We start from the raw sequence: 144,179 nt of genomic DNA, 5'->3' as shown, positions 1-144,179 counted from the left end.
CATAACATTATTTTACCTATAAGATTGAACCTTTTTATTCTGAAAGAGAGTTGATAGGGTTTGTTAACTCTTACACCAATGTGAGCATATCGCTCATTCTCCGCACTGCTTTCTTTTACTGTTTTATTAAATTCACTGTTGTTCCTCAAACATTCTGCCTGCACATTTTACTAGCACCCATTGGAATTCTACCTGTAGCCTGAGGAAGACAGAAAGTCAATTTATGAATTATTTTTTTCCAAGATCAATAGAGGTTTCCGGTTTTCCCGAGGTTTAAGGTGACATCGCAAATCCTGCTCCCTGCCTTTTATTACCGCTCATGTGACGAAACGTGTAAGTTCTTGACACCACAGGTTTCTTTTAAAGCGTATAATGGACAGGTGGTGACTGATTAGCGGGTTACTGTGCGAATACCTTTATCTGATCGGTCAGGATGTGATCATATTTCCATAACAGCAGCTTCAAATATTGTATCAGTGCAAATCACAGGTTTATATTTAATGTGCTTGTTGTAACTTCTACAGGGCAGATGCTCAATCTGATTCAAGTCTAAAAACTTACATATTGCAGATGTGTTGTTTTTAACACAGCAAATATAGAATCAGTGATACTGTAAAGGTTTTCTTTTAGAAGACATTTGTTTAACATCCATTATGTGGAGTCTGTAGTGTCAGAGCTTTATAGCAGTCAGATGTAAAGCTGTTCCTTTATGTTTTAAAGACAAAGGATGTGGAATTTTCTGTTTTTGTATAACAAGCAGTACAATTTTTTACAAATCGTGATATATACAGTGTATATATATATATATATATATATATATATATATATATATATATATATATATATATATATATATATATATACATACTGTATATATCACGATTTGTAAAGAATTATATATAAATAACAAGGTTCTAGACTTCTACATAGACTGAAGGAGAAAATGAAAAACCTGCTTGATTTTAACTACTAATTGTTATTTATTTTTTCACTAGCACAGGAGCGAAATTGCCAAATTGACCCTAATGATGGGGTGTTTTGTTTTCTATCAGTACTCCCAACCTTTCACCTGCTGTGCAACCATTTGCTGCAACCTGTGGGAATTACAGCTACACCCTGAGGAGAGCATAAAACCATTTGGGAATTAACTACTTTCAGGATCAATAGGAGTCTCTGTCTCACTCTCGCTTTTTTTCCTGGGGTTAAAGGTAACAGATCACTCTTTGGCATATACTCAGTAGGACCCAGCAGTCTCTCGAATGAAATGGTCGGTTTCTAGAGCAGAACAGCATTCCTTTTTTTTTTTTCTCCCTCCGGGCCCTGTGGTCACGAACGCTGCCATTAAAACCTCCAGAAACCCTCACTTCCAATTGATTGCACAAAAAACAGCCATGTGGGTGTTTGGTTTCCATACGAGCCTTCTGTTTCTGTTGACTAGAGCAAACAACACAATGCGTTTGTACGTCTCCGGTGCTCTTTCTCATAGTTTAGGCTCTTTTTTAGATAAAAACAATGAGGTGCTTATAATAATATACAACGGTAATTGAAAGATGGTTTTATACCACATTGAAAAAGCCCCACACACACATACACAAACACCAGACACATATGTACAATTATTGAAGGTTACTTGATGAAAAAAAAAAATAGACTAATGAATGTTTCACACATCCATTCATACAGCCTTCTTAGCATGCAGAAGTTAAATGAGTTCTTGCTTTGCAGTATATCCAACTACAAGTGCCAATTACGTTATAACACACTCTATGTGACACTGTAGTGGACATCATTCATTACTTTTTTATGCATGATATATAGACTATATAGACATCTATCCATCTATCCATGCATTCATCCATTCATCCATCCAAGAACCTCTGTAGTCCAACTATGGACCATGAAGGCCAATGGTGATTAACATTGTATTTATTCTTATTTGTACGACTGTGGTGGGTCAACATTTACACAAAAATTTACACACTATGCCAATTAGCCTAATCTGCATTTTTTGCGACTGTGAGAGGAAACTTGAGCACCTAGAGGAAACCCACCAAGCGTGGGAAGACCGTGCAAACTCCATAAACACACACACAGACCCTGAGGCAGGAATCGAACCCCCAACCCTGGAGGTGCAAGGTGACAGTGCTAACCACTACATATAGTCAATTACTTACATAACATTCAAAAAAGCAACGTCACATCCATGATTTTTTTATTAAATCCAAATCCTCACAGAAGGAGTACTGCATATTGACAGAAATATCTGTATTTACATAGAGATAGGCCTTCTTATATCTGCTCAGTTTAAGTGCTTTCGTAGGTGTGCAGGTTTAATACAGATGACGTGGAATGACTTTTGCATGCCGGAAGACGATGATAAGCCCACACTCCAGGCTTTACCGTAAATGCATGACAGAATCATCTTGAATACATACGCTGCCTTGATCAAGTTAATGAATTCATGGTGTCTCCTTCATTCCTTCCACTAGTTGTGGAATTAATATATAACACCTACTCTAAAGCTCAAAACACTTTATGTCTTGGGAATGCATTTTAAACAGTGTTGCTAAGAATATCTAAGTGAAATAGGAGAACCTGTGAAGAAACCAGTGTGAACTGTACCCAAAGGGTGTTATTTTGTAATGTATTTAGCACATTAAAATCCAAGCAGCTTGTTTTAGAGCCCCAACAATATGTTTGTTTTTTTTCCCCTTGCTTTGTGCCCTGGCTTTTTTTCTTGTTAGTTCACTTAAAATTCATAAACTGTTAACTACAAAGTGCCTGAGTTTAAAAGATTTATTTAAGCAGGCCCTACATATTCCAGCACTCCGATGAAACAAGAGGTGTCATTTTCCAGAGATGCCCAGCATGACTCAGGTGTCAGAGGATTTTATTCTGCTCTGCACTCATTCCCAATTCTGGCTTTAAAGTCTTGTCTTCTACTAGAAAAAGTTTTCCTGTGTGAACTTGGGATGCTTCAAGCTTTACATCGCATAAACTCTGGCATGCATAAATACCAGAAAATTTGACTAAAAACCTCTTCGGTGCAGTCCCACCCAGCCCATCCGGCCTCACACAGAGCCTGAGTCGTGCAGGCAAGCTCTCGAGGAAACATTTATCTTATATTTACTATAAACCTTTTTCATGCAGCAAAATGATATATGCCTCCATTTAATAAGGAAAGAGTTCTAGATTATCTTTCTTTTTGTCACTCGAGGCAGCTGGGAATCCAGCAGCGGGCTTTAATCCCACAGTGTTTAAAATCCCCTCTTGAAGTGTTCCCTCTCTACCCAGAGGAAGGCAATAAAATTCCCGCTATTACATAGCAGGCTGTAGTTCATCAGCAGCTGCACACAGCACTGGGTAAAGGAACACTGCCTGGTGGCTTTGTGCTTCAGGACCCTCAGGGCCAAAAAAATCCTTTTTACATGGGTCACCTCTGGGGCTATTTGGTCACTTTATAAAAAGAGTTTTTCATGGGCTGTGTGGACTTTTTATGTTCCCTCTGATATTTATGGTCAGCAGTATGTGAATAATGATTCCAATGATTCTTTTTTTGTCTTTTCGTCTACATTACATCTTTCTTAAATTCACTGACCATCATTTAGTTTTGCAAAATGTCCATTTTGGCCCATGTGGGTTAGTTAAATTAACTTCAATGTCCATTTTTTTCCCAAAATGTCCATTTTGACCCATGTGGGTCAGTTTAATTAATTTGAATACCCTAGAAACTTGTAGGAAGGGACTGTATAGAAAGACTATGTAGAGATCTTTCCACATTACCCCTTTTAAAAGGCTGATTATATGAGTAGCAGTTTATATTATGTCTTGTCTTAAAAGGATCACATTATCAGTAATGAATTAATTAGAATCTTTCATTCATTTGTTTAGATTAATAAGCTTACTCTAAGACATGGTATTTAACAAAGAAAAACTATTTTAGATACAAAGTTTCCCATAAGGACATGTTTAACTTTTATGGATAGAGGCTCCAGTATTGATACATTCTCACATCATGAGAAAGTCCTCAAACTGAGAATTTTGTGCTCGTCAGTTTCCTGGTTACATGACAAGCTATGTATGTTCATACACCTTATTAGCCTTATTTTGTACTTAAAGTTGAACCTGTTCAAAAAACATACTAAAAAAAATGGAATCAAATGAATGTTGCTTTGGGTGAAGGTTCTAAGCGCACGTACATTTCCCTTTAAGTGACAAAGTTTATCTTTGTAAGAGAACGATTCAACCTTTCTGCAGTTTGTTCTCATCCACCATGGTTACTGGCCGTTTGAAAAGATAATAGACACTGCCCAGACTCCCATGGCTTTAGATTGTTTTGGAATAAAGGCTCCTTCATTGAAATGTGAGATCCAAATGGAGTATCCAACAGCCCCTTGAATCCATGGCTGTGTTGGCAGGAGGCTGGTTTGGACAGCTTGGGATGCCTGCTGAGGCGTGCTGCGAATGTGCACACTAAGGAAACCACTGAATTATAGATGCAGAAACAGGAAATTCCTCCAGCCCAAAGCCACTGTCATTTAGCCCCTGACCTTTGACCTAATCAATTACCTAAGCCAGAGGCAGACGGCAGGGTTACTCCAGCACCACGCTGAGCATACTTTTAATTTATGAGAGGCTCGTGGACCTCAGTAAACTGACTTTAGGAGAGGTGGGTGGCCACTCTTAGCAAGAGCGTTAAATACTTCCATTAACTCATATTTTTGACTCAAAAATTGGTTTAAACTTTTATCTTTGCAATTCACATTAGTGTGTATTTTCTTAAAGTGAGCAGTCAGCATTACACAAGTTCCCTTGTTTACTAGAACATTTTACAAATATGGTTGTAGCAAAAGATTAAGATTGCAAAACTTTACCAATTAATATAATTATCTCGGATCTAAAACAGTGCATTAGCGAGTTCATCAGAGTTTCCTAAACAGCTACTTAATTGAACTGGAAAACATAATAACATAGTGAATTACCCCCCGTACTTTGGGCTGTTTCTCTACCAGTGAAGTTTAATGCTAGTACTTCATTTTAGCTAAGCTCAGGGAAACAGCTCATCAGTGACGCAAATCTCCAAGCGCAGAGGTCAAATCCCTGTAGAATACACTGCGACCAGATGTGAACAGCGTTGACTCGCAGCTAAGAGACCAGCTCATTTTTCAAGGGGTTACGAAAACTATAAAGCTTTCCAGTCTTTGTGTGATAGACATAGTTTCTATTGATGACCGGAGAGCTTCTGTAGTTTGTTGTGGCCTCAAAGCTTCCTCTGAACACTTTTTCAAACAGAAGAGAGGAGCAGGTTGAACAAAACGACACATTTCAGCATTCAGTCATAACTAAATGTGGCATAATGGACGTCCTTTATGGAGCTGATCCTAAATTTGCAAAGACACAAAAGATGAAAAGAGACTCTGTTGTGGGTGTGTGGTTAGACCTGATCAAAGGTATTATTATCAAGAGAAAGTAAATACTCATAGGAAGTCGACTTTGAACAATCAGCTTAAGTGTTCTGTAGTAAGTGAGAAATGACTTTAAAAGCCATTCCGTATGTAGGTAAAAAAAAAAACAAAAAAAAAACTTTCTCATAGCCAGAAGTGGGAGGAGGAAAAAAAATGAAAAAATCTTCAGTTTAGTACAAACTCTAGATAAATTACATTGTTTCAGATAACTCTTCTCCACCTTCAAGAGCTTAATGAGGGTAATTCTCAGCACAGCTCTAATGCACATTGTGTAATTATAGCAATTAGTTTAAATTGGATTGTCTGCTAATAGTTACTCAAGGTGTCTGGACTTGTGTTAATTTAAACGTTTCACCACTTACCCAAGTGTCCACCTCTTGATTAATGCCACAAAACTTGTTATGGTCACATGACAGTCTGAAGTGCGTGTTTGGAACAAGTTTGGATACCACTACAAGCAGATCTTACATACTGTTAAGGACACTCCTGCCTCCATTCATGTGTGCCATACAGATTATCTGATGAGGTGTAATGCCTGTGTGCTCCAGTTCAGGTATCTGATGTTTTACATACAGGACTATGTCTCCTTCATACCTCCACCAAACCAGTTCTCTCTTATGTCTAAAAAAATTTTCATGAAAGAAGGGTCATTTTTAATTTAATGTTTTAATGTTAAATGAAATTTAATGTATTAGTACATAAGCTACTGTATTTCCATCTGCGCATTTAGCACTTCCAAATATGTGTCAACTGTTTAATATAAGGTTAATTGGAAAAAAAAACTGCAAATATTGTTTTATATAAAATTATAAATATTCAGAGATGTTGATCTCTTGAGTGTATGCTGTGAGTGTCAACATAGGTGGAAAAAGGCAAAAAAAAAAAAAAAGAGTGAGTTTTATTGGATATGGTAAATATAAGACATGACTGATTTCATTACTTCTGAACAAACATACAAATAAATAAAAAGTATGCAAAGACATTAACGATCTAATTAATGAACCATTGATTTAATAAATCGATAAATTAACGAGTAATTGGATAAATGCCTGGGAGGCCTGAACAAAAATGTGTAATTATTCATTTTAATACAATTTCTTAAGACTATTATCATCCCAAACCAGGGGAGTTCATGATGCTCTTGGCAAAATACCACTGTTTCCCTCACACATGCATCCCTCATTCTAACGACATTACATTAATCTCAATTAATATTTGATTTTTTGCATAGACAGTTGGGAAATTTCTGTTTACTGACAAATAGGGTATTGTTTATATATATGCCTAAACCATGTTGTTTGTAAAATTGTGGTTTTAATTAAATAAGCAACTGTTTTAAATTATATTAGCTTTGAGCTTGTTTTTTTTTTAATTAAAGGTGGAAAGTGGGGCCTGAGTGGGGCATTATGGGGGGAAATGTGCAGTGTTTGATCGCCTGCAGCGAATTCTGTGTTTTTGACATCTTTGATGATTACTTGCACTGTTGCGCAGGACAGAGGGGGCAGGGGACCAGGGGCAGGGCAGACAGAAGCTGACAAGAGTGCTGTTTAAAAGGACACACTGTGCATTTTCACTTCACTTCACTTCAATTCAGCACAGTTCAATTCATTTTGGTTTGTATAGCACCTTCAACAATAGACATTGTCACAAAGCAGCCTTACAGAAATCCAGATGTAGATTCCAATCTCTAACAAGCAAGTCAGGGGCCAAAGCGCAAAGAAAAACACTCCAGAAATGACATTTGAACAAATCTTGCAAGGAACCAGACTAAAAGTGAACACATCATCTTCTTGGTGACACTGGATAGTGGTAAACCGTCATATACTGTAGATAAAGTGCATGGAGGAAGCTCCTACTCCAAGACATTAAAAAAAAGTCAGACGAAAAGAATTAACTGCTTGCCCATAATTATTATTTCATTTTAACACCTTTCAGTGCAAAGAGTACCATCACAACTGTGAAGCATAGCATCAGGTAGCACCAGGTTATCAGATGTTTTGCTGAAAAATGGACTGGTGCATTTCAGAAAATAAATGAAAATTATCATGAGAATTGAGGATCATGTGGAAATACTGAAGCAAGACTTTAAGATGTTCGTGGGCCTTCCAGCAGGATGCTGATCCTATGCATGCCTCTTTAGTTATTAAAAAAAAGTGTAAGTATTAACATGAGTATTAGAAAGCCTTTACTTAAGTCTCATAATTTGGACTGAACTGAAAAAGTGTTTGGTCTGAACAGAAAAATTGAGTCTTAGCAAAGAGGCCCACAAAGCTGACTTACCTACAGCAGTTCTGTCAGGAGAAATAGGCGAAGATTCATTAGAAGTATTGGGAGAAGTATGTAGAAGATTTTAAAAAGCATGTTAAAGGAACTTCCACCAAATACTAAGAAACTCTAATCTAGTAACTATGCTTTTATTTTTTTAAATGATCTCTTATGCAAATTAAATAAACTAACTTAATGATCATACGTATGTACAACTTTTTCACAATTTACTGTAAATGTTTTACCACAGATAAGAGAATTATCATCATACGGTGTAAATGTCAATCTGTTTTATGCCTTAAGAAAATTCATCACAAGTCTCAGTTTGACTTGCATACCACTTGTGTATATATACACTGTATATAATACCCAAAACCTAATATTTTTCAAAGTTGTTTCATTGTGAGTTTTTTGTTTCTCTTTTTACTTTCAGCATTTTAAAGTTAAGATGTTCTTTTAAGTTTTTCACTGCTGAGGTTAAAAAGAATAAAACACTTATAGACATGCTGGTATTAAAATGTAATTAACACTGAGGTGGGAATTCATCTTGTTTTGTATTACACTAATCTTGCTTTGTAATGTTTTATTCCTTATATGGTATTACATATATTATTTGCCTGTCCCTACAATGAACTGAACTGTAATAAGAAGCAGGCATGTTTTGTACACATGCCAAAGCACACTTTTTAGCCCCTGCTCTAAAAACTAAAATGTGTCTCAATAAATTGGGCAAATGTTAATGCTGATAATTAACAGGATAAGGATGGTTTGTGTATTCTTGTCTTTTCAATTCTAACCCTTAATACTTCCTGCAGTTAATTCACTTGTCCTTCCATTATCCTAAGCTAACTTTATACCACAATGCTGTTGCATTTTATAATCCGATAGAATGTCTGATAAATTTTTAGATAACCACAGCTCTATCAGTAGATCTGGTTGCATTATCATTAAGTTACTGTAGTAACTTAAACTTACACAGAGATTTGTGGGTTCGTTATGTCAAATATACACATTAGAAATGGGTGTAATTGCGTATAGGGTGAAGTTTTTCGTGAGTAGATGTTTATTTAGTATCTGGAGTATTTAAAGCCTCCAGTTTTAATCAACTTTCCAACAAAGGAAGGTCTTCAACATGAAGAAGCATGATTGTTTTTATTAATTAATTAATTTATTTATTTATTTATTCATTTTTATTGTAGTAAATATAATTAATATATGTATATTATTAAGTTTAATAGAGAGAAAAAAAAACAAGAAGCTTGTAAGGAATCGACCATTTATAGATGTTTTGAACTACAGTGGCATACAGTATCTCTCGGCATAAAAATGTAAACAATTTAGGGCGAGTTCTTAAGGTGAAAGTTGGTCTGGCGAAATGCATTTTTCCATAGGAAATACTGTAAATGCAGATAATTTGTTCCAGCCACCCAAAAAATATTACCAATATTACCAGTTTCCAATACCATAATCATAGTTTTGCATAAAAAATAAATCAAAATATTTAGAAAAGACATGTTAATAAAGTAAAATATGAAATAAATACATATTAAACCTCACTTGGTCTTAATTTTTTTAAAAAAACTGAAATGGGCTTCCTTTTTTTCTTGCTACCATCCTTGCTAACATTCCTGGGACCTATGGTGCTATGTCTTGCACAAACTGGAAAAACCCATAAAAACCCATACACTTGTTTTGCTTAGCTTTCCACTGATGCAACCAAATTTTGAATATGAAAACACCTGAAAATTAAGGGAAAAACTCTTAAGGCTGAGCATTCGTATGCTAAAGTACCCCAGTAAATGATAAGAAGAACACCAGGCACTTAACAAAGCTATAAGGATGACAAGTCTTTATTTAATTAATATAAATATATTAGGATTGAAAATTGCTGTGGAGTAAGAGAAATAGAACACTCAAGGTGCGGTTTTGGCGACATAATTAACTGAGACGGCCTGGTAACAGTAGCTCTAAAAGCATATTCACTTATCATTTCCACTTAGTAATTAATCAGCCATTTATTTTCCCACAGCAAATTAATCAGGCATTTTCCTTACATGACTTTGTCCTGTACACAACTAGGCTGTGCCACCATCTAGTGTGATCTTATGTCCCTGCCAAAAACTACAAAAAAAAAAAAATCAGCAATATTTCTTCCGTAGTTCAGGAGGAATGATACGTTTAACAATTATTTATTTAAGACTATAGAAGCAGAACCCTAAGAACATTGGCTTATTATTTATAGAGCTCCATACTCAGCAGTCTGGAAACTTTTCTATGATGAGTTTTCTGCTTGGCCCGTCAAGAGATAGTTAATGAACCGTAGCTGACCTGCTCTTGTCCTGCTCATGCTTCTTTCCCACATCGATCTACCTGGATGTGTAGTCTTTGTCCTTTTTTAATATTTGCTCTAGTAAACCAACACAAGCAGGAAGCTGCTTGAAATGGAGTGCATGTGTAGCACAGCACGCTGCCTCGCCATACCAAATACCATTGTTGCTAGGCATCTATCTTTATAACCACCTGGGTATTTTAATAGCCTTCTTGATATTTAATGAAATCAGCCATGATGGAGGGAATGGACGAAGGGGGTAGTGAAATAGATTTAAAAGAAAAAAAGGTTTACATGGAATGATGAAATGACTGCTGCAATGTGAAGGCCATCTGAAGTCTTAGGGAATAATGCATCAGGTTTGCTTCATCTCTCCATATTCAAGGAATTGCAAGAAGGCTTTGGCAGCATTGCACATCACAGCATTGAGAATGCGATTCTCGGAATCATATAAATGTTCTGGGAAGCTGAATGATAATTTGCAAGCCGTTTTTTTTTTTCTCGGCATGGTTTGTTAATCAGAAGCTTCTGTAAATATGCTGATGAGCAAAACCTCTGTTTGGGTACTTTGTGGCATCCACTTCAGGATGGCAGACTCATTATAAAATGCAAATGCGTCTTTCTTCTTAAAGCACTGCGGCTTTCGTCTTATTCGCTTACTCATTCGCGGGTCTGTTAAAGACAGGAGCAGGAATGATTTCATTTTGAAATGATTTGGGAAATGAAATATCAATAGTTTTGATGCGAAAAGATGAAAAGGATGAAAGCAAGCAGTCTTGTTAGGATACTTTAACCACAGACTAAATAAGAGTAGACATATTTACTAGCATATATATACAGCGGTACAATTGATCTGCACAACTTCTTGGCACAAGTTTAACTGTTCGGCTTTAACTCTTACCAAAACCACATCCATCATATTGCAGTTATGCTGTTTGTTCAGCACCCTGTGCTGTTCTGATCATCAGTTCCCCTCTGACCCTTGACTCCACAAGCTGTTCTCCTTTATTTTGGATAATTGCAACATGCACATGGCCCAGCCCATCTTTCTTACTTCACACAGCTGGGAACATTGACCATTCCCGGTCAAATCAGTTGTTCCACTTTGACCACGATGATGTCTACGAATGTGGCAAACAGATAGTGACCTATAATTCACAATCTGGTTTAGTATACATATCTGTCATTGTACAACATGGCCTCTGGATTGGTTCAGGGTCTTGGCCCTGCTGCATCCCATGTGGATATAACCTTTAAAATGGTGTCTGGTGTTGACTCAGGTGCCCTTTGATTATTTTCAGCCTAAGCATGATCCAACCTTTGCACCTCCTGTAAAGACACAGAGGGTCCCATTAGAAAACATTTGGCATGTAATATCCCTGGAGGAGCATGATCTGTCTGAAAATGCATGTCATGGTTAACCTCTTATTAAGTGTGCAAAGTCTGAGGAGACTGAGGAGCATTCGACGCTTAGACATGAGACAGAGCTTTTATGCGTTACATCTTCACTCCAGCTGAGACAAAGAGCCATTGTGATTGCAGTAAAGGACACACAAAGTCAGCGTTCTAAGATCTGCATCACCACAGCTGCCCTTGCACAATGCCAATGTTTTATGACGGCTTGTGTAATTGCAGAGTGTCCTCTATTTCACTATATAGGTGTATAGAGGAGTTATGCACTCTATAGATGCCTCAGCATCTGTGTCTCGATCACTATACAGATGTGCAAGGGTGCATGTATAAAGGTGGAGGTGTTTATCCACAATAGAGAGTCCTTGTGTGTGAATTTAGGGTGTGAAGACTATATTTAAGTACAAACACAGCCAAGGCACTGTAACCCAATCTTCTACATCCAGCATGTGTGTGTGTGTGTGTGTGTGTGTGGTTGTGCGGCTAATATGCGCTCCATCTGTCTCTGTGGGAGGTGAAAAGGTGATTACATGCTTAGAAACCCAGCGCAAAATCTCCTCACATTGTAAGCACTGTTCCATCCTTAAAGCAGGTGTTTAATACATGCTGGAGAGACTTAAAACTCCAGAACTCTAAGAATAATTCATAACCTGTGCACCAAAGAGGGTGAGAAGGAAAACAATAGCCATTTTTTTTTTATTATTCACAAGCTCATCGACAGTGCGCAGGCGAAAATATGAAATTAATTTTCCTTACGTGATGGGATCATCAGATAATTTGGGGAAGAAATGCATATGTATGGGGTGAAATGGCGGATAAGTCATTTACATAGTGAATACTGATTGTGTTCGCCTTACACAGCTCCGTCAGCGGTTCCGTTGCAGAGAGTGTAGATAAGAAAGTTACAGATATTTCCCACTGTGAGTAGAGAGTAGGCACCATGCTGGGTGCAAATGATCCCTTTCCATGACATCATCATCATGGGACACAAAGACATGCTCCAATGGCTTTCACTATTCTAAAGCACTGAGACGTGCCTGTCCACTGCTTAAAAGCACACGTTCCAATTATTTTTTCTTAAAGGACAGAGGAAATATCTGTGATTATAATGGCTATTGAGAGCAGCTTTCTAAAAGTCTTTTGGCTGTTGACGTCATCTTATGCATTTGGATTCATATTCAGAGTGAGTCCACAACGTTTTACATTAATCCATGGGCTGTCACTGTTTTAAAACCTGGCCCCTTGTTTCATTAATTTACCCAAGCTAAGTTCAGAGAATTAACTCTGAACTTTAAAATACAGAATTGACGACATGGGAAAACCAGTGCAGCCATTAATAATCCTGACATGCTCTTGAGCAATATGTATCTTGAGGAGAAAAAAAAAAGTGAAAGAGTTCATCCTCCATAACACATAGTAAAGCTGTACAGATTTTGAATGTTTCTTGTCAGGCTGCGTGATTGTTCATTGTGACTTTCGCCTGGCTTTCGTCGACACTGGTCTTGGTAAGTCGAAAGGAGTCGGGTACGAGACCAAGGGAACAAGTACAGGCTAGAGCAAACGTATTGCAGAGAAGACAGCTGCAAAAGGTTGCGAGGGGTGCTTACAAAACCACGGTCTCCAGTTTACAGCTCTCATACTGCCTGCGGTCTGGTATTGACATGTTCCAGATAAGTGCTCCAGTACTGCAGGTGGTGCTATTAAAATTTCATGACAGCTTCCATGACTACTGGAAGATGACTGGCCGTTGAAAAAAGCTAACAATGACAACGCAGGACTTGAAAAAAAAAAAAATAATAATAATAATATATATATATATATATATATATATACAAATGAAAGAACAGAATGAAGCCTGATTTTTTTTTTTTTTTTGGTTAGACGGATTAAGTCTGAAATGTTTACCAGTATGTGACTGCACAGTATTTCCGAATGTTGTCTCTGCAAAGAGAATTCTATAGCCATTTCCAACAAACCCCAACAGCATCGTCTACCCCTGACGTACTGTAAAACCAGGCCTTGCTTGAGTTTTTAACATCTACTTTTTGGTACCTCCTTGTGTCTTTTTGCATCGATTTGAATTACAATTTCCAATACTTGCTACAAATTTGCACTCTTGCTGAAAGATTGCAAATGCTGTCCTAGATAATGCATTTAATATCCATAGACCTCATTTGGCTCTCACCACCTTGCTGGGACTGTCCACTTGTGTTAGAATCACATTGCTGGGTGTGGTCTAAAAAAAGAAATGGTAAAATATTGTAGGATAAGTATCTCTTCTAAAAAGTTATGGGTGGGAAACTGTGAGTTGTGTGTGTGTTCAGTGTGTGCATTGTCAAAAGTTCATTGTGAGTCCATTAAGGCCCCAAAGCAAAAGAAACTCTTGGGTAGAGCATGGAATTATTGATGACTACAACACTTGACCAGTCTTAAAACAAAACTCTTAAGGCAGTTTTTTTTTCTCATGTAATCATTTTAGCTCAACTGCACTTAGCACAATGAGACAGCTCTTTTCTATACTATTCACTAAACCCTGGTGGATAACACTATTCTGCAGATGTGCCGTTTCGATTTTCAAGTAATTGCTGATATTTTTTTCAGCCCCTCTTACAACCTGCTAACACCCCCCACCCCGCCTCTGCCGCCACCACCACCACCTTCTTTCATGTTCAGTCCCAGCTTGAAATACCACCTCTTATAAACCATCCAATTTGCAAGATGTCTCTGTCTCCATTCTTTTTTTTCTTTCTCTCTCTTTTTTTCAGAACAACTTATCAACCAGCAGTCGAGTCTGCAGCACCCGTGTCCTCGTGCCGATTCAAGGCACGGTACTTTACAGAGAAGACTCTTACTCAGATTCTTCCTCTGAGGACTGGCAGCTGTGCTCAGCTCTGTGATCTTCTGCTTCAATGCAACTGCAGTGGAAGTCTCAGGGTCAAGCTCAATCCTCCATGTAATCCTTTACTGACCAGTAGTCCAACAGTCCAATGACTTTTTTTTCAACCCTTGTCTGTAGGAGTATATTTTGTAAAATGGTCCAGTGGCTGATAGTCAGGATTATTCATTTTGTAAAAGTGGAGACAGAGTGAAGACTGTTGTCGTTGCGCCAAATGGTTTGTTTTGTAAAAATCGCAGATGTGATTGGGTGATTATCTGCAGTGAATGAAGCAGATGCTGCCAGCCCATCAAACACCTCTGTTATTCAGTCAATGACACGTGGTGAATACATGATGGAGAGTTATTGCCAGTATGGTCCGCATGATGGCAAGAATGCATTCACCGATCATGAATAAACAGCACTGGCGATGTATTCGTCTCTGATTGTTTATCAAAGCCTGTATCTTGATAGCATCTATTACCCAGTGCCTTCCTTGAGTGTTTAGGTCATTTATCAGATCAAAAGTATGTTAAAAGCAAATGGGCAGGTCACTCATGGTGTACTGCTGTGGCTATCTTTCCTTATACCTAATTTTGTTTTCTGTATTTACAAACAGAATGATGCTCACACTGAACACCATTTCATCCCACTTGGCTTTATATTATACAATTTTAGAAGAGTATGAATTTATAAAAACATTCACAGGGAGTTTTTTCTTGTCAGTGTCACCTATGTCTAGTTTGTTCATTAGGAATTTAAAATTTCTGTAAAAGATTTCTGTAAAAGTGCTTTCACACAAAGCACTATACAAATTAAGCTGAATTAAAAGTTTAAGATTTTGTAATTGAGCTATACATTTTTTATTCATAATTGCCAGATGGACAAATAGGGTTAACATCTGTTTCCACTGAAAAAACATTTTTCAATCCATCTGTAGCTATCCTTAAACCCAATGTAGTTGGGCTTAATGCTGTATGCACAGTTAAAGCGAATCATTCTGAATCAAATCTCTTGATTTTCTGCACATGTCTTCAAAACATGATCTGGTGAAATATATTAAGGGGAAAATGAGCATACTAGCCAAACACCAATCAGCCGTAACATTAAAACTTTAAAACATTATTCCCAGTATTGTGTTGATTTCACTTCAGCTACCAAAACCGCTCTGACACCTTAAGGCATGACTGTACAAGAAAAGAAAGAAAAAAGCTGAATGCATGCTGTGGTATCTGGCACCAGGACGTTAGCCGCAGATGCTTTAAATGCTCTAAGTTGAAAGGTTGGGCAACCATGAATTAGACTTGTTTGTCTGATGCATTCCATGGATGCTTGATTGGATTGAAATCTGGGAAATTTGGAGGCTAGATCGACAACCTTGATCTCTTTGCCTCTTTGGCTGCTAAGCCCTATACACAGCAAGCTGTGCTAATGCACTTGTGCTCTGATACCTTTCTATCAAGGCCAGCATTAACTTTTTTCTTTCTTTCCGGAATTCGTATTACACTAGCTATTATGTGTGATCACACTATACAGGCTCGCCTTTAGTCCTCACAAGCATAAATGAGCCTTTTATAACCAAGATCTTGTCATAAGTTTGCTTTAAAGTTTGATAATCAGTGTTAATGTTATGTGGTGTTAATGATGTAATAAAATAGAACAAAATATAGAAAACCTTATCTAAAGGAAAAATGGAAGAACAAAATATAAGATATCATAAATATAACAGGGAATAATTGTTTTAATAACTTGTTGTCTTTGAAGCTTTTTGAAAACTGACCAAAATTATTATTACAAATACTTTCTGATTATTATATACACTGCATGAATGGCAACGACAAAGCTCTGTCTATTGTTTCGTACTGTAGCAAGCCCAACGCGCGTTGCCAAAATCTAGGTGACCGATCTACGTGTTGTGACAGCGGTGTCAGATTGGTGCAGGACGAGTGGTTAACATATGCTGATAGATTTTGACACTATGTTTGGAGCATTGTTGGACCAAAGAGAGGTGGAGTCAAGGAAGTTTTGGGGATTTCAGTATATATTTGTAATGTGTCTGTAGGATTTATAGGTAAATTACAGAAGGTTTTGTGTGGAATAGTTAAAACATGGGGGAAAAATGAATGTTTACTTTAGTACACAAAGGAAAAATGAATCACCGGTTCAAATAAAAAGATGTCATGTCTCTGTCAAAGTTGATTTGTAGTTGGGTTAGTGCACCATCAAAAAAGATGGGGTGCATTCTTGCTACATGCATCTGTTTAGTTTAAATGTAGCACAGGCAGCAGAAACGTTTGATGTAATTGCCTATTCACCCAGCCCGATCTTGGACAAATTATAAGAATCCTAACTATTGTGTTAGATTTTATAAACAGATTTAAGCACTCTTTCTTCTTGACTATTTGACTTTGCACAGTCAAGTCGAAGTCCAGATTTTCATTCATCCCTCTCATAGCTCTATGGCTTTTTCATTTGTTTAAATGTTTAAACCTGTGCTTGTTACTCAACAGCATGACCAGTCTGAACTGGATCCAACAAATAAGAGACAGACACAACAGGATGTAAATGCAGACCCCCTTTTTTTTTTTTCAAGCTGTTCCAAAAATCAAGCAGGGCAGCGTGGTGGCACAGCAGGTAGCATCAAACCTTCAGAAATCCGGGGTTCAGAGTAACTCAAGGTAGTACGTTTTTTTTCAATGGTTGGCGTTTTTTTGTAGTAAATTAATAAAACCAGTCTTAATTTTTTTTGTCTTAAATTAATAAAACCATTACAGTGCTTTGATTTTTTTTTGCCAGCAAATAATTCATACATTCATATATGAATCTTTTTTTCACATCTATTGCTTTAAAAAACTAAATTTTCCCTTGGATCAGGTTATAAAAAAACTGAGTTTATATTTTATTTCTACAACATTTAATCAATCGTGAAAATATTGAAATATTCCTCAAATCACATGACGAGAAGAAGAAAGGCAAGTAATTTCTTTAATTTTCTTTCTAGATTTTCAAATGTATTTTTTATAAGGTCTCTATAAAAGTGTGAACCAGATCATTAGAATGTGCTTAATGTCCATGTGCCATTAGTGTGGATATTATTTAAGCAGTAATTTAACACTCTTTTTTTTTTACCATTTTACAAAGAAAATACAGTCATTGTCAGCAAAGAAACATTTAAATATAAAAATACTGATGTTTTTCTTTTAATAGACATTTATTTTAAAAAGTCATTTAAAAATGGCACAACAATGGTTGAATCCCCCCAGGAGCCTTACACTAAAGTTTTTTCGAACCCCAAGGACTCAAATTATCAGGCTCTACTAAGTCCAAACCTCTAGTGCCAAGGCCCTATTAGCCCATCATTTCCAACAACCAGTGACTGCACTGCTGAGTCCTTCACCACACTCAGAGGATGACATTCCAATCTGCTGCAGCAGTGTGCAGACATACAGCAATAAGGAGGACAAAGACTGCTCTCTTTCCTTTCAGATGAGCTTTCAGACAGTCACGTTTCCTGGCTGGCTGCACAAGAAAATGAAAATGCACGACTTTAACTCAGGACAGTTGTAGTGCAAACCACTGCACTACTAAAAGCAAAAACACATATTTCAAGGTGTCATCAATGACAGAAAGATTACACGGCATTGCTGGTTTATTAGGTACACCTATCCAGCACCTAATAAACTGAGAATTCACTGAAATAATTTGAGAAATAAACTGAAATAATAGGGAAAAAAAGCTATTAAAAAAACGTGGTGCCACTTTATTGACACTAAATATGTGTAGTTGATAAACATCGTAATCTGTTTTAGGTTGTCTCCATTATTGATTGATTGTCATCTGTTTTAAAAAGCAATTTGCTGAGATTTGAAAATGTATTACCAGGTTTTGTAGTTGGATTTGTTGCATTCATTAAGGGAAATCTTTGTAATACAGTATATAACAAAATGCATATTCATGTTGTTCTGCTCATCTCTGTATAAAATGACCAAGCTGTGGCTGGACAGATGGAGCACAGCTTAATATATTTTATGCCAAATGCACCATAGTATACATTTTGTTTTTTCACCTGAATATAAATGTGCACTATGTACTCTCCGATACCCTCTCGCTAACTACAGTTGTGACCGTAAGTTCCTTCAGATTTGAAAGTAGGTATTATAAAAACAATATTATATATTGTTGCAATACAGAGAATAAAAGTACATTGTTTATATGTGTGCTCACCAAAATATTGTAGATCTTGTCACACAGAGTCACATATTTCACCATCACCTGTCAATCAGAGACATTTCAACATCAACAGGAAATACTACATTTATTATTGAGGAGCTGGAAACTGCCTAGCCGTTTGCATCTGTCTTTCTCTGTGTAATGTCTGTCAGTTTAGTGATTTCTTACAAAATATAAATTGTGGTTTCAAATAGAATGGTGACTCAAAATAGCCATACCTTGTATTTGTGCAGGGGTTCTCATGTAGTCCCAATGGCATTTTTAGTAACAAACCAAAGCAACAATTTTGTTATATTTCAACTGACTAACTTTATCTTGGCTGCTCCCTTTAAGAGGTTGCCATAGTGGGCCATCCAATCCACACACAGATTCACATTTTTACGCTAGATGCCCTGCCTAACACAACTCTCCTATTTTTATTTTTATTTTTATTAATAAAATTTTTATAAAATTAAAAATTAAAATAAAAGTGGTCCTTAAACCTGGATCTTTAGATCCTCAAACCAACAACTTAGCAACCTAAAACAGGTGTTTTCGTTTACTGAACTATTTCATTTACATAAGATCCACTGTTATACCACTTGCAATTAAGCTCTAGTGCATCTTATTCCTATTAACAGTCCTTGAGATGCTCCTGTGACTTAATAGGTGTTCCCGTGTGGCTAATTGAATTCACTGGACATAATTAGGAAGGGCACACACTTGCTTATTTAAGGTATCACCATAAATGATGTTTGTCAGAGCGAGAGAAAAAAAAGCTTGAGTTTGAAACAATTATTTGGAGACCTGTGAGACAGGATTGTGTAAAGACACAGATCTGGAGAAGGATACAAGAAATTTTCTGCAGCATTGAAAGTGCTCAAGAGCATGGTAGCCTCAATCCTTATCCGATGAAAAAGATTTGGAACAAACAATAGTATTCCAGACCACGAAGAACAAAATCCTCTGGTCTGATTGAACTATTTGGAATCAGGAACTCATCCACTGTGCATTGCGTTATTAAACACACCCATACAGTGAAACACAGTGGTGGCAGCATCATGCTGTGGAGATGTTTTCTCCTCCCATGTGTTCTCTCCTAACACATGTTTTACTGTGTTATTGTGGAGTATTGTGTGTAGCATGATAAGGAAAAAACATATTTAAATCCTTTTTAAGATAATGGTGAAACATTAAAAAAGAAAATCGGTCTTGAAAACTTTCTGTCGACATCGTAAATATGCTATTAGACAGAATAAAATATAAAAGGACATTAAGAGTAAAATGTTTGGCATACTTTGTGATGTACCTTGGCAGTAATCTCAGTTTGATTTATGATTTCTGACATTTTGTGCTCACTGAGTAAAGTGCTTGTTACAAAAAGAACAATCTGTATTGCTCTTTTATTTATGTTCTCTGATATTTTTATGTGCTGCTACAAAAAAGGAAGTATTTCAAATAAGTCTGATAATCATATATTACAAAACACTACCAATATAAAGAAATCATTTTGCTCCTCCTCCTTCAAAATAAATAAATAGATAAAACGTTAAGTCTGTACACTGTGCACTTGGAAAAGAATCACTGAGCAGTTTATGGCAGATGTTGCAAGTCAATAGTTATAATTTAGGGCTACATTAAAACTGTGTTACTTGGTGCAGTTATCTATTTATGTTCATGCTAGACTAGGAAAGAGCTTACATTCTACTCGTGCAAACTCCTGTTGATTTTTTTAAGTCAATTTTAAAGCCTAATTTGTTAAAAAAAAAAACTTTAATATTTCCCTTTAACTGCTTATTCACTGCTTTAGATTTACAATGACATGATTTAGGGAATTTTATTTACCTAGCTACACATCCCAGTAGTCGGGACATATTCTTAATGCTAATGTTACATGCGATGATCTTCCTGTGTAGTGGAGCTTCTGTGATATGCCGCTAATCTGACAGAATTCTAATAAACCAGTCAACATTCTTTTTTCTGAGTTAACAATTCCATGAAAATTGACTTGTCTAAACAGATCAGGATATATTTCTATATTCTTTCAGGGTTATCTAATAGGGAAACAATAAGTGAGTTATACTCTAGATATAATCTTACCTGTAGAAGGCATGAAAAAAAAAAGCAAACACATTATGTATGCATATGGTGTTTTCACTGGTTGCAACATGTGTCAGATAGTGTTTCCATATGGCCTACAGGAAGGTGAAGGGCAACTGTGCAATTTGATTTTAAAGCACTTTGGCAACTCCAGACTTCAATTAGCTGTAATGAATAGGTGATTTTTGGAGGGAGCTGTTTATTAATTGATGGAATAAGCCTAGTTCAAGTGCCACTTAGCCAGCTTATAAAAAACAAAAAATAAGGGAAACTATTAAGCATACTGTACATCTTTGTACATAATGATCTTCAATTTTAAAATTGCTCATTTAAAAGGAGACTGGTGGGCAGTAAACAGTCAATATATTTATGTATTACAGTGTATATACAGTGGGACAAAAAATATTTAGTCAGGCACCAATTGTACAAGTTCTCCCACTTAAAAGGTGTGAGAGGCCTGTAACTTTCATAGGTATACCTCAACTATGAAAGACAAAATAAGTTTTAAGAAAGTCCAGAAAATCACATTGTAGGATTTTTAATGAATTAATTGGCAAATTCCTTGGTAAAACAAGCAAGATTTTTGGATCTCACAGATCTGTACCTTCTTCTTTAAGAGGCTCCTCTGTCCTCCACTCGTTACCTGTATTAATGGCATCTGTTATCAGTATCAAAGACACCTGTCCACAACCTCAAACAGTCACACTCCAAACTCCACTATGGCCAAGACCAAAAGACACCAAAACTTTACACCTGCACCAGGCTGGGAAGACTGAATCTGCAATCGGTAAGCAGCTTGGTGTGAAGAAATCAATTGTGGGAGCAATTATTAGAAACTGGAAGACATACAAGACCACTGATAATCTCCCTCGATCTGGGCCTTCACGCAAGATCTCACCCCGTAGGGTCTAAAAGATTACAAGAACTGTGAGCAAAAATCCCAGAACCACACGGGAGGACCTGGTGAATGACCTGCAGAGAGCTGGGACCAAAGTAATAAAGTCTACCATCAGTAACACACTGCGTCGCCAGGGACTCAAATCCTGCAGTGCCAGATGTGTAAGCCAGTACAAGTCCAGGCTCGTCTGAAGTTTTCTAGAGAGCCAGTAGTGGATTGGGAGAATGTCATATGGTCAGATAAAACCAAAATGGGACTTTTTGGTAAAAACTCAACTTGTCCTGTTTGGAAAGAATGCTGAGTTGCATCCAAAGAACACCATACCTACTGTCAAGCATGGGGGTGAAAACATCACGTTTTGGGGCTGCTTTACTGCAAAGGGACCAGGACGACTGATCCGTGTAAAGGAAAGAATGAATGGGGCCAGGTATTGTGAGATTTTGAGTGCATTAGCAAGGGCATTGAAGATGAAACGTGGCTGGATCTTTCAGCATGACAATAATCCCAAACACACCGCCTGGGCAACGAAGGAGTGGCTTCGTAAGAACATTTCAAGGTCCTGGAGAGGCCTAGCCAGTCTCCAGATCTCAACCCCATAGAAAATCTTTGGAGGGAGTTGAAAGTCTGTGTTGCCCAGCGACAGCCGCAAAACATCACTACGCTAGAGGAGATCTGCATGGAGGAATTGGCCAAAATATAGCCCATTCCTCCATGCAGCATATAGAAAACCGCATATAGAAAGTGTGGTTGTCAAAAACAATAAAGAACAGATACAGAATTTGAAATAGGTCCAAAATAGCATAGCGCTCTAGCATGCTGCTAAAACAATTGCAGTGTATTGAAGCACTTGTTAAAATCCAAACTGAATGAGGTCTTTATATGCCATTGTAAATTAGCCCTTGTAACAAACTAAAATAAAGTTTGTACAAATTTAAAGGACTGAGGGTGATAATGTACAAATGACAATATGCTGAACCCTCTTACCTTTTGTTGGTGGCATGGTGGCATAGCACTGTGGTCTTGCACCTCCAGGGTTGAGGGTTCAATTTCTGCCTTGTTTGTTTGCATTTTCTCCTCCGTGCTTGGTGAATATTCTGTCACAGTCCAAAGATATGCATATTAGTCTAATTAACATTTTCAAATTGCCTGAAGCGTGTGTGTGTGTGTGTGTGTGTGTGTGGGTGTGTGTTTGCTTGCGCCCTGCAATGGATTGGCAGCCTATCCAGGGTGCACCCTGCCTCCTGGCCAAGTCCCTGTGAGAGGTTCCGGGCCTCCCTCAAACCTGTACATGATACTGTAAAGGGTAGAGTGAGTGAATGAGTGTCATTCATTTTTTATTTTATTTTTGAGTTTAATTGTTTTTGTGTGTAAGACCATGGGTGGCACGGTGGCTTTGTGGTTAGCACTGTCGCCTTGTACCTCCAGGGTCCGGTTTGATTCCCGCCTTTGTATGCATGGAGTTTTCATGTTCTCCCCGTGTTTGGTTGGTTTCCTTTGGGGACTGTCCCACAGTTCAAAGGCATTCAGAGTAGGCTAATTGCCATTCCCAAACTGCCTCTAGTGTGTGAATGAGCATGTATGTGTCAGGGGTAGCTCAGGGGTAGCTCAGTGGTTAAGGCATTGGACTATGGTTCGGAAGATCCCAGGTTCAAACCCCACAACCACCAAGTTGCGGCCCTTGAGCGCGGTCCTTAACCCTCAACTGCTCAGATTTGTAAGGAGATAAAAATGTAAGTCGCTCTGGATAAGAGCGTCTGCCAAATGCCTAAATGTAAATGTATGTGTGTAAATGTTTGTGCACTGCGATGGATGGGCACCCTGTCCATGGTGTACCCAGCCTCATGCCTTACTTCTCCTGGGATAGGCTCCAGGCCGTCCGTGACCCCGTATACAGGATAAAACGGTATAGACAATGAGTGAGTGTAAGACTATATCTAATTCACTGGGTCCTACCTTTTCTTTAGGGACAATTTGTCTACGAATTATAGTAAAAATTATTTTTCTCTTTTTGGAATTTAAATACAGTTAAATGGGATAATGAACTGATAATAAATTGTAACATAAGTGTTTCACTGTTAGTCTCAATTATATTGCAAAATAATGCAATAATTATTCAGAACCTTCTAACCTCAAGTAGTATTATCCATCGCAGGGGTAATCTTTTTGACATATTAACAAATAATAATAATAATTGAATTGTGTTTTAAAAAATAGTATAATTCGGACAGAATTTTTTTTTCCCAAAGAAATAAAATTAAGACAGTAACTGGTAATGCACTGAGATTATTGAACTGCACAGTAAATTAACAACCAAGACAGGCATACTGAAATATACATCCACATTCACAGAAATCAATTGTAGACCCACCTTTAAAGAAACAATCAATTTAGCTGCCTAAGGCTGAACTTGCAGAGCAGTTTTATGAATGCTACCCATAGCAAAGAGTTTTAACTCCACATAATGGCAAGTTTCTTTCATAATGAGAGTGGCCTTGTGTTGCAATGGCCTAAAACCGCTGCTGATTAATCCAGTGTATGCAATTTGAACATTAAGCGCATTCTGCAACTGCGTTCTCATAACCACATCAGCAAACCTTTTCATAGGATCTGGTCTTGAAATCAAGATACAAATCACCACACGAGTTGTCGATGTAAATCACATGGGCTGAACCACACCACTTTAGCAGCTGTCCATTTGTACGTATCTAGCAAGCCTCATCAAATGTCTTCAACATTTTTGATATGTGATGCTGACACATCTTTCGGAGCCCTTTCATCATAATTATCATTTGCAAGCAATAAACATGCATTGAATTGCAAAGGTACTTGAGACATCTGCCTCACTAAAAGCCTACCAATAGCTATATATGAAGACATGAAAATTTTAAAGTGTGGGCGGAAAAAAAAAATGTTTAGTTGCTAAACATATAGGGTTCAATTTAAGGTTTTTTTCCTTTTCTCTGTTGGATTTCAGCAGGTATTTAACATCGTACTAAATTATCTCAGTAAAATTCTGTAACAGAATGTGTAATATAGTCTTCGACATGTCAGATTTTACCCAGAGGATTCTCTCTAATGATAGAACTGTAATTCAAGAACATTACTACAGTCCGCTTTCATCATTAATTACGTCTTTTGCAGAAAATGAGCTCTGGGTATGATATTTTGTTTGCTCCATTAACATGTTTTGTTATGTTGCATCATTGCCAATATCATATTTGTATCTTTAGATTCATGTCATCTTGTACAGTATTTCCCTTTTATTGGTGGCTTTTTGACAAGAGGTGTCGCAGGGGTCACACTGAGCTTTGTGATGGACAAATGCAGGAACAGTTGTCACTGGGGAACTTCTGATACATCTGAATGGCAAAGTAGGCTCATAACTAAAACATTTATTTTTGCACATGTTACTGTATAACTGTGTAAATGTTTTGTTACACAGTGTAAGATTAAACCATAAGTGGTTGTTACTGGAGCTGTTCTCCAGTTGTTCATATCAGCAAATGACTTATATGGGTTAATGAATAAAATGTAATGAAATATAATTAAATCGATTAATCATAATTAATCTTATGGTGCTTTCACACTAAGGATTAAGGCATCGATCCGAGTACACTTGACCCCAACCCATGACTGGGCACGTGCTTTTGAAAATGTGGTTTCTGGGAGTGTACAGCATACTGGGCCATAGCTTAAATTAAATATGAAAGCCAGCCATATTTAAACATAGAAGTGGACAGCTGTTTAGAATGTAATGTTATCTATCCTGTCTGACTACTCTGATATATGCATATGCATGCACCATCAACCGATTTCATTCCATGAACTGCACAGCTAGGTGATTAAGTGAAAAATCTAGTGCGAAGGTTGTTCTTGACGTTTTTACCAAACAAATCTGTCATTTTAGGCATGGCACAAATGTTGATTTCCTTGTTCTCTTCTTTTTGTGTTTATTGGTGTCTCACAAACCAACTAGGTGCATACTGTGACCTACTACAGTATATCAGAGATAGTAACTATGCAAGCGTAATAGGGTTGCTTTGTATAGGATGCCAGGGATGTCGGCTGAAGATTTTTTTTCACAATGCCCCCTGACTACACGTGGTTATTGTTATTGCGGCTGATTGGTCAAACGGAGTTATGTGATTATTGTTGCTTTGTCTGATTGGTGAAACGGTCATGCGGTAGATTAGAGTAACAAAGTAAATGTAACGGAGTAAATGTAACTTGTTACTACCCACCTCTGAATATAACTAATGTGGAAACTAGCCAGGAAGGGAGAGGAAAGGATGAAGCAATTGTACTTGCTCATACCTACAACCCAATGATGCCTACTGTGAAAGCACCCTAAATGTTACATTATGTAATAAATCATTATTTTTTTACTGTTAATGATGGAGAATCCGCAACATGTTATAGATAGAGAATCACATTCTCAATCAGGCTGCTGTAGAAAAATGTTCTTGGCATCGAACAGCTTCACTTTGGTTAATACCCCGAAATGTCACTTGAATCATTTTCTGTCAAGATGGCCTGGAAAAGGGAATGATGAGCAGGAAACTGCTCTGATGAACCATATTTGCTACTAACAAAGTGCCTTTGTTAAGCATGACCCACCCAACGGGGGCATGGCTTATACATTATAAAGACCAGTTAATAGGATAAAATTAACTAAGAGATAAGTAATAATTATACAGTTATTACACTTTATATACTGTATATGTCACATTTTGAAATAATAATATAGTCTATAAGACATAAAAACATCTATAACATCTATAAACAGCTATACATTTTAATAGTTATTGTGATTTATACTTGAAATTTGGAGAATGTATTAAAAGAGACATACTTACTATATTTTAAAAAAATACTCATTTTACACCAAAGAAAAATCTCATTAATTATATTGGAAACACAATAAGAATCAATTGGAAAGATTCAAACAAACACATCAAGTTTGCATTAATCACATAATAGAAAAAGCCTACATACAAAAAGTATTCCCTTTTGTGCAGATTGTAAAGAAATCTAAAATGTGTTTAAAAATACATTATTGGTATAAACAACAGTGGATCCCTAGTGGACTGCATTTCTTTCAATTAAGCAGACTAAATTTTGTGTGAATCTTACTTTGCATTTCCTTAATAAGGCTCTTATTAGACCACACTCTGAATGGTTATTTGTCTCTATAAGCCAAATGGCTTGGTCTTATCTTTTTTTTTTTTTTTTTTACAGGGTGGACGCAGAGGTTAATCACCACATTTCATGATGATTATATTTACAGTCGAGTTTTTGAATAAGTACGTGTTTTCAAACTAATTATATCATCAAAAGGACAAGCAATCACAAGCAATTATTTTTTTATTTCTAGCAGTGTTAATGAGTTGTAGACTCAAAGATAAAGTTGATTAATATAGTGCCACCTTATGGCTGAGTGCTCTGACATATGTGTACACCAAGTTTCATAAAAACAGCTTTTTACATAGGGTAATTATAAGCTACTGAATATTGATTTATTGTTGGGAGTCTTGTTTGTTAATTGTTCCAAATAATATTTTAGCCAATGGTGCATTGTGCTACTTGGAGTATGCACACAAAATTTCAACCTCTTTGGCCAAACAGACTAGACTAACCATTAAATTTAACTTATAGCACACACTAAAATGGTGGGGACCCTACAGTATATGCAATTCCATATCATAGGATGCAGTATTTTGGTTTGTGTGAATTTTACAATGTAATCTTATGGATATCATGGGCCTGCCATATTTTTTGGATTGTGAAAATGATTAACAACTATAAAATACAATGTGCTAGGATAGGTAAGTCAAATAAAATCATATGCACCAGTACTTTGAAATGATTGGATATTAATATGCTTGTGCATATTAATGGAGGTGCGAGGCCACAGTGCTAACTATTACACCAAAGTGACACCTCAGACTGAATATAATAGGTATCTGGTGTTAATTAAATAATTATTTAATTAATTATAGACATTTTACTTCCAAATACAAGTATGTAAGGCAACACATAAATCATAAAAAAGTATTATCTGTTACCTTAGTCATCAGCAGAAAAGTGAAGAAAGACTCCACTATGTAAGAGTGAGTTGCCATTATTGGAGAGAGTACATTTCCACTTTTGTCACTTTAATCTATATAATGAAGTTGAAAATATTAATGGAAAGATTTTTGCTTCTTCATTTATTCCTGTGATAATTTCATCAACATAAATTCAAAATATACAGTCTGTTTACACAATCGGCTGAGGAGTTTTTAAAAGTTTATATATCTCCAGCAGCCACAAGATCACCACAAGTTTGCATTGTAAAACTCACACAGACTGAAACACCCACCAGGCATGGGGAGGACATGCAAACTCCCAGACGCTGAGGCGGGAATTGAACCCGGACCCTGGAGGTGCAAGGAAACAGGGCTAATCACTAAGACATTGTGCCTTCTATCTAGAAACTTTCTTTTGATAATTTTTTGCTATGGGGATCTGACAGTTATCCAGACAAGGTTTCATGGGAATAAAACCAGCTGTCTGGGAGTAGTTTAAAACGTTACAGTTTAGAAGAAAATTCAATGTGATGGAAGATTTAGATAGATGGAAGTGATCAGGACCTAGTTGATTTGTCTTGAGCCAAGAAAAAAAAATCCTTCTCTGTCATTTGGCTCATGAGGATAAAGTGGTACAGATTATACATGAATATAACTTTAGAATAGTTATAGGCTTCTCAATAGGTTTACCAAAGTTTGTTAAAATTGGACTTGATAGCTCATTTAATAGATATGGACAGCAACATATCTATATGTATATTGTTTATTATAAGACAAAAAGTCTAGTCTGGGATCTGTCTAGGTGCTGTCCGGATCTGACAAGCTGTCTAAGAGAAGTTTAAAACGTTAGGGTTTAAAGAATATTCAAAATGATGAAAAATTTAGACAGATGGAAGTGATCAGGACCTAGACAGGTGATTCGTCTTGAGTCAAGGATGGGTAAAAAAAAAAAAAAAAAGTAAATAAAAACATTTTTAAAAAATTCCTTTCTCTTTCATTTCGCTTATGAGTTAGGGGTCTGTGTGCCAAAATTCATGGGTCTTATGGTCTCTTCTGTCTAATAATAATAATAATAATACTCAATAAACTTCCTACAGCATTCTTCATAGGAGAAAAATTGTGAAATAAAAATTAAACACTGTTTTGTTTATATTCTAGGTGTATACCTAAAAGATACAGATAGAAAAAGCTGTAAAACACTGATTTTGATTTCAGGGCCACATTCAAACAAATCCCAATCCTCGTCTAGACTTGCTGCACCTGTCTTATTTTCTTACTGTCTCTCCCGTACACGTTTTCTGTCTCTCAGCCTCACACACTCTCACTCTCTCACACACACAGGCGCGCACGTTCTTCCTGTCTCTAACACACACACACACACACACACGCTCTCTCTCTCTCTCTCTCTCTGATGAGTTTGACGCTGTTGCAGCTGTGATGTGCTGACAGTGTGAGATTCGCTTGGTCTGTGGCTCTGTGTGTTATTAAGAGTAGTGTGTGTGTGTTTTGTTTAATCCCCGGCATGGGGAACTTTCAGTAAGCCTGTGTAACTCTCTGCTCCGATCCGAGAAGCGCTCGGACTCCAGTCTGGTTCTAATCTCCAGCCGATCGGACTTCAGCCGGAGTGAGTCGTGATTATATATGAGCGGAACGTATATGAGTCGGGATTAGAGCTCCTGATTCCAGACACACAGGATGGACCTGACGGGCTTGTGCTTCATGCAGCTGCTGTTCTCAGGTGAGTGACTCCGGCGCTTTCTGTCAAAAAGAACAAAAAAAAAAAAACAACAGCGATACGAACAAAGTCCAGCTTCGGGAAGACGCAAACGCACGTACACTCGCGCGCGCACACACACACACACACACACACACTCTCTCTTTCTCTCTCTCTCTCTCTCACACACACACACGCACACAGTGCACTTCACGATGTTTGCTTATGTGATGGCGAACTGTACCGCAAATGTTAATATAATGATTCGGTTGTTTTTATCCTTCTGAAAACTGAGACTGAAATGTGTCAGGGAGGATACAAGTCATTTATTAAACAAGTTTTTAAGACAGACAGACAGACAGACAGAGACTGCGTGTAAATGGATCATTTAATGATAGATAGATAGATAGATAGATAGATAGATAGATAGATAGATCAACAATAATAATAATAATAATAATAATAATAATAATAATATAGCAATGGGTGATGGAAAGATAGCTGTAATAGAACTGAATTATTGCTACACTACATGAATTCCGACTTAATAATACATAGGAAACATTTTTCATGACAAGGCTTTGTGTCAGATAGATAGATAGATAGATAGATAGATAGATAGATAGAAGGGATGAGTAGTAATAATAATAACAATAATAGTAATAATATAGTGAGATGATGGCTATGATAGACAGTGTTGACTGGTGATTATTGAGCAAACAGCTTGGTGTTTCTTATGATATATTATTTTTATAAAATATATTTATATAAAGAGAGAGAGAGAGGAGTTAGTATTATTATTATTATTATTATTATTAATAATAATAATAATAATAATAATAATAATAAGGATGGCTCAGGACCGTTGCCTCTCACCTCCAGGGCTAAAGGTTCGAATCAGAGTTGAGGGTTCGGTCTGTGTGTGCAGAGTTTGGATGTACTTGGTGGCTTTTCTTTTTGTGCTCTGGTTCCCCCCTACAGTGCAGATACATGTGTTGTAGGGTGACTGGCATTTCCAAAGTGCCTGTCGTGTATGTCGAGTGTGCAAGTGTGTAAGTGCGCCACAATAGGTTCATATTCATACAGGGTGTTCTACCCTGAGCTTTTTGGGATAGGATTCAGGCCCCAACACTACAATTATAAGCAGTATATGTTGTTAATATTAATAATAATAATAATAATAATAATAATAATAATAATATACTGAGTTGATGAATACATAGCTATAGCCATTAGATCTATTTTTGTGATTATGTAAAATGTTAAAGGTGTTTCACAGCATATTTTTCCAAACAAATTTCTTAAATAGTGTGTTTTTTTCTGCCTTCAAATGATCATCACGATTACAGTTGATATTTAGTAAAAATCGTTAACAGCGCTGAGCCTCTTTCTGTGACATAAAACATGATTGGAGACACTTGCAACGGATCTTGCACCCGCCTCCATGCGGAAAGTTACAAGCTTGTTTATATTCTTAGGTTTGTGCATGTTCAATCCAGAGGATTTCAGTAGTGTTAATTGAGAGCAAGTGACTGAGATGGCCATTTCAAACATTGATTTTGTGTACCTCTGCTGGTTTAAATGCATATTTAGGCTTATTTTCTTGTTGAAAGATTTTGGTGGCATTAATCTCCTCACAGGGGCAATAACATTTGGATTTGGGGTTAAAACATCAAAACATACAGTATGATGCCATCAGTCTATTACAGTGCTCCTGTCTACTACAGTACCTGCAAAACATCTTCATGGTATCAATGATTTTAACAGTAAGTCTTATTTGGAAGAGAAATTTGATGAAGGGGTTCAAGGCAATAAATACATGATTCCAAGTAGTTTTATTGATGCTTGGTGAATTTAAAAGCAGGCCACTCACAGGAAACTCTTACTTCCTACAACACTTTCAAACATCTTGTGGTGTAGTACATTTAAAAATTATCTGTTAAACTAACCCTAATTTTTTTTAAGTTTAAATTGAACTTGATTTTATTGCACACACTTTTATTCCACAAAACTGAAATATCTGACCATATATGTATCCAATTGTAAATACAAACTAATAGGGTCATTCTATAATTTGGGGTATATTTCACATATGTAAAAAGTACCAAAAAAGTAAAAGTAAAGTTAGTAAATTGCTTTAGTGTAGTATATCTGCTAGTTTCAAAGCTCAAACACCACCTATATTATATTTTTTGTTGACAGATTGGATACACTACTAAATAATATAGTTGACAAATTCCCTATTTTGACCCACAATTTTACTGGTAGGTACTGCATGGCTGACCATTCCTCAATTTTATGATCAGTTTAACATCATATTTAAACAAATAATTTAAATTAAAACCATAAGGAAAATGTCAACCATAACAATGTATATAACATAGGTGACGGTCAATTAATTTACTCAGTGACAACGAGCTATTATAAATTAAATATTTCAGAAAACAAGAGAACACTTAGCACAGTGTGTTTAAAATTTATGCCATTGAGACGAATGACATCATGTGTTGTGGGTCACTTGGCATTGGAACAAATCATTTTTGAGTTACAGCACAAAGTTCTGTAGGTAACTTAGTATTCAACTTTTGCCTACATTAATAAAACTTTCTTTTCCGATGCTCTCTTCAAGGGGTCACCACAGCAGACCATACGATCCACCCACAACTCTGGCATAGGTTTTTTACACAAGATGCCCTTTCTGACACAACCCTCTCATTTATCTATTGAAAGCAGTGGCTTGGTAGTATAGGGTGTGGTAACCCACCGACAACGAGGCTCAAACCTGGATCCTCAAATCCCCAAACAAACACTTTAGAACCTTAGTTGTCAGAGCCACAACTCCCCTTTTGCCTGTATTAATAACTTGATATATTTAAATGATTTAAATAAGAAAATCAAATAAATAAATATATATATATATATGTATGACTAATTTCAAACCATGATGCACAATGTTTGCGTGATATCATAATAAATTTTTCCTTGGTAATGTGGTAAAATGTGATACTTTTAAAGAAAATGACTATACTTTATTAACAGTTAGAGAATGTACAGTACCCCACATTACAGAATGACTTAATACATAAAAATAGATAACTAACTTTTATTTGAATTCTGCATTAATTTTTATTATAGCATGATTGGTTTAAAAAAAAATTGCAACTACCTATGTATTTTTTTTTTAAATATTAATTTACCAAATGTATGCAGGTTAAACACCACCTGTCATTTATGTTTACGTGTTCCCTTGGTAATGGTTGATTATAGGATTTTACACATGTGCAACCTTCTGTGAAAGCCAAACATTAAGTTATGGATATTGAAGAAAATAGCTTATGGGTGACTGTGTTTACATTTATTACATTTTGTTTACATTTATAATTAATTAAATTAATTACTAATTAATTAATTTAAACAAAAACTCTGAAATGGCTAAAATACTAAACATTCCTAAACATTAACAATTAATTTAGGTACATATGTCCATAGTAAAAATACTCATATTTATAAATTGTATAAAATGTTTGACATTTTTCTGTGAGGGTACAAATAATGCTATCATTGTATTTTTGTTGTTGTTCTTATTCTTCGATTCTTTCAGTATGTCTGATTTAGTAATGGTTCAAGATAGACAGACAGACAGACAAACAGATAGATAGATGGTTTGTCTTTGGCTTCTTCATGCATAAAAGACATAAAACACATATTATAGCCATACAAATCATTTTGTAGTGCAAATCAGCAGTCAAGCAGCAACCCAATGGTGTACTCAGTATTCAAATCTCTTACCTATAGCTATTAAACACCTGGACAATGTGGTGAACAAAGAGACTTTTATATATGTCCCTTCTGGTCCTTGGAATGTTAAAACGTCAGCCAGATGGGAGCGGCTCAAACTCCAAGGGGCTGAAGGGAATCTTAAATTATGCACATTGCTTTTCTGTGCAAAAAGAAAAAAAAAACACTCAGCTGTTTCTGATCACCTTTGGTATAAGGAGAAACTTTGAACATCACTGTGGTAATAATGCCCGAATAAATGCTAGATGTGCCCTTGAGCCAAACCGTGTGTTGTACTGTATAGGTAAAAAGTTTAATAAGGTATGTGCAATCCAGATGGGTTTTTAGCTAGAGTTACAGAATATAATGTGCTTATTTGTAGACTGTGGGGAAATTTAAACAAACAATTTGGTATTCATGAAAACCCAGATTGTTCCGAAAAACATTTGTGCCCTGTGAGAGCTTCTTAATTCAAAGCCAAGGAGACTCACTAATGTGAACCTTGTACATTTTAAATTGTATAACTGGCAATGAGTTGCTGAGAATGATGCATATTGTAGATGCTTTCCCAAGCTTGTAAGGGCGTCTACAGTATGCTCTCATTCTGGTGTGTCCCATCACCATTTTACAGGAGTATCACATTGTAGGCTGTAGGGATGTGCTGTAGGCTGCAGTGATGCTGAGGAAGCAGGAAAGGGGGTGTGGATACAAGACGACTCTAGTGGCTCCTTCCCAGTATTTGCATGTAGTGAGGAATTTTTTTTTTTTTTTGGATTAATTAGCCATTAGAAAGGTCAGCACTGCTCCAAAGGGGAACCTAGTTAACGAGTCATTTCCTTCAACTAAGCTTATTATAAAATTGGAAAAAAGTAGCCCTGATATAACACACATTGTTTCATTTTCCTCAATCGAATCCTCTGTTCGCTTTTTGCAAACGAAGACAATCGTGGCTTTATTAGTTTGGCAGTATGAAATGCGAATACGAATTTACCGCTGCAGACAGCACATTTTGTGACAAAAATTGAAATCAACTTGGCAGCCATTATGATCATCGGTGATACCCTGATGTTATTGACAGTCAACCCGGATCTATTGCTGTATGTTGTGCAAGTCACACTATCAAGTGGAAACTTTCATCAAGTGTTGGTGTGAATTTAGTGAACATTGAAAAACGAATAACTTAAAAGAAAGGCGGACACCTCCAGGGTCAAATGGAGGTGGTTGATTTCTGTCTCAAGTCCATGTGTGTGTTTGTCCGGGTACTCCGGGTTTCCTCCCACAGTCCAAATGCATTCAGATTTTGGTGTTCCCTAATTGCCCATAGTGTGTGAATGAGTGTGTGTGTGTGTGTGTGCATGTGCGCCCTACGATGGACTGATACTCTGTCCTCGGTGTCTAGGGTGTACCCTGTCTTGTGCCTGAGCTCCACTCTTCCTGCAAGCCTGGATAGTATAAGCAGTATAGAAGATGAATAAATGAAATAAAGGTGACACAGTGGACTCGCACCTCCAGGATGGAGGAAACGATTTCCATGTGCTGAGTTTGCATGTTCTCCCTGTGCTTGGTGGGTTTTCCTCCGGTTACTTTGGTTTCCTCCCACAATCCAAAGACATGCAGATTAGGTTTATTTGCGTTTACAAATTGCCCTTAGTGTGTGAGTATATGCATGCTTGAGTGCCCTACGATGGACTGGCATCTCTTTCCAGGGTGTGCCCTGCGTCGTGGCTCAAATCGCTGGGATAGGCTCCAGGCCTCCCACAGGTATCCTTGTACGGGATAAATGGTATAAAAAATTATTTGAGAATTAAGTGATTTGAAAGAGAGTACATTTCTTTTATGAATCTATTTTAATTGAAAACAAATAAGAATTTAATTACGATAAAACTTTTAAAGGAGGAAGTGGTAATTGTGGTCTATGAAGGCCAATGTAGTAGGATAATGCAATTAAGCTACATTACAGAAAGATTCAGTCCGAGGCATGTTTTAGTGCGTTCTTTCATGTTAGAATGAGAAGGCATCATTTTAATCATTCTTGAGCTGTCTATTAGCTTTAATTTTATAGTATTTTGTGGACGTTACCATAAATGTGCTTGCTAATTTACCGAGGATTTACATTTTGCAACGTAAGAACAACAAACTGGTACTAAATGAAATGTAAATTGTAATTCTAGAGGGAAATTTTAGTTCAGTCTGACCTAGGGAAACATTTCCACACATCTTTACTAAACATATTGAAAAATGAGTCCAGATTTCCAGTATTGAATGTTCAGCTGTACATTCCCATCCAGAGTGATCCAAACACGGAGATCCATAACCTGACCTGAATGAGTATGTAATTTAGGTGTGTGAGTGTATGTTTGTGTGTGTGTTCATGTTCACTGGGGACTTTAGAGAATGAATGTTTGACTATAGTAATTGTGTGTGCACACGGTTGGGGCCTGTGGACGTTACGCTTTATCACGATACACCGAAGCCTCAGGTAACTGCAGACTAACATTACTATTGTTTTGTTTAAAACAGAGAAAGCCTTGGAAAACCCATAAACTTATGTATTTTATTAATTTGTAATGGAGCCAGGGTCATTTAATTAAAGACTACCGGATGATAAAAATTACATAAGCTCTTGAAAATTAATTACATCCATTAAACACATATAGTGCATTTCCTTTATTGTGACACTAGCGTGTATAAAAATCCTATTACAGTATGTGCATAAACCCTTGCAAAATCTTTAAAAAAATCTACAATGCTCTCTGATTGTACCCAATTGTTGACCATTGCAAGACGTTTATACCTATATTTGTCTCACCAAAATCAATCTGTCACATTGACTCTAATGATTGATTTGAACTGAAATTAGTCAATGTGCTTTAAAACACTACTGAGGCAGATTCAGACACATTTCAAAACTGGATATATCGAACAAAAGGGATAACAATGGCCCAAGACTGACTTTGTCTGCACAGTTTGTAATTCAATTCAATTCAATTCAATTTTATTTATATAGCGCTTTTAACAATGGTCATTGTCCCAAAGCAGCTTCACAAACAAAAAAAAAAAATTTAAAGATTTTTTTTTTTTTTAGAAAAGAAAAGAAAATAATTGGAAGTGTGTATGTGTGAGAAAAATGTGTCTAGATAATGAAATGAATGAATGATGAATGAAATGTCTCTGATGAGCAAGCCAAGGGTGACGGCGACAGTGGCAAGGAAAAACTCCCTGAGATGGCAATAGGAAGAAACCTTGAGAGGAACCAGACTCAACAGGGAACCCATCCTCATCTGGGTGATAACAGATAGAAATAACATCAAGTGTGTTGTGCAGGTGAAAGTTCAATATAACAGAAGTTGTGTAGATTCAGTTCAGCAGTAAGTGCAGAGGGCAGATGGGGTCTGGATCACTGGAAGCACAGGAGCAGGATGTGTAGCTCCAGCCATCATAAAGCAGAATCTAGCTGGAGCAGGTCCTTCTCAAGATGCCTTGGAAACCTCGCAGGGTTGGCCTTTGTCTACTGAAGCTGGCACAATCTCCAGATGTCTCAGGATGGGTAGAAAAATACAGAAAAGATGGAGAGAATTAGCGTAGTTGCCATTCAGGATAGGTGTACTGGAGTATGAGGTTATGGGATGAGTTACGCGTATGCCAGATTAAAGAGATGCGTCTTGAGTCTACTTTTGAATTGGGAAACCGTGTCTGCTCCCCGAACAGTGTCTGGAAGGCTATTCCAAAGCTTTGGAGCCAAATATGAAAATGCCCTGCCCCCTTTTGTAGATTTAAAAATTCTGGGAATTACCAGAAGTCCGGATTTTTGTGATCTTAAGGGACGTGGTGGATTATAGCGTATCAAAAGACTGGTTAGGTATGTGGGAGCTAAACCATTTAAAGCCTTGTATGTAAGTAGTACTATTTTGTAATTAATTCTAAATTGAACAGGTAGCCAGTGCAGGGATGATAATATAGGTGTTATATGATCATATTTTCTGGATCTAGTGAGAACCCTGGCGGCTGCATTTTGGACTAACTGTAGCTTGTTTATTGAGGATGCAGGACAACCACCTAGTAATGCAATTATTTATTTTTGTAAAATTTATTAATAGTAATTGTCCGCACAGTTTGATAAAGTTTCGTTTGATGAAATGATGTTGAAATGATAATGTTGAATCACCCAAGCGCAATGGTGCAAATGCAACCTCGAAACCATCATGCCGATAAACATCAATCCGCGTGACGTCCGGCCACATCCGTAAAGTTTCTAACAGGGTTTGGAATTCTGATCGGAGATTGGGACGGACACAACATCGTCCCTCAGACAGCGCATGTATCTTAAGTTGCGAAATATTACCATGAGGTGTATCTTCGCTCCCAAATTATTCTACTGTAAGATGATGTTTGCACAACATCCAACCTGCATCACATCCACTTTCACAGAACAGATCTCAAAAGTTAAGAGGATTTGAAAAATATATATTTTGGCTGCTTTCCAATTGAATTTTCTGGTAAATTGTTGTCTTTTTTGTGGCATTTATTACTGTATAAATGTGCATTTACTAGCATCAACAGAATGTTCGCTTGTGGTCCGGGTGTCAGTATGGAGTGACCAGTGTTCCACTCACGCCATTGGTTTGGTGTTTTAAAGTGTTTTTTTTTAAACATTGCATTTTTGTTGAACGTTCGTTGAACTTTACCCCGTCATTGTGTAGTTAACATTGTTCTAAAGCCATTTCATCAAAAACATTTTTGTCACCATTATTGTCACTATGACACTTTGACAACTAAAAATTCCTTCTGGGGATTGGTATGATTACGTTAAAAACATTAAAAAGAATTATAAACATTTACAATGTCAATACGTAAAGAATGTAAGACTATCTTTAGAGTATACAGCAAGTCTAGACATATAATGTAAAAAATAATTGGAATGAACTAACTGAAATGTTTACCAGTGTTTAAACAATCATTACATGTTTTCTTTATCCTTAACAAAATAGATATAGACTAATAGTATTATTAGACTGGCAAGTTGGTGCTGTGGCTTAAAGTATTAAACAAAGGAATGCCAATAACTGTGGATCTGTGTAATATATCTTAGTGATGAATTATTTATTGCCACTTTCTTATTCCTTTCTTATTTTCATTAATGGTATAAATAAAAAATGGCTCTTATAATATCCTAGGATTTCCGCTACGGATGGTAATTGCACCCCTGAGTAAGGTATGTCCCTGAGCAGTGGTGCGAATCTTTTTGGTCGTTGGTCTTTGGTGAATCTCAGTGAAGGCACAAAAAAAGGGTTTCCTTTGGACGAGGTTAAAAGACAGACATAAATTTTTATCTATTGTGTGAGGTGGAAATTCTCAGTTATCTGTGTGTGGGTCTGTCTGGTGTAAAAAGTAGTTCTCATGTAAAAGTTCAACATTTTATCTTAACATGGCAGGCATCTTTGGCTCTGTTATTCATCAGTATGTCAAGTGCAATCTATCAAAACATATATACTGTATATACTGTGTATATCTTTGATAGTCAAGCTTGTATTGTCCTTGGACTTTAATGACGTTTGCAATCAATCCCGAACCTGGCACTAAATGAGGGGAAATCAGCAAAGAAATCCAAAGGAAGAGCTTATTTTAGGCTCGTTTTCGCTCAGCCCCAGCTTGAGAGGTCGGATTAAAGTTAATGCTTACCTAATATAGGATTTAATTCAATTTGTCTTTGGGTAATTCCATTGTCAGCAGAGAAGACAGACAGGCAGCCACTTCCCCACCAATTAGCTGAGCCAGGGGTCGATTTGTGTTCAAGGAACCTGTAAAGTAGAAACTCTATCAATGTCCATTATCCGAAGGAATGACTGTCACATGTTAATTTTGGCCTTGTTATTTCATTATTGTTATTGACATCACAACTACACCAACATTGATTGCTTTTTTCAGCTCCTTGCATCAGTGTAGCCTGAAGCATATATCACACTGTTATTGATAATCCCTTAGTCAGAAAAAGAAACACCTTTGTATGCCAATTAGGAATGTGTGAGATCTTGCTGTAGGGGAAATGCATTCATTAAAAAATAAAAACAAATATAAAAAAATAAAACAGTAAGGCAGACTGTACTCGACTGTGACTTTAACTGCTCATCCACTCTCATTTAAATGCGCTTTAGGTGACAAATTTTAGTACTTTACACAATCAAAAATGACTAATTAAGTAATTTAATCATTCATTTAGCTGTAGTACATGCAATACTGTAAAAGGGCTTTGGTAGCTCAGTGGAACGTTTCTCACCTGCCATGCGGAGGGCACGGGTTCAAGCCAGTCGCAAGCCCAGAAAAAAATGGAAGTGTAACGTCAGGAAGGGCATCCGGTGTAAAGTCTGACCCCTGGACAGAAGCAGCCAAAAGACTAACAAACATACAGTACTGTACAAAAGACTTATTCATATTAAATTAAACTAAATTATGTAGATTAAATTTAAGAAATAGAAACAAATGCTTTACTGAGACAGGCTGCAGTGCCTAAAGATACAGTGTAAAAATTGGATGTTTACTGTATGTACCAACTCCAGCAGCAGCCTCATTTCCCCTCTCGTCTGTTCCAACCACTCAGCATTCAGCATCACTAGTACACTAATCACCAGCCTGATCATCTGTCATTATCTGCACCTGTTTGTCACTGGTTCATTAGATATTAAATAATTCAAAATCTAATTAATTTATAGGTCACTGTGTGGCTTTACAAACCAAAACTATTCCTTTAAAACTGGTCAGGTACAGGGACATGACTGAAAATGAGAGCCAAAACTTGCCAAAAATAAGAACCAAAAAAGTCCTTCAGCAAGCCTGGGGAACTATTCCTCAGGCCTACATTAAAAATACAAGAAAGTCTGGCTCTATGGAAACAAAATGTGAAGAAATGAGGGGTAGCCAAAACTTTTGCACAGTACTGTATCTCCATTAACCTTTTTTTATGTTACAGATATGTAAGCCTTTATAATTATATAAGCTTTAATTATTATTATAATAGCTTTTTTGCATTAATAATTAAGCATTTAAATAGGCAGAATACAGAATGAATTCAGTTGGAATGATTTTTTAAAAATATGTAACTTTGTCCTTTTGCACTTTTACACAACTGTCAGGACAAGCTGGACATAAGTTTAAATGTACTTTTAATTATCATGCATGAATAAAAAAAATAAATGTAGCTAAATATTTGTTTAAATAGAGTTAATATTTCGATTTAAATAAACAGAGGTTTTAACAGATGACAAAGATTATCTAAACTCAGGAGCTTAAATAAGGCCACTAATCAGATCTTAATCCAGAATACCTGTAAACACTAACAATGGATGCGAAGTAAGAAAGAGAAATACAGAAATGTCAAAACGAGAGTGCTCAAAACAAAAACAGTCCAAGGGGCACGCAACACCCTCCAGGGGATGACCCTGACAGTAACCAGACTTTAAAATGCTAGAACCTTACTCCTGGGTTTACAGATACAGACATATTTCTGTTCAGGTAAGATGTAGGTTTTGGCACTGGATATACACTATATGGCCAAAAATTTGTGGACACCTGACTCTTACACCAAGTAAGACCAAGATGGTGTCTGTGTGTTGTTGAGTTCCATATAAGCATTTTACTGCATATCAGTGTATGGCTGTGTATGTAACAAATAGGATTAAAATTTAAATTTAAAGTTAGGTTCTTCTTCAGACTGTTGCCACAAATGTGGAGAACACAATTGTATGGAAAGTCTTTGTATGCTGTATGGTAAAAATGACGCCAAAACTCTTCCAGCATGGCATTATCACTGTGCATAAAGTCTTCCAAGCTTGGACTGAAAGAACTTAAACTCATAACTGCTTGTTGAACGTCCCATTTCTGATGTATCTCGCTTTGCTGTTGAAGTAACATCCACCTTTCTGGAAAGGCTTTCAATTAGAAGTTGGAGCATTACCTTGAGAGTTTGTGATTATTCAGACACAAGAGCATTAGTAAGGTCAGGCTGAGGAGGTCTGGGGTGGCACCTTTGGGATGAAGCTCATCCCAATGATCTTCAGTGGGGTTGAGGTTTGGGCTCTGTGCAAGACATTTAATGGTGAGGTGATTACAAACCTTTGGCCATATAGTAAATAATGGAAAATGTCAGATCTGTATATAATTCCCTTTTATATGTTTTATATGTAAACTTAGTGTTGGTTAATACCTGTATGTATGCATTTAGAATCTGTTATAATAATAAATGTAGTGAAACGAAGTTAATTGGACTCAAATGTAAATCAATGTCTAAATAGCCTAATGTATAATGCATAGTTAGTGTATATTACATCTATACTTTCTACAAATGAACTCGGGCTAAACATAGATTCCTGTAATAATAATAATAATAATAATAATAATAATAATCCAACATTAAAGCATACATGACTTTATAGGTGCCTCCTGATTCACAAGAATCCAAAGTAAAGGACTGTATTCGAGTAGAGTTTTTCTCACCCAATACTGTGTTTCCACCCTATTTACCCAGCAGATCTGCACTAGAGAATTCACAGCTGGGAAACGCAGTCTGTGCATTGATCTTATCTGCATGACGAATGTGCAGTGGAACTCTTCATGACAGACCTCCAAACGCTGCATGATATAAAACTAAATGCACTCACATAAAGTGGGCCCTTCTTGGTTTCTAATTATTTGTCAACCTGCTATAGTTCATCATAGTCACACCATGGCCATTTTGTCTTAAAGAGCTAGTCTAGCTTTAAGGTGAATGTGAGTGCGGTGAATATTAATGGCACTCTCTGCAAGGATGAGACACGATCCTTGGAGGGATCCAGGATCCTCTTCCTGTCAAATGAGCGATAAGAAGACAATCCTAGGTGAGATATAGGACAAAAGAAAAGGATTTTGCCGAAATTTCCCTCTTATTGATAACACAACTGACAGTGATCTCTGATGGCTTGGCAGGACTTATCTGTATTATTAAAAAAAATCTCCAAATCAAAGTACCATCAGCGAGAGAAAGGAGCATTGTCTTTTATCCTGCCATTATAAAGGCGTCATTGTCCTCTCATTTTCTACACTGGATGGTGGATTGAGATCTGTATCTGCAGCTTAGAGCAATAGGCAGACAGATAGAAAAAGAAAGAGAGAATGGTGCCGGAGAGTGTATTCTTGCTCCTTCTGGAAGAAAAGTGAAACAGAGATCGTTAATAATGAAGGGTGTATTAGATGTGACATGTTCTTCAAATGGCACGGCTATTAGAGTCACTTCACCGTTGGGAAAATATAACATAGATAGGATATCTACATGGATCAAAGCTTATAACCTTTGAATGTAAAACATTTATTACGCTCAATATAGACTATCATTATGATCATCATTTTTCTTCATTTTCTTTTCTTTTTATTTCTTTATTGGATTAATTATGCTTTAAAACTCTTTAGCATTACGAGTCCTGATTTCTTCCATTTTCTGCTTTCACAGTTTACTTTTAATTTAAACCCGGGAAACTGATGCGTCTTAACGGTGGGGAATTACTTTCAGACATATTAGAGTTTGATCGTATTGTTTGCACTGACAAGAGTGGTGTATTAAAACCATAGGGAACAGATGTGCAGCAATGTGTAATACCTAGCTCACACTGCCCCTTCTGTTCCCCTGCTATATTAAAGGGCCTTTAAAATTTTTCCTGATGTTTAATTCTAGATCCCTTAAACCTTGCTGTTGAGCAGGCTCTTTGCCATTCAACTAATGCCAGTCAGTTTGATGGCTTTGACCTTTCCTCCTGACATTATTCAGTACTGCACACAATCATCTGCCTACAATATTAAACCATAATAGCTCCAAACAGTACATAATGTAGGGCGTTAGATGGAGTCACAGTTGAGAAACCTAAGAGGCCTTGGCCAGGATTAATCTTGGTGACAGGTCATTTAAAATGTTCGCTGCGCAGCAGGCTGGAAATTACCGCTACAGACTGAAACAGTGCTTTTAAAAGTGCTGGCATTTGGTTGGGAAAAAAGCCAGGCCTTTTCTCACCAGTTGAGAAATGCAGGGTTTGTCTTCAGGATTCGAGAACTGTGGTGTCCTTGGAGAGTTAAACAGTGGTCCTCTAATTGACTGACTGCTGATAGTCTGTATATACAAGGCGAAAATAAATGTGTGGTGCCCTGGGATAACCGTTCACATCATTCATTTTTTTTAAACTACTGTATACAGTGCTGTGAAAAATTATTTGCCCTCTTCCTGTTTTTTTTTGCATATTTGTCCCACATAAGTGATTCAGATCATCAAACACACTTTAATATTACACAAAGATAACCCAAGTAAATTCAAAATGCAGTTTTTAAATAATAATTTCATTTATCAATGGAAAAAAGCTGTCCAAACCTACGCGTGAAAAAGTAATTGCCCCCCAAACCTGCAACAATTGCAATCAAGTGTTTGCTATAACTGGCAATAAGTCTTTCACATAGCTGTGGAGGAATTTTGTCCTACTCTGTTTTGGATTCTTTTATGAGCTCCTGGATGAGCCGTCGTTGTGCTCTTGGAATAATTTTTGTTAGGCCAACCATTCCTGGGAAGGTTCACCACTGTTCCAAGTTTTGAACCTTCCTTTTAAACCTTCATTTATGCATAATGGCTCTCACCATGGTTGACTGGAGTCCAAAAGCCTGAGAAATGGCTTTGTAATCCCTTCCAGACTGTTACATGTCAATTACTTTGTTTCTCATTTGTTTTTGAATTTCTTTAGATTGTGTTGTTTTTTTTAAGATCTTTTTTTTCCTTTAAATCTATGCTTATATTTAAGCGATTTCCTGATTTAACAGGACTAGCAGAAATCAAGGCTGGGTATAACAAGTTAAAAATAAAAAGATAATTTTTGACATAGGGCCAGGTAAGTTTGGACAGCTTTTTTTCCATTTATTAATTAAATCATCATTTACAAATTGCATTTTGTATTTATTTGGGTTATTTTAATGTTATATTAACATTTGTTAGATTGTCTGAGGTATTTAGCATATATGCAAAGATGCAAAAAAATAAAAATAAATCCACAAGGGCAATACTTTTTCATGATTCTGTTCTAAAAGCTATATTACCTGAACTGTACATAAAGCATCTTAACAGTAGTTCTAAAATTGGATTTTAGTCCAATTTCATGGCGGCGTGGGGGCTTAATGATTAGCACCATCGCCCTGCACCACCAGATCTTGGGTTCGATTCCCACTTCGGGTCTGTTTGCATGTCTCCCTGTGCTTGCTTGGTTTTTTTCTTGTTCTTCGGTTTTCTCTCACAGTCAAAAGACATGCAGATTAGGCTAATTTGCCCTGAAGTGTGTGAATGTGCCTGTAAATGTTGACTCGAGGTCCTACCATAGTTGTACAAAATGGGATTAAATACAGTGGTCACCACTGACATACATGGTCCTTAGTTGGACTGCAGAGGTTTCTAGATAGATGGATGAAATTCAATTCCACTGATTAATTCCACAAAGACACTGATTAATGCAATTAAGCCAATGCCACATGTGATAAACACAGTATAGAAATAAAAAATATGACCATTTATTGAGGCTTTTATTTGCAGCCTACACTCTAACAGACTATTCAGAACTCGCCCACTCAGCAGTCTTTCGATGTTTAATAATATTAATAATAATAATATCCTTGTGATGAAATCTCTAACGAATGACGGCATAAAACCGGTTGACATTTACAAGAGACTTTTATAGAAGGCAGTATGTCAATGACGCTCCCAGCTGAGGTGGCTCGCATCCCACTGTAGTCACTCCCATGAACATTCAGTGAGCGGAACGCCTGATCCTTGAAAATCGACAGACTTGCGGGAGGAGACGCATCTTTCTGTGGGAACTGTACACACAATCATTCACCAACACAACTTGCACATTACAGGAACTCAACTGGGAGTTATTGCCACATCCCCTGTATAGTCCTGACTTCGCTATAAGCCATTTTCACATATTTGAGCCATGATGATGAGGCTAGATGAGTGCATTAGTATATAACATTACTATAATAGTCCATAACTATGTTCTATTATTCTGCACAATCAAAAGTTCCTCCCACTGTATATACAGTGCAACCTCAGGTTGCGAGTAACCCGGTTTGCGAGTGTTCTGCAAGACGAGCAATTTTTTTGTAATAAATGTTACATTAATAAACTCTTCTTTTTATACATGTATCAGGTATCATCGAGTATCGTGTGCGCTTATTGTTTTGACGCTGAGCATCATGTGATCACAACCAAGATAATGGGTCTCACATCGTGGAATTATGGGTAATCGTCTCCCATGCTCGGTCTCAGTGCGTGTGCGTCACTTGTATAGTCAACATCAGTGCGTGCGTACTGTTTACTATAACAATTTACCAAATAAAGACTCACCTGCACGCTTGTAAGGGTAAGTCTCTATTCAGTCAAATGTGTGTGTGTGTGTGTGTGTGTGTGTGTATGTGTGTGGAGGTCGTCCTACACAGCAGCCGCCTGCCCCCCTTTCTCATCTCCTCTCTCTGCTCTGAATCACTAAAGCCACTATTCTTTTCAAAAGTAAAGTGCAGGTTAATTTGTTATTTTTATATTATTTAAAATAATTATATATTATTTTTTTTTATATAAATATTTTTGGGTTGTGGAACGAATTGTCTGAGTTTCCATTATTTCTTATAGGTTTCAAGTGTATGCTTCTGGATTGAATTATGCTCACAATCCAAGGTTCCACAGTACTATTATACTTTTATATAATATTTTCTCAGTTGAAATGATCTTAACCTGCTTAATATTAAAACAATTAGTTCACCTTGCTCTAAACAACATTTATTCAGTTTATAAAAAGGATTAGTGGCCCTTTATCAAAGATCCGAAAGAAAACCAAATAGTTAATCGAATGAAGTTAATCAAATGAATCGTCACCATCATCCACATTAGTCCTGCTGGACTCTGGTGATAAAGTAAATCTCAGTCTTGACAATTGCCAAACTGAAGACTCACTATTACTCTTTACATGACTAATCACTGTCTATCTCATATATCTGCGATAATAATAATATATTATTAATTTTATAGGATAGAATAAATGATTACCAATTAATTAGATTATTATATTTGTCTGTTTCCTACATTTCCAATTTTGAAAATTTGCATTTGAAAATAACAACTTTGCCATCTTTACAATGTGAGCAGTGGTGCGTATACATCATGAATAATTTGACAGCTGGTATTTAGACACAGGTACCTAGCAAGCTAGCAATTAAAATGTCTTTAGACAGATTGAATTTTTTTTCAGTCACATTCAATCTTCTCATAGGCAGAAATCATATACAAGGTTAGAAAGTATGAAAAAAAGCAAAAAAAAATAATAATACTGCAACATACACTAACTAGCTCATAAAAAAAGAGAAAAAAGTCACCACTGGAATTTAACTAAGCAAATGGGTAAGAGTCTTCCATTGGAAGGGAGCGTAAAGAATAGACTGTGGATCACTGGGAAAAGAGTCTAGATTTACCTTGTTGTAAAGTGATTGGCGCATCAGGGTAAGAATAAAAGCGGAGGAAGTGTGATGCCTAGTGTTTAACTTACAAGCCTATGGGGCAGTGTTATGATCTGAGTTTGCCTAAGCTGGTCAGGTCTAGGTTCAGCAATGTTGTGTGCCCGATGACAAGGTCAGCTGACCCAAATATTCTGAATGACAAAGTTAATTAAGACACGGGCATATTCCAAGATGACAATGCCCAAATACATCAAGCTCAAATTGTTGAAGAGTGTTTCATGGAGCATGAGAGGTCATTTTTACACATGGATGGGCATCTACAGAGTCCACATTTTAACCCCATTGAGAATATTTGGGATGTGCTGAAGAAGACTTGATGCTTGGTTTGATTCTTGGCCAGGCTCGATTCCCGTCTTCGTGTGCATGGAGTTTGGATAAAGCGGTATAGACGATGAGTGAGTGGATGGAACTAAATGTTGTGACATTGCATAAGCTAATTGAAAAAATGACACGAAGAATGTGTGTGGTAATCAAATTAAAAGGCGGTTTAACCAAATAGTAGTGTGTGAGCTCGTTTTTTTCCCCAGGCAGTCTTACAGTATCCTCTTGAGACCTGAATTTCCTGTATAAGGGCACAACATTATTTAGATGGTCTTTATATCTTTGAGCGATCTTCACATGAGGGCCATTAAGTGTAATTACTTTGTCTTATTTCAGTCTTATTTCTACCTGTTTAAAGACATTAATTAAGTTCATAGTTATCAGGTGCTAATAAAGAGGAAGAATGAGAAGAAATTGTGATGTACACGAGAATAGAGCGGTATCAGAGGCTGTAGACTTGAACACCCAAAAACAAAAAAGCGACATGCAGTGGGTTTTTCCAGACCAGCAAACATAAAAGAAATCGACTCGGCGTCTTCTGCTGCATAGTGACAGCATTTTGTCAAATCAAATAGAGGGCTTAAGCTATACCGCAGAGATAGTGGAAGTTTAACAGAAACAAACAAGGCGTGTTTGGCACCATGAAGCTCCACTATTTGTTAGCATGATTAATGCTGGGAGGTTTATGTAGTTCCCGAGGATCCTTTACAAGATGTTCGGGATTATGCTTTTTTCTAAGGTTCATGTTTTTTCAGGTGGTCAGTATGATGGTGGGGGATGGCGGGGGGTGGAAGTAGACTTTTAACTGGAGTCCATGCTGAACTTTACCTGAGATGAACCCTTGTCTCTAAGGTTTATAGTAAATGGCAGGACCTCAGGGTCTCTAAGCTCTTAAATTAGGTGTCAGACTTTCCTCAACAAGAAGCAGTCAGTTTAACTGTCAGATGTTCTCAGGGGTCAGTCTTAAGTTCAGCTGCACCCCCAAACACCCCCCCCACACACACACACACCCGGCCAGCCAGGGTCTGGGCCGTTGGTCGACTCTTTGCCTTTTTTTTTTTTTTTTTGCCGTTATGAAGACTTGTTGTTACCTGGAATCATCCTGACATATCTTCTTGCTCTGTCACTCATGCTGAAGCTGATCACCATTTCATTTCCAAGCTAGCCCATGTCCTGGACAAGTCTCTGATGTATTTTTTACCTGTTTGTTAAAGAAATGGACCGTCATGTTTGACAGGAAGCATTTTCCTCTCTAGTTATTTTTGAGTGAAGGAGACTTGTTTGTGTGTGTGTGTGTGTGTGTGTGTGTGTAGGAACACAAACTCTAGCAGTAATATGAAATGACCCAGTGTAAAAGAGTGAGAATGAGTGTGAATGAGAGCACAGAGAGAAAATAAACTAATAGAAAACACTAAGTGGATGCCACTGGTAAAGCAGTGATGGATGCGCCTGTCTGATTTCATTGTAGTCACTGCACGGCATGCACGACAGCCGGCATGAATGAGCTCCTCAAACAGAGCAGCTATTATATCTGTACGATATGCACATATTATTTCCGTTTAATTTATTTTTTTTTTCATTTTATTATAGCTCCCTTTAATAAATACCAATGCAGGTTCAATATCTTTGGCGTTTAATTACAGCCGCCTATTCAAATATTTGCTCATATTCTCAGGAAGGTAAATTTCACAGCACTTTCAGAATCAAACACCCGTTTTATCAGCCGGTGCAGGCCGCCGTATATACTGCTGGATTAAGCCGAGTAAAGACTACAGAGCTTGCTGCAGTTTCTTCACTTTTATGGATGGACTTTTAATGAAACAAATCAATAAAGCCAGTCCTCCCTTGTGATAGACTCTGCCTGGAAATGCTTCAGTCTCAGTGGTTTTTGACAGCTGAGCCGACCTCTGGGACTCCGAGATCCTTGGAGAGATCCTGAAAATTGGCCCTACTAACATAATTTAACTCCTATAACTCATGGCAGCAACATATCTCTTAACACACAGGGGAAAAAATTAAATATTATTTACATAATCAACTTTACCTAAAGCAGGTTGGTCCTTTTTATATTTAATTAATGGCACATATTCATACTGTAGAGCTATATATAAAAAAAAGAAAGGCACAATATCAATAAACGATAAAATGTATACTATTATATACATTTAGAATATTAAAATTTGTATTAAATCTTCAATATACAGTATGACACATCTCTTTCATGGAGAGATTTACAATGGAAGTATATGCTTACTGATTATTGAACACCTGCGGTTATATGTGCAGTTAAATTAGCCAACCATGTGGCAGCAACACGATTTATGAAATCATGGAGACATGGGTCAATAGCTTTCAGGGATCTTCACATCCAACACCAGAATGAGGAAACGTGCGATTTCTGTGACTGTAGCCATGGCAAGGTTGCTGGTGCCAGATGGATCGGTTTGAGTTTTTCTGAAACTGCTGATCTCCTTGGATTTTCACACTCAACAATCTGTAGAGTGTACACAGCATGGTGCGTTGGAGCCGACAGGGAGTCTACAGTAATGCCAATAACCACTCGCTACCACCAGGGTGAGCAGAAAAGCATCGCAGGACAATACAGTAACGTATAAAAACTTGAGATGGATAACCTACAACAGCAGAAGACTCAAAACTTCAGCCAAGAACAAGAACCTGGAGCTACAACGGGCACGGGCTGACCCACACTGGACAGCTGAGGATTGGAAAAAGACCAAGTGATGTTTTTCCAATCTGCGCTTAGAGCACTTTCAGATTCCAGTTTTTCGCTGGCAGACGCGTGTGTGTGTGTGTATGTGTTTTGCAAAATACAGTGCACAGTGTTTCACACAGCGAAAATGAAAGTGCTCGTCAGATTCAAATAATGTCTGTGTTTATGCTGAGAGAGAGAGAGAGATAGATAGAGAGCAGCACTTTCTGCCATTTTGTTGATGGTGCAAACAGAATAAAGCTCATCACCATGGACAGGATGAAAAGATGAAGATGAAGATTATGGCTGCATAAAGTCAGTTCTTTAAAGGGTACAGGTTCTTCTTTATTTTCTTTAGTCATAGTTTGTTATATTGGTCAGGTGAATTTAGTTGCCACTAATGAACTTAATTAATTGGACGTACAGAAATTCCATAACAGGGACAAGCATTGGAACTCTTGAATTTATGATTTGTTAGCAACTGTGACACAAACCGCTTAAAAATACAGAACATTACCTCACAAATCATTACTTCAACAAAAAAAGACACTTTAATTAATTCAAAGTGTGAACTTACAACTCAAGGTGGCAAACTGTTACTTTAACTCCACTGCCTAGCAATAAGCTGTAATAAACAAAAAAGTGTGTATATTTGAATCACCTTCATCATGATACATTAGTCTTTAACATTTACAAGTTAAAATTAATAAACTGCAGATGTTAGATGTTTAGGTACCATGACAAGTTTGCAAGTTAATATAGCATTAACACTGCAGTGATCACAGTGCTTTTGGTTGTTTAAGACTACCATTAATGAATATGCATAAGGCTTATTTGCTGCATACATAAATACATTATCTTTTTTTCATTATTAGTTCTAATCTCAAACATCATTGTAATATCTTGGAAATCTAACATCAACTTAATGAAAAGAACTTGCATCTAATAATTGTTCTTTTCTGTTCAATGCCTAAAAGACAAGCTGACCTTGCACAACTCAAAACCACCATCGATCATCACATCACATATTCTCAGACCTCTTTATTTCTAAGAATAAAGTATAAAGGGTCAACGTTTCTTTTAAACCTCAAAGCCGCCTTACGGCTTTCAGGCTTTTTTTTTTCCTGTTCATATCATGATGCAACCAAGTGGAGAGTAGTGACACTTCAGCTTAATTCCTACTCAGCCAAAATTCTAAAATTAATAAAGATGGGATGATGGTGCAACAAGGGTTTTGGATGCAAGCTGATTTTCCAGAGTACCAAGAAACAAACCATTACTAGAGCAGTAGACAGGAACCGGCTGGAGGGCACCTGTCTCACTGAGGCACTGTGGATTTACAGCTGCTGCTCTGCTGGAGAGAGCTTGCCACCTCTTGTGATTAATTATTGCAAGCAGTAGCAAAAAGAAGAGCACTACTTGCTAATGCCATGCACACCACGCTTGTTTTCAATTCCCACGGTTTTAATTTTATGACATCTGTGATTGAATATTTATTTGCCATTTTCTTATCCTGGGTATGTCCTTGAGGACTTTCTATCAAGGCCAATTAATACATCCTCAAAAGCTGTAGTGAGGCAGCAGTTTGTCTTAAAACACGGACCGTTTGAGACACAAATACAAAATGCATGACAAAAATATAGTGGGTTGCAAAAACTTCAAAATCATACCTTTAGGAGAAATGAAGGAAGATAAAATAATTATAGCATTATTTAATGTTTTAGGATTAAAAAATGACGTGTAAATTAAGAAACTGTAAACAGTGAAACTGGTATTGGTTTTAATGTCTGCATTTTTTAATAGGTTTTCTTTAATAAATTGTGTTCCGCATCATACGAGAAACTTTTACATCCTCTCAGCATTAGTATTCACCCTATTCCTCCCCTGCACATTATGTTTTATATAGCTGTTTGGCAAATCTTCACCATTCTTCTTGACATATCCATTACAACTCTACCAGATGTCGTCTGCCTTTTGAAGATGAGGAGATTCATGGCAAAACTTCACTACTTTTTTTTTTATCAGCTTGGATTTGTGTGTTTGTAGATACATTTATTATTCATTATAATAATTACCATTATATATAGATGAATAATCGTAATCATAATTAGTTTTTTTTGGCCAAGTACTGTATGTTGATACACACAAGGAATTTGATTCCAGCTGCGGGTGATTTTCAAAAGTACAGACATAAATATATGTATAGACATACATAGATCTATGTCCAGAGTGTACCTTCCCTTGTGCCCAAGTATCCTCCGATATGCTCCAGGCCCCCTTCGACCCTGTACAGACTAAGTGGTACAGTATAGGGGATAAATAAATAAATGCATGAATGCATGAAACTATCATATATTCATGCCTGTATTTGTTTTGGTTTCGATCCCCGGCCAGGCTTAATTCCCGTCTCTGTGTGCATGGAGTTTGCATGTTCTTCCCGTGCTTGGTGGGTTTCCTCCGCGTGCTCTGTTTTTTTCCCACAGACCAAAGACCTGCAGCTTAGGCTAATTGGCGTTCCCAAATTGCCTATGGTGTGTGAATGAGTGTGTGAGTTATGTATGTGTGTGCGTGCCCTGCAATGGATTGGCACCCTGTCCATGGTGTAACCCGCTTTGTGCCATAAGTCTCCTGGGATAGACTCCAGGCCCCCTGCGACCCTGAATACAGGATAAAGCGGTATAGAAGATGAGTGTATTTGTTTTCGTTTGAATAACTTCCACCTATACGTCATAAAAATAAAAAAAATCCTGTATCTCAATATATGATTGAAAATGATATATGTAATATTAATAACAATGTAATATAATAGCAATGAAAAAGAACGGCCCTGTTGCTTATGACCTGCTCATGAGTCGGGAATCCAACCCAGATCCTGGAGGTGCTGGTCACAGAAGAATCTGGGTTGGTGGAGCAAAATAAATAAACAAAGAATCCATGATCTGTAAGAACAATATCACACACGAGGTCAGGCTGTTGTGCTAAATATGAGTGCCTACAGTCATATCACAGCCATGCTGATATTCAGTACAACAGCAATCTCTGTTGTGTGATATAGCTTAAATTATTTTTCATTTTAAAGCAAAGAAAATGAATGAATACCAATGGGGGAGGGCAAACTTTTGCACTCAACCCTCTTATCATTTCTCTGACCTGTTGAATATATCCTATTTCATTATTTTTTTTTTCTTTCTATTAATAAGTGACTCAAAAAGCCTGCAGCAGAAATTCAATTTATTTTAAGCTTCAATGATCTAACCCAAAATGGTATCATTGCTATCTTATTAGTAAAAAAATGTATCGCTGCATGCGAGATGAAGCATTTGTCATCATTTGGTCCTCTAACGCTCCCTTGGCTTGTTAGAGCCAAATGAACGGGATGCAGGGAATGTCAGTAAGCATTTGACAGCTTCCTGTGAAGAGCGCTTAAAAAGACAGGGCCTCGTGCCAAGAACCCTTCCCTGGAGAGAGATCACTCTATGTTAGGCGTGTTTACTCTCCCTCTCGAACAACGTCAAGGGGAATTAGACCAGGTTTAAAGTTAAACATCTGAATAAAAGTCTGCGTCTTAAAGGAACACCAGGCAGGCTGACCTTTATGCTTATTAACATCGAAGAGCATTCACGAATGATATGTTAATGACCACAATCGTGATAACATGAATGTTACATTAGACTTTCATCAGATTTGTCCCTGAAGTCTGCCCAGCTTTCCTGCTCATCAGCTGGGTAATTGGTTGTTCATTTGCATAATTACATTGCATATAATGGCTGATAAACATTAACCAGGGGTGTGTTTGCTGTTACCCACACAATATCTGTACCAGAATGCTTTACCCAGCTAAGGTGTGTGTTTGGCCTTGGTGTTTTTTCACCCAGTGCTCCACTGGCTTGTAATTATTCATAGCCAGGTTTCCATACTGTATCTGTTGACTGGAGCAAATCTTCATGTTCATGTTTGCCATTCTGCACCTCTTTCTTCCGAGTAGTCTTGGGAATCTGAAGGTTACCACATGCTTACTTTGAGACAAGTGAAGCCTTCAAGAAACATCTACTCTGAGCATGCTAGAAGAAGAGGATTATTTTTAAAAAATCAATTCTTAACGACATGCATCCTCTTACCAACCAAGAATTTGCACTGTACTCTATGTGCACATGACAAATATTTTAATACAAATAAATGTAACGATTTTTTCCCCCATTGGTGAGTTCTTGTTTTATTTTGCCCTATTCTGTTTGTTAAGAGCTAACCAATTTTTATACATAGTTGGCTTAAGAATGGTAAAGAAAAGGAAATGTGCCCCAATTAGCATGGACCAAGACTTTCAGTGATACTGTATGTACCCTTTGTATTTTGGTTGCTTGACATTTGATTGAGTTGTTGATCAAAGTTAATTTACTAATGGTCACTGGTATTTAGTCTGCACTGTGCCTTATAAAACAATTATAATGCAGTATTTTCACTTTTTTCACTTTTTTTCATGATGAAGCAGGGTGTAACAGATTACAGATCATGAGGGGCGTTCAAGTTGAATCGAGACTTGTGATGAAATTTGTCATGAATAAAGGCATAAAAACCATTGACATGTTCAGAGGTCTTTAAGCACAGTAAGATAAGAGTCTTTTCGGCTGATAAAATTTTGAAATGGTGCAAACGTTTGAAAAATGGCTGTGAATGAAGGTGCCGACTAAGGTGGCTTTGAGCCCATGAACATTTAGTAAGTATAGTATACCACCTGATTCTTTAAAAAATCGACGGATAAGGTGTCGCAAACTTGCAAGAGAAGAGAAGCATCTGTCTGTGGGAACTGTACAGTACACACAATCATATACCCACACCACTTGCATATTACAGGAACTCTGTAGGTTGGGAGTTATTGCCACATCCCTGTAAAGTCCTGATTTTGCTCCAAGTATTTTCCACAAGTTCGGACCATGAAAGAAGTTCCAGTGTTTAGGACGTGAAGCAGGCAATCCGAAAATGGCTCCGCTTTCATTTGAAAGCTTTTTACCTTGATGGTATCTAATACACTGGGATAAGTACACTAGTGTAGAATGGAATTTTAAAGGCAGTTTTTATTCTTATAACTGTCAAATGTCCTGATTTGACAAAAAAAACCTTATACATATAATCTTTAAATAAAGGGTTTAAATAGCACTCTATGTAGGTCACTTTTATAATCTGAGGAAAAAAAAACTTATGTACTGTTTTATGCAAAACGGTAAATTCCCTTTTTAGTAAGGATCTAAGTAAAACGGATTCAGAAAGCTATGCTTGCAGAAATAATAATAATAATAAAAAAAAAAACCTTTAACCAATAATTATTCTTCGGATTATCCCAAAAGTGAGCCTGCAAGTTTCTATCCTAACCCTTCAACAAATGGTTCTCTCTTTAGAAATGGTTTCAACTAAAAGTTCTTCAAGAAAACCCCTTAAGATTTCTTCATCTTCTCCCTCTAGGCAATTCCACTAAGGTTGTAGATATAGCAAAAATGGATTTCTTTTTAGAGAGGATTCCAAATTAAGCTCTCTGAGATAACTGCATTCTTCAAAAAAGGTGAAATCTAGAACCCAGTATGAGTCTCTGTTTAGGAGCACACAGTGATTCTATTTAAAAACCTACAAGAACTTAAGGAGATCACTAACTACAACAGGTAAAAAGAGGGAAAAAAAGGGTAGAAAAGTTAGTGAGGATGTTAACTAGTTAGATTTGTAAATTACTGAGCCCCTTAAGGGATAACAGAGACGAAATGTGAACGAGACATGAGAAGAGGAAAAGAAGAAGCAGACGAAGCTGTTTCGCCACGATGGTGAGAGTGGGTTAATGCAAAAAGAGTTGTTCTTAGACAAATACTATTTATTGTTTATTCAGTTGTAAGGTAAATTACATAAAATAAGTAATAAATGCTCCTGCGCAAGGATAAAAAAAAAAAATAAATCACACATTTTGCATTATGATTGGTTACAAGCGTTCTGTCAAGGCTATTATTGGTTAGAAACTCAGAGGATGAAACTGGGACTTACATCGTGTTTTAAAGACCTGGAAGGATATGAGGGCCTTGGGTTTCTGTGAGTAAAAAAAATATAAACACACTGTACTGTATATAGTTACAGTAACACAGCTTCATTTGGTGCATTTAATATCATTAATTATTTACCAAGTAACTTACAAAATCTTGTAGATTTGCAAGAAAAAAAGAAAAGAAAAGCTAAACCATAACTGCATAAGTCTGTGCATACTCGACCAGAACACATTTTTTTTTTATTCATTTATTTTTTTAACACTGAATTGTTTAGGGTGTAGTGGTTAGCACTGTCGCCTTGCACCTCCAGGGTCCGGGTTAGATTTCCGGCCAGGCTCGATTCCTGTCTCTGTGTGCATGAAGTTTGCTCCCACAGCCCAAAGACATGTAGGTTAGGCTAACTAGCGTTCCCAAATTGCCCATAGTGTGTGATTGAGTGCCTATGGTGTGCCCTGCGATGGATCGGCACCCTGCCCAGGGTGTACCCTGCCTCGTGCCCTAAGCCTCCTGGGATAGGCTCCATGTCCCCGCGGCCCTGAATACAGGATAAAGCGGTATAGAAGATGAGAAGACGACGAAGAATTGTTTAGAATGTCATGGTATGCTCTTGCATTACAATTTCTATTTCACTGCAACTAAGAGGTCGAAACCTGTTCCAGCAAGACAATGCTCTTGTTTATAAGACATGAACTGAAAGAACTGGAGTGTCCTGCACAGAGCTTATACCTTAACCCCACTGAACACCTTGGGGATGAACTAGAGCGCTGACTGCACCCCAGAATGCCTCACCTGACATCGGTGTCTAATCTCACTAATGCTGTTATGGCTGAATAATCACTAATCCCCACAGCTATGCTCCTAAGGAAGAGTAGAGGTTATTAATATAGCACACGGGACAAAAATTGATGCATGGTTGTGATGGACTGTTGGTTGTATAATAGGGATGGGAATCACTAGGGACCACCTCATAGAATATTGCGAAACATAGGTGCCAGTTCGATCTGTATTGCGTATCATGGTTTTATAAATAGCGATTATGGTGGGGATGACGCTTGTGAGGCTACATGAACAAGAAGCACAATACATCACTGAATCGATTTATCCTCCTATCTCTACTGTACAGTGCAAACACCATCTTGACTTTCTTTAAAATCCTTAAATCCTGAAATTCTAAACTATTTACATCACTTTTTTTTTTAGCTCAGACAATTAGCTTCGAATTATATTGTTTTTTTTTTTTTTTATTGTATGACTATTTGTTTATTACCCATGGGCCACCAGTTAACCTTTAAAACAAAAAGGTGGGGGAAAGTTTAAAGCTATGCTTTGTGGTAAATTTCTTTGGTAGATTATTGGCTTTGTGACAGTACGTTATTCACAGTACTTAAAGCTTTTTTTTCATACACAACAACAAGTGCAGGATGTATTTGTGTGTCATGAGTCTGAAAAAGTCAGTAGGCTGAGACACACGCCTGTGGCATGCACAAGTTAAATCGACTAGACTACTGCTTGGCTCATTGCATCATGAAAGCACTGCTGCTTTGCCTTTCTAAGAAGTCTTTGTCTTGTCTCTTGAAGGGTCTTACGCTTTCCCTCTTTTAGCTTCTCTTTATTGAGCGTAGCATACCCTTTTCCTCATTTAGAGGCTTTTGTTTCTATATTTAGCAGGCTTCGCTTCACCCTTACAAGTTGATGGTTGGCTTTGTTGCATTTTGTGTTTCTGTTATTTTCCAGATTCCCTGAATGTGTTTGGTATTTGTAGCGTGTACAGAAAAGGGAACAGGCTGCCTGCTGCATGCATTCTTTTATGTGTTTCACAGCTCCTCCAGGCAGGGATTCTGTCTTATCTGTATTGTGACCAATTGAACCATTGTTATGAGGACTAGCGTGTAATGCTCTTTTTGCCTGAAGCAAAAGTCCAGGCAACAACATTTGCTTTTAAATAATAATTTTATGCTATGTGATGAACTGAAGATGCATCCAGGGTGTTTTCTAACCTCGTGCCCAGTTTTCAACAGATCCACCATGACCCTGACCAGGATAAAGTGGTTACTTAAGCGAAATTAATTAACGTACAAGCAAATTAATGAAAGGATAAGCTGTTCTCACTCACTCATTCTCTATACCATTAGTCCTGTACAGGGTCGCGGGATGCCCGGGGCCTATCCAGGGTACACCCTGCATGTCGTGCCAACCCATTGTAGAGAATAGAAGCTCCCACACTCACACACACTATCCGGCATAAAATCTGCGCCTAACTGTTGTGAGCAGCCAATAGACCAACAACAACAACAACTGCCTAGATCTGCTATCTTTGCCCTCCTACTGTAATTAAAGTAGGATCTGAATGCGTCTAGAGCAAAATCTAGTTTCCATGGGTTCGTGGGATCTATTCATGTATGCTAATGTTTCCGAGATCACCTACAGTAGATGTGTCGTTCACTTTGAAGTGCTGTGAATAGTCATGTACTTGGTGTGGTCCCTAGATATTCTAATTCCAGTCCCTCCTTCCTATTCGAAAGTTTGGAGCAACCTGCTTATATAACAGCTTTTCCTCCATATCTGTTATTTGGTTCTATTTTAAAACAATAAACATAATGACCAGATTGGAACACTTTGTGCAATGACCAAGAAAAGTCTTAAACAAACCAATTAAATACATTTGCATTTAGACATTAATTCACACATGGCCATTAACTTTGATAATACATTTTGAAACACATTTCAGTCATAAGCCTTAACCGAATTGTCTTTAAGACAGTAAAAATATATCTAGTGTGTCCAAACATATGGCTGGCAGTGTACATTAAGAACGCAGTCAGTCATATAGCCGTACACCTGTCAGCCATTCTAATTAAAGAAGCTGTTTTTGCAAATTATGCGTACATCACTAAGTTTAAAGAGAATTTAAATATATATTTTTTTATGTTATATGAAAAGTTTCTCAAACTACTGTTTTTTGGTATAATGAGTCTGTGTGGGGCAGCGCGGTGGCAAAGTGGTTATAGCACTGTTATCTAGCACCTCCAGGGTCCGGGTTCGATTTTCGCCTCGGGTCTGTGTGCATTGTTCTCCCCGTGCTTGGTGGGTTTCCTCCGGGTTCTTCGGGTTCCTCCCACAGTCCAAAGACGTGCAGAATAGATTAATTTCCAAATTGCCCATAGTGTGTTTACAGTATGTGTGTGCCCCTCGAAGGATTGGCACTCCATCCGAGGTGTACCCCGCCTCGTGCTCTAAGTTTCCTGAGATAAGCTCCAGGCCCCCTGTGACCCTCTATACAGAGTAAAGCGGTATAGAAGATGAGTGAGTGAGTCTGTGTGGGCTTAGATTACCTTAATGCAATTCCCAGCATCCAGCGTAGACAGCTTTGATTTAACAAATGTCTCAATGGACATTTTGTACACTTCAGTGGTGACCTATCAAATCTCTAATCAAATTTCAACAGTTCAGGCTAAGCACACAATCCAAACATTAATGAAAACACTTCAACATGACCAAGTCTTTTTCAGCAGCAACTTCACACCTGAAACCTGGAGCCTGGAGAGCTTTATAATGTATAATTTCTTTTTTAATGGACTAATGAGGCTAGGCTGTTAATTTACGTACCTTCTAAAAACTAATTGCTTGACACTCTCATTGTGGCTATTATCTTAGTGGAAAATGCATGATCGCCTAAATAAAGACCAACTAATGTGCTGGCTGTTTAAATGCTCACAGTCAGTGATATATCTTTGCTTTCAGAACGCCCAGAGTGACAGTTTTTCTACTAAATGCTCTTGCCCATTGGAAACAAGGAAATCTTGATTAATGGATTCTACTAATGTGTGTGTGTGTGTGTGTGTGTGTGTGTGTGTGTGTGTGTGTGTGTGTGTGCGCGTGTCAATATTCAGATGTGGAAGTCCTTCTTTTTCGGGAGGAAATATACTCATTGTATATATATATATATATATATATATATATATATATATATATATATATATATATATATATATATTTGGTCTGATGTTTCAAATTGTTTTCTTTTTTTTGTTTTTCCCTTCCACTATGAGCACAGTTGTTGAAGGGAATAAATATTAGAAGCACTTATGTGCTTTCACACCATTTACACCTAATGCTCCCAGAATTAATCTTTCAAAATTTACAGTCCTGGAAAATACCCATTCCATCGAGGAAGAAAAGTTCCATAGATGTGATGACTCGGTCATTCAGTATGTTCCGGTCTTCAACTGACTTCATTTTTTTGTCACATAATGTTGCTAAGGCTCGACCTGACCACCTGGAGCAACCCCAGATGATAACACTGCCTCTAGTGGCCACTATGCATTATGCTTACACATCGCTCTGGAATATGGTCAGTCTGGACTGATTAGTCCACATGAGCTTTTTCCAATGCTCAAAACAATTTAAAGCCTTTTCTCTCATTAGTCCCAGTAACAAGTGGTTTCTTATCCACACAGCTGTTTAGTCCCAATCGTGTGTGTGTATGGAAATGCTCTTACTTAACAATCAAAAGATGATAATTCTTTATATATATATATATATATATATATATATATATATATATATACAGTACAGGGTTGTGGTGGAAAAGAGTGAATTATCTTCTGGATGTTCATAAAAACAGTATGTTAGATGTTAAATGGTTTCATAGCAACAACTGATACATTGTGGATACAGTGCGACTTTGTGTTTGCCATCATTATTGTACTCTGGACTTACATCACAGAACATTAAATGTTAAGTTTAATGGAATAATTATGGTGTCAATCCAGTGATGGATCTAGAATATTTTGGGGTGGAGTGGCAAAGGGGTGTCAAAATATTTTGTAAGGGTGACATGGGAGTGCTGTATACAGAGACATACTGTAGTATATACACTTACAGTACAGGGATGTGTATATACACTTCAACAGCTGATATCTGTAACTGACCTTTAATTTTTAATGTGAATAGTGAATAGAAAATAAAATTAAATCACAAGGTCCAACTGGAACTACAGCAGGATCATCTGTCTCCACCTGTCTCACCATCACCTGTCTCACCCTCCTGCTTCTGGCCCCTGCTTTAATTCAGTAGCCTCTCCTGATCTGTCCTGCCTACTTACTTCTCCATCTGTATTTCTCCTCATATCTTCCTCCTCCCCTTTCTGGCTGGAAAAATTGGCAATATTTTAAACTATATTTTACTTCCTTTTCATTCACCGTTTTCATTCACCGTTTCCTTTTTACTGCCGTGACCTACAGCCGTGAATAAATGAAAGGGTCTCACGGTTAAAATCCACATATTTCATTAACACACACTGTGGGAAAATGTGGTTTATACATTACCATAAAATATAAAATCAATAAAGATTTAACACAGAGATTTGTTGTAAGCCGTCAGGGGGTTCTGGTCAGGTGAGAAACATGGAACACAACTCACCTGATGAGAATATGTCTAATTAGTGTTCCGTCTAAAGTGTGAACAGAGCGAGCGGATGATAGAAAGAGCAAGTGTGGGAGGTTATATGATCTGAAAAGCAGTACAAGCACATGGAGGAACTTTGATTCACATCATAATTACCTGCGTCCATCTCCCTCTCCTTAGGGATCTTTAGATAATAAATCCCATCATGATGACATAATGCCAATCTGGTGGTAAAGGGGGTGTCATGTTTGCGCGCCGACTCTGTGCTTTAGAGTTTTAAACAGCCTGTTTATTTTCTAATTCGCGATGAACTCGGGAAGGAAAAGTTGTGGCGGGGCTTGATTGGGAATGGGACAAACCATATACTGTAAAAGGGAGGAAGCTGCCCCGCCTTGCCCACATGTGGATCTGCCCCTGTGTTGGACAGATATTAAATATGAGTATTGATATCGATGCTACTTTAAAGTTCTATAAAGTAAGAAAAAAAGTAAACATACACTGAAAACATGGCTGAAAAGTTTTATATTTTTTTTCATCCCAAATTCTGTACCTGTTTTAGCAGCAGAGGAATGCTACCAGCACCATATGTTTCAAAACAATTATAGATGTTGTTGTTGATTCAGATGAATAGGCTGCAGCTGCTGGATGCTGCCTTCCTATGCAGGAGTGCAGAGGCATAGCGGTCCTGTGCCATGCAGTGCTTACACTTCAGCAGAGATTTGCTTGGGTCAAAGAATAACATATGGTGTGTGGTTGCTACCACAATCCACAGCCTTTAGAACTGTTCCTGTGAAAACTGAGGATGCATGGTTTTCTTCTTCTTCTTCTTTTTTTTTTTAACCTTTTCCAAGGATCAAGTGCATTAAATAATACCCGATGCAAAAAGGATTCTCAGTTCTAGTAAGAACTGTAACTAGTTATGAATTTTAAATAAGGATTAGGACTTTAGACATGCACAACACACATAAAGAGGTTTGCACACACACAGATTGAGCTGCGCAAACAACAGCAGTCTGTTAAAGCAAACTAGACACAGATGATGCTGATAATAAGTGTGTGTGTGTGTATGTGTGTGTGTGTGCTTGATCCGAGGAGGGTTCTGAGACAAGGGTAAGTCCATCCTATCTCTTCCATCGTGGAGGATTTCTTTCCAGCACAACCATGTTTTCTAAAAAGTGACAAACTGTTTCTATTAGGGGCGCGTGTCTCCGGGAGCGTCCAATTCTTAAATAAAGGCCAGGGGTTGGAGGTGACACGAGAGCTGGTGCGGAAGGGTACAGACAGGGGGTCATATTTTATTTGCCTGCTACTGGCTCACGACCAAGACAGGATGATAATGCCTGCCTTTCTGCCTCACACACCAGCCATTTATCCCCCAATGGATTTTTCCATTAAGCAAGAGAAGAGGAACAAAAATTCCCATTAAGAATATAGAGCAATGGCAGCTCATTTACCAATGACATTTGTGCAAAGCCATAAGCACCCTGGAAACCTCATTACAGTACCGGCTTTAAAACATGTTTAAATATGCTTTGAGGTACTTTAATGTCAGCTGACCAAATCTTACTAGCTACTCTAGTTAAAGTTTATGAGCATATTTCATATTTCATAAGTAAACTTTATGTTATTTGATATTAACTGTCTTGTTAGATCATTCCCAAAGGCCAGGGAATGGCAATAATATCAAGATGAAAATATCAGTCCTAGACCTCAATTATTCAGGCAATATATACACATCAATCAATTTATCCATTAGTTCATTAATTAGTTCATCCTTCCCCTCCACACATCCATCTGTCAATCTTTCCACCAACTCTCTATTCCATTATCTAGTAATGCATCCATTTATTATTATTATGTCCACAAATTATCTTTCCATTCCTCCATCTATACATCCATCTGTGTATTTGTCATTCATCAATTCAGCATCCATCTATTTATGTATTTGTTCATCTATTCATCATTACTTATTTGTCCACTCATACATCCATCTATTCATGTTTCTACATCTCCATCCATCCATTTATCCGTCCATCCATGTAGTTATCCATCTTTTTATTCAATTATACATTCATCCATCCAGCCATGCATATTTTAAGCATTTTTAGTTTATTTATCATTCTTCATTCTATCCATCCATCCAGTCATTTGTGTATTTGTCTGCACAGTCATTAAACTATCCATCCATTTAATTTATCTTACTTAGTACAATTTTTATATTAGTTAATCTCTAGCTATATTTATTTATTTTATATAATAATAATGATTTCTTTTAAAACAGTTCTTTTTATTCATTTACTGTTGCCACTTGATGCTTATTTAATTAATGATCCTGTTCTTTTGCGCCATAGGGAGTTTGGCAAATTAATTATATATGATGTGTAATGAAAAGAACATAATTTTTTCTTATTATTCTTCTTCCATCCTTGAATCTATCCATATTTTATGCAAATTTTTTAAGACTAATAAAGTACTCTATCTATCTATCTATCTATCTATCTATCTATCTATCTATCTATCTATCTATCTATCTATCTAAATGCTTATTTCTCTATCATTATAATTTGTCCACCCACTGCTTACTCCATGCGACCATCCATCCATCCATCCATTTGTCCATCCAGCCAGTTCATGTTCAGCAAGCTTTCAATCTACATTTTAATGCGACACTATACCTTAAATATTTAACACAAGAAGTGAATAACAATGTACGCACTCATACAGTGGTGTGAAAAACTATTTGCCCCCTTCCTGATTTCTTATTCTTTTGCATGTTTGTCACACTTAAATGTTTCTGCTCATCAAAAACCGTTAACTATTAGTCAAAGATAACATAATTGAACACAAAATGCAGTTTTTAAATGAAGATTATGTTATTAAGGGAGAAAAAAAACTCCAAATCTACATGGCCCTGTGTGAAAAAGTAATTGCCCCCCCTTGTTAAAAAATAACTTAACTGTGGTTTATCACAGTTAAAAGTTCAATTTCTGTAGTCACCCCCAGGCCTGATTACTGCCACACCTGTTTCAATCAAAAAATCACTTAAATAGGAGCTACCTGACACAGAGAAGTAGACCAAAAGCACCTCAAAAGCTAGACATTATGCCAAGATCCAAAGAAATTCAGAAAAAAATGAGAACAAAAGTAATTGAGATCTATCAGGCTGGTAAAGGTTAAAAAGCCATTTCCAAAGCCTTGGGACTCCAGCGAACCACAGTGAGAGCCATCATCCACAAATGGCAAAAACATGGAACAGTGGTGAACCTTCCCAGGAGTGGCCAGCCGACCAAAATTACCCCAAGAGCGCAGAGACAACTCATCCGAGAGGCCACAAAAGACCCCAGGACAACAACTAAAGAACTGCAGGCCTCACTTGCCTCAATTAAGGTCAGTGTTCACGACTCCACCAAAAGAAAGAGACTGGGCAAAAACGGCCTGCATGGCAGATTTCCAAGGCGCAAACCACTTAAGCAAAAAGAACATTAAGGCTCGTCTCAATTTTGCTAAAAAACATCTCAATGATAGCCAAGACTTTTGGGAAAATACCTTGTGGACCGACGAGACAAAAGTTTAACTTTTTGGAAGGTGCGTGTCCCGTTACATCTGGCGTAAAAGTAACACAGCATTTCAGAAAAAGAACACCATACCAACAGTAAAATATGGGGGTGGTAGTGTGATGGTCTGGGGTTGTTTTGCTGCTTCAGGACCTGGAAGGCTTGCTGTGATAGATGGAACCATGAATTCTACTGTCTACCAAAAAATCCTGAAGGAGAATGTCCGGCCATCTGTTCGTCAACTCAAGCTGAAGCGATCTTGGGTGCTGCAGCAGGACAATGACCCAAAACACACCAGCAAATCCACCTCTGAATGGCTGAAGAAAAACAAAATGAAGACTTTGGAGTGGCCTAGTCAAAGTCCTGACCTGAATCCTATTGAGATGTTGTGGCATGACCTTAAAAAGGCGGTTCATGCTAGAAAACTCTCAAATAAAGCTGAATTACAACAATTCTGCAAGGATGATTGGGCCAAAATTCCTCCAGAGCTCTGTAAAAGACTCGTTGCAAGTTATCGCAAACACTTGATTGCAGTTATTGCTGCTAAGGGTGGCCCAATCAGTTATTAGGTTCAGGGGGCAATTACTTTTTCACACAGGGCCATGTAAGTTTGGATTTTTTTTTCTCCCTAAATAATAAAAACCATCATTTAAAAACTGCATTTTGTGTTTACTTGTGTTATCTTTGACTAATAGTTAAATGTGTTTGATGATCAGAAACATTTAAGTGTGACAAACATGCAAAAGAATAAAAATTCAGGAAGGGGGCAAATAGTTTTTCACACCACTGTATGTATGAACCAAGTTCTGTATAAACGCATAACAAATTCAGAATAACTTTTTTCTCTCAGCACTTCAGAACGGCCTTTCACACAGAACATGAGCTGTAAGGCTGCCTGAATTTACCTGGAAAATAGAGTGGCACTTTCACATACGTTCTTTCAGGTTATTTACATAATAATTTTTTTTTTTCATGTAAAACTTGGATGACAGCCATTCATGAAAGATGTTGGGAGAATTTATTTTAAATACCACACACACACACACACACACGTATGTAGAGGCTGTCCGTACAGTGACCTTCATCCGTCAATTCAAGGCAGATCACAGAATGAGCTGTGTATGTGGGCGAGAAAGTAATGAGAGCAGATTGAAAAGATTGCTCTACCTCCAGGTACTATTCATTTACCCATCATGTTCTTTCTGAAGGGGGGGGGGATTGCAAAACAAGGCCCAGAGTTTGTTTGACATGATTCTGCTGTACAATTTGTTAGACGTCTGAATGAGTGTTTACAGATGTTTTAGTGCAACCTTGACAAAACACAACCCAAGTATTTTAGTCCATTTTTGTTAGAAAAAAAAATCTTTTAGATGATGATTATAGCCTTAGTAATAATGAGACTTGGCATCCTTGATAGTGCTCATCCAGACAGACTGACCAGTGCGTGCGGCTCGAAAGTTGGCATTCTAGCCATCCTGGCGCTCCAAAAAGAACAGCTTGCCATGTTCATGTGGAATAGGTTATGTGCAGGTAATGTCTTTCACAAACTCCTCTCGATGAGTTTACAGCAATGGGATAAGAACTTCAAAGGACAGCGATGTATCATTTCTTTGCAAACAAATTAAAGAAGAAGCATAAAAGAACTCAGAAAAGGAATGTGAATCATAGAAATTATACTCAGTTACCTTGGCTATACCTGTTCAGGATTATACTGTCAGAGAACAAATGATCCTTTTAATACCTCTATTAAAGTTCTTACTCTAAATGGTTCATTAGACAGAATAATTTGAAGAGACCACCTGTCCCGAGTTTTCAGATTGCTGCTGTCTCTTTTTCTACTTTTATAATAAGCAATCCTGAATTTGTGTGGAAGAGAACCTAATACATCATTAATTAACCTTGTATGTTGATGATCCTGTCACCTCACTAAAATGTGGTTCATTTTAGGTCTTAAACAAATATTTATTCATTCATCATCTATATCGCTTATCAGGTACAAGGTCACGGGGGTACTGGAGCCTGGACAGATTGGACAGGGTACCAATCCATCACAGCGCACACACACACACACACACACACACACACATGCCGGGCAACTTATTTATAAAAATATTTAATTGGATTGATCCAAGTACTTACAAAATACTGTACCAACAAATGATTAAAAATGTTCAGCAGCTTTAGCTTTGTCAACATTAAGCAGTTTGACATTTAGAGCGGATTATATGTTAATGCTTAACCAGTTGCTTGCATTTGAGTAGAAAGAGATTACGGCTATGTTCACATTACCAGCCTGAAGAGCCTCAGATACGATTTGTTTATGGCCGACACAAATCTAATGTTTTTCAGATCGGATCTAAGTTCGGATCGTATGTGGTCCTAGACATGTGAACTCTATTAAAGTTGAGAATAAGAACAGGTAAATTAGATTTCATGTGACAGCGTGCGGATTTCGTAGCAGTGCTAGCGATAGCTGCTAAAACAGCTAAAATGAGGCGTCTGGCTTTCTTCCTTCTGGACCTCAACAAATACAGCCGACTAACTGCTTGCCGTCCTCCAGGGCAAAATCACAGGCATATTTTTTTGCTAAAATCTCATCCATTGTTTGAAAAGAATGAGTGTGCATACAAATCCGATGTGTTTTAACCCAGACTAAGCAGGCAAAAACATATCAATGCGCTCATGCTTGCTGTTTCAGAGGACAGACATGTCCACATCAGAGACAGATTAATTTCACTTGTAATTATGAATATGAACCATTATGACGTATAAATCAGATCTGACCAAAAAAATCTAAATTAAACAGTGTGCTTTGTATTGTAAACATAGCCTATGTCCAAAAATGGAGAATTTTAACAGTCTCTGGCCTGGTTAGTGAACTACAGATATGGTTTGGGGGGGAAGAAAAATAAGCCCAAAACATATCCTATCTGTCCTTGGCAGTAGTCACAGTATTAATATTTATTATTATTTTTTTGCCAGTGACAGTGTTGATATCAAAAGGTATATAGTCATGCTATTAGATTATCCAGTAGTCTTTCTACTAATCATGGTTTCTAAGCCTTTATAAATACATAATGAAAAAAAAAGTAATTTTTAATCAGTTATTATAAACTTCTTAAAGGTTATTCTTGCTTTTATTGGAGGTAATCACATTTATACAGGTCTTTGCATTTGCACTGAGTTTGCCTTAAATTTATCCAACCACCCACCTTCCCAAAACTGATGATTGGGTCATTAGGATTGAGGACCAAATGATCATCCAGATGTGTGCTGTTAGTTCATCTCCAGTTGCTGACGTGTGTGTGTGGAGGAAGTCCGGATACAATCCAGACTGGAAGTACAAAAGTGATTCCAGTGCAAGTCTGTCTACCTCGAAGTCAGGACGGCATGACCCACTCAAATTCCAATCCCACAGGCTTTGCTAAGACTTTAGAAAGTAGCAAGATGGTATTGTGGGATGTTGGATAGTAATTTAGGGCATACTTACTGCCTCATCTTTACCCAGCTGATGGAGAAGACCTGGGTGAACTCTGTGAAATTCATCATCCGCTTGACTTTAATGCATCAGCTTGACTTATGGGATTCAAGTCAGATGATGAAAGTTCTAAGAATGAAAAACTTTGAGATCTGATTTGAAGTAAAAGGTCATATAAGTCCTAAAGACTATTATCAGATGCATTTCTTCTAGACTATTGTTCAGCATATTGATTAGCTGAGTCTTGGCTTTAAATCACTGGGGGGAGTAAGCTTAAGATTTTGTAAATGTGAAACATCTTTAGTTTTCATGTAAAAATTTTCTGTAAGCAACTTGAAATTCCATACATTAACGTTTTTTTTTTCACCTTTTCAACCCTACTCACTCATCTTTTCTCACATATATTGTTATGACAGAATTTAAGATTATTCACTTTCAAATTTTTTATTAGGGGTTTGCTGATCTTTTTTAACATTTTGATACAGGAATCCTGTAGGTAGTCATAATGTAATGACCTATGAAGCGTTTAATGATATTGAAGACCTCGGGTGGAATCATGAATTTGTACATTTTATATGCCTTACAATGGAAGCAGGAGCATGTAGACCTTTTATACTTCAGAATATCAACAAGGGCTTGTACTGTAAATTTCAGGATGCAAATGAGAACCTTTAGATCTTGTAAACTGCAGGATTTAAGGAGGAGCTTTTATACCATTGTTTGAAAACAGAAGGTTCTAGATCCCATGAGAAGAGCTATAACTATTAGACTTTTAAAGCGTGAGAAAGAGCTTCTAGCCCTCGGCATAGGAGCAGGTGGAAGCAGGTGATTGTATACCTTGGAACCGGTGAAGAAGGAGTTAGCAGGAGGTTGTTGACTTCAAGATAGTAGCCAAAACTTGTAGATGGCATAATAGAAGCAGTAGTTTGCAAAAATTCTGTTCATCAGAGATTGGGGGTTTTTGAACCAAGATAGCAGCATATATAAGGTAATACGTTTTGTGATAAGGTTGTCTTGAAGCAAAATGTACTTTTTAGTTATTTAGACATTCTAATGGGTATCCAGTGTGCATGTACAATAAATAAATAAATGACAAGACAACCTAATAAGAAGAATAACACGCTTCATTCTTTTTGTCCTTGTATTGTATTGACTAGGGTGTAAACCAGCCAGTTAGAACCCGCCCCTCCCCCCTCTCCTTGCCTAAGATGACCTCATATAAGAACATGCCCCCCTCCCCCCTCCTCCTGTGTTTGTTGCTCAGCTTTGCTATTCTCTTGTTGGCCTTGACTCAGCAATAGCTCACTGCATAGACACTGAAATGGTGCATTTGGATGAGGAATAGAAACAGGAGTTTGAGGCTAAAAAAAATGTATTACATTTTTAGAGAGCTAATTCAGCTGGAGCAATAATAGTCACACTTTGGAGTACTCCTGAGACCTGTGTTAACTTGTTATACAACCAGTAATAGATCTTTAACTACGGTAATTAACTATGGTAGAAAAAAAAATATATATATAATTATTAGGGGTATAAATATTGGAACTTTCTTTTTTCTTCTTAGTTCTTAATTTTGCCAAACTGCACATTTGTTGCATTATATTGGTCATCATAGTTTTCTTTTACTTCCTTGATAGTCTAAACATTTAATGCATGTACAGTACAAAGTTTTTGGCTTATTTCTTTTATTATTAAAATATCGATCAAATGTTTCACATGCTAAGTATTACAGAACTCAGAATAGGTGTTGAGATTTGACAACCAAAATAGTAGGGTGATCTATGCATAGCTTCGTTTAGCTCTAGCTTGTGTAGCATAGGACTAAAAGAAGATTACCAGTAAGCCTCCAGTTATAAGTGGTATAAGTCTGAGACACCAGTAGCTATTTCTACTACCAAAATTGCAACTACTGTAACATCATACCGAAGCTTCTAAACTGCATTATTAATGCTGTGTACCCTGGCAGCTACAGCTTTTTTTTATGCCTGCTTGACCCTTGGCTGCGAAGAGTTGTGATAAACTCTAAGGAATGCATGTAATCCAAATGTGGCAGATCACCAGGCTGCCCCAGGTGACCTCTGTGACGGACAATGTTTTGATGGAACATTTACCATGACAAGGCTCATCCCTTCAGCAGAACGTGGCCCACTGTGATGGACGGCTAGCAGTGGATGCGATCATATTGACAGCACTTATGCGCAGATCCTGCAGATCATATGTTAATGATGTGTAGTTGAGGTAGTAGTATGATACAGTAGACATGTCTGGAAACACACACCTATCTATTAGGCAGCGTTGTACATGATACAAACTATCTGTTCTTTTTCATGTTTATGCTCCATTATTGTGGGGCTTCACAATTCTTTTATAGCAGTGACTTGGCTCATGACCTGTTCGTAAAGTAGCTAATGGAGTCTCATGCTTCACATATTTGCATTATTCTGAAAATACCCTCTGCGTACAGTTTGCCTCCAACCCGGACAGTTACTCATTAAAACTATCTGACGCTAATGATGTGTTGCTTTGTTTGGCAGCGAGCGCATGAGTCACACTGCTTCTCATTCTCACACACAGTGAAGGACAATATGCTGATAAGTTAATTGCTACTCTTATGAAGCAACAGACACCGCTGCTGCCCTGCTGTCACTCAGTGCATATCTGGAGATAACTTGCTTTTGTAAGATGATGTTCAGGGTTAGTGTGATGGGCCATCAGAGGGAATGCTGAATCTGCCACCACCTGATTTAATCAGACAGGCCCATTAAGGCTCATTTAATAAATTAAAAGAAATGAAAGCTGTCTTCTTGAAACCGTGCTTCCTTGCTTTTGTGCAGGAAAAGCATCAGCTCATGGTTGGCCGCACTTTTTGTCCAGCTTTAAAGTATGTTTTTGTCATGGAGTGAAGATGATCAGAACGGCTTCAAACACTAATATATGTGGATTAGATTGTTCTTGGTTGAATGCGCTCCCTGCATGCATAATGTGTGCTTAAGCTATGGCGTGTCACATTAAGCACTTCACTTCAATCAATTCCATTTTTCCGTCACAAGTCTGGATCTCAGAGTACTTACATGCATTCTGCTGGAATCTGGCCACAAAGCACTTCGGGTCAGCAGATAGCAGATGTTTTTGTAATGTAAACCCCATGTACTCTTTTTGCATTCATAGTGGTTTGTGCAAGATACAGTCTTTGCCCCTCCTTCCTATTTTTTTTTTTTCTGTTTTCTTTTAAAGCCGAGAGGCTGGGATAAATGCTCAGCTCCTACCTATTACCCTGGCTAAATAGCTGGAATGTTGCCTTTTGCTTTCTAAGGTGGCAAATTGTGTGTGTGCTAATTGTCAACTTGCTGCATTTTTGAGTCTCTGACTGTGTGTGTGAGTGTGTGTCCTGCTTTAGGCTTGTCTCTCGCTCTTCCAGGTCAATAAATAAGAAAACGTGCTGTGCCTTAAGATGGTAGCTGTTCCGAAGACGGTGCCTGTGATTGCTGTCCTCCTCTTTTTATTCCAAGTAGGGAATTTGGCAACGTGCCACAGGCTTCCGGCCTGCTCCAATGCCATCTTTTCTGAGTCCACTGTTCCGTCAGAGCCTTTGGGGTGACCTACAGTACATGTGAAGTTGAATGCTCACCCTCTGTCAAAATGTCCAACAATAAATTATTTCAACGGATCGCATTTATTTTTTATACTTGGTTTAACACGTTTTTACTCCATTCCAGACTCAATTAGTTTTACACGGGGAGGTAATGTAAGTATTACCAAAATATCACTGGGATTTTATTCCCTAAATCCGTCATGTCAGTAATTTTTTATGGACTATGCAGCCAGGCGTCTGGAAAGATTATGCTGTATTTTACCTTCTATAAAACGGCATTGGATGATATATATCCTGTCCAATTTCAGTGTTAGTAAAAAGTCACTCCAGGGAGCACTTTCTTCTATCAACTTCTTACGAAACCAAAATGAAACCAAGTACTGAATGAGTGTTAAAGCATAGCAGTGGAAATAGAAATGTATAAAAAATTACTTTGAAGGGGTTTTTACATACTTTCCTAGGAAAGTTGTAGCTTATAGACATGTTATGGTCATGTGACATACTAACAAACAACTCAGTGACATACATGCAGATGTTTGAACAATGTAAAAAATAAAATCTTAGCAAGTGTAAGTATTTTAAATATGGCCAAATTTTGATAAAATAATATAGTATTATCCATGCTATTATAGATAATTTTATACTAACTTATATATTTTTTTATTTATTTCTAGATAATATAAAGTTCTATTTCAAAAGTTTTACTACTATATAGACTATATATTTTACACATATAGTAATCAGCTTATAGCAGCTTCACCTGCAAAGTTCTATTATTAGGAATGTATTATATGTATATGCATATTTATACATTACTAAGTTTTCTAACTCAAAAAGAAAAAAAACTTTATTTTCTGTACACATATCCTGTACAGAGTTGGGGGGAGGCCTGAAGCCTATTGCAGGGGACATGATGTACTAGGCAGGGAACACCATGCATGGGGTGCCAAGCGTTGCCAATCAGGCTAATATGCAGGTCTTTGGCTTGGGGAAAAACTGGAATACCCTGGGAAAACTAAGTACAAGAAGAACATGCAAACACAAACCTGAGACAGGACTCAAACCCTAAACCATGCAGGAGTGAGGCCACAGCCTCAACACCTAGAACACCATACTGCATTAGTACTAAACTATCTACAGCAGTTAGTTGTATTTATTTTATAGTACAATATTGTAATTGTGATTTATTAAAGTCCTGGAATATTGCTTTGCATACTGTACTTCTAATAATCAATAACTTTGCAATAATCAAAGAATTGGTATCACAGCATTTTTGTAACAGATTATTACAGCTAAACATGTGAATACAATAATCCCAGGTCTTGTGCATTGTGCCCCTCATAAAAATAAATACATATAAAAACAATGTAAAAAAAAAAAAAAACAATCTATATATATATTGACTAAATAAAATTGTTCAAACATTGAATTCTTTGCCCTAAACCTGACTAAAGTTATTTGTAAAATTGGTCACTGTTTTACATTAGCATTATATCTCCATCAGATTACCAAAACCTTTTTGTTCAGAGGAGAGGGTACAAAGGAAACGTCAACGTGAAGGAACGAAAAGTGAAGGTCTGAGCAAAAGTGCGAAAAGTTTCACGCTCCTAAAGTCAAACCCTGTATGGAAACAGAGTAGAAATGTGAGCGAAAAGCTCCTAAAAGGATTGCCTTACCGTGTCAATACTATACAAACAATTATTCATCCAACTTCTCACGCTCCAAAGTCCATTCATCCTTGTCACAGGTACAAACGCTAGATTATTCAGGTGAAAAATTATTTCTCTGTCTTCTCACACAGCGCTGTCCATTTCTCCTGTGGGCACAGGCAAGCTAACACTGGAAAAGCTCACAAGAGCCTACACACATTCATACACCACAGGCTTAGCTTGTAGAAATGACCAAATAAATGATATCTTAGTAGGTTAAAATAATTATTTCTGGGTTTTGTTCATTGAAGTCATAGTGACAAAACATGTTTGGCTTCAGTACACATTTACATCTGTTTTCATCATCATTTTAAACCTTAAAAAAGTAGCCATTTAAATATTTTACGTGTTAGAGGTTAAAAGGAATTTGCTAAACATAGAATCTTCTAGAACGTCTTGTATTTAGTACAAACTATCCAATAGAGTTTTTTAGAACTTTATTAATAAGAGTACAAGTCTGATTTTCAGACCCGTGTATTTCACCGTAAAATTTAGTTAAAGAAACAATATTTGCATTTTAGAAAGCAGCACAATAATTAAGTGTAAAAAGATCTAAATGGAAGCTACTGGTTTTGCACGCAAAAAGGAAGCAGATGCAGCAATCAAAGTTCTCAGAAGACCTGTGGGTGGAGTCAAGAATTAGTAGCTAATTTCCTTATAAAACTGCACAAATTGTACCTGATACTGAAGCGTCCTTAAATATTTAATTATTATAATTTTTCTGTTAGGGGTTTTCCCACCTTTTAATGCATTTATTTGCATACGGTATAAATCACCAGTATAACAGTTAAATGAATTCAAATGAATATTGTAATTAATATTATGATAATAATAACACAGGTTACATTTTACCTATATTTACCTCATCACTGGGAAGGTTTGTACTTGTAAATAAAGAGTCGCCAAGTTGCTTCCATGTCGCAGATGGACGAGGTGGAGTCTAGGCATGTGGTATTGTGTTTTTAAGTAAATAAATATGAAAAACCATTAAAATTTGACATGGCTAATAAATAATTGACATGGCCATGATTATGTCGATAAGAAGTTTTGATTGCCGGTTTCGAGTAATTTCCACTTAATTTCCCAGCGCTGTTGAAAATATCTATAAATACATTATACATATACATATATAAATACATAATTACATCTGGTTTATTGTGATCTTGTAATAGGAAATATTAGGTGACTCTGACTATATTTAAGGTATATTTGAACGTGCTAAGATGTCATTTGCTTTAATTATGTATTGTGATATTGTGTAAATTATTGACAGTCTCAACTCTGTAATCTATACAGATGTGCTTAACTACTGATAACTCATCATAATTACTGTAAATGTCCATCTCAGATATAATTTCTGATAAACATATTCCATCCACATATTCTGAGTTGCAATTTTTCTTTTTTCAGACACTATCTCTGCTGTGATGTATTCCGTCATTTACTTTTTTACCTTCCCCACATCTCCAAACAACACTATGAAGCAATATGTGCAGGTATTTGTAAAAGTGCACTGAAGCTTCCCTTCTGATCTTCCATGAAGCCTATCAGATTCAGGATGCCCTTAAGGAAATTACAGGCCATGCCAGACGGTGTTTCATACAGAAATGTTTGTCTTTGCATCACTCCCAGGGGGTAGCAGGCTGTGCATTTGTTATGGGGGGCTGCATGCCTGCATGCCTCTGTGAAAGATTATAGACGTGACATGCTTCTACCTTTAGTGACGGTGCCTGATAAATCACAATAAATAGCAATCTTCCAGGAGTAAACAGCAATTCGTGAGCAGATTGTGCGAATTCCGGGAGGGCACGGTGTTCTTTGCATAGCGCGGAGCCATTAACCCCTGTTTTAGGATGATGTGCTATTATGATATCCATACAGTGTGTGAGTTGATACGTTTTGACAGCAGAATTCATGACCGTTGTGGATTGTTTACCACTGAAATCTTGACTCACAAAGGAGTCAGTGTTTCGGATTGTAGACTTAACTTAGTTTTCCGCTTCATAGTTCATGAAGGAAATCATTCCTGTGTGTGTAACACATGCTTCTAACAAAACACCTGGCTTCACAACGAGAGACAAAAACATTATTAGTTTTGCATTTTGCTTTCTTGCTTTAACGTCTGTGAGGCAGCGTTGACATTGGCTTGCTTCCTGTTTTCTTTGGGCATACTTCTTAAATTTAAGATGCATTTCATTAGAGGCAATTTTCTGTTGATTCTGGGCCTCTGTATGCATATGTTTTTTTTTTTTTTTTCAGTTTCAAACCCAAAGGCATGCAGAATCAGAGCACATCGAAAATAGTTGCAAGGGGAGGCTGATTATTTTAATGATAACTCAGAGGGTAAGCCAAGTGGGTGGAAAGGAAGTTAAACGTTCTCAGTGTGTGGAACAGCTGATAAAATATCCATTATTTTTCATCCTTAAAGTGAGGAAGAGGAAAGGAAGGGCACAAACTGACTTTTGCAAATAACTTTTCTATCAAAACATTGTGCAAGCAAACCTGCCTTTGCTGTGGGCTGTATCTGTAGTGTACAAAAAAAAAAAAGCGTTTGATGTCTAACATACAGATTAGTTAAGCTGGGATTAGTACATTTTGGAAACAAAGTGAAATGTTTTTCTGTGTCAAATTTCCGAGAGCAATCTATTTGCCTTTGAAGTCAGTAAGTAGTTTTTTGTGCCAAAATGACTAATTGTTTCTAGGCTCCACGCAAGTGACAACTTCATTTCACTTTCTTAAAGTTTTCCAGCTTGTTTTTGGCTACCCTCCAATTTAATGTTCAAATCTGAGCCTCAAGCCTGTCTGTTACATTCTGAGCTTCAGGGATTTTTTTTTTCATCGGTATCATGGTTGAATAGGTAAAATGAAAATCAGTGTTTAAAGGTAAAATACCTGTAATGTCATCTTATGGTCTGTTGACTTAAACCAAACATATAGTCTGATGTTAGTATTGTACAGTTCCATTGGGTTAACAATGAACAAAAAATAGACTGACTATTCAAAAAATGTCAAAAATGTGTTTGAGAATTGTCAAATGATTGGCCTGCAGCAAGCAGAGAAAACAAGCAAATTACTGGAATTGGAATAAGAAACATTATAAACATTATTAAAACCTAGATGGATTGTGCTAAACTATTAACATCACCGAAGAAATGTGGTCAGAAGGAGAAAAAAAAATCAGGTGAAATTGCATCGTTAACAGTTGACCGTAGACATCCCAGCTACAGTATGTTTTTATATTGAAAGTACTGTAAGAGCATCTCCACTCATACAGTACAATGTGACGAGAAATCACAGGATGGAGACTAAACAGCTGGCTGTTAGTAAAGTTAAGGAAGAAGGTCCTTGGGGTCTCATAAGTCTAGATAGACCCAGAGTAATTGGCCTGTTAGGGTAAAAACATAAACGCATGAAATGATGCAACCATCATGGATAGTGTCCAATGTACCAGCCTCAGGAGGCAGGAGGTTACGGTCTGGGGTTGCTTTAGTTGCTCAGGCCCGGGCTCCGAAAAATTATGTGGCAATGAAATGAAGTCAGCTGATGATCTGAATGTACTGAATGACTCGAGTATCACATCTACTGTATGGAGTTTGTCTTTCCTGATGACTTAGACATATTTCAGGATTCATATTGTTGAAGAGTGTTTCTGAAAGCCTGAGAATCATTTTCACGGTGACGACATTGTGCACCGTAATCGAACCCTAAGGCATTCAAGCTAAATAAAGGTGTGTGCTAATTGATGGTTGAATGATACTTGAACTTACACCCCAAACTCCTATACCTACTACACACTCTATCTATTTTATCACCAGGTTTCACTTTTTAGTCCTCTGAGCGTTACTACGCATTAGTTTTAATATTTAATCTTGGCTTGTTTTCATACTTGCATTTTTTTCCCCACAACCAGAGAGAGCAGCGAATCATTTCTTTACCCTCTGGAAAATTGTATCCTGGAGTTCATGCCCACAAAACTGCAATGCAGTCTCCTATCAGGTGTGAAAGCTTTTCATTCTTAGTGCCGCATGCCAAGAAAAGTGATTACATGACAGATACCAACTGTTGATGGTGAAGGCTAACACATGCTTCGGGACAGGTGAAACCAGTCAACCACATATTTTTGATCTCATGCTGCGTCACAGGGTGGCATAACACACTCTAAGGAAAGTGCTGCGTCTTCTTCCAGATGCACGAGCTTATAGATGCCTACGATTGGGTGTATTGATCTCATTGGAAGGGGAGAGATTAATGCTATCCCTCACACCTAGAGAGCACGGATAGGTTTGCTCTTTTCACTTGTAGTCACGGATGGTTTTTGGCATCTTGGGGGTGTGATCTAGTGATCTTCGGATGATAGGGTTTCTCAGTTTCACCGTGTGAGTAATCATACTCATACCAGCCTGAGTGGCTAAAACTCTTCTTATACAAAAACAGACTTTTATTTTGTAGGGTTTCTGTACAACACCATGCATAAAAAAGCAGTTTTCAGTGCCACTTGACTGATGGCAACAAAATTTTCACTATTTTTCATATCTTGGTGCAGGAAAGTGATATATGGAATTACACAGTCGATCCACGGTTCGAGAGAAATTCCTCTGTACAAAAAAAACAAACCTGCTATCACAAACCCCTCTACCAAACGAGCCCAAAATCAGTCATGCGTACAGACACAAATATTTGAACAAAGTATAAAAATTGAAAGGACATACCAAAGAACATGTAAGAATTTTCAATTAATTTTTTTAAGAGTGAAAACTCATGCACAAAAAGTTTCTAAGTGGTTCCTCAAAATGTCTAGTTAAAATCTTATTTATGCTACTTGATAGCTAAATCTGCCTTGTACATCCTGAGAAAAAAAAAAAGAAGCTTCTCCGGGGTTCTAGGAATAGTTTATGTTTCCTGGGTTCATTAAGTGGTTCCACATAAAACCATCTCTGATAGCTAAATATTTTTATAAAACTAATTAACCTTTTTTTCTCGGCTCTTGACTTCCTGAAGAGTCTCTACTTAAATCATTACTGTACTGTATCTTGCTGCAACCTATGCAAATTTTAAGTAAAAAATAAAAGATTCTTCCATGGGGCAGGAGAAAGAATCCTTCTGGGTTCTCTGAGCATTTTCCCCTCCGAGTGTTCCATCATTTCAGAATAGCTTTATCAGATTGAGGATGAATTGTGTTGAACTGCTGCACCATCACAGAACTGTTGACATCAAAGGGCCTGGCTCCGTGGACTCACCAAATTCTGATCCTTGCATCAGTATGACACAAAAGGAACCTGGATTCATCAGACCATGAAATACTTCTGCACTTGTGCCTGGCTGGGCCTTCTGCTGTTTTGGCTTTGAGGCAATTCTTTTTTTTGCCTCTCTGCTCAACAGGTTTTTTTGTCTAGAGGGTTGGTTGGCTTGGCTTTTTGTCTACAGAGCGGCTAAAATTCTTTGCCTTTGGCTTTTTGTATGATTATTGATGAAACTCTGAAATGATTATGTACATGCTACTGTTATGTGTATGGTACTGGCATACTAGAACTAAAAGATAAAGTCCAGCTGAATTGCAAACTAACTAACGCTAGAAATACTTGTCAAATTGATCTCTACCGCACACCACATTACAAAACACAGCCTACTGCACACTGGACTTAATAAACTGATTTCATCAATATTTTATTCCAATAACCTTGTGCTGTACAACAACCTTCGTAGGTTTTTTGTATATTTTTTGTCCATATTTTCTAATAATTGAGTTTAAATCGAAGGTTAGAAGCAACCTTTAATATAACACACACAAACACACACACACATGGCCACACTATACAGTACTTAAGGATTCTGGTCAGACTTTGGTTTAGAAAGAAGTGTAACTCTTCTATCCAATATTATAAAGCAGGGAGCAGTATATCAAATCCTGCAAACAGTAAAAGAAGAAACACGAGATTAGCTACTTGCTGAACATAATAAATCTGCCACCGGCCACTGTAGAGCAACATCACTGTATCTCTCTTGCAGGAATTTTTCTATGGAGGTATAAAGGCATTTTGTTGGTGTCATCCTAGCAGAGTTCATTAACTTTCATACCCAGCCTCATCCTTTCTAAAGTGGGCTATTAAGTCCATGCATCTGGGTAACTGATCAACTAATCGGTGCTTGATTTATGTCCTAGGATAAGCAAGGATATAGAACAGGCTCAGAAGACATTGATTACTGACATGGCTAATTGGCTAAACCCACCGGTACACTGAGACAGGCTTATTGGAGATGTCAAATCAGGCACTTCATTTGCATTCATGATGTACAGCGTCCATTCTGGGTCCTGCCAATGCAGCATAAACTGACACAAATTGCAGTGGAGACGGGGCTGAGGTTTCAGTCTGGCTTCTCAATCTTAGGACTGACCATCTGTCCTTGTGAGAAGTTTGCCTAATCAGAGGCAGGGGTAAATTAATAATTGTTCATCCAGATGTTCAAAAAGAAGAAAAGTTTTTTTGGGATGTTTTTAACACACTTTTTAAAGTAGCGAAGAAACGCAGCTGATGCGGCTTGGCATTTGCCCGACATTTAAACAAGTCTTTCTCGTTCTCTCATCCCCTTTTTATTTCTTAAAAGGAATTGTGTTTGACAGCTGCCAAAAGTACCTATTTTGATCTAAAGTCAATAATCTTTAAGGTTGAGATTTTCACATGGTGAATAAAATTGTACCATTTGTCCAACCACATATTATGCCTTTTTTTTTTTTTTTTCTGCAGATTCTGATTTGCAGCATGGTTGCTTGTTTGGGATCAATGCAATTCTAATAGAGCAAGTTTGCGTGGAAGCTCTGATGCCTGAGCTAAAAGCATTGCTGGGTCTGTTTAAATATGCCATAACGACATATGCAAATTTAAAGTGCTCTCATGTAGAAAGGCTGTGATTGACATCGTCTCAGTTGGTGCAAAAGAAAATAGTCTACAGCACAATGTGAACACCCTGGCGTTTTTTTTTTTTTTTTTTTGTCTAGGTTTATTTATCGACAGTTTTGTCTCCTGACATCAAGCTTATTAAGGTGAGATGACCATGAGAGCCATGAAATAGTCTTGGCAGCCCTTGATGCGGATTAGCACTAAATTCGAGCTGGGGCTTGCTTGCTGTTGTTGATTTATTCAGCATATTAGATAAAGTACAGAATGTTACAGACAGATGATTACAATCTATTGAGTATAGAAAATGCAGTATCCTAAATGGCATTTTCTGCCAGTCAGGCATTTTTCACTATTATCTCCATAGACCAAATAAAATGAGGCAGAATTAAATTAAATATGGAAATTAAATAAAGAAAAATAAATCTTCACAGAACTTATTAACCGGTTGCTTTCAGTCTCTGGTGAGATTCTAAATGAATGCTTTATTAAAGTTGGAGCATAAACACACTATACCATGATGTACTATTATGAAGTGTATTTTTTTTTTAAAGCAGTGCATTATTTATGAAAACATTGATTAGTCATTAATTAGAATGATACATATTTCTGATTAATTTTCTGATTTAATTAGGGCTACATTGTTTCAACATCATTTGTAACGTTGCTCAGTTAATACAATTAATAAAAAGTTATCAGTTTGCTTATACATATTCTTAAACATTTTAGCAGTTGAACAAAAATGCTTAAATATATGATGCTCAACAGCTGCATATGTATGAGGGATGTTCAAATTAAACCGGGACATTTACAGAAGACTTTAAGCATATTACAGCGATGAGACTTTTAGCCTCAATAAAACATGGTGGTTAAAATATGTTTTAAATAAGGCTGTGCATCCGTGAATAGCGATCCAGGCTCAGAGGTGGCTCAGAGCCCACTGTAGTCGCTCCAGTGGGAATTCAGTGAGTGGAACATCTGATACTTAATATCAACGGATAACTTGTCGCCAACTTGGGGAAGAGATGCGTCTGTCTGTGGGAATTGTACACAGAATCATTCATGGACACCACTTGAAATCGGCTGGGAATTACAGTCCTGACCTCGCTCCCAGCCATTTCCACATGTTTGGGCCTTTCCAAGGAGTTCCTGGGAGGCCAGCGTTTTAGACGTGAAGCAGGCAGTCCGATCATGGTCCTGGCGTAATGAGAAAACTTAAATGGAGAAATAAAGGGCTTTTTACTCTCATAACTGTGTCCTGTTGTTCTAGACAATCAAAAGTTTAATATGGAATCAACATAAACAATGTACAGTAATAACAACGAAATACACTCCTTGCACAGCTGGTGGATGATTTGTTCTAAACCTCTTGTGTCTCTGGAAACCTTTGGAACTTTGCTTATTTTTTAATCCCATCTCTGTATAAGAGGGTGAGTCAAATGGAAGTTTTTAATGTAAGACATGCATTGTATTAGAGAAATTATATTGGATTACAGATTAAATGCTGGAAAACTTGCTTTTAGTTAACAATTTATCTAGAAGTAAACATAAAAATTTTTGCTCCTAAATGACAAAAGACACGATTTTCTCTAATAGCCCAGTTTAAAGGGTTGGTGTAATGAATACTGATGAAACAGATCTAAGCCAGACCTGGTCTATGCTGGTATAACTAGCAGACAGCTTATTATATTAAAGGAAATAAAGCGAAGAGTTATGGAATGATAGGTCACTGGCTGTTGTTGAATGTGAAAATTTCCACATCAGTACACCTGAATACACTGGCCTTGTCATTGTGTGTTTGGAAGATTTTATTTAATCTGCAATTTGATATGACATGCTGGGTAATTTTTGGGTTTGCGGTTTGTCATTGACTTGGCAGAAGTCTGTAAAAAGCCTTGGCTAGGCTGAAAAAGAAAAACTCCACTTTCTTCAACTTAAGTGTATTAATAATGGTAGAAAATTGTTTTATGAAATCCATATGAAATAAGTTCCGAGACATTTCAAGTTATGTTATTGATACCATTGAAGGTTAGAAGCTAATTTTAATGTCTGGGATGGCAGCACATTGAACTGACCACTGAACCGACCAATGGTGTGGTTCTATATAACTGTGCTTTGGAAAGACATTAGCTGTTGATGAGTAACATGATTGTTTAAAATCATCATTTTATTTTCTGATATATGGAGCGAGGAAGGACTGAGAGTGGTGGCTCAGAGCATGACACAAAGTATAGAAGAAAAAGAAAACCTATATGATGATTTAAAATTTTGTTATATTAGATTGTCTCATTGTTTGCACGTATTCCTGCACAGTGACCCACCATGCATCTAAAAAAAGCTACTGTTATTTATCGCTAGAGTGGAAGGAAAATAATAAAAACCAATAAAGTGATGTAGATTTAATGTCTTCTGTTTTATAAATCTGCGTGAATAAAAGTACACAAAGCATCCGCTTCCTTATTGAAATTCTCCTACATGCCTTTCTTATGAGCACATTTTCATTAATTAACATAACGCTCAAATAAACAGACGACTGCATGTAAAAAAAATGAACGCTTAAAATCCAGTTTAGGAGTTTGATCTTATTCAAGGGGTTTGATTTTATGCTTTCCCCGCTGTGTGGAAGACGGGGAACAGGGAAACTTAAGGATCTACAGTAAATAATACATTGTCTCGTTGTGTTTTGTTTGATCGAGGTCTTGCTAGCCAGCTTTGTATCAAACACATTTATCCCTCCCTTAATTCCGTTCAGCTGCTGATCCAGAACAGTGCTCACGCACAATACAAGGTCCCATTCTGCCTCCTGTCATCTCCACTTATTCTCATGTGTGTAGTCATGCCAGCTAAGCGTGTGCCGCTTATACAGAAGCGCCTACACATGTCTGCTCACCTGACAGAGGCTCCCTGACTTTGCTCAATACATGCGATCATGAGCCTCCCCTAAATGTGTCATGTCTAAACTTATTGCGCAGTGGACCAAACTGTTTATTTATTTATTTATTTATTTATTTATTTATCGTGCTTTTGCTCAGGACTCAAGTATGCAGAGTCTATTTAGGAGTGCACACATGTATTAACATGTTTAAAATAACACACGTTTCTCATTTGGTTTGAACTTACATTATGCCCAAGGCTTTTTTTTCTAATGCAATTAAATTTATGAGGTGAACGATTGTGTTCCAGCCTGTGGTTATTTAGTATTTTCCGCCTTACTCCTGGAAGAATCTGTTGTCTAACAATTTGAATTAAACATCATTAAAATGCATTAAAACTGGTTGCAGAGAGGTTTATTAAATGATGGAAATTGCAAGAGAATGACACACTTTACTCATGCAAATGTGGAAAAATGCTCAAGAATTTACATCTCACCCATCTGTGAAGTATAAGAAAACCAAATCATCTTTATAACTGGATTTTACTGATATGTATTTTTTTTTTTCAAAGCCCTAGGGAGACCATAAAAAGAAACTTTTATTAATTTTCATGTACACAGTGTGGCCACGTAATACTAAACTGAGGTCACCAAATGGTAATGCGCACACCATTTGCTTTATTCATGCTCTCAATTTGCTATTCCGAGGTCTCCAGTTAATAAAATTGTGCCCAGGTTTTGGTTCATTTATTGGTTCCTTTTACGATAACATTCCCATGGAGTGTTGTGGAAAATCACTGGGCATAATGAAATGAATTGCCCAGTGAAAAGTGTTTATGCACCCTCCTTAATGTCTCTGTCTTGTTGCTTGCAGAGGCATGTACAGTACTCTCAGTATGTCTTCATAACACATTTTACGGAAAAAAAAAATATGGCAATATATTCTGAAATATAATGCAATATATTAAATAATATTTTGTACATGCATAAACATTTGTATATATGTATACGGTATGTCGCAATGAAGACAAAAAATATTATATTTATAAGTAGAATTGTTTTATTGAAACATTGTGTGTGCTCTGATTAATGCCTTCATTTGAGATATTGTTTCTACTATATTAACATATAAGCATATTGTAAAAAATATTAATAAAGCAATATATATACAGTGTATTCAATTTAATTATATTTGTAATAATATATTTCTCAATATATAAAATGTAGCAATTTCTTATGTATTTTTAAATATATTGTAATATATTAATACAATACATTATTATTCTGTATATTGTGAATATATTTTTGAATTATTATTATTGTTATTAGTTCGTATCAGTTAGTGTAGCAACTAAGAATATTAATATTATACAATCTTTTCAGTTTACCAGTAGACCAGAACACTAAATCATTTAATATATTGACAGTTATTATATGGAGAAATATATTTTCTTCGCGTAAGGGACATCTTAGAATCATAGATATCTGAGTTGTACTCCAGTTTTGGGATGTGACGCATTAGTTTATCTATTAGAACAAATCAGGATCATGTTCTTTTTAAAAGCGATCAAAAATAAAATTATTTGTAAGGACTGTCTTTGCTAATGAAAAAATCTGAAATGAGTTGAGAGCATGAATATACAGTATGTGTGTGTATTACAGCTTCAAGGCATTTTCTTCCCTCATGGTCATGTTAAACTAACTTTGCCTACAATTACACAAAAGTACATCATGCACACTAATTAAAAAGAAAACTCTTTTTTCCCGGACCCACCGGAGGTCATTAAAAAAATTCTGTTCTTTTTTTTTCTTCTTTTTTTTCATGCAGAGAAAAGAGATTTGCGTTACAGCCGTTTTAATGACTTACAGGCCGAACCCTGGCACGTTCCTTATCTTGATCTGGAACTGATGCTGTTATGTGTGTGTATGTTGCAGCCCTGCAGGTGATATTATGTGTAGGAAGAGACTGCCTTCTGGCTGGGGACTCATGCTCCAGCGATGAGACCTGCAGTCCGCGCCTCCGAACCCTGCGTCAGTGCGTGGCCGGAGACGGCAGCGTGAAGCTGGGTCTTGGTGCACGCAGCCAGTGTGCCAATGCCGTGTCTGCCCTGTTGTCCAGCCCGCTGCATGGCTGCCAGTGCCGACGTGGGATGAAGAGAGAGAAGAACTGCCTGAGTATATACTGGAGTCTCTACCAGTCTGGCATACATGGTGAGATCCTGTCAATTGACAATATGTGTAAATAAATAAGTGTAAAAGTCATAGGATGATATGAAACTGTATAGTAAGCTTACCATATCAATATAAATAACCAACACATCAACATTAGGCAAGCTCAAGGCAAATTTTATGTTACTGTACCATAGAATGAATATTCTCCAAGGGTTGTTCAAATCAAACTGGGACCGGGACTCGAATAGAGTCGTAAAATCGATTGACAATTCTAAAAGCCTTCAAGCGAAGTACAGAGATTCTTAGTAAAATGTTTTAAAGAAGGCTGTAAATCCTTGACTGATCCCGGCTGGTCACTGAAAATGTTCTCATGAACATTCAGCCGGTGGAACACTAATGGATAACTCGATGCCAACTTACAGAAGACATGCATCTGTCTGTGAGAACTGTACACACATCATTCATAAACACCACCTCCACATTACAGGAAGTCAGCTTGGAGTTACTACCACATTCTCCATGCAGTCCTGACCTTACTACAGGTGATTTCCACATGTTTGGGCTGTTAAAGAAACTAAACTAAACTAAAAATTTACATATAAAATATAATACTGTATAAATATTTTAGTACTATGGACAACACAAAGCAACCGTAGAAAAAAAAGAGAAAACACGGCTTAGGGTGGTGAATTATTACTGTATTTACCCTAATTACTGTATACCAAAGGAACCACACTTGCATGAATTACAGTACATATGGGGTAACATCGGTATTTTACATTCTAGCACTGCGGGAGACACAGCAGTACAGTACTGTACAGTATAAGTACACATTCTTTTTTCTTTTTTAAATGTAATGTATTAAGCTGAGTTTGAGAGTTTAAAATGGAATGAAAGTGTTTTGCGAGCAATTTGGGGGACATATTTAGGGTTTAAACTATAAAAATATCTAGACATCTCTAGGGATATTTCTCTAGGCTCGCGATTTCTTTTACTTTCATAACTGTGTTCTATATTCAAAAGTTCTGCTTTGATGTGACGCACCTTGTGCTTGCTGTGGTATACAGTATTTACAACAGTGCCATGCAGAATTACACATTTTTGTTTGTAAATAGCCACTCCAGGGTCTGTGCACTGCCAAGGTCTACTGAAAAGGTCACTTTTATTAACATGACAGCATGCTGGATGTGGATATGAAAGAGCTGCAGATTTAATAAACCATAATAAAATTTCTATAATAAATTGACAATTTAACTAAATATTTTAAAATCAGTAAATACTTAAGCATAAAGCATTTTTAGATACATAAGTAGAAGAGCACTATGTGATATTTAGTTCTTTTCTTAGCTTTTGGACACAATAGAAAGCATGTAATTGTATAGAGAGTCTTTGTACTGTACAATGCTGCATCATTACAATATCTCTTCAGTGGTATTAAGAGGCCCAAACTTGTTCCAGTAGGACCCTAGCAAACTCCATGACAAGGTCTAATGTATGTGGATGAACTTGAGTGTCCTGTACAGATCTTTGACTTCAACCCAATTAAACACTTCTGGGATGAACTGGAACACAGACATCCCCTGATCTCCTCATCCATCACCAGGGCATGAACACACTAATGCTCTTCTGTCTGGATGATCACAAATCCCCTCAACCACACTTCAAAATCTAGTGGAAATCCTTCACGGGATAGTGAAGTTATTATAACAGCAAAGAAGATTCTATCTCTGGAATGAGATTTTCACATATTGGTGTAAGAGTCATTTGTCCACATACTTTTTGGTCATGTCGTGTACATAAAAAAAGGTCAACACAATTCAACATTCCATCAAGCATGAGGTTAAGAACTTTTCCTCTAACCCTAAGAGAACAAAACCAACCAGTCTAGCTCCTTTTAGGCATGCTAACTAAAATATGCTCAGATACTATATTAAGGGCATGTAAATGTTTAAGGGCACAGTGGTACAGTAGGTGATAGTGGTAGGCTCAGTGGTAGGTGTTTTGCCTGCCATGCGGAAGGCCCGGGTTCGATCCCCAGCTAGTGCCCAAACCCCAGCCACTGGATGCAGCGCCGGTGCCAAGCTTGGAAAAAAAGGGAGGGTTGCGTCAGGAAGGAAGGGCATCCCGTGTAAAAACCTGTGCCAACTTGTAGTGTGGACTGGGTATTCCAGTGTGGCGACCCCTTGCCATGAGCAGCCGAAAGACCAACAATAGTGGATTTGCTTATGATGACTTATACCATTCTGACCAGTTGATAACGTCTGGGCATTAGTCCAAAACATGCATCATTTAGTGATGTTTAGACAAACTACATATTGCTCAAGAATACAATAGAGGACCAACCCAGATCAAGTCAGCCCCATTCAAAAATGTAAGTAATTGAATGATAATTAGTCCCTTATACATCTCTATCTCTAACAGTTCTGTGATGTTTTGTGATTGCAGTTTCTCAAAATTTTAGAACTGAATCTGCCAGGCAGTTTTGTACAACAGCCTCCACCTGTGAAATTGGACTTTATATTAATTGAAACACCTTTCCTGTTAAATGTAACTCTCAACCTTAAAGCACACAGATACAGTTGGGATTAAGTAATAATCACACTATCCAAATGATGATGAGTTCCTTGTTGAGTCTGGTTCCTCTCAAGGTTTCTTCCTATTGTCATCTCAAGGAGTTTTAAAACTTGCCACTGTTACCCTCGGCTTGCTCATACAAACTGATAGTTGCATATACACAGTACATACATACATACATACATACATATATATTTGTATTTTTCCAAAGCTGTTTTAAGATAATGTCCATTAATGTCCATGCTATGAACATTAAATTAATGTTAATTCACAATTTCTCAATCAGCGTACTGTAGTGGCATGGCAGGGTATGAAAAATGTAAGTTCAGGTACATTATATTATAATCAACATTTTACTTTAGTGAAAGAAAACATTGATAATACAAATTATGCTTGAGACAAAGTTTAAATAGGTCATCAATCCATCCATCCATCCATCCATCCAAGTAGTACTCCACTAGGGACCGTGGAGGCCAATGGTAACTATCATATTTATTCCTATTTTGTACTGCCGTGATAGTACCTCCAGTCAACAATTACACATGCATACACTACGGCCGATTAGGGTTCTGCCAATTGGGAGGAAGCCGGAGTACCCGGCGGAAACCCACCAAGCACAGGGGTGAACATGCAAACCCGGGACCTTGGGATGCAAGGCGACAGTGCTAACCACTAATCCACAGTGCCACTTTAAAAAGCCCAGTCTTCAATAAAATTAACCCTTAAACCCCAAGCAGCACAGACCTGTGCCAGCAACACAGCATAGGTCAATAAAGATATAAAAATAAAAATATAGAATACAACCAAAAACAACATCATGTGTATCTGTGCTGCTTCTTTGCCTGTGTGGCCTTTTTTCTTTAGCTCAGTGATGATTGTATCATTGGTTAAAGTAAAATAACATTCAGTTCATCATATTGCCTAGGTTATGTTGAAAAAAAAAAGGATATGCAAAAGAGCAAAATAAAAAAAAAAAGGCTAAAATGCTAAAACTCACTCTAAAATGAGTTGAAGGAAATCGGATATTAGGTGGCCATGTTAATGAAAAAATTCATAACAATGTAAGTGATTCTATTAAGAGGTGAGGAAAATAAATAAATAAATACATTAAAAAATCTGAAAATTAGTGTTTCGAGGAACAAAAAAGTAATGTAATGGAAATGCAGTAGACTTGAACTACAAGTTATACTCAGATGCTTTATCTAATACCATGTTAAAAAGTGTAACAAGTACAATTACATACGTACTTCCCAGCAGTTGAAAAAAAAAAATTATAGAATTAAATAAAATCAAATAAAATTAATCATCTTAATCAATTGTAAATAACAAAAAACACTGGATTTGGTAGAAGGAATAAACAATGTGTGGAAACATTTTAAGGGATTTCGAAGACATTTTTACAATACAACATGGTATACTGTACATCATGTTACAAAAACATGATTACTTGTGTTGCTTTGGAAAAAAGGAAAAGAAAAGCACTGCTACCCATGAGACCTCAGAAAGGTGCATCATGACATAACAGTGTGGATATTATATAGTCATATTATTCAGCCCCGTAAGTAATTGTTGTCTGTGGCTGCATTCACATTGCGCATCATGGAGGTTCACATTTATGATTACAAGTGACTTTTATCTGACTTTGAGGGGGACGTGTCTGTTCTCCGAAACGGTACACATGCGCACAATTGCAAGACAAAAAGTCACGAGTTCATACAGTATTTGACCGTTTTTATTCAAGTTGCAAGACCATGTGTGTATATAATGTAGGACCACATACGAAGGGAAGGCAGTTGAGATCTGATCTGGAAAAAAAAAAAAAAAGTCAGATTTGTGCATTGAAACAGCCCTAAAAAGAATTCCACTCTTGTCATACTGAAATTTATAGATTTTAAATGCATGTCTTTAACCTTAAGGTAAATAAGGTAAAACTTCATAAACCAGACCTACTTGACTTCCTTATTCCTGGTTTTATTATTCAGGTATTCACCTTATTATTCATATTATTCAGTAAATACTATGAATTATTCAATGACTTTTGTAAAATGGATAGGATAGGCTAAGGATAGGTATTTGGAGAGAACGGCATATAAATCTGGGCCTGCTGACATGTCCTAGGAGTTTAAGGGGTTAAGCTGTTGCATTTTTCTGAAGGGTTCTTCAATATCAAGTGCCATCAAGTGCTTTCATGTCTCTTTTAGGGCTCAACCTGGTGGAAAGCTATCCATATGAGACGGTGGAGAAAGGATATGACTACGTCCGTCTAGCCTCCATCACAGCAGGTAAGCTTATATTATTTAATGCGAAGCTGTACTTTTAACCTCCCATGAGGAGGTTGCAAACTCCAGAGCAAAGACAATTGAATGCATTTCAATGCAAGCAAACATTCATTTATTTCTGTACTTACTTGTCCTGTGTTTGCTTCCCGCTGAGATCTGCAGTCAAGTTTCTTGTGTATTATTTATACCATTCCAAAACCACAGAGTGTGAAAAGAAAATGAGTATTGATGTATTTCTCGACTTACATTCGGATCAGTAAACAAAAAGGGTGAGTGTGTCAGAAGTACTGTGTTATAGAGAAATGCTTTATGGCTGTGAAGAAATTGAGAAAAACAAGCAAAGATGATGTTTGATAAATAAGTATTTCCTGAGGATGTCGGTGCATCTGGCTGACAGAAACATCCGTAATAGCTGCATATGAATTCTGTAAGGTATTAAAAGCATCTAATAGGCTTTGGAAGGAAATATGCTAGCGTTATGGTGAGTACGACTTAAACAGAAATACAACCAAGACCATGGCCGGTCCTTCATTCTCATTGTCTGATAACACTGAACCAGGTAATTGCGAGCTGTAGAATTTACATTTATTCATTTGGCAGACACTTTTACCCACTCTAACCTACACATAAGGCAGAATAACAATTAGCTTACTCAGGATTAGAACAAAAATGGGTTTGACATGTCGAAATTTGCTATTACTAAAATGTAAAACCCACAAGTGTGGGAAGTGATAATAATAGGAGCCCTAAAATCAGATTGACATATTACCTATCATCTGGAGGTGGAGATCATTTTGAGATGTATAATTGGTGCTAGGCGAGAGAACTTGGGCAATTACTGAAGCTGGCCAAAGTATATGTGTTGTTAGTGTCGCAGCTTTTAAAGACTAGAAGTATAAGATTGGAAGTATTTTTATTTGGGGCATTATAAAGTATATTTTTGGTCATTTCGTGGCCATTTCCTTAGGTGAGCCAGTGATATTAAAGCAAATCAGTATGTCAAAATTGTTAATTTCGCATTTTAGGTTTGTATCAGGATTTTACTGCACCACTAGCCAGTTTTATTCATGTGCAAACAACTTAAGTAAACATAATGTCAAAAAAAAAAGTGCATTGCTTATTAGGGTGTTTTACTATTATAAGTTACCTCTTATTGCAGTAGTATGTTTAAGTTAAATTAACTTAAAATTTTGCACTTTTTAGCCACCCCATGATTTAAATTTTCATTGGTTAAATCTGGCAAGACAAGTCTAATCTTGTTTAATGGACGATAGCTAATCTGATATGTCTTGTAGTACAATCTCGAAAAAGAGTGAAATGTGTATTAAATACACCGTACCTTTGGAGGACACCAACTCGATTTAGATCAGTAGGACTGCAGAAGTTTTGCTCTGATTACTTACATTGTACTCGCACTCCGGGTGACAAAGTTCATGGTCAGTGTGCGGTGCAGAAATATTTACGATGCCCAAGAGCAATTGTAATGTACTTGTATCCACCTCAATTTTGATTTAAGACAGACTGAAAAAATCCACAATATGCCTTAACATTCAGAGGGACATTATTTACAGTTAGCTCAACTATTTACTATATTTGTTGCATTGCTACAGTGAGTTGGAAGAAAACTAAAACCTGTACTTTTTTCTTTTCCTTTTCATGGAAAGCTGAGATCAGATAAATTAAATGACAATAAAATTCACACAGTGTGATAGCCAACTCACTCAGGACTTCTAAGCATTTCAAAGCTAATATAATATAAAACTAATAAAATATTTTATATGTTAATTAACGTATGCTGTGCTGCCATTTAATGTTTTGATTTAGTACAAACTGTATACTTAATGATGTAATTCTTTTTTTTTTTTTTTTTTTTTTACATACTTTTTATTACATTTCTGCAGATTGCTTCAACCCAGACATGGTTTTATCCTTAGATAGGGACCACTGGTAGATCTCACTGGGCTGGTGGATTTCTGAATGGCACACTCCCTGCTGTGCTCCTCCAGCCTTGTTAATGCAAATGCTTTCATTTCCAGCCACAAAACTAACAGCGAGCGTAAACAAAAAACTGTCTTACGCCCAACTGAATTAGCAAACCAGATAATTAAGGTTGTACAGGCATGAAAACAGTGTTTTACATGATGCAAGTTTCATTTTTATAAAAATACAGTTCAACTGCACAATATCACAAAAAGTTTTCCTATACGTAACTCAGTTTTCATCTTACATGTTACCCAAAGGTCCTGTCAGAGTGAGATTTCACAAATACATCATAGCAACAAAGCTTGTCTAGGTTAAAATCACCCATGATTAGTGTCTCTGCCGCTCTTATAAGAGCTGACAAGACCTCAATTATTGTTATTAATTAGACGAGTTGCTGAGAGCCGAGATCTAGGGTGAAGATATGCACCTACAAGTACCCACTGAGAGATGTAATCTTGTTTTACAATCATGCTTAACAGTTTAATTGATCTGCATCCAAACTGAAAGGACTGTATTTTAAGGCCTAATTATGAGTTGTTTTATGTAAAGATCTAAGCTTGCAGTTCATTGAATATGACACTATATTGTTCATTGATTTTTCTGTTTCTTGTGAGAATATAAAGGTAAATCAAGTCATTATTTAGTGGCATTTGGTAAGCTAGACCGTCTGAACAGCACTTGGTATTCTGAAAGCCTTGTCTAAATGGGCAGCGGAGAAATCATTAATGCCTAAACCTTCTGAAAAACAACTTTGCACAAATATAGGCTCTGTTTTTAATTCTTTTGTCTTTATTTCAAGGATTAAAGTTCTGGTGTTTACTGCATTAATTAATTGATTAAACAAATTAATAACTGTCTTTTTTAGCAAACCATACGTGATGTTAACAAAGTAAGTTAAATGTCATTGGAATAGTCGTGCAATGGCTGATATTTATTCAATACATGTGTTGATTAATTGGTGAAGTTTAATTTCTACGTTCTAAAAAGCATACTTTCTATTCAGACCTGCTTTTAAATTTTGCCAGTTAACAAGCACAATCACTTATTCATTTTGGTTAGTGTGGGTGTAATTTTATCGACTAATGGTAGAAACATTGATTGATGTTGGTGCTGGTTATTTGGTTTGGCTCATTGCTAAATAAATAAAATTAATTCATAAAGAGTAAGTATGAAGTATAATATATTTCTTATGACCTGCATGTTCACATATGACTTATTAACATTTTCTCCCAACTACATTTTTTATATATCATTGCAAGATTATTATATTAAGACTCTTAGGTATGAAACTTTCCTTTTTTTAAAGACATTAATTAAGTTCATAGTTATGTGGAGCAAATAAATCCAAAATGAATGGAGGAAGTAAAAGGTCACAACAGTAGAGTCCAGATCTTACGATTAAAGATGCTGAAGTGCCAACTACTGTGTTAAATTAGGTCAGTTTAAAGAACCTTATGTATAGTGTTAAAATGATGAAGCATGTAATCCTAGACATTTGATTCTAGGTATATGTAATCCTAGAGTGTAGTCTAGTCTATAATGTAAAAAAGTGCAATCATTAAAACAGCTGATTTAATGCTAACTTTTATATATGCTTCTAACCTTTTATCTTTTTAACTACCAAAACAGCATGCCTTTTCTGGTTAGCATGTTTGTCTTGATGGATATATATATATATATATATAATCTAAAAATGCAAAACCCTTTTTTTATGTCTATGTAAATGGAATACCTGAATGGGAGAACTGCCATCATTTACTGCAGGTGAAAAGTAATTTCTGAAATAGTCAGTTTCAGTGTAAATACACTCCTAGGCAGGGCATGTATTATATGAGGGACATTCAAATCAAACTGGGACTTGAAAATAAATTTTTTATGAATGAACACATAAACCAATTGACATTTACAGAAGACAATCTGCTTACTGTATGTAAATCTTAGCTACATTAGAATGACAAAACATTAGAATGATGCAAACATTTTAATGGCCATATGTCCGTATATGATAACCCCTGCCAGGGTGACTAGAAGCCCACTGTGCAGTAGTTGTTCCTGCGATCCTTAAAAACTGACAGAAGACTTCTCACCAAATGTTTTTTAAAAAGTATGCTGCAGTATGTAAGGAATAGGACAATAATTACCAGAGGCTCAAAGGGAGATATATTGCTGATTGTGGAGTTGCATAATAGTGACTTTTTTCATATTATGGCATGTTTAATTTCTCTTATTTACAGCACTTAAATATTAAATATTTATAATAAATAAATATTTATATGCTAAAGATTACCTTTTATTATTCATTAACAATTTCCCAGTATACAGTACTTAGTGTTGTGGATTATGTGAGAAACAGATTATTTTCTGTTATCAATTTTATCAGCTTTCTTATAGAACATCATATCATATATCATATCATATCATATCATATCATATCATATCATATCATATCATATCATATCATATCATATCATATCATATCATATATCATATATCATATATCATATCATCAACAGTTTATTAGTTTTTGTATCTTTAAATATGTTCTTTAAATAACATTTTTAAATGTTTTAAGCTTTTTGTTTATTGTCAGGCATAGATTATATGAAGTGTCCACCAAGAAAGTTCCTTTGAATGAGCTGTAACTATAGAAACAGAAAGTCAGAATTTGTCACAACCCTGTGATTTGTCTCGCAGCCTGAGTTACCCCGAGAGCCACTGTTATAAAAAACAAATCAACTCCATTTGACCAATCAGAACTAATCATTCAACAGCATGTGGTACTGGAAAACACGCATGCACACACACAACTACTTGAAATTTCTTAAAATTATGTGTCATTAAAGGAATAATGGAATAATGTTCCTGCAGTAAATATATTTCTCCCACACCATTTAGGATTCTGATAAAGGTTTAGATTTTTACTGTATGTTTAGGATGGGTTTTGGTTTTAGTGTTCTGTAAAGGCAAAGACACTCATCGTGTGCAAACTTATTTACAGTACATATCATTTCCTGCTCATATTTTGCATGCAACATAATTTGCACAATTATTCTTTGCTAATGCATGCAGTGTGCCCCCTTTGTAGGTCAAGATATAATAAAGAGCCAAGTCTTATATCACACACACAAATTTCAAGCATTACATTGGATGTTTCGAAAGTGTTAAGGAATTCTTCAGACATTATTGTGTTAATGATGAAGACTGATTGCTCTCAAATCTCCCATTGTTGGCTGTAAGCTAGAGTCCTTGACGTTTCAGTAGTGCTGGACTTGGGTCAGACTATTTATGTGTTTAGAATGGAAAAAAAAAGTGTATATCAGAGTTATATTAAAACATACTTTAGCTTTCATTCTGTAAATATACAAGGGTGTTCGAGTCAAACCAGGACTTTTATATGTGCAGAAAAACAGAAAACAGTTATGAAAGTAAAAACCCCCTTTAGTTCTCTATATAATCCCCTGCTACACTAATGGACTTATACCAGTGTTACACTAGTGCTTAAATACCATCAAGGTAGAAAGATTTCATAATACGCTGCAGCCATGATCGAACTGTGTACTTCATGAAGATAAAATATGCATGCAATCTAAAATGCAGTAGTTATCTCTACATGTGTTCAGATATCCGTTAACATTTAATTTAAGCTCAAAAATCTAACAGGCCACTGCTGAGAGGGAACAAGGCCAGCCACCTCAAATATGTGTTTGCTTTGTTTTTAAATTTTCTTTTGCTGCAGTACAGTTTTTTTTTTTTTTTTCATTCAGCCTCACTATGAAATGTATTTGCTGACTCTGTTTCATAGCCGTGTTTCTCCACAGCTCTGCAAACACTGAAAAAAGCAGCTCCTCTGAATGATGCAGATAGGCTTTTGGGATAAATATCCATCTGCTAACAGTTTCTGAAAAACCATGAAATAAAAGAACAAAGCAGGCAGATACAAGCGAGAATGATTGATTTTTATTATTATTTTTATTTCCCTTGGGATTAACTGACCTTAATGTCTTTCCAATTTGCCACTGAGATGTTCCGCCTTCCTCTGTTCCATTTTTTTTTCCCTCCCCAAAATGTAGTAAGACCTTAAAGCTGAGTGCCTTAGTTTTGTGTCAACGCAGTATAATGTCAGGAGCAAAGGTTAGGAGTAATTTAATCTCACCTCTGATCACCGCACAACATTCATTACTGCCCTCACTGCTCCCTCTCTAACCCCTTGCAGACTCTGATCTGGGCCTCTCGACGGCCAACCGGTGCCTGGACGCGGCCAAAGCCTGCAATGTGGATGACCTGTGCCAGAGGCTGCGTACAGAATATGTCTCAGCATGTATCAAGCCTTCAGGCAAATCAGGCCTATGCAACCGCTCCCGCTGCAATAAGGCCCTGCGCCGATTTTTTGATCGCGTACCCCCTGAATACACGCATGAGCTGCTCTTCTGTCCCTGCAGCGATATGGCGTGCTCGGAGAGACGACGCCAGACCATCGTGCCTGGCTGCTCATACGAGATGCCAGAAAAACCCAGCTGCCTAACACAGATGAGGAGCTGCAGAGCCGACTACATGTGCAGGTCAGTACACATGAGCCAAGTGTTGTGTAGGTGGGGAAAAAAAAGAGCCAATGTACTTGAACTCTGCTGAATAGTCAGGTAGGACCTTGAATTCTCAATAGGCCTCTAGAGAAAGCAGTAAAGTGTTACTTTTTATTCTTTTAAACTTCTCATCTTAATACTTGGTTAAATAAGCTGCTTGCGGGGGGACACAAATCTTAGAAAGTTTAAAAGTTCAGATTTGTAGTTTGTTTAAGTAAAAAAAAATCATACATTATACATTGCTAAGTAATATGCATTATTTAAATATTGTAAAGGGTCACTATTGTGGTTTATGAAAAGATTTTTGCTCTCACATACCCTGAAACCCAGGTCTTAAAAGAATTTCATATGGATACTTTTACTGTTTTCTTTTTGGCAAACTATTTTCTTTGGCTGTCGTCAATTTTCATCCCATTTTGAATCAAGTTCATGTTCATTAAGAACATCATTGCATACCACACAAGTGACTATTGAAAACACTGTGCCCAGATCAGATATACACCAATCAGCCATAACTTTAAAACCATTACCTTGTGCCACCACCCCATAGCTCTTTGGGGTGTGCTGTGGTGTCTGGCACCAGGAACATTGGAGCAGATCCTTTGTGTGCTGTGGGTTGCGTACTCCCAATTTTTTTGTCCAGTGTATTCTATGGATGCTTGATCGGATTGGGATCTGGGGAATTTGGAGGCTAGATCAACATCCAACCTTGAACTCTTTGCCTTTTAAGCCAATTTAATTCCCCTTTCTCTTTCTTCTTACAAATTAACCAGTGACTAGTGGTACCACATGCAGAATATGATAAATAGTACAACAAAACTTTAATGTTAGTTAGAATGACTGGTGATGAGGTAAGGGATAAACTTTATAAGGACAGAAGCCTTGAAAGATGCTTCTGCATTGCTTTACACTTTTGTTAGTGGATTTTGATTTAAAAAAATCTGCCAAACATAAAATGCAGTTATTACTCTGTCTTGGTCTAGGTGTCGTCCTGAAATACTGTGAAAGAGCCTGTGCATTCTTGTAAACCTTATGGCTATGTCACTGGGAACTAAGTGTTTTTAGTTATGGTCACACTTGGTGAACAGATCAAAGGCATGGACATTCACAAAGACAATTTCATGAACGATACAAAAAAGATGACCCTGATGGTGTACACGCTTCCTGGGAGTCTTCTCTGGAGCCGGCTCTGGCTGTGATGTCTATAGTGACTGGGCTACGGTGCCATGTTTTGGGTGAAAAATCTGCAATATAAAAAGTGTGGATAAGGAACCATGCCAGTCAGGTGGTAGATGTAGAATGGACAGTCCAGTCTTAGATGGCATTGTCCCTTTGAGATGAAAACGGGCTATAGGCTGTGGCTTGGGAAAAAGACATCTGGTCTCTACTGCTAGCCCTACCAGGAAAAGGGGAAGGAGAAAAATTGTTAAATGTCATTTAGGATAAAATTGAATTACATTAAATTGAAGTTCATAAATGTAACTACGGAGACATATCGATGCACCATGCTGTTTCGAAGTCAGCCGTTTTTCTGTGTCAGGAGTAATAATCATGCCTGGAGTGCCTCTCTGCATCGGCCAGCATGATGCCCGCCACTTTCATTATCTCTCCTTAGTGTCTGTGTGCGTGCATGTGTGTATTTTCAGTCTCTATTAACAAAGATCCTGTGCTCTCTGGTTGTCCTTTAGGTCCCGCTTGGCCCAGTTTCAGTACGACTGCCAGCCACAGGAGCAGTCATCCAGCGGCTGCAAACATGGCAACTATGCTGCCTGTCTTGTAGCCTACACTGGCCTAATAGGTAGGTACCAAAAGATGGAGGGATGAGGCTTGACTGGACATGTGACAGAGTGAAAGAGTGAGAGAGAGAGAGAGAGAGAGAGATGTGATTGGCATGTGTAGAAAACCAAAAAATACTGAACAACTAAAGAAAAAACAAGAATGAATAATAAAAAGGACAAATAATAGGTACAGACAAAGAAGCTTTGGTCTGTGTGTGTGCGTGTGTGAGTGTGTGTGTGTGCGTGTGTGTGAAAGATTGAGACAGAATATTTTTTTAAGAGGATTGGATATGAGAGCATCCAAATCCAGTCTGTGAAGTGCAGGAGTTGTTATTGCTTCCTGAAATACCTTTGATGGCGATTGGCTTGAAATCCACCCTGTTTTATATCACCTCTGGAAACGAGCCTAGTTTTTCATGGGCTCTAAAACACAAACCTAGACAATCTTAATGCATTTCAAAAGTGTTGCCACCAGCGCCGCATAGACCAAACCCACCAATCACACGTGCGCGCACACACACACACGCGCACACACACACACATGGGTGGTTTTATTAGTCTACTCACAATTTGAGGAGCATAGAGACACTTTAAAACCTTTTCATGATGCATTCAATAAGAGTTAGCACTCCGGCGTCTCACCTTTCATGTCCTGTCACTTTATATGCACAAATAATTAGTATTTGTATGTAGTACACCAAAGCAAACATGCGGGCCACAAAGATTAGTTTCAAACCGCAAGTCTACAGTAAATGCCCAATCTTGATTTTCCATCTATTTTGCTGTTTACACTGTATGAGCAGTTTGACTCGGGAAGACAATAAACGCCCTTGTCTGATTTTATTAATGTTTGCAAATTATTGTTCTTTGACAAGGTTGTCTATAACAAAATGCTTAATTTGCAATTTGCTTTTTAAAAAAAAAAAAAAAAAACTTTATACTTCCCTGTTTTGAGGAAAGCAAGACATGTACTGTAGGTCCTACATTTTCAAGTAAAAAAGCCGATCGTGAAGAACCGATCACATCACTTCTTCTTGTTACGTAATTAATAAAGTGAGGATCCTTCCTTTGCAACACAACGGCTGTCATAAGTGGATTGAATTTGTTCAGAGGGTTTTCAAAGAATGTTAAAGCCAAGAAAGGGACGTCATTCCAGCAGTGAGAAATTAACGGTATAGTATGTGTCGCGTAACTTCAGCAAAACATTTTGTAAAATAGGACATTGTGTCATTTGCATGTTGTTTAAACATCTTATACACTTAACAAAACTATGTAGGAGTATGCACTGTGGTGTTGCAGAGAAATAACATTACAAAACTTAAAATATGCACAAGTACTTAAAAAAAAAAAAAAACATGAGGTGCACATGCTGTGTGGGAAGCTGTTGCATTTACATCGGCTGGTTCTGTCCCCATTACTGTAAATGTTATAAACCCTATAGAAAAGTATAATAAGATGACTGACTGATGGACCTGTGGTCGGTTAATGCGCGAACAGACATTAAACGATGCATACCCGTATTATGACGGAGCTGTCGTACCACAGGAAAGCTAAAACTGGCAGAGGAGTAGGTGAATGATGCTGCAAACTATAGTTTTGGTGTTACTTATAATGCTTCTCATGACCTTTAGCATGCTTTGTAATTAAAAACACTGTGTGTTTACCATAACTAAATATTACATATATATCACGTTCTGTTCGGCACACCACACAATCATAATCAAAGCATAACTTGGCTGTATTTGTTTATTAAAACTTGACCAATCTATTATTATATTAAGTTGCATATTTAAATCATCAGAAACACAACTAAATATATAAATATATATTTATATAATCCAAACAATTTTAACAATTTTTACCACCCTTGTGACTTAAATAAAAACACATGCACAAAATATTCTTTATCAGTTTGCAATTCTTCTTGCTTCATTTGAGGGGCAAAAAAAGCTTGTATATGGAGTTCTCACTTTGCTATCTTATTATTTAAATCCGACATTAGTCCTGAGCTGGTTTTGTACCTTGTTATATACATTTCAAATCAGAATTTTTACAGTTGAAAAATAAGGCAAGTGTAAGACAAGTGTAAGTAACGTATGTGCCACAAATCCAGTACATTTTATTCTGTAAATAGAGGTAATGTCACACGCCGCCCTGCGTCAGCAGGCTAAAAGGACCCACAAGCAGACACAACAGATCAAACGGAAAAAAGTCTTTAATTGGAAAATATGCTGGAAGCAGATAAAGGGAAAATTAGGCTATATATATATATATATATATATACACATATATATAGATATGTATGGTTTAGTTCTTTTATATTTAATATATATTTAGTTTACTCTAGAGGCGGTCAGGAGTAGGCAGCAGGGCAGGTTGGAAGTGGCTGTGGGCAGAGCTATAGCAGATGAGATTATGCTGAAAGTAGATACGTAGGAAAGTTAGGCAAAATATGCGGTACACTCAAAATGCCACTAGGAATAGGCAGCAGGGTAGGTTAGAAGTGGCTGAAGGCAGAGGTCTAGAAGATGTGAGATCCAGAGCCCATAGCAACAGTGAAAGATCAAAAAGCAGAGCGCTTGCAGTCTTAGACTCACTGAATAAGAGCAGCCAAAAGGAGTCAGGGTGGAGAGCAGAGGCACTGACCAACAACTGAATAAGGACAGCACACACCTGTAGTCCAAACTAGAATGATTCAAGGGGATCAAGACAAGCCGTAGTCGAAAGTGAAAGCAGAGAATCAAAGCCGGTAGAGCAGTCAGCGTAGCAAACGAGTTTAATCCGAGAGGCAAGAGCGTAATCCTGGGGAGCAGAAAAGAGAATCAACAACGTGAAAAACAGGCAGATATACTTGACAAAAAGGCACGAGACAATAGATAATTAGCACGCAATAATTCGGCAAGGGTTCGCTGCCTGAGGGAGAGTTATATAGAGTAGTGGTGAAGAGGCACAGGTGTGCGCAAGCATGAGTAACTCAGGCGGCAAAATGGAAGCCGCGGAATGGAGTGTGGAAGGGAGTTGCGGGAGATCAGGACCTGTCCCGAGAAGCAGGCATTACCTGGCGTACCGTGACAGTACCCCCCCCCCCCTATGGGCGACACTGGGCGTCCTAGCTGGTGCTTTTGGGTGTTGCCAGTGGAAGTCTGATATTAGGGTTGGGTCGACAATGAACCTGGCGGGGACCCAACTTCTTTCCTCTGGGCCGTATCCCTCCCAATCGACAAGGTGCTGTAGGCCACGCCCTCGGCGTCGAACCTTTAGTAGTTTACGCACTGTGAAAACTTCACCCCCGTCAATGAGTCGAGGAGGAGGAGGATGGGGGGGTGGGTTTAACGAACTGTGTACTAGTCGTCTGAGTTGTGAGACATGAAAGGTCGGGTTGATGCGGCGCATAGTGAGTGGTAGGGAAAGCCTGAAAGACAGGATTGATTACCTTGGCGATTGTGAATGGTCCGATGAATCTGGGTGACAGTTTTTTCGAGGTTGTCTTAATGGGGATATTTCGGGTGGATAGCATCACTCTCTGACCTACTCGGTATCTGGGAGCTGTTGTGCGGCCTCGGTCCGCTTGCCTCTTGAAGGTGCTAACGGTTTGTAGGAGACGAGTTCGGGCCTGGGACCAAATCCTTCTGCAGCGGCGTACAAAAGAACTGGTTGAGGGTACCATCACCTTTCTTTCTTGTGCTGGGAACAGGGGTGGCTGATAGCCAAAGCAGCACTGGAAGGGGGAGAGACCTGTGGAGGAGGTCGGTAATGAGTTGTGTGCATACTCTATCCAGGGAAGCGCCTTGCTCCATGTAGTCGGATTACGAGACACCATACACCTCAGGGCTTTCTCCAATTCCTGGTTGAGTCTCTCTGTCTGCCCGTTCGACTGGGGGTGATAGCCAGAAGATAGGCTGGGTGTCGCTCCAATTGATTTGCAGAAGTCCCTCCAGAACTCAGCTGAGAATTGGGGCCCACGGTCAGAGACAATGTCAGTTGGGAGGCCATGCAGACGGAAAACGTGGAGAATCATTAGTTCCGCCGTTTCCTTGGCTGACGGAAGCTTAGGCAAGGGGATAAAATGAGCAGACTTGGAGAAGCGATCCACCACAGTCAGGATGCAAGTGTTGCCCTCAGAGTTGGGGAGACCAGTAACAAAGTCCAGGGCGATATGTGACCATGGCCGACGTGGAACAGGGAGGGGTCTCAAGAGGCCGGTAGGGGGTTTATTGATTGACTTACTCCTAGCACAGGTGTCACAGGCTGCCACAAATCTCAGGACATCATCCTTCATAGAGGGCCACCAGAATCGTTGCTGGAGTAGGTATAGGGTGCGGGCCCCCCCCGGGTGGCAGGCAACCCGAGAGCTATGTCCCCATTTCAACACTTGAGTTCGCACAGAGGCCGGGACGAAGAGACAATCGGGGGGAACGTTGCTAGGGCCTGGTTCTTGATTGAGTGCCTTTTTAACCTGCCTCTCGACATTCAGGAGTGCGGCTGCTACTAGGCAGCGGGAGGGCAGGATTGACTCACTCGTCGTTGGTTGTTGAGGTGTGGAGAACTGTCGAGACAGGGCGTCAGGTTTGGCATTCTTGGAGCCAGACGGTACGAGAGCATGAAATTAAAACGTGAAAAGAATAAGCTCCACCTTGCCTGGCGGGCGTTGAGCCTCTTGGCTGATTTGAGGTACTCAAATCAGTTTTTGTGATCAGTCCAGACTAAAAATGGGGTAGCAGTACCTTCCAGCCAATGTCTCCACTCCTCTAGAGCAAGCTTTACTGCCAACAGTTCTCGATCTCCTATGTCATAATTTCTTTCTGCTGAGGTGAGACGGCGGGAGAAGTACGAGCAGGGGTGTAGCTTTTCATCCTTGGGTGATCGTTGCGATAAGATAGCCCCAACTCCGGACTCGGAGGCATCTACCTCCACCACAAACTGAAGGGAAGGATCTGGGATTGTTAAAATGGGCGCAGAAGTGAATCGGTGCTTGAGGTCAGAGAATGCATTTTCGGCCTGTTCGTTCCAGCGGAAGGGGACTCTTGTGGAGGTTAGTGCGGTGAGGTGAGCTGCCACTGAACTATAATTCCTGATGAAACGCCTGTAAAAGTTGGCAAACCCTAGGAATCTTTGGAGGTCTCGCCTTGAATTGGGAGTCGGCCAGTTTGTGACGGCTGTTAGCTTGGACGGCTCCATCTGAAGGCTAGAGGGAGCAATAATGAACCCAAGAAAGGCCACAGAGCTGCGGTGAAATTCACATTTCTCTGCTTTTACGTACAGTTTGTTCTCCAGGAGTCTTTGCAGGACCTGGCGGACGTGCCGCTTGTGCTCTTCCAAGGAACGAGAGAATACCAGGATATCGTCTAGATAAACAAAGACAAAGATGTTCAAAAAGTCTCTCAGGACATCATTAACGAGGGCCTGGAAAACGGCAGGGGCATTAGTTAGTCCGAAAGGAACCACTAGGTACTCGTAGTGGCCCGTTGGTGTGTTAAAGGCGGTCTTCCACTCGTCCCCCTCCCTTATCCTCACCAGATGATATGCATTTCGTAAGTCCAACTTTGTGAAAACACACGCCCCTTGCAAGAGCTCGAAAGCAGTAGACATGAGAGGAAGGGGATAACGGTTCTTGATGGTAATGGCATTAAGCCCACGATAGTCAATGCAGGGGCGAAGGGACTTGTCCTTCTTATCCACAAAAAAGAAGCCAGCTCCTGCGGGCGAGGAGGAAGGTCGGATAATTCCTGCCGCCAGTGATTCGGTGATGTATTTGTTCATGGCTTCCCTCTCTGGAGCCGATAGGGAGTACAGACGTCCCTTAGGGGGGGTGGATCCTGGAAGGAGATCAATGGAGCAATCGTAAAGAAGGGATGTTCAATTTCCTGGCTGTTGCAGCACAGATCAAGTCCTGGTCTGATCCAGAGTCAATGAGGGCTTTTAGTGGTTGAACCTTGTTACTCCAGATGATCATAACTGGTAGTAAGGGGCGTTGGCTTGGGAGGTTTGTGTGAGAAGGGCCCTCCAAGGCTCCCAGTTTCAATGTGGGCCCCCTCCTTTTACCGGGCATTGGAGGCGGAAATGGCCTGTTTGTCCACAGTAGAAGCAGGCCTGTCTATCCCGCCGACGTTGGCGTTCCTCGGGAGAAATTCGGGCTCGGTCCACCTGCATAGGCTGGTCAGGTGAATCAGCAGTTTGTGGGGGGGACATTGGTGTGGTCCTTACCAGGGGTGGTGTGCGTTCTCTGCGCCTGAGCCGGAGACGTGCATCGACGCGCCCCACTAAATCCATGAGCTCATTTAGGCCAGAGGGGAGCTCTTGAGAGACCAGCTCATCCTTGACGGTTTCGCTTAGTCCATGAAAAAAAAATTCAAACATGGCACACTCATTCCATCCACAAGAGGCCGCCAGGGTGCGAAACTCGATGGCATAATCATAGGCTGATCGTGTTCCCTGACGGAGTCTTAGCATCTGCCCAGCTGCCTCCCGGCCTAAAAGGGAACGGTCAAAGACCCTCCTCATTTCATTGGTGAACGCATTGTAGTTGGTGCAGCATGGGTCATCAGCGTCCCACAGCGCTGTTCCCCACTCACGTGCTTTTCCTGAGAGGAGGGTAATAATATAAGCTATTTTAGAGCGTTCTGTGGGAAATGTTGAAGCCTGTAACTCTAGAGAAAGGGAACATTGCGAGAGAAAAGATCGGCAGGTGCCAGGTTCTCCATTGTATGACTGAGGAGGGGGCAGGCGAGGTTCCCGGGGAAGAGGGAGTGGAGCTGGAACTAAGGGAGATGGAGTCTGCAGTTGTTCGATACGAGAGGTGAGTGCACTGAGGGTGTCCGCCATCGACCTTAGATTCTGATTAACCTGCTGAATCTCCCCTTGGTGTGTACTGAGGAGAGAGCCCTGTGCCTCTACGGCGGTCCTAAGTTGTCCTAACTCTGCTGGGTCCATGCTTGGCCGAATTATTCTGTCACACGCCGCCCTGCGTCAGCAGGCTAAAAGGACCCACAAGCAGACACAACAGATCAAACAGAAAAAAGTCTTTAATTGGAAAATATGCTGGAAGCAGATAAAGGGAAAATTAGGCTATATATATATATATATATATATATATATACACATATATATAGATATGTATGGTTTAGTTCTTTTATATTTAATATATATTTAGTTTACTCTAGAGGCGGTCAGGAGTAGGCAGCAGGGCAGGTTGGAAGTGGCTGTGGGCAGAGCTATAGCAGATGAGATTATGCTGAAAGTAGATACGTAGGAAAGTTAGGCAAAATATGCGGTACACTCAAAATGCCACTAGGAATAGGCAGCAGGGTAGGTTAGAAGTGGCTGAAGGCAGAGTTCTAGAAGATGTAAGATCCAAAGCCCATAGCAACAGTGAAAGATCAAAAAGCAGAGCGCTTGCAGTCTTAGACTCACTGAATAAGAGCAGCCAAAAGGAGTCAGGGTGGAGAGCAGAGGCACTGACCAACAACTGAATAAGGACAGCACACACCTGTAGTCCAAACTAGAATGATTCAAGGGGATCGAGACAAGCCGTAGTCGAAAGTGAAAGCAGAGAATCAAAGCCGGTAGAGCAGTCAGCGTAGCAAACGAGTTTAATCCGAGAGGCAAGAGCGTAATCCTGGGGAGCAGAAAAGAGAATCAACAACGTGAAAAACAGGCAGATATACTTGACAAAAAGGCACGAGACAATAGATAATTAGCACGCAATAATTCGGCAAGGGTTCGCTGCCTGAGGGAGAGTTATATAGAGTAGCTATATAACTCAGGCGGCAAAATGGAAGCCGCGGAATGGAGTGTGGAAGGGAGTTGCGGGAGATCAGGACCTGTCCCGAGAAGCAGGCATTACCTGGCGTACCGTGACAGGTAAGAGATCAACTGATGGCACGGTGGCTTAGTGGTTAACACTTACACCTTCAGGGTCTGGGTTTGATTCCTACCCAGGGTCTGTGAGCATGGAGTTTGCAAGTACTCCAGGTTCCCCCCACCGTCCAAAGACATTCAGATTCGGCTAAATGCCGTTCCCAAACTGCCTGTAGTATGTAAATAAGTGTGTATATGTGTGTGTGCCCTGCGATAAAGTGGCACCCCGTCCAGGGTGTACTCCACATCATGCCGTAAGTTTTCTGGGATACACTCCAGGCCCCCTGTGACCCTGTATACAGGATACAGGTAGGGTGTTTGTGAATTAATAGTTAATAAAATTTGGAGAAGATGAGATAACCAAGTGAGGAATAAAACAGTGGAAGTGGTGTACTCTTTATGCCACAACAATTATCCAAACAATAATAGTATTAATGATTAAATAAGGACACGTTATACTTTTGATCAGTCTCTGCTTGTCCAAAATGTTGTCCTATTTCTTTCCAATTGTCTAAAATGAAACCGATTAAAGTGCAAGTTGCTGCATATTGCTAAAGTTAAGGTTGCAACCAGAGTGAAAAAGCTGTTTCTGTGGTAACAAATGAACAACTCTAATAACAGGAACAAGATTCATCACTTAAGAATAACTCAGCAATTAGTGCTTCTGACTTAATGATGTGGATATTATGAAGCTTTATCACTTTTTTTTTCTTAAAGGATTTATGTAGAATCCTTATAGGAAGTTTGTACATCCAAGCAAGTCTTAATGAACATTTTTTTGTTGTGAGTGTGCTGTGTTTCTGTTTTACGTTTAGAATCAGCGTGAAGAGTCCATCACTGTAGTAAAAATCAATGCCTTTAATCAACATTCATTAATCGTACATGGTTTTATACACTCGTATCAGTACTCACCGGTGTAAAATTATACGAGTTATTAGTTAGAACAGTGCGTAGCTTTGCCTAATTACAACTCCAGGGCCTGCGGTTGTGATCCTGTCTGCACAGAGTTTCACATGTTCTTTTCATGTTTCCTTTGGGTAGTCTGGTTTCCTCCTACTGCATTAACACAGGCCAGATGGTAAATTGGATATGGTAAATTTCTCTTCTCTGGTTGTGTATGTGTGTTTGTTATGTCCTGGAATGTGTGACTGGCATTCCATTCAGAAAGTTTTCCAAATCACTGCCAATTTTCATGGGATAGGATCCTGATCCAACTCGACCTTTTACTGATACACCAAGAAAAATGAATGCATGAATGCATATCCATTCTAAATGTGGTATATTAAAAAAAATTACTATACACATCAAATGATTGGATTTGGCTCAATGTTTGTCTGTAAAAGAAGAAGTCTGTGAAAGTGTGTATAGTTTGGATAATTTCGACAAGCTCCAAAAATCGTTTGTCTTTTTACTTTTGTGATGTCAGAAATGACTGTTCGTCTAGAAGAAAAAGTTCTACAAAAAAAGTATGTCTTGTGTGCAGGCAGTCCCATCACTCCTAATTACGCGGACAACACCACATCCAATGTGGCACCGTGGTGCACATGCTCAGCAAGTGGCAATCAGAAACAGCAATGCACAGAGTTTCTGGACTATTTCACCAACAACATCTGTCTCAGTAAGTCTCCCATGCATCCTAGTGATTATTATACTCACTGAAGCCTGATATGTCTATATTACAATCACCAGTGATGCCACATGTGTCCAATGAGCTCATCTGAGCACTGCTGTAATCAATGATGTGAGGTTATGACTGTCCAGCGACTTGAACATTATCGGCGTAGTTACATTAATATGTACATCATCATCTGCTGATCAAAAATGACAGAAATACATTTTAATTGCTTTTTGTACTGGAAATTTGCAGCTGCACTCTGGTTTCTCATCAATGCACTGATGTGAAAAATATACGCATTATAACAACAACCATATTGCATTCATAATTATGACAGAACAACCTTGGTGCAAGCTAGCGTTCGCTTTAAAATCTCAAGTGTGGGCATTGTAATGGCATATTTGTTTAATGAGCTGCTATAGTAGAGAGACTGTTGCCCTTCTTTGCTTTCCATTGCTGTGCTGAGAGATGTGATGACTGCCTTTGTTTAACAAGTATGTTGACGAACATGTGTGCAGATTAGCAAAGATTATCTTTGAAGTGAAAAGTTTTGAATGCTTCCAGTGAGACAAGAAGATCTGATATGTTAGGATGAGTTGCAGGTGAGTGAACAGTAGGCGTTAGGTCTGCTTTTAAAAAGCAAAAAACTTGAAAAAGAAAAAACACACAGTGGTTTACAGTATATTCATAACACATTATAAGTTTAGTAGGTAATGATTCCATGTATAATTTTTTATGCACTCTAAAACTCATAAAGCTATAATCCAGAAACACCTTAGGCAATATGCACTGAACAAGAACCTATGCATTCATTCAGGGTATGCTTAAATGCATTTACAAGGAATTATGTAATTATTTATACGAAGGCACTACAGTTAATAGCAATGATTACTTTGTAATATAAAGTGTTAACAGTCTTATTATATTATATATATATATATATATATATATATATATATATATATATATTCCTGATTTTGATTGCTTTCTACCCTGTAAAACAATGCTGAAGCATCCACAGTATGTAATAACCTCCTTCGAACAATTAATATAAGATGTTTCTGCTACTGTACTTATGCTCAGTAAATCCTTCCTAACGGCTCCAATCTGAGGTTCTGTTTGTTAATTAGTGATTTCTGAGGCTGTTGACTCTTAATGAACTTCCCATCAGCAGTGGTAAGTTTTGGTCTTGCTTTCCTGGGATAAGATCCAGTTCCATCATGGTGCTTGATGCATTTTGCAAATGCACTCGACAATACTTTTCTTGCAAAAACTATTCCAGAAGAGCTGACCTTCACGTCTTAAAATAACAACTGACTGATATTGTGGCTTAATCACATAATGCCATGTGTTATTTCATAGTTTTGAAATCTCCAGTATTGTCCTAAAATGTAGAAAAGAAATCACTTTTTCAAAAAACCTTCGACTGGTATTATACAGTAAGTATATATTAATGAAAGGATGGATGTACTGTACAGTATAATCGCCAATACCAGTGAAACCCAGACCCACTTGGTAGCATGCATGGTATGTTTACATACACAGTAACTTGACTAGATTAATTTCAATGTAAAGCTTCTAAGTATAAGTTGGCTTAAACTTATACAGTATGTAGTATTACAACTTGAATATATTAACTTCCATCTTTTATTCCGTAAGTGTAAGTGTAATTTCCCCATCATACATACAAGTGCATGGTGAGAAATCTCAAACGAGCAATGTTGGTGAGATAATTGGTGTACTCCTGGAGCTGTCCTGGAACACTTGAGCTCGCATAGGGCTCTCCTAAAACTCATCACCTCTTCTACTTAATCCAGGAGAGAGTTGGCGAGATCGAGGGGAGCGTTGGTGAGAACTTCTGTTAGGGGTTGTTGGACACACCTGCCTCTAGCATCGCTGTCCCGTTTCTCACATGTGATGCTCTCACCAAGCTATCCTGGAAGTTGCAGGCTTCTCGTTGGAAACTCCTCACCTCTCCTAGTACCTGTACGAGCGCGTCACATTATCACTCTTCACTTAACCACGAGATCAGAGTCGGAATCATGATTTTCTTGCCAAAATAGCTCTGAAATTTCTCATAAGCACATTGAAGTGCTTTTTTTTAAGTAATCTTCATTATCTGTGGACTTAATATAAAAATAAAATTACATTTTCTGTGTCTTTACTTAATGCTGTACTACTTTTAGTGCCTCATTGCTACAGCAGAGCTACTGTACAGTAGTGATGTCTGAAAGTCCTTTTTATGATGCATTTAATTAATGTTTGTGATGTATAAAAAAGTATTACGATTGCTTTATGCCCCAAAAAAGTATGAAAAAGCAGCAAAAAAGTATGCACAAATCATTATTTAGATACAGTTTAATGCTACTACAATAAATAGTGACACCTCCGTTATCGAGCAATCACTTACAGATATAGCATTATCCAATGAGGCATTATTAGGTAATGATTTATGAATATGGCCTTTATAGAGAGTATAAGCAAGTCTTTGTTGTAATGTTGAGATGCAGTAGTTCCACATGAGCATGGTCACGGTCTACCAAATAACAAACACATGAAAAAATCAGCCCATCTGTCTTCAGTGCCTCGTGTCCTCATGCATCATTCAGGCAGGAAGGCTTTCTTTCCCCTTCCTTTCATTCATGGAAATGTTCTTTGCTATAAATATTTTAAACAGAGCAAATGCATGCATTTGTCAATGTATCATGATGAGATGTATGAATCACTAGGGATGTTTCGCCTGCTCTCACTCTGCTTCTTACTCTGATCTCTCTCTCCTTTTTTAAATCAGCACCTCTCATTTCTGTGTTTCTCTTCTTGTTTTGTAATAGTGTGTCATGATCAGAGACAAGGCAAATGGCCAGGATCCATTGTGGACAGTGTCTGAGGAATGCTTTTTTCCCTCTTAGTCCCTCTCAGACTCAGCAGGCACTTCCCGTACTAATGTCCATCTCTCTTCCTGTCTTTACCGTCACTCTGACACATACTCATAGCAGACCTGCCTGTTTTTCTTTCTTTTTTTTTTTACTTCTTTTTTTTTTATTATAAACCATGATTCATCTCTAATATTGATGCCGCGAGCCTGTTCAAACAGAGATGTCTCATGCAAACGAACTCTCCTGCTCCTCTCTGAAATGAGGGACGTGTGCGGAGGAGTTTGTGGATCCTGAGAGCCATTTAGCTGAGCCACTTGTGAGGGAGTTAATGAGAGGAAGTGGAGAGGCAGGTGCAGCTCAGGGACCTCTGAGGAATACTGAGTGCTCCTCTTGCCCATTCGAGGCGGCCCGTCTAGCTGCCTCTCTTACCGCTCTGAATTCAAAATCTGCCGTGTAAAAGAACTAAAGTGTGAGTCAGGACATTACGAGGCTGTCTGCTGTTCTAAATCCAAATAGTCTCTAACTCTTAACCTGTTTTGTGTGTGTGTGTGTGTTTGTTTGTTTATATGAACAGACAATGCTCTTCTGATGTTTGGGAATGGGATGGACCAGACACCTACTCCAAGCCAAACAAATCGTCGAATCCCTGTGACAGACAGAGACGCACGAAACAGTTCTTCTGGCTTTGTCTCCATGGATACAGAAGAGAACATTGCGAGCCCAACCATTTCCACACAGGTGAAGGTTATGGAATGGAGGGGAGAGAAGATGGCACTTTGCTGCCTCTCTCATCTCGGCTTGTCCCTAAAGCAAAAGAGCACCTTTCATTTCTATAGATTCAGACATGCTGCATATTGTGAAGGCTTGAAATTACACACAAACAACTTTAGTGGTGAAATTAAAGTTTGTTGTTCAGACAGTATGGGCACTAAAGCACTTTAGTGAAAGGAATGCCAGCTTAGACCAGGTAAAAGTTCACGATACTATTCAATAATTCATGCGTAACAATACAGGATCCCAGTACATATGTTAATAGGAGTTAAATATTAACTTTGCATTAGTTGCTGCTGAATCTTACATCACTCCTGCAGAACGAATAGCTAACTATGTTTTTTTTTTTTTTTTAAAAATAATACTTATATAGGTTCCATACAGAGTGGTACTGTGGTGTAGTGATTAGCATTGTTGCCTTGCACCTCCAGGGTCCGGGTTCGATTCCCGTCCCTATGTGCATGGAGTTTGCATGTTCTCCCTGTGCTTGGTGGGTTTCCTCCAGGTATTCCGGTCTCCTCCCACAGTCCAAAGACATGCAGATTAGACTAATTGGCGTTCCCAAATTGCCTGTAGTGTTTTATTGGCCTCATGCCCTAAGTCTCCTGGGATAGGCTCCAGGAGCCCCACGAGCCTAAATACAGGATATCACGGTATAGACGGTAAGTGAGAGAGTGAGTAAGGTCCCCTACATATGAACTTGATACCAACATGGAACTAAGATCACATGTCCCAAGATGTACAGAAACAAGCATAAAAGCAGTGGTATATAGCGATGGATGGATGGATAGATGGATAGATGGATAGATAGATAGATAGATAGATAGATAGATAGATAGATACAGTAACTAGTAATTCTGCAGAAGTAATATAAGACTCAGTACTTTTTGCTCAAGACTCAATACTTAAGACTTAAGTTTATTACGGCAAAGTTAATAAAGTATGATTGTTTACTAAGTAATTAACTAGTAGTTCTTAGTATTTTATTGAAATAAGATGAAAAACTAGTCATTTAGTCTTTATTTAGTTACAGAACTACAAGTTGTTGAACAGTTTTGAACATAACTAAGTCAATAAAGCATTACCTAATAATCTTATAGCAATTAATACATAGACATAGTAATTAATATTTATATATCTAGCAAAAGATGACTGGAGATAATATATCTTATGAAAAGATGGAAAACAGGTAATGCATATACCAATCTTAAACACACTAATTGTATTTTTAACATAAAAGTATTGCTTTTTTCTTTTGCACAACATTGTTTTCAAAATTAGTGGTACTCCGTCTGTATAACATTATAGCACATAGATTCTGTCTGTTATATACAGTATATATCTTAATAGCCTTTTTTACATACTCCGGTTTGTGTCCTCTTCAATTCAGGCCATAGCAAGTTTACGTCTGTAGACTTAAATACTTGCAACCAGTCCTATGTTATAGTCATTATCTTGTTGACAAAGGCAACCCAGTTTGTGGTAAAGTATCCTGGTACTTAGCAAAAATCGTGATGCTATCAATCTTCACGAAACCTCCTGCACCATTAACCACAAAACAGCTCTAATAATCAATGACTTACCCGTATATTATATGAAGAACTATGCTCATGGGTGTAATTTATGTCAATTTTTAACACTTCTGGACTGAATTTATTAACACATTTGCTTGATTGTGTGTTAACCGTGACCCTGATTGTGCTTCATTGTCTCGTTTTTGCTTATTCGTTCATTATTCATCAGTAACCATCCCTCGTCAGGGTCTCAGTTAATTATTTCAGGAAGACTAGGTACACTGGAAAACAGCAGATCAGATACTTTTCCATCACACAGCTTTTCCTCTTTATGTATTTTTAAATATTATACTTGGGTTGACAAAACCTCTGTTTTTTTTCTGTTGAAAACTCCATTGGATCATATGTACACCCCGATACAACCCCCCCCCCCCCCCCCCCCCTTTTTGATGCATCATTTAATGGGTCGTCACTAATCTTATTGAATATGTTTGTTGCTTGAGTGAAATATTTGATTTATTGTGCATACTCGTTCATTTCCAGTCATTTCATGTTCAATCAATTTTTCCTGTCATCTTTCTTCTTTTCTCTATCTCTACTGTATATTAATTACTTACACCTCTCTTAAAAAAAACCTCAACAATCAAATTATCGCTGTTATATGAGCACCTGATCTGTCTTTCAAACCCTACAAACCATCACATTTTAGGCATTATGTAATTTTGCTTTCTCTAGCAAAGTACAGAGATAATAAGCTATTAAAGTATTGAAGTGAATTATAGTTAGTTACAGTATGGGCCTCAGTAAACATTCTATAATCGATCATTAGGTTGATTAAGCAAATCGATGGTAAGGAAATTATTGACCTAACCACACAGTGAGATGGTTTTAATGCTTCAGCACAATGCTTTTACCATTTACTATTACTAAACTCCAATATATACTAAATTTACCAAATGTATAAACATTAGAAACATGACACAGCTATCAAACCAATTTTACTGTATGTTATCATTATAGTCCAATTAGTATTTATCATTGTATGCATACTGCATACTGGGGAGGCATCGTATAACAAGACACCTTGACATTCATCATCCACCATTTTACACAGCTGTGTTGTGAGCATACACAGTTATCGCCATGGTACACACGTGCATGCTCTGTCTTTATGCCTTTTTCTGTTGCACAGCAGTTGCCTGCATGGGTGCTCAATAAAATCGCATTTTTCAAACTGATCATCAACTATACAGACCAAAACTACCAGCCTAACAATTACAAAAGTAATATTATTACAGATCAATTTAAACATTCTCGAGTGAGTAAGCAATCAAGACTGACATACTGTAGGAAATGCCAGCAACATATTGAGGTGTATTTGTAATGCTGAGATAGTAGCTAATTTGTCTTTTCTGCTTTATTTGTTTTTAGGACACCGAAAGGGAGAGACTTTGGGGCGACTCCACAATTCCCTTCAACACACACCGTAACTATGGCCAGGCGTCCACTCGTGTGTGTTTGCCAGTACTCACCTGTCTGCTGCTCATCCTTCTGCTGAGCTCCAATCAGTAATATTCTTGTGTGGAACAGACAGAGTCTGGGCCAAGGGACCAACTGCAATGTTATTTTTTTTAATCAAAACTGTGGAGAAAAAAAAAAAAAAAACTGTCACCAACAGCCCTCCATGTTTCATTGTGCTATCTGTGTATTTCTGTGGAACGGTCGGATTCGGCGAGAAGATTTATTAATGGACCTGACACCTGATGAATGGTTAATCTAATTGGAAATTCCTTGTACATATGTACATATCATTATGCAGAGTCAATATCAGAGTTTATTGTTTGTGAATAATTTCAGCTCCAAGACCTACATTTTCTAGGGACATTTATGAGTGTGGTGCCTGCAGCGTTTGATAACCAAATTAATGTGCAATGCTCTAAACTAGGCTGAAATGTGTGGAGGGAGGAATCAAAGCCTCATGTTTCTTTTCTATAGCTCCTCATGCATCACTTCAAGTGTTCAGAGGCGCCTGTGGAGGAAACAGGGATTTAATATCATTTTGTTCAAGTTGACTGAGAACGAAGACTAGGGCTGCCTCTGATCAATATTCGGACTGCAAAGCCTTTGTGTGGAGGTAAACAAAAGGCCTGTCGACGTTTGAACTGAAATTTTGGATATATCCGATTTTAGATTCCAAGGTATTATGTGTGTGTGTGTGTGTGTGTTCAGGAACGTAAAGCGCTTTCTCTTTGCCTGACTGAAGAACAAATATAAGCCAAACATTTGTGATATCTGTTGCTTTAGTCTTGTGCAAGCACAATGGACCTTTTGAGACAAAAACATCGGACACTTCTACAATGTTATATACCTTCGGGTTTACACACTCAAATCCTGTATAGTTTAATGTCTTATTTCTTTGACATACCTGACGAAAATCTGAGGCTTCAAATAAATTGTGTAAAACTAAAAGGAAAACGAAAACTGTTCAGGAGCAGACTAACGCAAGCAGCGCGAAACCAATTGAGCACATTTTCAGTGTACTGAAATAACACTGGTAAAGTCGTTATCCACAAGCAGTATTTATATGTTCTAATTGCTATAATGCATTTAAGGAACTCAGCTTTGATTTGTATTTGGTGTGGATCGCTCTCTCACAATTATATCTTTGGGCAATATTCAGAGTTGGGATTTATGTTATGTTAGTTAATACAGGTAAAGAGTATGTCAGCATTGATATTTTTGACGTAACTAAAAATACTGGATACTACATGGGAGTACATACTTGTTTTAAAACATCATGCTAGAAGCAGTATTATGTCCAATGCCAAATTGTAATATTGAAATTATGGAAAGTCAAAGCTATGAATAATTAACCATATAAATAAGCATATTATTATAGCAATATATATATATATATATATATATATATATATATATATATATATATATATATATATATATATATAGTACCCCTTTATCTATATATGTATATAAATGTATAACTAAATAAGAGCTAATATTCCTTTAATATAGAAATATTATACTATTATTACATTCATTGTATTGTCCTGATAAAATCCATAGAGTATACTGTATATTGTATGGAGGACATTGGAGGACACTATCTTAAAACATAATACTGCTCAGTACCAAGACAGCACATATAAAAAATATATGAACAACAGTAACCTAAATCATAGCATGCATGTTTAGTGAAACTGTCCTTCAAACTATGGGCAGGAGAGTCCACTGAACTAACTAACACCTTGGGTTTAGTTAGACAAGACAAAGTGTATGGCTAATGGTGTGATGGAATATTAAACACTTAGCACCATATTACAATTCTAAGATTGTGAAAAAAAACACAATATTATAAATGTTTTTTTTTTCTTTTTCTTTTTGACACTTTCTGTTTCCATACTTCCAGTTTCTTGTGCAAAATATCTTAAGCTGTCAAAAATTACAGCATGGAATAGATGTTTATTTTAAATGGTTTACATCTTTATATTCATTTAGGATATTAATGTTTTGTTTGTTTATTTTTTAAATTGACTCCTTTTTCCTGTCCCTCTATTTGAAGCCCGATTCTATGTTAAACATGTAACAGAGTGTTTCCTTGACACCAAGTAGAAGGCTTTTTTTTTTTTTTTAAACCTAAGAACCCTTTATTATTCAATCAACATTAAAAGAATCACTTTTCTTTTTTCCCAGAACATGTTTTTTCGGTCCATTTTCTATCTTTCTTATATACTGTAAATCCTTTTTAAAGCCTGGCAACATCTGAGATTTGAAAGACATATCATTTATATTAATGAGTCTCCCAGACTATTAGCTTTAGTACCTGTGTAACCCAAAGTTTGTTTGAGATATTTTCCTTGTGGTAATATTGACGTATTTGATTTTAAGTAGTGAACTCTGAATACAGCCCGTCATGCATAGAGTTGCAACTGTCTTTGGGAGTCACAGTATAAATGTGGAGGTTCTTCTATGACTTGGGAAAGCTTGAAGTGACTATTAGCACAGTAAAAGGGAGACTTGATCATATTCACATTCGGGGATTTCTCTATTGTTGGTCCTGTGGTATTCCCTTAAAGGTTGTGGAAATCCATTTCCAGTTGCTGCCAATAAAAGATGCTGGATCATTTACAGCCTTGTGTTTTCTCATTTTTGGGTGGAAAGAACACAATCGGCCAAAACATGGTATTGATCCTGATTTTATTTTCTCATGGTATTCACAGGATTTGATTGGGGGGGGGGGGGGGATTTGGGGGATTGACAAAAACCAACCACTCTGTAAAACCACCATTTAGATTATTAATGCTGTGTATTATGTAAAATTTGTCATGAAAATGAAATATTAAAACTCTCTATGTATCATCATCTATGAACTATAAATAACCAATTAGCCAACCAGAATTTAATATTGTAAAGTGCTGCTTACAAGCTCATGTCAGTTTGCGTAATTTTTTGCGCTGTTCACGTTTTCGCAGTGGCTAAGAGAGCAGTTAAAGCATAGCTTTGACATATTTCAAACAGGTTTGATGCGATGAACACGAAGAAATCAGTTTAACACGGGAGTTTTCGAAATGACTGACATGTTTAATAATTATAAAAGACGAGTTTTTTAATCCAATTTATGTAATTTCATTCTTAATTTAAAGAGGAGGATTAGTTTTTTCATTAGACTTTGTGGCTGCACCTACATGTTTGGGTATAAAAGGGGCAAAAATACAGTTTTAAATGCCTTAATAGTAATTTGAGGATTTGTGCGTGTGTGTGTGTGTGTGTGTGTGTGTGTGTGTGTCTTCCCTAAAAAATTCAAATTGCTAATTTCAGCCATTTTAGAGAGAGGATTTTAAACATTGTATGTGTGTTATATTGTCTCACTTTAAACAATAACAATTTAAAATGCTAATTATACATATTTATTTATGAGTATTGATAAAATTTGTATAAACTTCTAGGAGCATATGATCTGTAAAAAATGTTGCTTAAATTATAGCATTCCGTTTTTTTAGTAAAAGCCCAAAACACAAAACATCCATAACCACATCCATAAGTGTCCATAACCATGTCATACTCATGTCACAATATCTTAACAAGTTTGAATTTGAATAGTACACTTTTTCAGGTTTGTCTTTTCATAGGAAATCTAAATGTCCAAGTTTCATTTGAATGACAATTGAGATAATTGAAAGATTTAGATTTAAACTTGTATAAATACAATTGAATTTAGCAAATGTCTTTCTTTCTATCTGATAAAATTATGTGTATGCATATTTACAAAAAAAGTAACATGGATCAGGAGATACAGTAAGAAGCATTATGAAAATTGGTGTTTTTCTCGGAATATTCACTTTTAAGCACCAATTCCATGTTTTGGCTGAATGTTCAAAGTCTGAAAACATTTGCCAGATTGTGTCACTCGCTCCTTTGAGTATGTGAATCTGTCAAAAATGACATATTTAGCGGAGAAGGAGTTCTTTGTATCTCAGCAGGGGAGATCTTAAAAATGGAAATAATAAAAAGGTCAGCCTAATTTAAAAGCCAATTTGCACATATTGATTGGCACAGCATCCAGTAGATTATAAAATGCACTTGCATTAACATTTGCTTTTGGGGGGTTACTTGGTTGGTATTTTTAGTTCATATACAGCATGTTCTCCAGTTTCCTGGTATCAAAATGGTTATGTAGGAGATTTTTTTTTTATAGGAAAGAAAATAGCAATAATAATAATAATAATAATAATAATAATAATAATATTTTAAAGGTTCTATAAAAGTGGTTAAAATTCTACAGATGATGTGACTATAGCATGCCATGACTTTTCATATTGTTTTAAATTATAATATAATAATTTGCATATATTTAATGGAGACAGATTTTGAAGAGACTTTTAAAAAACTTAATTTAAAGGAATAGGTTAAAACAGAATATAACATAAAATGCAAAATAGTGAACACAATAGAAGCATTTTCCAGCTTGTTTGTAAGCTGTGGTCAGGGTGCAGGGTCAGCATACCTGGAGGAAGAGGGGGTTAAGTGCGTTTTACAAGGGTTCTCATTTCTGGTCCTGGTGGACCACCTGTCCTGGACAATTTAGTCTTTTAGTGTTTAGTGTACTCTATCACTTGCACTTCATTTTAGAAAAGGTTGTTAATTAGCTGACTTGTTAAATGAGGTGTGATGGAAGCTGAGAGAACATTAAAATGTGCCGTTCCCAGGGTGCTCTAGGACCAGGATTAAGAACTGCTTCAATAGAGTATCATATAATTGTAGTAAGATATTTTGGGCCATGGCAACACAAACAATGAGAGGTATTTACAGTAAACATATAATGCGGTTTTATATGATTTAAAATAACAAGTCTAACTAGATGTTGTTCATTAAGTAAGGATTTAAGATTTTTATTTTCCTGGTAAATCAACAGTTAACTTGTCACCAACTTGTGGAAGAGACATATCTGTCTGAGGGAACTGTACACACAATTATTCACGAACAACAGCTTTTGTAACATCCTACGTACAGTCCTGACCCCTGCATGGCCCATTAAAAGAGTTCCTGGGATGCCAGCATTTCAGATGTGAAGCAGACAGTTTGAACATTATACCTTAATTGTATCCAAGCAAGTGAAACTGTGATCAGTGCAAAAGTGTGGGAGGGAATTAAAAAGAAAAATAATGTTAATTTTTTTTTCATAACTGTGTTCTGTTATTCTGCACAAACAAAAGTCCCAATTTGACTTGAATGTTTCATGTATTTTTATGTTAACAAAATGGAGCCAAATTCACTCTTTTTGTTGTATAATTTCTATTAAGAAATAAAGTACCAAAAAAAAAAAGCAATGGTAGCAATTAGTCAGGTAATAGTAAGGACAATGGTTTTGGAAGAAGAAGCTTTTTATTCCCATTTATTTTTATAGTAACTGTCAGTTGCTCACTCACTCATTCTCTATACCGCTTTTCCTGTGCGGGGTCGTGGGTGGTCCCAGAAAACTCTGGTATACCAAGGACAGGGTGCCAATCTATTGCAGGGCTCATAAGCTGTGGGAAATTTTGAAACACAGTTAGACTACTCTGCAAGTCTTTGGACCGTGGGAGGAAACCAGATTATGTGAAGGAAACCCACCAAGCACAGGGAGAACATGCAAATTCAAACACACACACACACACACACACACACACACACACACACACACACACACACACACACACACACAGTGTGGGAATCAAACCCTTGACCCTGGTTGGTGTGAAGCCACATTGCTAACCACTAGACCCCCATGCCGCCCTAACAGCCAATTAACTATATAAATGAAAATCTGTGGTTTGTTGGTGGAACAAATGTGATCTGTATTTTTTGACAGTGGAGATAACTTTATGGGAACATCAACAGTGGTTGCATGATGTTCAATAGTTATTTTTTTCTGATCTGTCACTAACAAAGGTTGTCATCATGGGTGTAATTGGCTCGGTATGGTCTGGTTCTGCATACCAGTAAAACAGTACTGGACAGAGGGTAGAGCTGCTTCCTGACAAAACCCAAAAATCAAAAATAGTCACAGAAGCACTACTGTATCAGCAAGAAAACTGATAATGTTATGTCATCATAAACAAAACTTTTTCTCCCCAGTAACTGCTTCTAAATTGTTCTGAATTGCCTCTGAACCACCTGTCTTGTGTTTTGATCTTTCATTATTGCTACTGTAGTTCATGCAAGCACCAGCTTCTGCAAACGTACTGACAGCTTCACATGTCACCTCAAGGTTTTTGCAAGGTACAAAGCTAACTAAGTTCTAAAACAAAGCTGAATCCAAAATCCATCTCCAACCCCTGAAAAAGGCACTACATGGTGTGTGGAACAAGTGATTGAACACTCTACATACTGTAGCACACCAGCTTTGCCCAGAACAGTTAGTTAGCTGAAGTCCACCACTTCCATGGTGTATTCTTTTCACCTTCTGGCTCCATAGTATTGGCAAGAACTATAGCTCTCATCAAACTTAAAAAAGAAAAGACTATGTAAATCCATTCTTATAAGTGAAATTTCATTTTAGGAAAAAGATGTAATCTTTCTAGCGTCACAAAATGAGCGTTAACATAGCTAAAAACAACAGATGCAAGACAAAAATACATTAATAAACCAAACTTGCATAATGTGCCTAAGTAAGACAGATGATCAAAAACGTGATCAGGGGCATGTGAGGTACAGGGACTAATGGGAAGCACAGTCCACCTCTTAACGAATTTATTAGGAGCCTCAATATGAGTTGGTCCAACAAGGTGGGACTCAAAGCTCAAAGCTGCTTGTCAACTGATGGAGGCATCCTCTTCCACTTTATCAGCTCTCAGATCTTTTTAGGTAGAAGTCTGCTATTTTCATCACTGGTTCTGCATTCTGTGTAAAATTTTGGATGCAGGTCGAGACAAGTGTACTGTAAGTCTTCTTTATTTATTGTGAAATTAATAAAAAAAAATAGAGTCAGGAATCAAAGTAGAACATGAACCACAAGCATAAACAAAGAAGGTTATAGCAACAGTAAATGATGACCAGAAATTATACACAAATTAATCAGTGATAAACACAAATCAAGTGCACCGCTAATTAAAACAGTATAGTCCACCGCCTCCAAAGCACTATGGTAACAAAAACCCTCACAGCTCTGGTGAAGATTTGGTATTGTCTTCCTTTCTATGAACTGGTGTAGGTTGATTTTTTTGGCATTAAGTATGAAATTATTCAACATGTATTATTATTTTTTAACAAGCTGAAGTATTTTTCATACATCAAACATTTTTTCTGCCATGGCATTGTATTTTACATTTTTCTTCCTACTGCACTAATCCTCGTCATGGTTGCTTCCTAAAAACTCTGTTTGGACCTGAAGCAATCTGCAAGTCTGAAACTCACTCCCCAGCCTGTCAGCTGCGAGCTGTTTACCTGCCAGGCTGATGCGTTATCCGCCTGTACGCGGGTTAGTAATGTCTCTGTGCACATCTGTCATTTCTATGACTTTTACTTGTTTATGGCAAATCTAAAAGCACTGTTAGTGTAAAGAAGGCAAATAATTGGAAATACTTAAGGCTGCCTTCACCTTCATGCTTTGTATATATGCAGCAGAAATCTCAAATGAAGTAATTAAAATGTTCCATAGCAACATACATTATGTTGCTGCTTTTACATTGCCTGTTAGGCATTAATAAATGATAAATATATGATCTGGTGCAATGTGGGATGTTGATCCCAAGACATTGGGATGCTTAGATGCTGTTCCTGAAAGACAGATTCTACTTTAAATTTGGTTTTTAAATATACAGTACTTGAGTTGTGAGTGTGGGTCGACTTATCTCAGTTTTCATATCACACCCCCCTTGTAAGAAACCTCTTATCTTTCCTGACCATAAATCTTTTGACCTTTCCTCTATCTTGGTGCCGTACAATCTAACCTCCTTTACTAACACCACTGCTCTCTCCAATCTTGTTGATATACTCATCTCCTATAATCATTTATTTCTGCCATTTTCAGTGACCTTGCGCCTCTTAAGACTTGACTGATCTCATCCACTCACAACTCTCTCTTTGTTAGACCGAAGATCTATGTTATGAAATGTGTAGGTAGGCATATAAAATGCTTATATTTGAACGCTGACCTTACTGGCTTACTGCAAACATTTATTCAAGTAGAGTGATGCACTAAATGCTGCTCACTCCTCATATTAGTCCTTTATTATTAATGAGTCAGTGATAAGTCTCAAATCCTCTTTTTTTTTCTGCTCTGTTGTCCGTAGCTTTAAGAACCACATTTTTCCTTAACGGCCAAGCTCACAATTTTCCTCTCCTATTTACTTATGCTTTATTTCCCCTGTCAGCAGTAAGTCATTGCAATGTTCTTTACCCCAATTAATAAGAAACATACCCTGTCGAAACTACAATTTAAAATATTATTTTCAATGTGCTAGGTAGGGGAGTACCCCTCCCTCTCTTAAACCATTTGCATTTCCACAATTTCCAGTCTGATTTCTGTCTACTCTATAGCACTAAGCTCTTGTAACAGTGACTAATGATCTCTCTCCTTTTGCTAACCCAATTCACTGCAATATTGTTATTCTCCAAGACTTTATTGCAGTGCTTGCTCTGTTAAATCCTAACAATCTTCATTCAATTGCTTAAAAAAACTGAAGATGCTGCTCTTGCAAGGTTTATACTCTATATCTCCCTATTTATCAACATATATATATATATATATATATATATATATATATATATTTTTTTTTTTTTTTTTTTTTTTTCTAAAAAAGGAATCCTGTACTGGCTCATCAAAAAGTTCCTTGAGGATTAGTAGCTGGCTCTTTTCTTTAAATAATGTGTTTTCTTTTGCTTGCCCAGACGGTTCAGTATGATAGTCTTAAATTATTGTTTTGCAGAAAACACTGAAATGTGTAGCCTGCATAATTGGAGTTCCTACTTCCTGGGATATTATTGAGTTTCTGTGAATAATTGACTAAGTAAAGCGGCTTCCTTAAACTCTGCAATGTTGTTGACTTGGGTCTCTGCTTATCAGAGAATATGTGAAAACATTGGCATATATTTCATATAATTTTTGTGTGTTAACAAAGTGTTACATCTCCATCTGTTACATCAAAATTTGGGTCACTAAAAACAACCAGCTGTTCATTTTGGTGGAACCTGTTCCAAATGTATCTGTAACTGTGGGATGGAACGCAATGAGGTCTTTATCACTTGTAGCCCATCTCCTTAATGTCAGATATGCTTTTTTGCATTGTTGTAAAGAGTGGTTATTTAAGGTACTGCATTTTTTCTGTTACCTTGAACTGACATCCCCGATCAGCAAGGCATTATTGCTCAACGCCCAGCCCTGCCAACAAACTGGCCTCTCCAGAGGTTGGGGTGATCAAATGAGCACACAATACGAATTGAACTGCCTGAACTCCAGTCTATCTCCAGCGAACGGTGCTGGACCAAAACCTAGGAGATAACGAAGGACCTCAGTCATTCTAACAATGGACTGTTCTTTATGGAAGTGTTTCTGCTCCCTGAAGGCCAACACAAAAAGAATGAGAAGGAACTTCTTTCCAAAGGACATTCGGCCCATCAATGCAGACATTACCAAGGACTAATTGCAGAGCCTACAGTATTTACAGTATTATTGCTGACATGCCAGTACGGTCATATATCTATAAATATTTATTTATTGTACATACAGTATGTACTGTACTCAGCTATAAGTTGCACATGTCTTTGTTGTACATAAGAGAAAAACAAACTATCCTTGTGCAGCATTGCATTTCCTTTATGCTCTCACGCTGCGGCACATTATCAGAGACATGCTTTTTTGGTTTTGTGATTGGTGTGTGCATTGTTGCTGCATCTTATTGGTCTAGGTGCTGTTTGTTCTAGTCCTGCTTGTGATATTTGAACTTCTGTGTTAATTTCCTGGTTCACTGTGTATATTACTGACTGGTTACATTATTCCTGGTTGCATCATTCCCTTGTTAATTCAGATATTGTTCGCTTGCCTTCTACCTTTGGCATATTCTTGCCTCAGTCTGTCATTAAACTACTAAAGCGCCCTATTTCATCCGGCTGTGCGTGAGTTATAACACACGTTTTGTATATAAACTCTAGACTGATAGAAACTCCCAGGAGATCAGAACTGAAATACTCAAATCAGACTCATCTGACGCCAACAACCATACCATGATCAAAACCCTGAGACTGATATAAATGTTAACTGAAGCGCTTGGCATTGATCTGCAAAATTGTATGTATTGCACTGCTGCCACATGATTAGATGCGCTCATGTTTCTCTTAAACTGACTGGTGTATATACCAACTTCTACAAGCATCTTGGATCAGCTATAATATAAACTCGACATAATCTTGGGGTTGGGAAAATCAATTAAATCTATTTGCTGGGCTAAAAGCAGTTTGTTTAAAAAAAAAAAAAAGAAAAAGCCCGTGGACAGAGGAGAAAAGTGCATGGAGATGTAATGTAGCACACACACACACACACCAGGCTTCTCATCTCCTCATTTCCATCTCTTCATTTAATTGATCTGCCTGGGAAGAGAAACCCACCATGTCATAATCCATCTAACTCCTGCACTGCACTCCTGTATGAAAGGGTAATTGGTTGATAGATTTGTTGGAATGTGAATCGTAATGAAATTTCCTTTCTGTTTCTGATTGGGTTTTGAATAAAGGTGAGACATAAGGCCAGAAGTTTCTTGAATGTGACAGATCTGGAGCAGTGGTTTGTAACTGACAGAACCAAGACTATTGCCAAAGGAGATTGAATGATGGCAGCGTAGACACCTCAAAAAACAATAGTTGTTATCAGAAATTTATAATGCAAAATAGATAAAGAGTGCACTTTTTCAAAAATTCTGGTTTTGCTTATGTAACTTTTTTGATTCATTGAACAAAACACAAAGAAATATGTGAAGTGCAGAACCCTATATACTGTAATATCTAATGCAAGCTGCTGTCAGTAGACATTTGATGGTTCGATGGTTTGAATTCATCATTGAATTCTCAATGCTTTTCCAAGCACAGTAATGACCGGCTTTGATCTACCCGTCTTTGATATGGCTGATCCTTTTTTTATGGTTTTTTAAATGAGTATGACACTTTAAGGTGATTCCACAGTTGAGCTGATCCTGACCCACTTTATTTTGCACTGAAGGAAATGTTATACGAGTTGTGGATGCATTGCTTTTCATTCACAGCCTTTGCAAATCATACGGTATGTGCTTGACATTTGAGCTCGATTTCAGTAAAGAGAAAGGGTTGAGAGAACTGAGCAGGAGATTGTTTTTCTGGCTGATAAACATAAAGCTTATTGCACATAAGCAAAATACCAACCTGGTGTGTGTAATATCTTGCTGTTGATGTGAATGCTGTTATTTTCTATTGCTTGCTGCAGCATTGCTTTTATGTAGGACACTAAGAGTCTTATTTAGAGCCGGCAATAGCATTTTCTCTGCAGAAACCCCATTTTCTCCAAAGTTCATCTCCAACAAGGTCTTAAAGTCGAGCATGATCAATAGGAACAATTGAGAAGTGCGCTGGGGGCTCGAAACCGCTTTCCATTCCAGCCTCATCTGGACTCTATATCTAGCTGTTCACTCTCTTCTCCCAAGGATGTGATGGTATTCAAAGGAACTCTTTTCACACTCAAGTATTATTTGCTTGGCTGGAGTTTGCAAGAGGAGAAATTAAAATTGATTTAAACATCTTGGGTGATAGTTCCCAAACTTGCACTTTTTATGCCTCAACAGTGTCACAAAGATCTTTATGTCTTATTTAAATTCCTGTTATATCTTCTTCTGCTTTGATCCAAATATAAGTATAAATGTGTGATTGAAACTGTATAAAACCTCTTGGAAATGATTTATGCAGTCTCCACACTCCTGCCTTTTGTTAAAAAAATTAAGCTTAAGTTCTCTTTTGTTTAGCAGTGTAACACATAATGATCTACAATCAGCAATTCACACACATACACGCACAAAAAAATCTACTTTGTTTAAAGCTATAAACTCTATACCACTTAATTTGAGCAGGAGCCTTGGGACATATCCAGATTTCAGGCACAAGGCAGCAATCCATTGGAAAGCATACCTGAACATTTATTCACACACTACACGCAGTTTGGGAATGCCAATTAGCCTAATCTGCATGTCTTTGGACTGTGGGAGGAAACATATAGTACCAAGCACAGGGAGAACATTTAAACTCCACACACACACCTGAGGTGGGAATCAAACCCTTGACCATGGAGATGCAAGACCACAGTGCTGTTTCCCTACTAATATTTTTCTGTACTATCACAAATGGGCCAACATTGGTGCAGTGCATATGTTGGCATCAGTGGTTGGTCCAATGTCATTTTGTCCATTGGCCCAACATTGGCTCATTGGTGCGAGAAAAAATAGGTTGGCCCAATGTTGGTTTAATAGATAATGGCAAAGTGGAAAGTTGGAAATTAAATTATACTCTTTTCATCATCTATTTATGTGTCATAAAATGATTACAACTAAGAACATATATGTAACTATTATAATAATAAACTACAAAACAAACACCTAGTACAAACACTTTTTCTTTCAGCAAGGTGGGTAAAAACAAATGCATATAAACCAAGTACCCATTGCCTCAGACTGTCTTACATAGCAGGTGGCTCTGCATCTTCCTCCTCATCGGTCACCTCGGTACTTTCACCATCATCTTCCTCATTATCTGCATCATCAACATTACAGCATCTTTGGGGAACTGTGACCCTAATTTGTGTAAATACATCAATAATTTAAGCATTGTACATAAAAATGTACTTTTGAAATATGTTCTTTGAAATATTCCTTTTCAACCAGCAAAATGATGACAAAAACTAACATTTTCCACAATTGGCTCAAGTCAGTTCAACAACAGTTCCAGTATTACAGCAGACAAACAGTAATTTTTGATTACCCTAGCATACTAGTGCATAGCTAAACATCTTTCTCATGTTACCACCACAGATTCTCAACACTCTTTTGGCTTGCTCAAGGGTATTTATATCTCATTTGGTGGAATTATAACCCACCTGTAGTTAGCAAAAAACTTTAGCTTGTGTTTAACTTGGCTGCAGGATTTAATCTGCTGCACCTGGCTTCTGTGAGGTTTTAGGTTCCACCCAAAATAAGCGCCATCTAGTCACCTGTTTGACAGTGTTCACGGCTGAGCACAAAGCACAATGAAGTTAACATTTTTAATTTTAGAAAACATAAGAAAAAAGGTGGGGTGTCTTATTTTAACTGTTACACCTTATAAACTGTACCACAATGAAATTTATATCTATCGTTTTTAGCTGTCTTAACTGCACATTATTTATTTTATGTACATCAATTTTTAACCTTTTACACCTGCATCTTTCATTTTGCCGTAAATAATGACAGAAAAAACAAAAATAATTAACAGCACATTATCTCCATTGTTTAGCTGACATCATAAAGTAGCAAATCTATTTAGATTTAGATCTAGATACTGATAATTTATAATAATAGGACATATACTTCAAGTAAAATTGTTAAAAGTCTTTTGGCAGCATACAAAATGTTTGTGTTCAGCACACGCTAGTGTGCATGAGCGATAATAGGCAAGTTGTTGTTATAATATTTGTATTTGGTTTATTTTGCACGTTAACTGCAAATAGACCCTCTTATACCGCCAAGTCCCTCTTTTTTTTTTTACAGAATTCTCTCAATGCATTGAATTTTATTAAAAATTATTTAGTTATTGTGGATCACTAAATATCTACAGTTCTGTAGCCAAATTTAGGAAACTATCGGAATTATACTGACAAATAGCTCTCAATCCTCAAAGTCGTTGTACACGTTGTTCACGTGTGGAAAGTAGTGATACTTTCTGACATGCGCGCACACACACTCACAGCACTGTCAGCCAGTAGAGCGAACGCAGAGAAGTGTCGCCGCCTATCAGGGAGAACAGGAGCAACGCAGGCGAAATTGCAGGCGAAACAGAAACGATTACCAACGGTGGGCCAATGGCGGTATCCACTGAGTTAGATGTATGGTTATTTTAATGTTGTTATTGTAATGATCCAATGCACATACAATAACATGAGCTGCCGAATTATCCATGCTGGGCAGACGTCGGACAGTTTTCAGGTGAAGACAGGAGTACGTCAAGGATGTCTACTTTCACCATTCCTCCTCCTGTTGACCATTAACTGGATTATAAAGTCCACCACTTCATGCAGAAACAATGGGATCCAGTGGACACCCTGTACTCAGCTGGACGACCTTGACTTCGCTGACAATCTTGCGCTCCTGTCACACAACCAAAGCCAAATGCAGGACAAGACCACCTGTCTTGAGACCATATCTGCGCAAACAGGACTCAATAGGAAAAAAACAGAACTAATGAAGATAAACTCCACTACCAACACCCCTACCACTGTTGGGGGAGATCCTATCAAGGAAGTAGAGACCTTTGTATATCTTGAAAGTTTAATTGATCATCTGGGAGGCACAGACCGAGACGTCACTGCTAGAATTAAAAAGGCGAGAGGAGCCTTTGTCATGTTGAAGAACATCTAGACTTCTAAGGAGATCATTGTGAAGATAAAGCTCCGCATTTTCAACTCAAATGTAAAACCGGTTCTGCTTTATGCTTGTGAGACTTTTACTTCTTGTAAAAGAAGCCCAGAACCGAGTTCGCTGGCGGAGGGTCGTCGATGGCCTATGCTCATCCGTGGGCTAAGAGCTACTATACTACTACTCTTTCAATTGTACTAGATTGGTAACCAACCCTCATATGAGATCCTGATGGGATGCCATCATTGAGAGAGCCTGCTGCACAAAGCAAAAGCAATATGTAGAAAAAGCAGAACCAACATTGTGCCAACCACTGATGCCAACATTGGCCAGACGTCGGAGCACTGACAAAAGGTTACCAAAGTTTTTGCCGACATTAGACCAACAAAGTGGTGCTATCTGTGTTTTTTCTACCAATTCTGTATATATATATATATTTTATATTTATTTTGTTATTGTGTTATTGACACATTCATTTTCATTTGCAAAAACTTGTAAAGTTCTGCGGTTCTAAACACTGTATATCTGCAGACTTTTATCTTTTTTTGATTTTTAACCTGACCTTTGTTTTGGACCCAGATAATTGTATTTGGCTCATTTTGCATGTTAACTGCCAATAGATCCTCTTACCCTGGTGTCCCGCCAAGTCCCTCTTTATTACAGAATTCATGGGTTGCAGCTGAGTCTGGCTTCGTTCAAGTGGCGCTGGCAGAATAATGTGCAGTGGTAAAGAAGAAGATGGAAATGCTGACTATATAAGATTGTGCTTGATGTACGCAATGCATGTGGTAAATACAAAACGTAAGCTCTTGGGTGCCTTTAGGTCCTTTTTTGTTTTATTAAAAAATAAAATATTGATAAAAAATTTAAGTTAATAAGGAAATTAGCTTATTATGTCAATTTAGCTTTCGGGAAAAAAAATAAAAACATTATTCCACAAACAGAAACCATTAAACACAACTTGGGTAAAGGCACAAACCTGTTATAAATATTCTGGTATACATGTAGAACACTTCATTTCATAGTGAACTGTACCAGTTGTTTACAGTTCAAAAAACAAAAACAAAAAAACTTGATTTAACTTACTAAGTTACTACTAAGTTCAAGTAAACGTTTATCTCGCATATGGTAGGGGTGATGGGTGTGTCTGTGTCCCAAAGGATTACATCACTAATGACTTAAAATGACTGAAACCAGAAGTTCATGTCTGGAAAAACAAATGTTGCCTTATCTGTGACATACAAATGATAAAGTCAGAATGAAAGTGTCAATAGATTATTTTTTATCAACTAAAATATAAGAGAAATCCAATCAAATCACTGTTTGGTGTGACCACCCTTTGCCTGCAAAACCAGAATTGCCATCAGTTCTTCTAGGTACACTTCCACACAGTTTTTGAAGGAACTTGGCAGGTAGGTTGTTCCAAACATCCACAGATTTTCTATGAATGTAGGCTGCCTTAAATCACTCTGTTTCTTCATGTAACCCCAGACAAACTCGATGGTGTTGAGACCAGGGCTCTGTGGGGGCCAAACCATTACTTCCAGGACTCATTCTCATCTACGCTAAAGACACTGGCTATATTTTTGGGGTCATTGTTCTGCAGCAGAATACATTTGGTTGGTTCCAATCAGATAACTCCCTGATGGTACAGTATTGAATGATAATTAATCTGCCTGTATTTATCACCATTAATCCTGACCAAATCTCCAACTATATTTGCAGAAATTTGCACCCTCAAACCTTCAAGGCACCTCCATCATAATTCATTGTTGCCTGCAGGCACTAATTATTGTACTGCTCTCCAGTCCTTTGGCAAACAACCTGCCTCCTGCTGTAGCCAAATATTTCAAAATTTGACTCATCAGTCCAAAGCACCTGCTGCCATTTTTCCGCACCCCTGTTCCCATGTTTTTGTGTATAGTTAAGTCGCCCAGCCTTGTTTCCACATCAGAGGTATGGCTTTTGGGCTGCAATTCTTCCATGAAGACCACTTCTGGCCAGACTTGTCTAAACAAAAGATGGGTGTACCTGGGTCCCACTGGTTTTTTGCTGATGGCACTGCTGGTGAGCATGATGTTGAACTAGGTTTCCCTGGCCGAGCACAGCGCTTACTGTCACCAAAATTGTCTGCTTTAAAATTGTTGCCCGGAAGTGACCTTGCTAATGCAACTAGTGTAACTACCTTGTATTTTGTTATTGTGCCCAGTCTTGCCATGGTGTATGACGTGTGACATGGAACTGTCTTCCGCAATCTCACCATGATAGCAGAGTTTGTCTGTTCTTTACCAGGTTTAGGTCTCCTACAAAACCAAACCCTTCTACTAAGGTGAGGTTTTAAAAGACAGATTCATAGATTATACACTGTAGTAGCAGAGTGTGGCTGTTCCTTACCCAGTTTAAGTCTGCTACACAGCTTTTCTGTGTTAGTTAATGACTGTATTTTAACCTACTTATAATATTGACAATTATTAGCACCTGTTTGGTATAATTGGTTATTATCAACTTTGTGTAAAACTTAATGATGGTTTAAAGCCAAAGGGTGGTCACACCAAAACTTGATTAAAAATTTTGTAAATTGATATTAATTAACAGGCACCATCGTGGTGTAGTGGTTAGCACTGTCGCCTTCCACCTCCAGGGTCCAGGTTCAAATCCTGACCAGGCTCAATTCCTGTCTCTGTGTGCATGGAGTTTGCATGTTTTCCATCTTGATGGGTTCCCTCCAGGTATCCTGTTTCCTCCCACAGTCCAAAAAAATGTAGGTTAGATTAATTGGTGTTCCCAAATTGCCCGTGGCATGTGAGTGTACGTATGTGTGTGTGCCCTGCAATGGCTTGGCACCCTGTCCAGGGTGTATCCTGCCTTGTGCCCTAAGCCTCCTGGGATAGGCTCCAGGGCCCATATTCACAAAGCTTCTTAAGCCTTAAAGTTGCTCCTAGTGACGAAATTCTAAGAAAATTCTTAGAATTATGACATTTTCTTAGAATTTTCCCTTAAATTTAGGATTAAATCTTAGTTAAGATAAAAATGATTCACCAAACATCTTAGCCCTAAAAACAGCTTCTAAGGTAAAAACTGTTAAGAGTAGAGAGGAGGACTTTTAATAGGCTTAAGAGTTTCTATAGCAGAGGACAAAATGGTAAAAAGAAGAAATATTCTCCAAATACTGAACATAAAGATAAAAGAAAAAACTGCTTTTCTGTCCAATTTGGTTTTCTTGTTGTTTTACTTCCGTACATCTCTCTTGGATTGTTTGCTACATAATCTCCAAAAGTGCAACTTAAAACATGCAATCATGTAAATTGGTAAAAGGTCAGCCATTTTGCTTCCATCAATCTGAAATGGTATGATAAAAGTAATAATAAAATCAGTATGGTAAATAAATGTAAGAACTTCAATATGGTAACTACTGTGTGGAAATTGGTTGCTTCTAAAGTAGACATATTTTCAACATTTGGCTGTTTTAATTAACTTTAATATATTCAGTCTATACAAACATCATGATATCATGTATTCTATGTTCACAAAGAGTGTATTTCAAGACCTTTGCAGAGGTCAGAGGTTATTTTTTTATCAACCAATCACAGTCCTTGAATTGCTGCATCATCCCTAGCAACGGGGTCAACCACACCCCCTCACTAAGATAAAGGTTGTTGTACTTTGCTTACTCAAAGTTGCTTTAAGAAGTTTTTAAAATCACTTTTAGTCTAAGACTCCCAGCTAGGACATTTTAGGCTATGATAGGAGCTCTCTGAAAAAATTCTAAGAAGCTTTGTGAATACGGGCCCAGGTTCTTGTGACCATGAATACAGGATAAAGCAGTATAGAAGATGAGTGAGTGATATTAATTAATTACTTAATATATTATTTTTTAATGATAATACAGTACTGTACATAAACACTACATTGGTTTACTGTTAATTCAACACTGGATACTTTGTACTTTCAAACCTTAGGAACCCTTCTCAGTAACTGCATCCTGATATCCTGCCCAAAACTGCATCTGTAAACACTACATGGCTACTTGTGACCCTCAAAAACCTTGCCTCATCTTAATTAAAATTATAATGTCTACAGTTATGGTGGCCTCTAAAAATGTCTTGATCCTTATACATTTCCACACATTGTACTGTCCACCTTTTGTAACCAGCTGGGTTTTCTATTTTCTTATTCTTTGATGTTGGTTTTTTATTGTTCCTGTTTTTTTTTATGTCTTTATAATAAGATAAGATTCAATTATTTCTCACAGGTACCTTGCCGCACAATAGAAGTGTGTTTTTTCATGTACCTCAGTTAGAAGCTTGGGTCAGTGTGCAGGGTCAGCAAGGTTGGAGCTCACATGGCCCAAGAGTGTTAGCTTGGGAGTGCTGGGTCTTGATCCCCCAACCTTCCAATCTGTAACATAGAGCTATAACCATGTTATCCCTTTTTACAGTACTTTATCTTTGTGGTAGAAGAATTGTTTAAAGGATATCACTGCTGCCTTAAAGACAGGTCAATTACTGTTTGCGCAGAGTTTCCCATGTTCTCCTTATATCCACACGGGTTTTCTCTGAGTTTGCTGGTTTCCTCCCAAAAACATGTTGGCAGGTGGATTAGTTATGTTAAATAGGACAGTCCCTGGATGCAACACAACCCTGCTGTAAATAGGGTGGTTAATAATGTAGAATAAATGAATAAATGATTAAGTTTATTAAAGTCTTTCAATCAACCTCCCCCATATTTTTGTGTACTTACCTGTCCCTTATGTCTGTAATGCCAGATGTGTGAAGGGCTGACGCAAATATCAGTGACACAGGTTGTGTGTCTTACCCCATTTCCTGTGGGAATCTGTATTCCCGGCATATCCTGAAGAAGCCACAAACCCCTGGGAACAGCACAAAATATGCTACTCATGACTGATTGGAGGGTATTAAGCACTCCATTTAACTCTATTTCAAAATGTGGACAAAAAAAAGAAAATGAAAAATGACAGCCTTGTGCATTAAATCAGAAAGTATTTATTTATTTATTTATTTATTTATTAATATTTATGCATGACTTTATTTTTTGCAATGCCATGACCTCACCAAAGAAAGCGTGACTAATTTTGTCTTCGTGTTCTTTGGGTTTGTAATTGATCCTAAAACTAAAAGGCACAGAAAATAGAAAATTAAAGTTCAGTCATTATCATATGTGTTTGATGTTTATCGTTCTAACTTTGCGCTAATGTTCTTTGGTCCTTGCACACCATATTAGATTAAATTTAGTACTTGAATCCTGTAGCAATTTAAACTGAGGAGATATTGGTTTTCTCTGGTGTGTGCTATATGCGGGTGGTATTTTCAAACCCATTTTAATGTTTTCTGTTTGTACGCCGTGCCCCTCATTCCACTGTGGAAGATTCATTCTCCATGGCTGACGTCCTCTCCACTCCCTCCCATGTCATTAAGTAAATAGTTATTTTTCTCCCGATAAGCTCCGTGCTCTGTTCTTCCGTGAACTGTGCACAGTGTGTAAAAGCCACTTTCCCTGTGGATAACGGTGTTTACAAACACATCCTGCACGGTAATTGTGTAATACCTTATTCCTTTTTAATGCTACTCTCTTCCTCCTTTAAACTAGCCCAAGGTCAGATATACTGTCGTGTTTAATAAATGAGGAAATAAGCTAACACAAATCAATACTTAAGTTAAACAGAAGCACGAAACGGGCAAAGCACACATTAACGTCCAGGCAGAAAAGGATATTTCACAGATGGTGTTGGCTCACCCTATAGAAGAAGGGTGCTGAGCAGGAGCTGAAGAGCCCGCCCCATTACATAACCAGCTAATTGGAATGCACTTGGTTGCCAGGTTGAACAAACAGAAATGAGGGATGTCAACAGCAGTCTTGATGAGCCAAAAGCCTTCTGCAGCCTGAATGCTTAACGGGATAAGGGAACTTTTTTTTATAAGCTTTTATGATCCTTATTTGACCATGAGGCCCAGACTTAAAACAAAAAAAGGGATCATTTCACAGCAAAGTGATGCTTTTATCTTTTAGGACACATATTCTTATGTCATTTATGTAGATCCAGAGATGGAAGTCAACCAAGTACATTTATTTTGTTACTGTACTTAAGTACTCAAATATGTGTTACATAACCACAGTGGTGTTTAACATTTGAAGCACTAATAAACATTCTGACTGTTATATATGACTTTATGATAAGTCAATTTAAAGTTGTATACTGTACTTGGATTTTTTTATGCAAATGTAAATGGAGGATTTCTACTTTGACTTGAGATACCTTATCTGGGACATCTCTATATTTACACAAGCACAGGATGTGTGCACCTTGTCCATCACTGTGCAGATCACCCTACAGCTTAAATTTTTTTTTGTACATTTATTACCCTGTGAGCTAAGTCAATAGTTTGATTGTTTAACCATAAATTCTTGCTCAGTACTTACTAATGGATGCATGATTCCATAAAATAGCCATTTTGGATTTTATAAAAATCTAGCTAACAATTTGGCAAAACTAAATTAAATAAACATTTTATTTGTCATGTATACAACCATGCACAGTATGATATGCAGTGAAATGCTTAACTGACTATTCGGGACATAAAAAGAAAATATAAGAAGATTTTTCTGCAATAAGAGAAGAGAAAAAAAAATCACTAAGAAAATATTGTAAAATTTAAGATCCACAAATGTGCAGATCAAATAACATTAAAATAAAAAAAATATATATAATATATACATTTAGAATGGAAGGGTATAAAAGTGTAACGATATGGTGTGTACTGTAGGTATGATGAATGTGATGTGTAGGTAGGATGATTATATCGTTAACAGTCAGTCTTTCTGGAAGCTCTGAGAACACATCTATAAAACATTTAGATAAATTCCTACAACATACTTGCAATATATTTAGTTGAAGAAATGCTTCTAATATTATTGTTAATGTTGTGTAAAAAACGTTGGAATAACTTTATGATGTAATGAAGGAAAAAAAACTGAGCTGTTACAGAAAAAGGATCACGAATAAAGTGCTGTGGTCTGAGTTTTTCAAAATGAGAAAGTCTTCAAGAAGAACGGTGTTGCAGTTTCTTGGTAAGAGGGCAAGGTACATTTTTGTTTTATTAACTTCAAGACAGAGGGAAAAATAGAGGTCAGTGAGGGAACGACTGTGTAAAATGGTTATAACGTAAGTGACAACAGAAAATATCTTGGCACATGGTATTTCGCAACTTTATATGTAACAATAAAGGGATCCAAATACAAATATCTACAAATGCTAGAACTGGGACAATCCTGTGGTATAAAAAAGGAATAAAAACACTGTGGTGCACTGTTATTGAAAAATAATCAACTTCGTGTGGTAACAACAACTTGAACTTTACCTCTGGATTGTGGATACTGGAGAAACCTTTTTGAAATATAAAGTTAGATTAGATTAGATTAGATTTAACCTTATTGTGATATAAATGTACAAAGCCAATGCAAAATAAATGTACAAAGCCAAGAAAATACAGTAAGCATCTAACCAGAAGTGCATAAGTGAACTATTTACAATAAATATTAAATAAAGATATACAGCTATATGGTAATTTGTTCAGGGTTACGGATGTCCGGGTTCGATTTCCAACCAGGTTTGCATGTTCTCCCTGTTCTTGGTGGGTTTCCTCCGGGTACTCCGGTTTCCTCCCACAGTCCAAGGACCTGCATATTAGGCTAACTGGTGTTTACAAATTGCCCGTAGTATGTAAATGAGTGTGTGTGTGTGTGTGTGTGTGTGCCCTGAGATGGATTGGCACCCTGTCCATGATGTACCCTTCCTCATGCCCTACCCCCACTGGGATTGGCTCTAGGCCTCTCACGACCCTCAATACGGGATAAAGCGGTATAGACGATGAGTGAGCGAGTGAGTGATCCAGTATTTACTGTATATTTATGTACTATGTGCAGTGGTGTAGGAATATTAGACAATTACATACTGAATAGGATACTCAAATGTTCAAATATAGATATAATATACAGTCCGTAGAATCGTTAACGATGCTACGTGCCTCAAGGATACCACGCAGGTCATCACCTGTTCGAACTGATGCCCTCAGTCAGATGTTATAGAACTATTAAAGGACCAACCAACTGCTTGGAAATCATGATATATATTATCGCATTAATAATATATAATCAGCATTAATAATAAGTGCAATATTAGACCAGATTTAATAGTTATATGACTTTTGTCATATATTGAGTAACATCAACTTATATATATATATATATATATATATATATATATATATATATATATATATATATATATTTGTATAAAATTTATTTGTTTGTTTGTTTAATGTGACTAGTTTTAACAGTAAATGCTCAGTTTTTTTATGTGTTGCTGTTTTAAATGTGGTCTTACTTTGCGTCAGCTTACACATCTGTAATAACGTGTGTATAATTACTGTGTATAACGGTGGATTATGGGATTGCATTAAATGCAGTTGTGCTATTACAATAACAATAGAGTGAACCTTAAGGCTTAAACATTATCAAGAAAAATAACTTAGTGGGAATACATTTACAACACTTTAGCGTTTTTTTTCTGTGTAGTACGAAAGTTGCATATTGGATAAGCATTGCGGTATAACTAAAAGTAAATGTAATTAGATAGTTCATGTGTGATCATCTGTTTAGTATGAAAACACACTGTCCACAGGGAACAAGCTCTGTCTCAGTCTGTTTGTTTAGGCACTGAGGCACTGGTAGCACCTTTCTGATGGGAGGAGGGTAAATAGTTCATGATTGGGGTGAGGGGCATTATTGATAATGCCTTTCTTTCTCTGTAGGCAAGGCTTCTTGTAAATGTTCTCAGTTGTGGGTAGCTGAGTGCCAGTGATTCACTGGGCAGTTTTCACCACCCGCTGAAGGGCTGTTCAGTCTGTTGCAGTTCAGTTGCCATACCACACTGAGATGCGACTAGTGATGATGCGCTCAAGGGTACAGTAATAAAAGTTCACAAGAATCTTGGAGCACAGGTGGGCTTTTGTCAGTCTTCTCAAAAAATAAAGATGCTGTTGTGCCTTTTATAACAGAATGGAGTTCAGGTACCAGGTAAGATCCTCTGAGACATGGACTTCGAGGAACTTATAGCTTGGTACATGCTTACGTAACAGCAAAACCATACATGTGAATCAGATGAGTATGATTCTCAGCACGTCTGAATCCAGAAATACTTACTTTGCTTTTCTGGTATTGAGTTCCAGGTTATTGTCCTATGTCACCATGCCACTAGTTGCTGGTCTCCACCCTATAAGATGTCCATCCTTACCTATGATGATGCATGTCACAGCGCTGGCATTTGCAAACCTGATAATGTCGATGGGAGCATGCAAATGGAAAATTTACCTCACTGGGGAACTAAGACGAGGAGAGGGTGAGCTTGTCCAGTCTGACAGACTGTGGTGTGCTTGTAAGAAAATCCAAGGGTAATGAATCTCCTTACAACAAAAAATATACAGCTATATAAACAATTCCACATTTGATTTCTGTTTATGTGACATATCTGCCCTAAATATCCCAATTTGTCATGTGACTAAGAAACCAGAAAGTCCTTGGTCCTGAAAAACTCATTTCACCAACACAAAGCACTGACATCTAAATCTCTTTTTCATAATTGTTAAACACTTGACTGTTTACAGAAAAAAAAAATCAACAATAATGCTTTTTAATTGTTTATATATATAATAGAACATTTTTTATTCAATTCTCCACACCAGTTGGTACTACAGTATAGTAAATTGATCAGCACCTTATGACCAACCAAATTTAGGAATTTAACCACGCTGTCGAATAATTGTCAATAAGACATAATGGGATTGTGAGCCACTTGTTTTTCATCATTATACACACCAGTCACAGATGTATTCAACATATGATGTGAACATAATGTAACATGTATTGTGAACATGTAGTGTGTGAATGTGTGTGTGAATGTTGACCGAAGCTCCAACCATGTCGTAACCACGTGGCCACCTAGTTGCACTACAGAGCTTCTTTGATGAATAGATGGATGGATAATACATATACACTACCGTTTAAAAGTTTGGGGTCAGTTTCTAACTCTATGATGGTTTCTGATTTTTATTTCTTTCTACATTGTAAAGAAATGCTGAAGGCAAAAAATGCATTAGTCTCCTTTGAACAGTTAATGGTGAGATGTGTCTGCTACTTATGCTCTGTAAAGACTTCATAACGCCTCTAATCTGAGGTGCTGTTAATTGGTCATTTTTCAGGCTGATAACTCTAAATGAACTTCTCGTCTGCAGCAGAGGTAGGTTTTGGTCTCGCCCTCCTGGGATGGCCTTCATGAGAACCAGTTTCATTATGGTGCTTGACGGATTTTGCAAATGCACTTGACAATACTGTTCTTGCAAGAACTATTACAGAAAGGCTGACCTCTGTGTCTTAAAATAACAACTAACTGTTGTTGTTGTTGCTGTTATGTAATTACCTAATTCCATATGTGTTATTTTATGGTTTTGAAGTCCCCAGAATTGTTGTAGAATGTAGAAAATAAATCACTAAACAAAAACAAAGAAATTTGCAAGTGACCCCAAACTTTTGAACGGTAGTGTATATTGGAGTGTGTTTTGACTTATAAAGACTAAGTAGTATTTATGTATTCACGGCCGTATGATGAAGCAGAGATTTGAAACATATTGCAACTATCTGTAAGTTTGGTTATAAGCTTTCAGACTTGCTGTGCCTCACATCTCACTGAATAACTGGCACAGGTTTGGAATCTGTGTTGACTGGAGCGAAGAGAACGCTGTCTGCAGGGAGATCCTCAGCATGGCCATAGAGGCTAGGGATTAGCTGTTGACTGGCACATTTCCTCTTTTTCTCTTTCTTGTCTTGCTTTTTTTCTGTCTGGGATTGTGATGTAATATAGCTGAAGCATATTTACATTGTAATGGCTCCAACTGTATATCTATCATCACCCGTCGATCATCTCTAAGCGGCCAGACAGACCTTGGGCTAAAACAGACAGGAGTCCTGATCAAGCATTTCCTGAGACACAGAGCATGTCATCTTTCCAAACTCTGCCTGAACCAGCAGTGACATTCTGTCAGCTGCGTGTTGATGTATAGGGTTGCTGTTGGCACACACTTTGTCAGTGGACAGCAAAAACATGGAGACTTCTCTGATATTAACATCCAATCTCTTGATCTACTTTCATTTGTTAAATATTTCTGCAGGAGTTGACCTTAGGAAGGGACGTGAGATGAAAGTTCTAGTAGCTCGCTGCTAGAGAGCGAGGGACGAGTGGAGAGAAATATATTACCTGTGAACTGCGCTGAACCTTTAACTGTGGCTTGCAATCAGACCTTGTGCAAAGGCAATCATCGTAGTTCTTCAGACGCAATCAGATAGAGTTATTAGTTGTTATAAGTCTAATAGGTATTCTTATAAAAATGCTGACTGTGATACCAACCAGAGAGTTTTCTTTTCTTTATATTTTTTCTTTTAGTACTGGTATTCTCATCAAGGTTCAGAAACTTCAACTTTAGTCAAATTGGATTCAGACACAGATGAGCACACTAAATCGCATTCGCTAATAGAGATAAGCTCATTATGTCCATTTGCTGATAAAATGAGTTGCAGCGATGAAGAGGTTGAGGAGGAGGAGAGGAGGAACAACGGGACATATGCAACAATTTTCATGAGTTACATTTACATTTGTTTAAAGTCACTCTCTCTCTCTCGCTTGCTCTCTCACTCTCTCTCTTTCTCTGTGTGACAGAGAGTACATTTTCTAATAAGCCAGTTTTTTGTAGACATACTACCCCCTACTGCTCATCAAAGTTACTGCATTACCATTCATTCATTCATTCATTCATTCATTCATTCATTCATTCATCCATCCATCCATCCATGCATTTATTCATTCATTTATTCATTCATTGCATACACTTCTTATTTGGTTTGTTTTTTATATAGTTATTTCTGTTTACATACAGTAGAATAGTTGCAGCCAACAGCTTAATAGTGTTACCCATAATTTAACGTCATATCTTTTATCATTTCCTGAAGCACATATGTTTAAACCTACTCAGGACTCAATAGCTTATTAAACTAAGAGCTGTAGCATAACTTGTCTCCTTGACACTGGAAACTATAACTCTGATATGCCGTGCACCATCTGCTCGTCTGTCTCTGAAAAACAGCATTAAATCCCATATTTATATTGCCCTTGACAAACTGACAGAGAACCAGCAAAATAAAAAGAAAGCCAGAATTATATATAAATATATATATATATATATATATATATATATATATATATATATATATATATATATATATATATATATTCTATTTCCTTTGTAGATGACGCAACCTTGAGGAAAAGAGAAAAGAGGAAGAATATCCTCAGTGGGATTGGAAACGCTTTACCTCTAAAAGAAAGAGTAGGTTAATATTCATGACTGCATTCTTAGCCTGATGTACAATAACAAGCCTCATTCAATAACACCAACTACAACAAAAACTCAATTAGTGAAATTTGCTGGTAGATAGATCTCAGAATAATGATCAAAAATGATCAAACAGACTTACTGAGACAGAAATTTTACCATATGGAGGGAAAACACATCATGTTATTATGAACAAAAATGAGACGGTGGTATAAAATTATAATTAAGCAATATCACACAAGAGGAAGTGCTGTTATACTGAATATCAACATGGCTGTGATGCGGTTGTAGGCACAAGGGCGCAGCCCACACATTTGTTTTTTTTATTTAACCAGTTATTTTGCTCCACCAACATGTATCCTTCCATGACTGGTGGAACACACACACACACACACACACACCAAGAAGTGCCCTTGATCGGGTGTTCATAGAGGGATTAGAGATTCAGCCTTGTAGCTTAAGTTAACCATAAACAGAGCAACACAGATGGTCCAGTGGCAATTTGGAACAACTTAGAAGCAATTACTAAGAAGACAGTAATTCTCTAAATGTTGTTTAGGATGACATAAAGTTATCAGATGTGTTTCCTTGCTATAAGTGCTTCCATCATTGATTTTAAATGTTGGTTTGGGTTTTTAGTTGTATGCAGTTCTGGATCATACTCATGAGACTAAGAGAATAAAAACACATTGGGGTATGGTGTGATTGGAAAATAATAACCTTTGAGATTGGGATACATCACACATCATGGAACATGTCCTCAATAACACATCCAAAAAAGGAAAAAAATAAATTCTCTTAATAAAGTATAAGGGAACATATATTTATTATTTGTAAAAGAACATTATGCTTAATGCTAATATTAAGTAGATCCCTATTTTGCCATTAAAACAACAATGCACTGTGTTCATGGGAACCAAAATGAACCTTTTTAGCAATTTGAGCTACAGTAGCTCTTCTATTAAATCATACCACACAGGCCAGCCTTCAGTCCTTATGTTCATCAGCAAGTCTTGGCTGGCCCTGTTACTGGCTCATTGGTTACCCTTCCTTGGACCACTTTTGGTATGTCTTGACCACTGCAGACCCGGGAACATCCCCCAAGAGCTGGAGTTTTGGAAAGTTTTTACTGTATCTTGTTGTCTAGCCATTGACTAACTGTACTGTGGTTACTGTGACAAGGAACCAAATAGTGATGGCTAGATGGATGATGGAGTCAGAGCAACTTATAAAACTGCAGTTCCTGTGGGATGTTCCTGGTCTGCAATAGTCAGGGAGTACCCCAAGTGGTCCAAGGAAGGTGAGCTAGTGAACTGGCCACAGGGTCATGGGCAGCCAAGGCTGATGGCATGATGTGCCTGGGGAGTGAAGGCCTGCCCATGTGTATAGTACAGTACAATCCAATAGGAAAGGTACTGTAGCTCAAACTGCTGAAAAGGTGGTTTCAATAAAAAGCTGTCAAAACACACAGTGTATTACTATTTTGGTGGCAACAGGGGACTTACTTAGTATTAAGTGGGTGGTTATAATGTTATGGCTGATCGGTGTAATGTATATATCAGTGGAAAACATTCAAATTAAAATACAGACATAAGGTACAGTATATAGCGTGTTAACAGTCCTTGTTGCTACCTGGAATATATCCTTTCCACACTGCCTTCATAGTTTTAGAGGAATGTTTTTTGTTTGTTAAGCCACACAGTGACCTATGAATCATTCAAGCATAATAAACATCCAACGTAAGGCATGAATCAGTGAGAAACAGGTGCAGATGATGACAGACGATCAGGCCGGTGATTAGTATACTGGTGATGCTAAATGCTGAGTAGTTGGAACAGACGAGAGGGGAAATGAGGTCGCTGCTGAGGTAGTTTATTAATTTAATATGAAAAAATGAGGAAGGCTCAAGGCCTTCGCACAATACTGTATAATTTAATGCTCTCGTTTAATTAGACTTGCTCATGCTTTTTTTTACTTTAGTTTGGAACTATTTTTATTAAGTATATTCTAATTATACACTAAGTGTATTCCAGGTTTATACAGTCTATTCACATGCAGATGAACATTCCAATCCATGCCAATTAATAGATATTCAATTAATATTCAAGAATATATCATCAAATGGATTGTGTGCATTATGCTGGTATATTAAGAACACTAAAGGTGTGTTAAGTGTTGAGTTTTCGTTATAAAGTTCAGACAGGAAAAAGGCTTAAGATTCCATGATACTGAGGAATAAATTATCAGACTAGATAAATTTAATATTTTTATTGAGCAGAGTAGAAGTAAAAAGCCAACGGAATGCAGATAGCATTAAACTAGAAGTGTGAAGCAGCATGTGGCATCAAGTGTAAAATACAAAGTGAAAATGAGATGGCAGTA

At 37.5% G+C, this 144,179-nt stretch overlaps 1 protein-coding gene across 1 annotated transcript; it reads left to right on the top strand.

Annotated features, from left to right (window-relative positions):
* Positions 1 to 29,005: 29,005 nt before the first annotated feature.
* On the top strand, positions 29,006 to 116,078 carry gfra4b (GDNF family receptor alpha 4b). Its single transcript, XM_053512700.1, has 8 exons — positions 29,006 to 29,357; positions 85,161 to 85,436; positions 90,173 to 90,253; positions 96,447 to 96,792; positions 98,502 to 98,611; positions 107,932 to 108,066; positions 111,514 to 111,677; positions 114,656 to 116,078. The coding sequence occupies exons 1-8, from the start codon at positions 29,315 to 29,317 to the stop codon at positions 114,794 to 114,796; spliced, it is 1,296 nt and encodes a 431-aa protein (XP_053368675.1). The 5' UTR covers positions 29,006 to 29,314; the 3' UTR covers positions 114,797 to 116,078.
* The last annotated feature ends 28,101 nt before the right edge of the window (positions 116,079 to 144,179 follow it).

Source organism: Clarias gariepinus, chromosome 2 (genome assembly GCF_024256425.1).
Source record: "Clarias gariepinus isolate MV-2021 ecotype Netherlands chromosome 2, CGAR_prim_01v2, whole genome shotgun sequence".
NCBI lineage: Eukaryota > Metazoa > Chordata > Actinopteri > Siluriformes > Clariidae > Clarias > Clarias gariepinus.
This window is presented reverse-complemented; position numbering and strand designations above follow the sequence as displayed.

Bases quoted from the DNA above. Each gene is read 5' to 3' on its own strand.
- gfra4b (XM_053512700.1), top strand. From the start codon at position 29,315: ATGGACCTGACGGGCTTGTGCTTCATGCAGCTGCTGTTCTCAG. The intron at 98,612-107,931 runs GTAGGTACCAAA...TCTTGTGTGCAG, and splicing joins AGCCTACACTGGCCTAATAG to GCAGTCCCATCACTCCTAAT. The intron at 111,678-114,655 runs GTGAAGGTTATG...ATTTGTTTTTAG, and splicing joins GCCCAACCATTTCCACACAG to GACACCGAAAGGGAGAGACT.